Source organism: Cryptotermes secundus, unplaced genomic scaffold, assembly GCF_002891405.2.
Source record: "Cryptotermes secundus unplaced genomic scaffold, Csec_1.0 scaffold304, whole genome shotgun sequence".
In the NCBI taxonomy this organism is placed as follows: domain Eukaryota; kingdom Metazoa; phylum Arthropoda; class Insecta; order Blattodea; family Kalotermitidae; genus Cryptotermes; species Cryptotermes secundus.
This window is the reverse complement of record NW_019721521.1, coordinates 877,789-1,000,163: the sequence shown is the minus strand read 5'-3', so window position 1 is coordinate 1,000,163 and position 122,375 is coordinate 877,789. Positions and strand designations below refer to the sequence as shown.

General features: G+C 38.6%; 2 long non-coding RNA genes across 2 annotated transcripts; both read left to right on the top strand.

Moving 5' to 3' along the window:
* Positions 1–12,135: 12,135 nt before the first annotated feature.
* Positions 12,136–62,507, top strand: LOC111875443. The gene is made up of 3 exons (XR_002844727.2): positions 12,136–12,223; positions 20,574–20,665; positions 62,301–62,507. It is a non-coding gene; the product is annotated as an uncharacterized LOC111875443 (long non-coding RNA).
* A 36,724-nt stretch (positions 62,508–99,231) lies between these two features.
* Positions 99,232–109,383, top strand: LOC111875460. The gene is made up of 3 exons (XR_002844729.2): positions 99,232–99,295; positions 105,926–106,025; positions 108,393–109,383. It is a non-coding gene; the product is annotated as an uncharacterized LOC111875460 (long non-coding RNA).
* The last annotated feature ends 12,992 nt before the right edge of the window (positions 109,384–122,375 follow it).

Here is a 122,375-nt window from a genome sequence, read left to right as displayed (position 1 = left end):
TTAAGTTTCCGCTGATCTGAAGATTATCATGACTGGGAAGATTTCATGGTTTTCCTCAGACATTCTATTCGACTCTATTAAAATAGATATATCTCTTCGCTCTCCTTTCATATCCACACTACCAAATTCCATTCGACCGTGCATATCAGAAAGACGTCTTTAGGTTTCATATTAACGGAACGTTGAACCTTAGAGTTGAATTATTCTCACTCACGCGAATTTCTCGATCAAAACATTGAACTCTGATACGACTGTTTTTCAGTAGGTCAGTCACGTGTAAGTGGCATTAGAACTTTGTTAATATCTGCAAGACAGAGCTAAATGAAAGAGTGCTAAAGCAGGAAGTCTGAAATGTTCCCGTCGGAAGTTTTCGCCGTTATAGTGGAGTTAATAACAAGTTACAAAGATAGTTACTTACCGAATTATTTTATATGTCGGCCTTATTTGTGCTGACCCTGTCGTTCTGACAGTGATATCGTCTTCGAACTGTTTTTTTTTTACAGTCGCTTACCTACAAATCAGAGATTTTCGAGGAAGACAGAAGTAGTTAATTCTGATACGAAGTGAATTACTGAACTGACAAGTCAGAAGCTAACGAGATTCAATTTTAGAATATAATTTTTTCAACTGAAAACTGAGGAGAGAAACGAAGTGGTTGCTGAGGAAATTTATAACGATCTGATGAATTCAGAAAATATTTTCCATATTTTTTAGTTTTACTTTATATTAATTTTCCTACTATCACCCTGGTTAATAATATCAGTTGTACGGCATAAATTAACTTCAATATTTTATGAAGATTCGTTGAATATCCAATTAATAAAATTTATGAGAAGTCTGTTGTCTTCAAAGAAGTTTCTTGAAAGTTAGTTATTCCGTTAATTTAAGATTCTGTATGAACTTGCGTGATTATGTAGCACTGGAGGCCAGGTTATTGAGGAAACTGGTGCAGCGTTTGTATTTTCTTCGAGGTTTCTCATTCACGCTTTTATTTTGAGGGCTGTAGAGGCGCCGAACGACACCGAGCAAATGTTTGCATTTGAGACTGCTGAAATGTTTGAGCCTATTTTAACACTTAGGCTCAAATATATATATATATATATATGCTTTTAAAAGGAGCACAATTTAAAAGGTATACTAGTATTGTCACGTATATTAATAGAAGACTAACAATTGCCAAATTTGCATATTAATATCATAAAGCGACGTGTAAATACAGTATATATTGTAAAATAAGAATGTTGGTATGTGTAAGACCGGTGCGGAAAACCGAAATTAACGACCTTGGGGATTCATTGGGCTGACCACGTGACACCTTCTATCCGCTAAATTTGGCACTAACTTGGCTGACAAGCGGCGGTCGGTATAGTTCGCTTGTGGACTAAGGCCACGGAGTTTTTTTTTTGTTCTCATTATGTGTAAGAACATACATATATAGCCTCTATATTTTATATTACATCCTACTTTATGTGTATAAATAAATAAATTAATTTTTATTATAATGCTTTTGACTGCATATTGATTTTATCATATACGAGTCATAATATAATGAACAGCGATGCGTATTTCTTCTATATAAATAAGGATATTTCAAAGCGGAAACCGTGGTTTCGGTCAACTGCTGACGGAAAATATTTCGAACGCAAAGTTCACTCATTACATATTGTAACGTGTTTGGAGTAGGCACTTTCATTGTAGCTCAATAACAGTGAGCCTTTTCGTAGAGACTGCCGAAGCAACGAATGCGTCTCCCCTGAGAAGAACTACAGAAGAGTTAGGTGCGCCCGTTGCGTAACAGCGGACTATCGAAATAGTAGAAACGAACCGTGAGGAATGGTGTCTGGTATCCGGTCCGCATAATGCCTATATAAGCAGAGCTAGTTAGACCCGAACGGAGGAGACAGTCTCGGGACAGCCGCCGCTAAAGACAGCTGGGATCCAGCCACGGCCAAGGACAGTTGACACGTCGCTTTGGAGTACTGGGCCAGACGTCACGTGATACTGCAAGTGGTGATAATTGTACTCATAAGGTGTATAAGTGTGAGTGTCCAATTAAGATTAGCTAAATCCGAGACCCACGTGAATTTATTTGTCGCGTGACATACCCAACACGTGACAATATCAAATATGTTCGTAATTAAGGTGACAGATTTCCCAATAACCATAAATTTAATTACTTTTTGATCTTTGACTTGAAGATGGTAATAGTACCTAATAAACTGTAAAAATAGTTAAGTGCATGGACTCTGATCATGGGATGTACAATAACGCGATATGAACCATGGAAATTATTTCTTTCATTGTGATAAAGGCCTGGTTTGAAATTATATTTAAATTCGATCAACATAAAGAAAAAGTTGAGGTGACATGGGATAATCATTCTGGCTGAAGTCACTGTACTCTTTCTGCATTTCTCTACATGGACTCTAAGTTCCGACGAACATTCGAGCTAAGTGCCCTCCGATATAAAGTACGTTTTAAATTTGACCAAGTAACGATCATGTCAGAGGCCTCGCTAGCTCAAGCGGTTAGTCGCTGGCTACCCACCGCGGCGGCCCGTGTTCGATCCTGGGTCTGGTCAAGTGGGATTTATGGTGGATAAAGTGGCGCTGGGGCAGGTTTCCTCCGAGTACTGCGTATATCATAAAGTAACAATAAAGAGGAATAAAACATATGTGGCAATTCTGGGGGTTGCTGACACACGTGTTCACGATACTCAGGCCTTTATGGCATCCGAGATCTTATGTCCAGGCCACTTCCCTCCTCAGTTTTCCTGTGTACTAAATTTTGTGAGAGAATATACACAAACTCTTATGCTGTATTCTTTTTAGACGTTGTTTTGTGAGTTTCTGTTTTATGCGTGGAGGGACTTAACATCACTAGCTTATCTTAATTGACAGCCGTTGTCTGAAAGAAGAATTTAGTGTCGGGCTACGGTTCGTGGCCCTCGGGTACTACAAGCTAATCAGCTTTGTTTAAATTTCGAGGGCAGAACATATAGTCTGCCTCGTCTTCACGCCTACACACACAAGTGGCTCAGACTTGTCTATTGGACACAAAAGTTTGTACGGCTAGTTTTGTGGCCACGACATGAGACTCCATCAAATATCTTACGGTTTCGATACCAGATCACGTCATTTTTATGGGGTGGAAGCCAATTTAAAATCTCTGTATTAATATGATGTCTGGGGTAAAATAAGTATATATCCACGTGACAGATAATTAATTCTCATAGGTATTCAAAAATGTTCTAGTTTGAAACTATTCTACTTTTCTTTGGAAATAAAATTTTTAATTTAACTATATTAAATGCAGGAAATATTGTCGGGGAAATGATAAATTAAATTAAAAGCCTCTGTGCATACAAATATATTTCTTATTACTAAATCAGAAGATATTTAATAGATCAAGTTGAAGCAAATGCTGGAAAGGAAGTCACTGCTTACCGTGTCTGTAGCCTGGGCTGTTAAACGTAGAAAACCAAATGAATTTGTATTATTAAAGATATTATAAATGGGGGGACATATTTTGACAGGCTTACAGAGCTGTAATATAAGAACGTCACAAATAAATGGACCCATCTTAAGTCAAATGGTTAGTAAAGAAAATGAGATCCTTTTGATAATGTTGACATACAATGGACAGGAAAGACTATGAAAATTATTAAAAGTACTGACTGCTTCAGCATACGAATGGTAGAACAGGTAGTAATCGTGAAATAATGGAATAGAAGGAAGATAAGCATAAGGTGTTCCTTTTTGAAGTATTAATACAAAGATAGGAAACGGATATTTTGAAAATGTGGCACAATTCAGATATTTGGGAACAACGATAACAGATCAAAACCTGATTCAAGAGGAAATTAAGAGGCGATTGAACTCGGGTCGCTTGCTACCATTCAGTCCAGAACCTTTTGCCTTCTCGTCTGCTGTCCAAAAACATACTAATTAGAATATCCAGAGCTATAATTTTGCCTGTGGTTCTGTATGGGTGTGAAACTTGGTCTCTAACATTAAGGGAAGAACATAGACTGAGGGTGTTTGAGAACAGGGTGTTGAGAATATTTGGACCGAAGAGAGATGACGTGACAGGATGTAGGAGAAAACTGCATAATGAGGAGCTTCATAATTTGTTCTCTTCTTCAAGTATAATCAGGATGATCAAGTCAAGGAGGATGAGGTGGGTAGGACATGTAGCACAAATGGTAGACGATAAATGCGTATAGGATATTGGTGGGAAAGCCAGAAGAAAAGAGACCACTGGGAAGACAAAGGCGTAGGTGGGTGGAAAATATTAAAATGGATCTTAGAGAGATAGGATGTGATGTTATGGATTGGATTGATCTGGTTCAGGATAGGGACCAGTGGAGGGGTCTTGTGAACACTTTAATGAAACTTCGGGTTCCATAAAATGCTGAGAAATTCTTGAGTAGCTGCAGAATTGGCGGCTCCTCCAGAAGGGCGCAGCTCTATGAGTAAGTAAACAATATCTTGAGCGAAGAGCATTTTTGTTATTTCTCATTTTTCAAAATGACATTCCCGTCATAATAAAACTCGCAAACAAACTTGACTTTCTTAAGTAAATTCATAATTGCTTTTTACATCATCAATTTAATTTGAATACATTCTACCCATTTACGCATTTGGTCTAAAATAGCTAATCGTTTAGATTTTCGTAAGGGAAAAGTGTGACACATCCACTCGACCTTAAATGTTTTCTCCTTCAGAACTCTGTGGAATTATAAGTCGTGAGAACAGTGTCAGCTCAGTCAAGATTGGGGAGGGCACTGCGATATAAATACGTGTATCTCTAAACAGTTATAGTGAGTTTCGGCTCCACACTAATTCTTCCTCACGAACCCAACCGTTTCAACGAAGTGCATTTGACACTTATGAGACATAACCTCTTAAAAACGCAAACGTTTATCTGGAATCCTGCTGATTAGCTCAGTTGATATAGCGACGGGCTATGGGCTGGAAGGCTGTAGTTCGGTTCCTGGCAGGGATATGAAATTTTTGTCTTCTTCATAGTGCCCAGATAGGTTCTGAAACCCAGACTCATATCCAATGGCTAGCACGGGTAAAGCGGCGGGGTCGCGAAGCCAAACACTCAACTCCACCTAGTGCCGAAGTCAAGAACTATAGTTATACCTTCATTCCCGCCGCCCACAGTGTACGTGTTGTCTAAGGCATGAAATGTTCGGGCCCGCTGAAACACTGGGATCTTAGGTTCAAATCCATCTCGAGGCATGGATATCTCTCCGCTATTTATCTGTATTTATGTTGTCCTGTGTAGATAGCGGCCTTGCGACGGGGCTGATCACCCGTCAAAGGAGTCCTACCAACTCCATAATTCCAGATTAATTATAATGGGAAACAGACCAAAGGACCTAACAGGAAATGTAAAAGGAGGAGGAGGAGATGTTCACCCCCCTTGTGTCCTTATGGTGTGGTGCTTAAGTAATTAAGCAGAGGTACACATTTGTCTTTTACCATATAATCGGAGGGTTTTACTTGCAATTGCAGCAGTGTTTCTGTTAGCGCGTCTGATGACCACATGTAGAAGGAGGGATGATGACCACAGCTTCCATAGCGTGTCTGAGAGTCCGCCTATTTGCATGCAGCCATTGTAACAGAGATTTTACAGAACAGGAGCTCTAGTTCGGGATATTCATATCCTTCATGCAAGACTTTTGCGCGTTTTTCATAGACCTATCCTGTTGGCCTGAATGACCATCTACTGAGCTCTTCTTCCCTGAAAAGATAGAGCTGAACTGAGGAGAATTCTGACGTCAACAAGTTAAACTGTCTCTTCACCTACACCTCCACCTTCTTCTCCTTCTTGTTTATCCTTTTCGTCCTGAGGGACAGGTACATGTCATTTTATAGGGTCAGTGTTCCTATATAGCTACCATCAACCTGTTGTCTCCACCTTAAATATACATTTCTTATGTCGTCATATGGGTTTCCGGTATCGATCTGCTTCTTGTATTCCGTAATTAAACCATGTAAGGATTTATGGAATGCTGAATAAATGTAATGTAATGTAATGTAATGTCCTCTAACAGCTATCTAAGAAATCACATGTGTCCAGTTCCTCAGAAATATACATGTGTTTATTCAAATTAATCACATCGTACATTGTACAATCATCATAGGATATAATCATAAATAATTATATTTTTCATTACTAATATATTTTATTCCAGTAGATATATACAACGGTAATGTGGAACCTAATTCTCAACGATATAATCTCATAAATATTGTCTGTATTGCCTACCGTCTGGATCGTTAGTGTCTTCGTCTTGTAAGACAGTGGAGACGCGCATATATTTTAAGGTACATCACAGAGAGGTTCCCTGATGGAAGGAATTTTGTAGCTTTATCATCTTGTAGTCTCGTCATAAAGTAAGAAACTTTAATTTGTTAATTAATTTTAAAAAAATATCCATGCCCAATGATGCTTCTCTCATATCCTATGCTATTAAAAGTAACTATCCACAATCCTTTAAATCGTACATGAATTGCAACAACTTTCGTATTAGCATTTATATCTAAATGGGTTGATATATTCGTATTGTGCCACTCACTAATTAAAAGTAGTTAAATCAGAACGTAGAATGCATTTATGTTACAGAACTAAGAAAACTAAATCGTGACAGGGTAACAAAGATATGATTTTCATCTAAGCATTTTTTTTTTGTTTCTCCATTATTTCTAAAACTGAGAACAAAACTGAAGAGGTCAGTATTGTGAATATAATGCAGTTTAGTTCGTTAAAAGAACCGTCAAAAGTTTCGGAGGAATATGTCACTTTCTTTTTCTTGGTCTAAGAGCAAACAAGAAAGAAAATAGCGTGAAACTTTGGTTGATTTTGATCGCACTACGCGACGCTGTATCCTCGAAGATAGAAATTTTCATAACGACGGCTGTGACAATTTCTGATTTTACGTATACAGCGTAATTGTTAACCAGTAAATTTATGAATAATTTCTAAAGTCACTGTGTATCTTCATTTGGATAAGCCTATATGTCTTTTTGTTACAGGTAACAAATATCATAATAAAAATTTTTAACAAATGAAATCTCATTTAGGCTTGCATTAACTTCGCTGATTGTCGAAAGCAGATGTACTTAAAGAAAGAAGTTATAGAAACTGGTTAAACTAAGATAGAAAGATAAAAAGAGTGAAAATGAAAGAATTTTTGGAAGAATGACAGAAAGAAACAAGTAATTAAAGAGAGGTTGGATGTCTTTCAGTTTAATGCTTCTTTTCTATTGAACGTCCTGCAGATATGAATATTAAGAGAAGAAATTAAACATCTCTTTTAGACAAGAAGTGGTGCTCCCTTCATCCCGAGACAAAACAATGAGCTCCTCTTGACCAGACAACTATATAAAGTGAACACAAACACTTTAAACCAAGAGATCGTTTGGGTCATGCTCTTTATGCAAAAGTTACAGAAAGGTTAGGGTTCCATGTCTCTTGACCTGAGATTTGAAGACCTTACAGGACAATAATGATTGCTGACTGCTTGCTTTATTGTCATTTAAAGAACAGATAGACATTTTAGTGCTTGTTATTCATGAGCGTTAAGCTAAACTCTTCCATCTTGCACTTGTTTATAAGATTATGAGAGAAGTAAAATTGATTAAAAAAGTTTACTAAGAAAGAAAAATTTCGTTTAGATAGATTAATATTTTATTTTATTTTATTTTTTTCGAATTTTACTGATCCTGACAGACACTTAAAATATGCAGTATCTGATGATAAAATAATTAATGAATAATGAATTTGAAAGGATATAAAGTGAAGCGGTCGTTAGGTGTTTTGGTATACTATTGCAGAATTGCCTGAAAGGACTGAAGAAAATTTCACTCGAAAATTTTGTTGTATTATTATTATTGTTATTAAGCTTAATTTGTGATTGCCCTTTGGGCTGCTGAGTAAGCACATAAATAAGAGTAAATAATTGTGCTCAATTATTTCCAGCATACAGTATATAAAACAAAAGGGAGACAATGTTTTTGGAAATTAGTCTATATGGTTAGTCGATAACTAATTAGGAATCAGAACACATTGTCGTTGCAAAAAGATTTAACAAAAAAAGTATGGACCAACCAGAATGTAGGCCTATCATGTGACAAAAAAGGATAGGAGAGAGAAGTGGGGGTATATGTCGGGTTAGTGGACAGCAAATGGAAGGCAGGGAAGGGACTACATGTCACCAGTCTGCAGTAGCAATGATCAGTTTCACATAATACCTCCTAATTGGATACCAGTCCTGCTTCAAGACCCCTTCCAACTAAACATTACTTTTATCGACATCACTGGGGCTACTCGACGCCCAAGAAAATGGCAGTGTTTAAGCTATGTTATTTTGTGAATTATGCTTCTCCTTAAACCACGTACAATCTGATTATAAGAATGCGTGGTGCGCAATGATATATGCCTAATCTTTCTCAGCAAGTAGCTGACCGGTTGCCTAACACATACTTCTTGGGATATCACTGCTCATGCGCAGTCGTCAGCAATCTACTTGGTCACAGTACCTAGCTCGACTTAATGCATTATGGCCTTGTTGATCTTTGCTTAGTATATATACGAGAGGTTAGAGATTTATTGTAATTATTTTGATTGCATTAATTTGATTATTAGAAAGCTCATTAAACTTTACAGCATATTAACTAAAATAATTATCATGAGTAAAACAAACAGTTGCAGCCAGAAATCATGAAAATTACTTTTCTGTTGCATTGGTTTATAATTTTACAAGTCTTCTGTTGGTACTCTACACTTATGCATAAACATGTAGTCCAGCAATAACAACATGCAATTTAGCTCATTGATTAGCGCGCTGGAGTAGCTCAGTGATAGCTATATGACGAAATTAAATTAGGAGTCTATAGTGTTTGCAACTGCATATACGCTTCATTATCATCATCATCATCATCATCATCATCACGGTCATCCATCATAACAATTATTTTCTTTGAGGGAAGAAAATTTTATTTTTCTGCAGGTTCTGTCTAAGGTAATTGCGTTTCTCGAACATGATTGTAAAGATTCATACCTTTGTCATGGTTGCAGACTAATTGTCAATTTACAAACAATGTTTAACATTTAATTTGTATATAATGTGAGATGACGCCTGAAAGCCGGAATAGTGGAGATATATTCCCAAGGCAACGGATACTCAACTGCTGTTTCAATGCAACGGCGAGGTAGGTATACCTGTATAACGATAGAGGAATTGTTTGGATAATGATTGAAAAGATGTTTTCTGTTAGGTCAGGCCCTAGGTTATATAACGAGGATGCCAGGTCACCTGGAATTAGAATTGAAGAAGTCAGCGGTCGAAGATGACTGAGAAGTGATGACAAGAAAGGAAATAGGCTGTGAAAAGAGGGCTTCATGTATGCTGCAGTGACAGTGAAACTGTTATAAATCCCTTGCCAGGATACAAGTAGTGAAGACTGAGGACACTAGTGTGTTTAAACACGCCTCGTCAAAAATATAGGCTGTGTTTCTGTGTGGTCCGTGCCAAGGGGTTATAAAAGGACACGATTAGAAGACGCGACCTAATACAGAAGAGTACCAGTAGTAGCACGGAGTGGAGAGTCGGGCTTCAAGACCCCACCTTGTCAGGATATGAGCTTGGAAGCAGAGGAATTGAATTGAACCAAGAATAATGGCAAGAAATAAATTAGGCTCTTATAAGGATACTCCACGTGGAATTTCAAGTTACAGTGAGACAGCAGTAAATCCGTTGCCAGGATACGACTAGTGAAAACTGAGAATTCTAGTTCGTATGAAACGGTGAACTGGAAGTGTGTAAAATAGCGATAAAGCTGTATTACCTCTAGCCCAGATTTGTGTGAATGTATAAGGTGCAATATATTCAATCATCCAATCCAAAACCCCGTCTTATAAGTCACCCCTACACGCATGGAAATATGTTTATATTATAACCATACACCAAATCGTACATGACTACAGCTAGCAGTTCATTAGTTATAGTCGTGAAACTGAACTAAATTATTTTTATTCTTTGTATCCTGTTGCGTAAGTACAGCTAATAATACAAATTCAGCCTTCAAAGCAACAATTTTTTATTAATTTTGTTTACACTTTCGACCCTTAAAGGATCATCATCAGGTGTTTCCAGTTACACATTATTAATTTTTGAATTGTAACGTGAGATCCCACTATTCCTACTTACAGACAGAGGCAATAAATTGGCTACGCTCATGTTTAATAACATACTCTGTAGTTGGTACTGACTCATCTGAAACTAAATATTAAACTTAACATTTTTCGAATATGCTAAAATTAATTTTAGAATTGATTTAAAATTAACTGAAGAATTTAATTAATTTAAGAACATCATTCATTCATTCATTCATTCATGAATAATCTGTCAGACGACAGGTCCACAGTCTCTTCCAAAACAGTTCCTCCACTTGATGCAATCTAGAGCTTTCTCCTTCAAATTAGAATATCCTCTTCTGTCCCCAAGGTCATCCAGCATCTTCTTACATCTTCTTCCTCGTCTTCTGGTCACTTCTATCCGCCCCTCTATCTTTCCTTCAATAACTTCTCTTGAAGGAAGTTACTGCGTAAGATATGACCATCCAATTAGCCTTCCGTTTTCTTATTTCGTGTAGGATATTCCTCTGCTCACTGACTCTAAATAACACTTCTTCATTTTTCACATAATCGGTCCAACTGATCTTCTCCAATACCATATTTCGAAGCTTTCCAGGTGTTTCTGATCTACTGTTAAGAACTTACTTAAACTATTTTATAATCGTGAGCTACGATCGGCTTCATGTCTTGTGTTGCGGTACACCTCGCTTAGCCTTCTCAAATTCTTATATTATTTGCTGTGCCACCGCAGTGTGCTGTTATTAACATGCTCAACTTTCTTGAGGGCTAATTATCTATTTCTATATATTCTTCTTCCGTAATGAGTCGATCGGTAGTTAATGTTGTGTTTTTATATTGACTAGTTTTCGTGGTATACCTATTGCAGCGTAGTCTGAACTGTTACAGGTCGTCTTACGTCAAGGTTTCTAGCTTGTTGTCTCAGGGTATTGAGGGAAAGAAAGGGGGTTAAGGGGGAAAGGATGGGTGTTAGGGGGTGGAGTAGTGTGAAGATATGGATAGAGGGTTCTGAGATGAGTTGGATTGTATGTATTTGAATTTGCCTTTATTAAGATGTCATATATCAGGTTATAGTTTTCTGTCAATTTTTCATTCATTTGTAATTCCTGTTTAGTCAAAATATTTAATAGATTTCTAGTGAGTTTAGCATTTGTCCTTTTCTTTCCACGTGTAGTGTTTTCATGGTCTGATCCGTGGTATCATGGTTGTGTGTCGTATCTTGTATGTGTTGAGCAAATTTTGAGCTTAGTCCATTTATTTTTATTTCTCTAATATGTTCTTCATATCTTGATCTGAATGTACGTCCCGTTTGTCTTGTATATCTAAGGGGACAATCTTTGCATATCATCTGATATACCCCACTCAGGCTGTATATATCAGTTGTTTATCTCTTGTTTTGCATGGTGTTTTATTGTGTTATAAATTTTAAATGCAAATTTCATATTAGTGTTTCGAAGGTGATTCTTCTAAAACAAGGTCAGAATTATGTAAAATTGACCTATTATGTTGTGTGTGTGTGTGTATTACTCGTGAGTGAACTTTTCTTTTCCTTCTTGATCTGTCGGGAAGTATTAATTTTTTTACATTTTAGCTGTAATTTCTTTTACTTTGTAACTTGTATGTATTAATTCAGTTATATAGTTTGCTGACAGCTGATTTTTATGCTCATATGAGTGACAGGATGTATTGTATAGTATGAGATTTGTGGAGGTAGTTTTTCTATATATTTCGAAACTCGGTCCTTCTGGTTTTTCGTGATAGTTAATTTAAGGTAATTTATCCTATTTTTACTGTGTTGCTCCATTGTGAATTTAAGCTTAAAGTGTATTCTATTAAATTCCTCTACCCACTTCTACATTTCTCCACCCCCAACCCCTCCCCATACTCCACCCCCCAAACCCTTCCTTTCCCCCTAACCCACCTCCCTCTTCCCTCACTGAGACAATAAGCTAGAAACCTTGAAGTACATCAACCTGCAGCAGTATAGACCGCATAGATCACGCAGCAGTAAGCATACCACGAAAAATAGACAACATAAAACAAAATATTAACCGTAAGTACTAAAGGAACGTTTTATTAATGGAAGTAGCCTTTTGTAAACCAATCGTAAGATGTAATATATTATTAGTAAAACACGTAAATTATTATAGATCGATTCAGTCATTACGGAAGAAGAATATATGAAAGTAAGGTCATTAGTTCTCAAGAAATTTGAGCGTGGCAAGAACAGCATAATTAGATGAAATAACAAATAATAGAAGAATCTGAGAAGGCTAGCGAAGTCTACTGCAGCTTAAGACACGAAACCGATCATAGCTCACAATTTTTATATAAATACATTTTAAAATTAATTTTTAATTAATTTTAAATTAAATTAATTTTTAATTAATTTTAAATCAATTCTAAAATTCATTTTAGTTTAATCAAGAAAATTGTTATGTTTAATATTTAGTCTCATATGAGTCATTGTCCACTAAACAGTATGTAAACAAACATGAGTGTAGCCACTTTATGGCTTGTGTATGTAAATAGGAATTTAGGGTTCTCGCTTTACGATTCAGTAATTAATATTATCTAATATGGAAACACATGAAGACGACCCTTTAACGGTCGAAATATATAGTGTAACCCAAATTATTAAAAAAAAAAAAAATCTTTGACTGCTGATTTAGTATTATTAGATGAAACTATATAACTATATCCAAATTTTATACGGAAGCCATTTCGTTGTTTTATATTCAACTAGTAAGATGTCTTGACAAAATTGTACATTTTCCCAAGATTTGTTACCACACAAAATTTTACAATCCTGGTACCGTCCCCATCTCGCATGCTTGTGAACTACTCTTAAGTTAATGTACAGATACTAATTATAGATTATTACATATGATTTCGCTGGATATCAACCTGTTCATGCCACTAGTCATTAGTATATCTAATGAGTAATCAGCACTTTAGCTTATAGAATTATGTAATATTCTGATTGCTAAAATTTAAATAAATAAAAAAATCTCGCATGCTTGTTCACAATCCTTCTTCTTTTTGCTGATTGTAAGAAATTAAATGTGAGAAGACAGGGTTGCTTCCAAAGCCAAAATGTGCTTATACTCGTATTTGATAAGATTCGATCAGTTGGTCAAAAGTAAAATGAGGAAGGCCTAGACAGACCGACCGATGCGCACACGCACGCACGCACGCACAACTCACCCCCAACACACACAAAAGTAAGGGAAGTGAGCGGAAGATGCAGATAGCGGTGCACTGAGCGACATCACCATTTCCTAATTTCAACAGAATACAAGGTGAAAATAAATTATAATCTCATTACTGTTTGAAAAAACATACGTCTACTCAGAAGGCCTAGGCAGGGAAGTTTTGTTCTTGCGTACACGTGCCTTTAACCGTTCCCGGTTCGTGCTGGCAAGTCATCCACAAGGAATTTACTTTTTACGAATTATTCTTAAATTCCCTTCGATTGTTATATTAAATAGGAAGCGACCAACAAAACGCAATATAATCTTATATAACGGTACTCTAACGAGCAGGCTTGTCATAGATTTTATTAAATCACCATGGAGCTTAGCTTTCAAATCTCAAACAAAAATAGATTAGAATTCTTATGTTCGTTAAAAATAAAAGTATTCAGCATTTTATTATGCTCATCAATTGATTTCATCTTTAGCCCCTTTAAATCTACATTTTCATAATCTCACATTCAGTAACTTCACTTCGCCACAATCCGCTCTTAGAATTGTTTCATACAGTCACATATATGGAGTGACTATAGCCGGATTTTGGGACCATGACCGGATATATTGGACTCTTTGATAAAGCGAGTGACTACACTTTCAGTATACTACTACACACATACACTGATGTCCTCATGTCTTCACGGCCGTTGCTTGCTAGCGGTTTTCAACGACGGACGTTCACCTTCCTCTAGATTTCCGAACAGTCCCTGGCTTCAGCTACAAGCTTCTCAGAGCAACAGCTCACAATGAATGAACTGCAGCAGTCGTTTAACTATCTCACAGACTCGCCAAATGACTGATTAACCCTTAACTTGTTCAGTTTATAACATCTCTGCATGGATCGTGTAGAAGATACTGTCCCTTTATTGCTGTTTAATTGTTGCAGTGGAAATGTGCTTGTTTGCGGAGCCGTTATTTAGCAACGGCTCTTTTATAGGTGCTTATTTCGCTGTTGTTGCTTAGCAACGGTTCTACGTGCCGGAATATTCAGAGATGATAATAATGGGATTTATAATTGTTGGTATCTACAGGTTTTTGTCATTTTAAAAAAAAAAAAAAAAAGGCTCTTAGCAGACTCAAATTGAGCATATTTCGCCAGGTGCCAGAAAACATGGACCCGTCATAATATATAGAAGAGGGGAATCAATGCACGTGGGGTAGAAATAAATGAATGATAAGAAATTCATGATTTCTATGTGAGTACGTCTATACTGAGACAACCGTGAAAAACGGGGAGACAGGAAATGCTACAAAATTGCACTAGGAAATTTCATAGAAAGAAGCCTGTTCAGAAAATAGCAGCCTATGTATTTGGGAAGCTTAAGGATTTATGACATATCACAATCACGTGACTTTCTTTACATGTTCAACACCTCAATTGGTTTAATACTCGACACATAAACTAGGGTTCAGGATTTGTCAAAATTTTGTGAGTTGTCGAGTCACCCTGCAAGTCATCATTGCTCTCTACAAAATTCAAACTTATTTGAACTTTCCAAAGTTAACGTTTGCTTATATTATAAATAATATAAGTGGTTATATTTATCTGTGTACTGTTTACTAGTTCATTAAATTAGAACTTCCAAAAAATACAGTTTTAAAACTGTGGGCTTTTTACTTACTAGAAATTTCCGCTACAATGAAGAATTGTTACAATACAATTATAATAACTGAATTCATTTACTCAGTGTTCGCCTAGCAGACCAAAGGCCAATTACTAAGTAAGCATGAGTAAAATGAAGAAGCGAAACAAACATGTACACACAAACATAAGAAAAACCAAGACAATCTGGATCAATTGGATATTAATAAAAATTCCATTAGTGTATTCACGTAATCCTTACGAATGGTAATAAAAAGTGAGCTTTAATTGACGTTAAATGTCGAAGTGCCTCGAGAAGTATAAGACGTTTAAGAATGTTTAAGAAATGTAAAATTTATTTATGATCCATATAAAGATACGGTATATGTAAGTTAATATGGAGAGCCATCACTTCCTCCAAATTTGAAAGCATCTGATCATGGACTACCATCCCACTGCGACATGTACAGTATTTTCATCCTATGCATTGCCGTAGCTAACTTCCGAAAGCAGTTTTGTGACGCTTGTGTTAACAATAAAACCTAACGTGAAATACCAATGACTATTTTTTTCTTTGGCGCTAAAGCCCCAATTTGGGCCTAGGCCTACCTCCATGAAACTTTCCGTTTCACTTCGGTTTTCTAGATCTTACACATACGGTAGGACTCCTTGGGCGGGTGATCAGCTCGTCGCAAGGCCTCTACCTGTAGACAAACATAGAAAAACGCAAATACACAAAACAAACACTAAACATCCATGCCCTGAGTGGGATTCGAACCCACGATCCAGGTTTCCGAACGAGAGAAGTTAGTGCATGCCTTAGACCGCTGGGCTACCGTGACCGGCACCAATGACTATACCCTAAGTTAAAAGTCAAGCACACTCCCATTTTAACGCTCTTCAGCCTACTTCAAGTTGTGTCCTAATGAAAATGGAGAATGCAATAAAATGGCGCCAGAGTTAAGACTAAAGCGTTTTATTGTCATTTCCTGTTGCCCACACTTGGCTTACTTTAATTAGGCTACCATGCGAGCGTTTTAATGAGACTATAATCTCATTCTTTCTTTCGTGTCTATTATCCAGAACAAGTCAGTTTTTTTGTTTCGTTTAAAAGAATTGAACCTCTTATCTCCTCATGGCAGATATCTTTTGTAAGCGTGATTCTGCATAATCATGACTCTTGAGAACGTGGGAAATTAGGGCTAAAGCTTGTCTGACCTTTCGTCAAGACACATATAGGGCCCATCTGGTCAGAACTAGAGGACAGGGGAAATGGGAGGGTTTCTCGTTCTGTTAAAGGGTTGCACTAATGTTCCGGTAACATTGTTGAAAAATTACACATTTTGTAAATATTTTATCTTGCTTGATATTTATTATTTAACTTTTTTATATATTTTTAATCGATAATTAAAAGACACAAATGTTCTAATGAAGCAATCATTACAGGGACGGCTGTCAGACATGGTCTCTGAGGAAATAACATGCATTGTAAACGCTTTCAGTCAAAGCTTCAGGAAGTTATTTGAACCTTAATTAATTAATTAATTAAATTATTTGAACCTTGGAGGAATAATGCAGACGAATAGAATAGAATGCTTATCTGGATGACGTGTACAATTCAACCAGTATTTCACAAATATAGCTGGATACTTTTTAACGGCAAGTCGAGAAAGCTGTAGAGGAGGAAACGTTCTTGACATTGAAGTGCAGAACGGGTCACAGACTTGTTTTTCTCATTAAGAGCCCTCAGGAATATGTAAGTAAATCGGCCTGTTAGCAATCTGCTTTGTGCCATAGTTGGACAACAGCCACTGCTGGGCAGCGGCCCTGACGCAACAATAGAAGTATTTTTCGAAGCGATGTTTTCTATGTAGTCCGCTCAGAGATTATATCACGCGAACGAACCGAGTCTAGTGACTTAATTTGAGTGAAATGGAGCGAGTTGGTTGGTGAATTAATTAGGTAAACGCTGCGGTTCAGTCCTTGTGAGCCGTTGCTCCTAGAAATTGGTAGCTGAGGCACGGGAATGATTTGTGAACCCAGAGTAAGGAAAAGGTCCACAGTTGAAACCGCTACCAGGCAACGACTGGTGAGGAAACAGCAGACTGAAAAGAGTTAGTGCGTGCTGTAGCGAATCTTAGAGCGTGCGAATTAGATATAGAGCTACAGTTACTTTTAATTACGTTCTGTAAGAGTTCAATGAATCTAATTACCAATCGAATCCCCGTCTATAATCACTCAATCAAGTGACAATAGAACGCTTATTTATGTTTCCGGTCCTCGCCAGTTGGAGCGAGTTCATGGGAACGTAGACTGTCGCCACTCGACAGCTCTATTACGAGTGCTGCTTACAGGGGATACACGCGAGACAAATGACTACAGAGACCATGCAAGATAGTAGAATTCTACAGCGGCGTTCACGTCAATAGGCACGGAGATTAAATCGCTATCTACAAATCGTGCACAATGTTTCCGGATACACGGCCAGATTTACCATTTGTTCTTACAGCTATTTCCAAACGAAACTTATATCCTAGGATATGGACAACTTTATATTTTCGATTCTACCAAAGCAACAACAAAACTACTTTAAACCGAAGAGTGGGTAGACGAAATAATGCAACAAATGTACGAGATACTGCTACAAGTCAACATATTTGATGAATTAAGTTGTCACATGTTGCAGTGACTAAAGATGGAGTTCGGATTTGTAGCTGGATTTATTAGCAACCTACAGGTCGTAACTACAAATAATTATTATAATATTTGCTGATTTACACAATTTACAATCACTCCACACTAACATTCTCAGTCTGTTTCCACTAGTCTTCACTATCCGTTTCCTGGCAACAGACTTATAACACGGGAACTATAACACTCACTGAATTACACACTCCAAATATTATAAATAAATAAAGTCTTCTAATCACAAGTTAAGTGTTCAAAGGCCGACTTCTCATTCTTCAAACTACGAACTTCCCATGGCTATCAGCTGCCGAGAACTGACTTCCTTGCTTGTTCGCGTGCTTCTGCCGCTACTGCTACTCGTAACTCGTAACTGCCCAAAACGAATTCTGTCACTTCGTTATATAGCCGCGGAACGGACATGGATTTACAGAAAACAGATATCACATGATCACTATCCATCCAGTCTATTGGCCCGTCGGTCGGATCTACAGAAAACACAGCTTCCTCTATTGTTCCTTGTTGGACCGTGCTTAGAGAGCTGTTGCCTGGAAACGCGTTGATAAAATCCGTTACAATATAAAGAAATTCGCCAAATAAAAAAAATACATGAAAAAATAAACATTTGTTTAATAACTATTAAGATCTGATAAAACGGCTTATGCTACGCCGGGTACAGTTAGTTTCATGAGAATCCTCCATGTAACTGGGTGTCTTATACAAATGTCGGATTAAAAGAGACAAAAAGATCGAAAACGAGGTGACTGATTCATTTTTCTGAGATACTACACTAACAGTAATATAGACCTACTTTTAATTCTTATATAGGAAACTTAACTAAGCAAATAACTAACTAAATAAATCCATGGAACGGGGTCCTTCTTGAGAAGCTGCCTGTCGCTCAGTTACTCTAGAATTTCACAAAATTTTATAGAATCCGTAAGTTCATGTCCATGTTCACAAGAGCCCTCCACTGGCCTTTGCTCTGAGCTAGATGAAACTGACCATTCTACCACGTCCTCTTTCTCTGAGATACAATTTACTATTATATACCTACCAAAGCATAGAATTTTTAAGATATTTAACATATGGTTAAATGTGTGAACTGTCTTTGCTCGCTCGGAAGCCAGGATCGTGGGTTCGAATCTCACACACAAGTCATGGATGTTTGGTATGTGTATGCGTTTTTCTGTGTTTGTGTTGTCCTGTGTTGAGGTAGAGGCCTTGCGACGAGCTGATCACTTGTCCAAGGAGTCCTACCGTCTGTAAAATCATCGAAATAAAAAAAAGCAACCTCGACAACATAAACGCATAAGAGAAACGATTTTTAAATTCTGCTATCCTTGATGTTACGCTGAGACCACCGGATCCAGTTTCGCATAGGCTTATGTGAACTCAAGCAGGAAGAGGAGTGTGTTCCTGATTAACTGTTTTTTTTTCCTTGGCACTACAGCCCCAGTGGGCCTAGGCCTACCTCCATGAACTTCTCCGTTCACCTCGGGTTTTCTTGATCTTACACGTTCGGTAAGACTCCTTGGGCGGGTGATCAGCTCGTCGCAAGGCCTCTACCTGTACACAAACACAGAGAAACGCACACACACAAACTAAACATCAATGCCCTGAGTGGGATTCGAACCCACGATCCCGGTTTCCAAGCGAGCGAAGACAGTACATGCCTTAGACCGCTCGGCTACCGTGACCGGCGATTAACTGTTTACTACGATAAAAGCAACAGTATCATTAATAGAAACTAATGTATACAATTTTGTCTGAAGTATTCATGGACAGTTTGTAATTCCTAAGCCGTATATGGGAGAATAGTATTGAAATATATGACGGAGAAATGGGTTGCAAAATTGTGGACTGATCAAGTTGATTCATGGCATTATCAACTGTTATCATAAATCCCAACTGGATTTCATATACATCACCGCACACTTATTAGTTCTCGTGAACATACCATCTGTTCTCATCGTTTTGTTCTCGCTTCTCACGGGCCTGTCAATTGTTCTCATCAGTTACTTCTCGGTTTAGGGCCTTGCCATAGCTCAAGCGGTTAGTCGCTGGCTTCTCAGCGCGGCGGCCCGAGTTCGATCCCGGGTCTGGTCAAGTGGGATTTGTGGTGGACAAAGTAGCGCTGGGGCAGGTTTTCTCCGAGTACTTCGGATTTCCCTGCCAATCTTCATTCCACCAGTTGCTCCACAATCACCCTCACCTATCATCTGGGGCTGGTACAATAGACCAGTAGTGGCCGCAGTAAAAGGGTCTTAGTCCCACCCCACTAGGAATAAAAAAAATACTTATCGGTTTACACGGGCCCATCATCGGCCTTAGTTATTCTGTTCTCGATTCTGAGGGATGCCTTTGGTCTTCAGTACCCACTTCTCGGTTCGATTCTCATCATCATATTCTCTACAGGAAGGAATCACAATGCACAACGGTAGAAGCAGGAGGACCTTGAAAAATTATATGTTAATAGCGAGTAACTGGCAAGAGGGCGTCTGCTTGACGTAGACCAAATATAAAACACAGTTTCCACTATATTGTTGCATGTTGGGAAGTGTTTACTGAGTCGTTGACGTTGCAATGCTTTGATCAGATCTGTTAACAATAGGTTAAGAAAGATTCTGATAATGAAATAAAGTTCAAAATAGAGCCAATACACTTAAAATGAAGAGCTTCTCCGGATAGTAAAACATATGAGAAGTTAGCACAGAAAAATAATCCTTATAGCATCACCAGTTGTTGCACAAAACTCTGGCCATATTGAGAAAAATATTCGTAGATCATAAACCTCTATGATTAATTTTTGTTTCATCGTAATATTCAAATTACTATTCTGTACATATGCCCATATCAGTGACTTGCACCATTTATGCTTGCAGAGATGAGGGAACATCATTGCCGGGGCAAGAGTTGGCCAGTATGAACACTGAATGCTGACCACTTGCTTAGCTTCAGCTAAGCCGAGCTAAAGGTATGTATGTGAAAGACTTATCGTAACTCACCACACGCTGTTCTCAGCAAGACGTCTGGACAGACATGTGAACATTCGTGGTACAGAGAGGAGCCTTAACGTTATTACTGCCGGGTTCTGTCCTCACTCCAATAGCTTCATGTTTCACATGCCACAGACGGACAATAGTACAGATGCATTCAAAGTGAACTTTGTTTTAACCACGAATTGTGAGCGGGTCACAAATCTTGACAGAGTTGAAGTGACGGTTGTGTACAAATAATATGTTGGGTCAGTTTAATCTTCGTAAAGCCAAATATCACTAGTGTGATCAAATATGGGATGAGCAGCCATATTTATTTAGTAAGATTTGAGGCTTTCACGGCGGNTTCTCACGGTGTTGTCGCTTGCAGATTTCTTATACTTTTTCTTCTACCCTGAAGATGGGGGCGATACGTTCCTCCGAAACGTCGGTTAACACCACATATACACGGTGCCAAATCCCAGAAGACTGCTTTCTTCATATTTATTAAGTTTACGGAGAGCATAAATGGCAAAATGATTTCAGCGGGAGGCCCTAAATTGAGTGCTCTATGCGTAGATCATGATGTTAATAAAATGGATTAAATGAAAGACGACATGAGAATGTTGACTGGGTCCATCCGGAATAAAATAGGGTCCAATAGGGATTTTGTGAACGTGGTAATGAAACTTCGTCGATCACAATGGCCGCTCGGCCTAAGGCATGAACTGTCTTCGCTCGTTCTAACACTGGAATCGTGGGTTCGAATCGTACTCATGGCATGGGTGTCTGTGTGTCCAGCTGTCCTGCTTGTAGTTAGAGGACAAGTGGTCCTACCGACTGTATAAAAAAATTACGAAACTGGAGAGACCAGGGTCCAACAAAGGGCTGTAGATCCATGAATGAAGGAATGAATGAAAAGGGTAATGAAACTTATGCTTTCGTACAAGTTTTTAAACTTCTTGGGTTAGAAAACTAGCAAATGTGAGCTGGGCATCTTGTTTGTTTCGTGACTCTGTGTCAACAGCAAAGGTTAATGCCCAATTTTATAAAAATGATCATGGATATTAGTTCAGAGGGATATTAAAGGAAAGAGAGGTTCATTTGAAGGTACAGTTCGTTCGTAAGTATGTGAGATTAGATCTTAAGATGCGCAGGAGCATGTGCGCAAGCTGTTGGTATGACGCTTCGTAGCCCCTCGCTTGCGTTCAAATCTTCATGTACAGAACAGCGCGTCTTCGAAGGGGAGTAAGGGGAAGGGGAGGAATGGAATGTCAGTTAGGGCAGCTGGATCCCGAGACGTGAATCAAACCGTGTACCTCTGGAATACAGGTCACTTTGATGAGCATCTTGCGGTATATGTTATGCTACGCTACATCAGAGTGTGATTTTAAGCCTGTTCTTGTATCATGGCTTGAGTGCGTAAAAAGCTGTGGCAATAAAGCTTTAGATATCGGCGGATAACAATTTTAGATGCCTATGTCCTCTGTGAACCGAAAGGGAATATTATGTTAAGGAGAAAAATCCCGAAATTCTTTTGCCGTTTGTCAGGAGACTCTTGTCTTCTCGCCGTGTTAACTTGTTTCCTAGTGTATGAAAGTCAATGTTAGCGAATTTGGGTGTAAATGTCCTTTGCTCAGTATAGAATTTATATTAACATTATTTACTTGGACAGTTCCCATTCATGTGCTTCGCTTTCGGTGTTTACTCGCTCATGCATTCTCTAATTGAATTTTCATATATTGTGACGAATATGACCATTTGATAAGCAACGGATAGATAGCACATCCCCACAACACATGAGCATGTATCAGTAGTATGTCAATTGCTAGGCAACGGTGCGTTAAAAATTCTTCGTAGGCAATACAGGTATGTTTTTGTTGGGTCCATGCAAAATAGTTATAAGAGAACCAAATTCCAAAGCTGGCAATAGTTGTAGGAGTACAGAACAGTAGTCGGAAGAGAACTGGGCTGAGTATTCGGAATTAGCAGCTGCAGGAAATTGCAACAGACTTCACAGCGATGTTAAGTGATAATTTCTGTATTAAATCTGTTGCCAGGAAACGGATAGCGTGTCCTAGTGATTTGTGAAGTGCATAGATTAGCGGTAGAGCTATAACTGATTGCGAATTACATATATTTTAAAAGAAGTGTTAATAAATCCAATCATCCAATCCAGAATCTATGATTATTAGTCACGGAAACCCGGACACATGACAATATTTTACATATTTCCAACATTATCATGAAAATGAACGTTTTCAATAACTAACCACTGTTAACTAAATAGTATTTTGTAGCTATATGATCAGTCTATTTTGCTAGCTTAGTAGCCTAATTCTGGGCTGTGCTGTACATCAATATTCATGTAAAAAATTTAAAGGGCCGATTAAAGATATGCTTGAATTTCCTAATTTTATTACAATTTTCATTGCTACGTAGCAATGCTACACTAATATAGCACTAATGCTCTTCCTTAACAACTTTATTTAAGAGAACACTTATCTGTCAACCTCCCTAGTCTGTTGTCTTAGAATGAGGCTAGTACAACTTTCGGGATCTAGGAACAAGACGTTTACAAATAGGACAAAAATTACTTGTGAAATTTTCCTTGGTAGGACGTGCAGTTTTACTTTCACCGTGTTATTATAAAACTTCCTTAATAGTCACAGGTCGTCAGGTTTAACAAAGCAAGGTAGATACATTTAGCAATTCAAAGATTTAAATAATAAATCAAATAATAATCATAATTCAATTCGTGTTTATTTGCGTGCAAACTTAACAGCACAGAGACCAATTACAAAGTTGGCACGAGTACATAGAGAAATACACAAAATAACTAAACAAATCAAAATATAAATAAGACAGTCTATACAATGGCAATAAATTAATAATAATTTCAAGAAAAATTAAAGTTAGAATTAACAGTGAGAAAAATAAAATAATTATATTTCGAATGGTTATTCCATTATGTGGCGAGAAAGGACAATGCACATATATACACACAGAAGTTAATAATAATAATAATAACAACAACCCAATTAATTCTTACTTATTTAGGTAGCGTAGTTGGTTGAGGGGCATTACTATAAGCCGGAAGGTCGGGGGTTCAAGTCCCGATGAGGTCATTGGATTTTTTTCAATTGACATAATCCTTCCGGCCGCACCATGGCCCTGGGGTTCACTCAGCCTCTAACAGAAATTAGTACCAGGTATTAATTAAAATAATTTTCCTGAGGAGTAAAGCGCGGCCGGCACGTAAGGCTGACAACCTTACCACCATCTGTGAGCCGATTGTCTGGATAATGTGGGACCCTTAACGTCTCACAACCCTATGGGTTGTTGTTTATGTTAATATTGATAGTATCTTTAATAATATTAAGGTTTATGAAATCAATATAGGAGAGACTAGCAGAATATGTAACATGCATGGGGACTGAGAAACTGATAAAATCTCAGCGAAGGAAACCTAGGCATAGACGGAAAATTACTTTCAAATTACTCTAAAAAAATAGGATGCGAAGCTATGGACTGGATTCAGCAGGCTAAGAATAAATTAATTTCCAGATACAAGTCAAGGATATTGTGACTGCAAGAAATTGCTATCCTTATTGCATTCGAACTGCAATTAGTGAAACCAGGAAATGTGTCTTTCGGGACTATTGTCGTATCTCATTTAAACTCCCCTAAACATTAAAATCAGCACCCTTAGAAAGTAACTATAAATTGAGGTATTAGAGAACACAGTCCTAAACACAGTAGTTCGACCTACGGAAGGTAAACAATTGGAAAATGTAGAAAAGTAGAAACCAAAGTTCTTCACAGAAAATAATGGCTGCCCAACAAGAGTCAAAAGACTATGACAGACAGCCTGGACAAGGACAGGAATGGGAAACACAATTTAAAATTGTAACTGAAGCACTTCAGTGTAAGATGGCTCCTGGAGACCTAAGAATAGATGTGATTGTAACAAAACTTTGAAGGACAGATTGTGAAAGATTGCAGTGAAACTGGCTAGGTCAGGTTAGATTCTAATGACAACATTATGTAATAAACACTAATTGTTTGTTTATCTGTCACAACGCAACAACACTCAAAATCTCGTTCACATCAACTTTGTATAACGAGTTTAATTATTTCAGTGGTTATACACAGTTAATGTAAATGAGATTTTGAGTGTTGTTGTGTTGTGACAGATAAACAAATAGCTAGTATAAGTTAACAAAATAGGATGCGTTCCTTGAAGATTCTATAATAAAACTCCAGATCAATTCTTAGCCAACTGAACAAACATCAAGTGTTCAAGAAAAACTTTTTACCATAGACTCATGTAACAGGTTAGTCTATTACAAAGTTCCTTATGTAGGGAGGTAAGGGGTTGTTAGCTATTATCACAGGCGGAATTACTGGCTCTTTAGATTTTGTCCGTCATCCAAAGTCCAAAGTACTAAGGACAAAGTGTACAGTGCAGTGGTCTCCCAAAATGATAAATTTTGCTTGATGATGATCCATTTGCGGTCGACGCATATAGCAAGAACTAGTGTACAAGTTAATGACATTTGAAAATATTAACAAACACTTTTTAATTAATTAAATATACCGTATTTACGCATGTATAGGCCGCACATTTTTTGCCAAAAATTCAAGAGGAAAACTGGGGTGCGGCTTACATTCGAAATATTCGAAATCACACTTCATTTAAAAAAAATTATATTCATAATTAGTAATACAGGGTGTAATACTCCTGAAATAATATTCCAAGAAAATTATTTTTTCTATAATTTCTGTCTGAAAATTGTGCTGCGGCCTATACACGCACGCGGCCTATACATACGTAAATACGGTATTTTGGTGTCTTTTAGGAAAAGACTGATTTTGTTGCATTACAGATGGAATATTTTACAATTTCAAAGAAAGAACTCTGTAATGCCGAATGCTATACATCATTGTCAGAGCAGTTTAAAAATCTTCTTATTGCTATAGGGTGTCCAAGAAGATAGAACTGCGCCATTCTGTCTTTGTACAAACACCAAATAATAAATACACATAAATATCAAATACTAAATACATTTGCAATGACGCAAGTAACTTCAGCTTTAAGATGGGTGAAAATGATGATTCGAAGTACGGATTTTGTATTTTGCTGCAGTACTTTCTTCTAAACACACAACATAAATCTGATACAGAGCTCCAAGTGAACTTTTGACCTTTACCTTTCCACACGCTTAAGTGTAAGGCGCAGTTGTTGGATGTACAAGTAATGGGCACATATTTCCTGTTGTGGACCCCCCACCAAACCCATTATGCTACTTTAAACACCTGCACCAACTGCCCATAATCTTGCCTGTAAGAAAGGCATCTTGAGATACTCAAACAGAAAAAAATTAATATTATACACGGATCTGCTGTCAATCTTTACCTTAAAATTAACTAACTCCCAGCCATTATGGAGGCCAAGCTTCGTTATAGTTACACTATTCTTTATTGCTAGTGGGGTCGGACTAAGTCCCTTGTACTGCGTCCACTTCTGGCCTATTGTACCAGCCCCAGATGATAGGTGAGGGTGATTGTGGAATGAAGATTGGCAGGGGAAACCGAAGTACTCGAAGAAAACCTGCCCCAGCGCCACATTGTCCACTACAAATCCCACTTGACCAGGCCCGGGATCGAACCCGGGCCGCCGCGTTGGGAAGCCAGCGACTAACCGCTTGAGGTATGGCGTGGTCCTAAAATTGACTAACTCCCAGCCAAGCCACGTCATAGTAACACTATTTCCTAGGATAGATTCGATTTAGTTCTCAACACCATGCACTGTTCCCCTATTGCTTTCTCTCCACCGTCCTCCTCATGTTTACATTCACTTCGGCCAATAAAAGTTCTCTGTCAAAATATTGTGTTTTTATTTATTTCATATAAATAAATACACAAAACAGAGTGTTAAATCAGAATCAGACAATGTTTCAGCCTCCAAAGAAATCGCTGCCTCTTGTAGAAAGCGATGGTTTATTGGCGTGTTCATAAGAGCCAGACCAATCCTCATATCCTACGTAAGCCTAAAGAGAAAATACATAATAGATACATATGATTCTCTTGAAAAGAGAATATAATGAAATTTTCTTGTCGTCCTATAATGCAGAATTTTTTTTATGAGAAATGTGCTGGCCTATTAATATATGAAGTCTGCGTTCACAGAGATAATAATTTATAGGAAAGTAAATAAGATCTCATACCTTATGCAAATCCTTTAATTATACGACATTTTTATACAATGATTTTGTCGTTGTCGTATTTCATACCAGCGAAATGAGTTTCCACACCAGCAGAGTATACACGTAATTATTTCGCAAGCTAGAGGCATGTCTAATGCCCACAACTGGGAGTTTACGCCTAATTATAATACATATTGACGCTGAAATTGAATGAAAACCCTAAAAAAATTACCGACGCTTTATAGTGTTTTCTTTTTAGACTCTTATATGAAATGTTTACTCAATGCCTCGTCTGGCTACGCGACACGTTTCGTGGAGGAAGAGACACATATCCAGCAGTATAACGCATGCAGTAACAGGAGCAACACACAACACAGAACACGATACACAAATATATGTAGGAAGAATGCTCACATAAAAGAGGATTGGCGTAATTCGCGTGTTTGAGTGCGACGTAGGAAGAATTCTGAAAAGTTTTATTATTTAGAATTCATCGACATATATGACGAATACAGATTTTAGTCATTTTAGAATGAAGACATCACGGCATGCAGTACAATAGTTTAACGTGCATAAAGACACCTGAAGATGGCACATTAGTGCTGAAACATGTAGAGTGGAAGTGAAGAATAATGTGAAAAATTGTATACACTGTAAGACGGTCAGCATAAACCATGGACGTGGAGGAAGAAAATGAAAATTGAAGGATGAAAATCAAAATGGATAAGGAATAAAATATAGGCCGTTTCTAGGAAACAACTCAGTAAAAACGCGTTTCCTTGTAAACGAACGCACAACAAAGATAAAAGATTGCACTTTCTATGGATACCGCTAGACTGTACAAGCGACCGTTCAGAGATGAACAGATTCGTTCATAGGTGATTTCGTGATTCATTCATCATTCGGAATTCATTCGTAAACCAGAAGAGAGTGAAGAATTCCGTCTTCTGGGATGTGGCGCCGTGCAGATATTTTGCTAACACGGCGCCACATCCCAGAAGACGGCATTCTTCATAGTCACCACCGTGAAAGCCTCGAATCTTACAGAAGTGAGTGATTCGTAAATCAGAATCAAGTCAGTCACAGCAGAAGAAAGACCAGAAGAGAAGACAGTCGCAGTCCGTTCAGAACGGAGCGAGTCTTGGGCAGTCATTAATTGTAAATTGCTGTAATTGACTGAGATTAAGAGAGATCGTAAGAGAAGTGGTAATAAATCATTTATCCAACCCAAAAACCAGTTATTATTTGTCATCACCATAAATACGTGACAATATTAATAAGTAAAGAACAAAATTTTAAGAGGAGGCTAGCAAGGGAACCTAGACTCACACGAAATATCGGAAGTTCTCAATGTTTTCTGTGTTCTGAGAGGACTAATGTGTAGAGAATTAATATCTTACTTTCTTACTTACTCATGGAGCTGAGTCCTTCTGGAGGAGCCTCCAATTCTGCAGCTACTAAAGAATTTCCCAGCATTTTATGGAACCCGAAGGTTCATTACAATGTTCACAAGAGCCCTCCACTGGTCCCTATCCTGAGCCAGATCTATCCAATCCATACCATACCATCCTATCTCTCTAAGATTCATTCTAATATTGTTCACCCACCTACGCCTTGGTCTTCCCAGTGTTCTCTTTCCTTCTGGCCTTCCCACCAATATCCTCGACTCCCCCATTCGTGCTACATTAGGTGGGTTCCTGTCGCCACGGCATGGCGCGTCCTCAGATTGCGGATGAAGGAGACATCCTCCACTTTTGGAGGGAAGCTGCGAATATATTCAATAAGCAATCGCGGACAGCCGACAAATGGTGGCCCTCCAGCTTGGTGGTTGGGCGTGGGGCTAACAACTCCTCACCGTAAAAAATCATCATGTTACGAAAGAGAATGAATATCATTATTGCAAATAATCAGAATCTACGAAAGTCCGTTTTCTAATGTTCGCACTGCAAATCACCAATAATAAAATTCTAAGCCAAATAATTTAATTATTATGCAGTTATCATATTTGGACAGAAGAGAGATTAAGTGACAGGAGGTTGGAGAAAACTGCATTATGAGGAGCTTCATAACTTGTACTTTTCTCCACGTATAATTAGAATAATCAAGTCAAAGAGGATGAGATGGGCAGGGTATGTAGCACGAACGGAGGAGGAAGGGAGGAATGCATATAGGATATAGGTGGGAAAGCCGGAAGGAAGGAGACTACCGGAAAGACCAAGACATTCGTGGACAATATTAAAACAGATCTTAGAGGGATAGGATGGGATGGTATGGATTGGATAGATCTGGCTCAAGATAGGGAGCTCGGTAATGAACCTTCGGGTTCCATAAAATGCTGGGAAATTCTTGTGTAGCTGCACATTGGCAGCTTCTCAAGAAGGGCTCATTTCCATAAGTGAGTCCGGGAACTTCTCGATACATCTCGTACATTTATTCAGTTGTCAATTGTGACGAAACATCGAAATCAGACACAAATTTAGGATATGGATGGACAGAACAGTTACTATTATGGTACCTATAGAATGTTAAAAACTACTTCATAGTTAATATCCCAATTCAGACCTCAAGTCTAATAATTCCTGAATCTCTTGAAACTGAAAATGTTGTTACATGGCTCACTCATGTTCGCTGTTTCGTCCAGTAAATCATTTCTGATGCCAGTAAGCTTGGCTGTTCTCTGATGAAGGAAAAGCTAATACATGTTTGTTAACAGGCTCACGCAGTGAGAGAGATACAACATTAATTAGACACGTGGTATATTTTGCTACGTTTCCTAGAAACATGCAACGTAATGTGCTGATCGTGCAACCACTGCGATGTATTAGTAAAAAAAAATTAAATAATAACAATAATAATAATAATTTCTGGTAAGTGTGTTGAATCTTATGTCCCCGTTTCCTGCAACCATGACCCTTGAATACTAAATGTATGGACCACAAAACTTTACCATTAATTAGTAAAAATAATTCAGATCTGCATGGCAGCTCTTGTGGCCTGCCTGTAGTATATTCTCACAAAATTATACAAAGTTCTGAAATCATTTGCCATGTATTGTATTGCTCAGTTGTTTTATAGATTTAACAAAGTACAAATTTGGGGAGAAAATTAATTGAAATATGGATATCCTGTAATTATAATAAAAATATTTTCTGCTAGAAGCAGTATCTTCTTTAAGAGATCAGGGAAGAGATTAGAAATACATACAAAGTTTTAAATGGAAAACCTGAAGGGAAAAATCACTTGAGAAACGCGTATAAATGAGAGTATGGTAGGAAGATGAGCCCTAGGAAATTAGGATATAGAGGTGTGCAGTTCATTTACCCGAATCAGGACTTGGGTCAGCTGTGAGCGTTTGTGAATAAATTTTAATCATTAGGTTACAATAAAAAGGCAGAGAATTTAACCTCAGCCACTACTAGATTCTCAAAGAGGTCTATATTCCATGGATTTTACAAATTTTTTAAATTCGCATAGTGGGATGTGGAGTCCAGCTGGGTCCACTCGGCACACCGGCCACTGATTGGACTATTGTGCCAATAAAAAAAAATCTGCCTGGGTGATTGTGATGATGGAGAACTTGGAGAAATGAAGATGGACAGGGGAAACTGAAGTACTCGGAGAAAACCTGCTCCAGAACAACTTTTTTCACCACAATACTCAATGGAGTTAGTTGTTTATTTGAGGTTGTGCGTATGCTTCATTTGGGTTGTTCGCTTTTATATATAAGCGTATATGAATGTCAGCATTCTATTTGACATCTCCTGAATTTTCTTCCATGTAATTCTGATTATCTCTTCAAGAGAACTGGGACATCCCAAGGGCATAGAACACGCTATAAATTGTGATCATCTTCGTTTAAAGGCTACTTCATACAAAAATGTAAAAGATCTTTGACTAACTCAGTTATAATATACATCGTTACAAATTTGTGATATTACGAAATTTTCATTCAGCTTCGTAATCATTTTCCGAAAACGTACGTGTACGTATATTTGTGGGGGAAACGCGGTAGCGTAGTTGGTTGAGACACTATGCTACAAGCCAGAAGGTCGCGGGTTCGAGCCCCGGCGACGTGGATTTTTTTAATTCACCTAATCCTTTCAGCCGCACTATGGCCCTTGGATCGACCCAGCCTCTAACAAAAATGAGTACCGGGAATATTTCTGATGGGTAAAGAGCGGCCGGAGCGTTAGTCTCACAACCTTACCGCCATCTGTGAGCCGATTATCTAGTAAATGTGAGAGCATCAAAGTCTTGCGACCTTTCATGGCCTATTACACGTTTAGCTTTACCTTTATGATCATCTGTAAATAATGTTTAAAATTCCATGAACCAAGTCTCGGAAATTAGCACCACAATTTCAGATGTGATCATACCTCTTTATCTAAGAGATTTTAGCTATTTAATGAACAACACTTCTCGTGGCTTGTCTAATTGTCAAGGACAAGCTGTATAGAAAATAATAAGAGTCATCAATAACTGTGTAAGAAAATATCTTGGAGCCATATTAAAATGAATTCTGGCAACAGGAATTGCAAGGCACGTAATATGGTCTAAGGAGAGGGATTTCCGCATTGTTTAATCTTAGAATTCTTAGAACATTACCACTATACATAACCGGAAATACTGCAGAATAACTTAATGTGTTGTCATGTTGATGATTTATAGAAATATGAACAGAAATGTTGTACGAAGATGCGTCTATCTTTGGTGAGACATTTCACATCATTACTTGAACACACGCGTATCTTATATACGGTAATAATGTTGCAGTAAAGTAAAAAAGTAAAGTAAAGTTATCCCTGTAACAAACCGCGTAGGCCTACAGGTTTGTGAGATGTTGAGGTTCCCACATTTTCTAGACAATCGCCTCAAGATGGCGGCAAGTTTGTCAGCCCTACGCGCCGGCCGTTCTTTACCCCAAAAAATATTTCAAGATTATTCCTGGTACTCATTTCTGTTAAAAACTGAGTCGATCCCAGAGCCATAGTGCGGCTGGAAGGATTAGATCAATTGAAAAAATCGAATGACCTCATCGGAACTTGAATCCTCTACCTTCCGTCTTATAGCATAGTGCCTCAACCAACTACGCTACCGCGTGCCCCTATAATATTGCAGTACTTTTCGAAAATATTCTTATTCAGGAGTGAAAATATACTGTTCATACATTCTGTCTTACATTCTACAGCGGACCACTCGAGGTATGGAAGTGCCGGGCATTCCAATGTTGCAAGAATCAGGGCCTTCCACGTGGCAATAAAGCGTACATTTTAACCTTGCAGTTTTCAAGGGTAATTCTTTCTATTTTTATTTTCCGCTCTGCTTCATATCCTGTCTTGCCAATGCATACGGCTATTTGTAGATTTGAATATCTTCCAGTTCCTTATAAGGCGTTAAATTTTTCGATAAAATTTCGCGCGTATTTAATGAAAGCCATTTTTGGATGACAGAGCGCATTTACTTTTCTAAGACGTACACCATATTAATCGAAATATGAATTTGAGAATATATACTCTGTATAATATTCGTCTTCAGAAAAATGCATAATGTAATGTATACGGTCTTGATTCTGTTAGAATACAGTCTTGGTCCTATTATGCGACCATAAAGACACAAACAACCGGTTAAGGAAACCGAAATTAACGACCGTGGGGATCCGTTGCGCTGACCACGTGACACCCTCTATCCGCTAAAGTTGGCACTAACTTCCCCGACAAGCGACGGTGGCTCGGTCGGTATAGTTCCCTTGCGGACTAAAGCCACAGAGCTTTTTAAAGACGCAAGCAAATATGGAGACATACACACACACACACACACATTATATATATATATATATAATGGCTCCTCCAGCCCATTCAGGGCCCTGGCCTCTTGTTCAGTTTCGTAATAATTTTTCACAGACGGTAGGACTCCTTAGAAGAGTGACAGTCCGTCGCGAGGCAGCTACCTAAACACAGGACGACATAAACACAAAATAAAAGCATACACACACACACACACACACACCAAATGTCCATGCCTTAATTGGAATTCGAACCGACAAAATCCCAGCGTCCGAGCGAGCGAAAACAGTACATGCCTTAGACTGCGCGGCTACTTTAAGCGGCTCACACATATACGTGTACATATGTAATTCAAATATTACACAAGTTCAAGGAACCTGGTTAACTCGATCAATTTTGCATAATATTAATTATGTCTCCTTATTGCGAAAAATTGTGTTTGAGTAAAATAAAATTGCGTGTCTCTGGCTTCTGTTGTAACATGAGGTAAGTTACAGTTAAGGGTTAGATAAATGAGAGTGCTTTAAATCCAAGGCACAACGATTCAGCTATTATAACCAAAGCTCCATTATTCATCAGCAAATTAAACCTTAATATCGGAAATATAGAAAAACATAATTATTATCGGACGACACAGAAAGAAATATTATTTTTAATCACAGGAAATGTGAATACTCATTTTTCTGTCGATAAACAAAACAATGAAACATACACGGAACTCAGAGCTACTTCTGAAGGATTTCCTCAGGTTTCCCATTGTTGCAATGCAGTTACATGACTTGCATGCAGCTTTTATTTGCTTCAAGCAATAATTTCAAAACAGGTTAATAGCAGACACACTCCTGCAAACTTGGAATTTTTGAATTCCTTCTTATATGCAGGCTGAAGGCGCAATTTTATTTTCTTCTATTTTCTTTTAGTCTGTAAGGGCAGCCAGTGAAATACCTGATGCGTTACACGTGCATCCATTCAGCTATTATAAGAATAAAAAGCAAGTTAATACACTTCGTCTCTGTGTAGCCCTAACCAGCAGAAGACACTTTTTTCATTTATGTGGTTAGTCTCGTGGTTTTTGTCTTTCATAACGGCTAGTGTCAGGAACTTGTACACGATGCCAACAAAGTAATTTCATTGCTAACGGAACAAGGGTTTTCATTAAATTTACCCATTTTACGTAGTACAATTTTTAGCAAAAATAAAATGTTACATTTTCCCTCCAAATTTTAAATTGAAGATACTGGGTTATATCCGTATGGTAAGTGTATATTTTTCGTTCATATGCCTTCCTGATAGCCGTTCAGTAAATTTTAATCAACGTAACTATCGTTGTCAGAATATATATATTTTGCAGTTTCCAGGCTGCACGAAAAATACCTGCCTTCTGTACCCATATAAAATTCACCTGTATACGTGTATGTCTTCAGGTCCTTTTTCTTTCTTATTCATGTCACAGATCTAAATTTGCTCGAATCAATGAGTATTCAGTTAGTTCTATGATAGTGCCACGAAATAAATCGTCGAAGATCAACCAAGAAACAAAATGTCAGTATAAGAATTGAAGAAATGATTATATATTTATCTATCTAGACTCGCAATTTGAAAAATGGCTAGAATCAAAGGATCAAGGAGGACTTTCATACATTATTATTTTTACTAGAAGTTGTTAAGAGTGATCAAAACAAGGACGATTGGATAGGTGGGGCACTAATTACTTACAACATTTTAAATGGAAAAGCTATGCAAAATATGTCACTTAGAAGATATAGAAGTAACTAGGAGCATAATAATAAAACGTTTCTTATGTAAATTAGAAAACCTGCACGCAGCTTAACACACCGGGCTCATCCGCTCACTTTTCTTACCTTCAAAGCCGGAAGTGCTTTTGTTGTAAATGAATAAAATGTTTGATTTAGTCTCTTCTACAAATATGTTCTGAGATACTTTTTTTCCGACAACAATTCAGCCATTTTCGCTCTAAAAGCGTGCAGAAAATTATACAGGTTTTCAGAAAAATTGTCAGACTTTAACCAAAAATGCAAAATGTAAACAAATTTATGGGAACTCCCTTTTATCTTATCGCCCGCTGTCAAAAACGCAAAAATTAAAATACACAAAGCTATAATTTTGTTTTTGTCTATGAAACTTGAGCAATGATATTAAGGGCGAATAAACACTGAAGGTGTTTGAGACCAGGGTGCTGAGGAGAATATTGTTCCGAAGAGGGATGAAATGGTAGAAAGATGGGGAAAATAGCATAGTGAGGATTTTCATAATTTGTACTATTCGAAAAACACAATCAGAATGATAAAGTCGAGGAGGAGGGTGAGATGCGCAGGACATGTAGCACACATGATGTAAAAGAGGAATTCATATCGGATTTTGGTAGGTAAATCAGAAGAAAACACACCACTAGGAAAACCTAGACGTAGGTGGGCAGATAATAAGAAGTTCTAGAAAGAACTAATAGCCTACTTTCCTTTGATAAGACACGGACCCCATATAAGAAGAAATTTAGGTGACACGCACGCATAGGTGATTTCACAACATATACTAGTAACGCTAAGGGGGACACACTTCAGAATGATCTCATACACATTCTAAATATTGGGGGGGGGGAGCACGCAGACAGCAGTAAGCCTCATAAGAAAATTTAGGAGAGATATACGTATATGCAAACTCAGACGGATACATAGACAGATAGCAGTATGATCTCAAAAGCCTCCTTTTATATTTTAAAAATAAGGAAAATAGGTTAAAATTGTATCTTAGAGAAGAAGGATGAGGTGGGGATTCGTCTGGCTCAGGATTGGGACCATTAGAGGACTCCTGTGAACATGGTAATGACCCTGTGTGCCATAAAATGTAGGGAATTCTTCGAGAAGCTGAGAGAGTGACAGCTTATGAAGGGGGACTTAGCTTCAGGTAGACAGTTAGGCAGTTAGCCTCAAATAAGGTCATAATATACCACTCTATGTATTTTACACGGTTCTTCTGAGCACAGGGACCCGAGCAGGCGTACGTAAGGAAATGCTGATTCACTCACCAACCATTAATAAATTTCTTCCAAACTGTTATTAAAATATCAAGAAGTGTCTGCAGCAAATCAATATTCTAACACGCACCAAATTTTCTACAACACCTCGGGGAAGTAAGTGGATTGTCTCTCAGCTGGATGCAAGGTCCAAGTGAAGATCAGCTTCTCCTGGAATCCTCCTTACATCCCAGAAAAGTGGAGTTCAGCTAACACTCGGAAGGCGAAGTGACTGACAACTAGATTCCGATGAGAGGTTGTTCCATATACATTGTACAGTTAAAATTTACCGTCCGCTTTCTTTGGTTTCTTCCTCAGGTCTCTATAGGAAATTTTAAATGAATTGGCCGATTCTTACAAAACATGTGTCAGTCAGTGATTGCGATACGGAGGCTGTGAGAAATCTGAGGTGGGAAGGAATTCGTCAGTCAAGCCAGGAGCCGGAAAATGTATTTGAACTTTTTACCATACTCTATTAAAAAATAAAAGTGGGTTTAAGATACCCGCCATTATGTGTGTGTGTGAATTCCCCCTATCAAAGTTGAATTCCTGAACCAATCTTTATCATGGCACTAGAACCCATTTCAACGGCATACTTCATAAATCCCTCCCATCAGTCTGTGTGTCTGGATGTGTATCCTTCCTATCGTTGCTAGGCAACGGCTCGGCAAAAACTTCACCGTACCAACGAAAAAATTTCAGGGACGTCATTTTCTACGCGGCCGTATCGAAGGAAAGTAGGCAATTAGTTCTTCCCAGAACTTCTTGTTTTGTGTTATTTGTTGTTTATTTAAGGATTCTGGCCATATTTCGCAATATTATAGCATTCAAATTAAAAAGATGGATGACGAGTTATGAAAAAGTGGCTGTGGCATTATTTAGTGTGACGTCCCATAATTATCCTGGAAGGACAGATGAAAATCACGTGAAACCTGAAACAGGATCGACGGTGACCCGACCAGATTATTATTGGGAATCTCACCGTTAAAATTCAGAAAACTCGTCACTTTAGCCACCTCTCTTAGTTTCAGTATGATATTAAGTAAAAAATAAAGACAAAATACATAAGTATAAGAATTTTACTTTTCCTCTTATTTTAATTTTGTCGTGTTCTTCAATGCATTGCGTTCAATGGACTGCACATTTCCTGATTTCATCAGAATAAAATAGTTTTGACTTGCCCTTCGTCCTTGATTATTTAATTTTCTTTATTTTAAGAATATTAATTTGAGTTTGTATTCAAGTTAATGAAATACGTGTATTTTTTAATTCGTATGACCTAAAGCTCGGCAGATATCTTTGTTGATTCTCTGTGTTGTGTGAATTATAAATTCCTGACCTGAATTCTTTATTTGTTCATTTTTGTTCATATGATTTGTTTCTTCATCTTTTGTCCTGTTTGTGAATAAAACAACAAAAAACAACGGCACCTTTTGAATGTGTTTGACCGTAAAATTTCAGTAACTTATATTCTTGATTTCCTGATTTCCTTTTCTTTGGTTTGTTTGTTCCTGTTATTTTAGTTTGTGAATAAATTGCACTTCACACAAAACAACAGAAAACGACGACTCTTACTGAATGTAGGTTTGGCCTTAGAAGTTCCGCATATTTGAATCTTCATTTGTTTATTTTCTTACCTGTGTAATTCTTTATTGTTCCTGTTGCTTTTTTGTTTTCTCTCCATGATTGATTCTCATTTCAGACGCATTTTCACCTATGATAATTTTCTAGTTGCCCCAGATACGTTTATCATTCAACTTCTAACCTCAATACCTGTTACAATAGCACAGAAAGCGCATCATCATCAACATCATCATCATCAACATCCAATCGACCATATTTTAATCTTTCCGCCCGTTTGTAAGCGTTTTTATAGCTCACAGAATTACCTACATGCTGAAATCTCATTACACCATAATAAGCATACGACCTACCTTGACATGAGAAGTTCAGTTGTGATTAATATTTTTTATCCAGAATGAAAGTCTGGTTAAGCAATATTGTTGTGACTTATCAAGTATTCTCCAAAAAATATATCAATAACAGCCTGCTAGTAACAATTCAATTATTTATTTTCTCGTGCGGTTTCAACAGCTACTGTATCCTATTGAAAAGTTAATGAAGAAATAATAGAGACATGAGGACATACACGTATGTATATGTGTGTGTGTGTGTGTGTGTATATATATATATATATATAAGATAGTTTAGTGTATAGTAGAAGCAACATAGAGCAATGGCTTTTAACCACAATAAACAAGAGACTGATATTAAAGAAATTAATTTTCAAAAATACATCGACCATGTCGTATGTTTAATTTGCGAGCAAATGCGCAGCGAAAACAATGACGTTTATTAGGTTGAAAGGAAATACATATTGAAGGTATTAAGATATCTGATGTTGCTGACTAAAACTCTGATACAAAGTGCTTCTAGAAGTCAATGAAAAGTAACAACCATGCTATAAATTTTTTTATAAATAATATCCCAAATTAACACCATCTCACGTATTTTTCTATAACAAACACATGATTATAATATGGTGATTTATGATTTTAAAAGAATCAGTGTTAATATAAATCTCTCTGTGGTTGGTCTCTCCAGTTGGTTACAGTAAGTGTTAGTAAGACAATTCCAGATAAACAGAAGGATATTCAAGTTTTGTTCAGACTGTGCTGGTCTAAAGCAACAAAAACTAACTAATGCTGAAAACAACAACAAAAAAAAACTAATAGATCAGAATAGGCTTAATAACTTCAATATGAGAAAAAAAACAACGTGTTGATAGAAGCAGAGTTTGGAGACAAGGAGAAACAAATTATTTGCTACCATCTGTAAACAAAATACCGGAATTAAAAGGACATAATTAAAAATCAGCACATTTTTCTCTGTGGAGAAAGAGACAACTGTTGTTTTGCTAGAATTAAGGGTCATGTGGCCATCGGTACATCAATAGACGTAATACGACGAAACGTTTAATTTCCCTGTATAAATCATTAATGTGTACGTTGAAAAAAAAAGGCCCCAAAACAGAACCTTGAGGAGCGCCAGACAGCGCAATTAAAAGAGAACAGGGACTCCAACGAAACCAACACAACACTGTCTGTTGGTTAGGTAACTGCGTAGCCAGTTAACATAGCCAGTAGACATGCCATAACCGCTAATTTTATCCAAAAGGAAGGAATGCGAAACCAAAGGAAAAGCACTTCTGGGCTCATGGCAGATGGAATTAGATTATCCCTGAGAACACACAGTGGAAGTGTGTAGAATAGTAATCCGTTTCATAGTAGGTGGTTAATTTTGGTAAAACTGCTCTAAGAGAAATTTAATTTGGTAATGGAAAATATTCCCGTCACGGTAGTCGAGCGGTCTAAAGTAGCCGGGATCGTGAGTTCGAATCTCATTCAGGACATGGATGTTCAGTATTCGTGTGTGCGTCTGTGTGGATTTTTCTGTGTTTGTGTACAGGTAGATGCCTTGCGACGAGCTGATCACCTCCCAAGGTGTACTATAGAATGTCTAAGATCTAGTAAAACGAAGGGAAACGGAGATTTCCATGGAGGTAGGCCAACGCCCAAATTGGGGCTGTGGCGCCAAAGGAAAAAATATGGAAAAATATGGCCATTAATGACAGGTACATATACATTAGAGAAAGCACTGCGAATAACAATAGGCCTAAAATAGGCCAACGGATGTTTTGTTGGCTTTTATAAAACCGGAAAAATCACCGCATTTCATTTTCATGCAACAGGAAACGTCTAAAAGGTAAAAGGCCTGCAACAGGCCATGGAAGCCGATAGGGTTGTGAGAGGTTGAGGTTCCCACATTTTATAGACGTTCGGCTCATAGACGGCGGTAAGGTTCTCAGCCTTACGCGCCGGCCGCCCTTTACCCCCAAGAATATTCCTGGTACTCATTTCTGTTAGAGGCAGGACTGACTCCAGGGCCATAGTGCGGCTGGAAGGATTAGCCAAATTGGAAAAAATCCACCTCATCGGAATCCGAACCCGCGACCTTCCGGCTTGTAGCATAATGCCTCAACCAAGTACGCTACCGCATGCCCCCACAGGAAACGCCTGCTTGAAGAAAATAAAATTAAAAACGAACTAGAATAAAGGGGACAAATATCTGAGGTCAGTTCTTTACAACAAAACTAAGAATACTATACAATACGACAGAGTTCTTTGTCGCAATTGCATGCCAGTTTCAGATGATGATGATGATGATCATCATCATCATCATCAAGAAAAGCAGGAGTTACGGTATCGTCAGATCGTGAGTAGGCTGGCTGCACTGCTTCAGGAAGGGAATTCTTATAAATGGAGTGAAAACGTGTAGACAATACATTAGCGCCTTCATCGGGTATAGTTAGGTGGCTACTGGCAACCTGATATGGAGCAGGACTGCCACTGTCTTTACCAGAGATACATAGACATAACTCCATGTTGTTTCGGCTAGTGTTAAGATTAGTTATGAATTTAAGATTGATGATTGATTTAACTAACTTACGGCAATAAAGGAACATCCTACACAGAGTTTCAGAACCACTTCTTTTATAAGGTAAAGTTGTCCCTGTGCCTAACTAATTAAGCACTACAACATGAAGACGAATGGGGGAGTGGATGTATAGATCCACATCTTCTTGTACTCGGTACTAGCTGGGGATGAATGGTCAGCTTCCTGCCCCAGCCGCTTTGTCCCAGAAGAAAGAGCTCCCAGTACCCATTGGATAGGAGGTTGAGTGGACGAATTGGAGAAGAAATAATACTTGACCCTACTGGGACTCGAAATGGGACCCCTCTATCTTCAAGCCTGTAGCTAGTCGCTATATCGACTAAGCTATCCCGGCTCCTCCTTTTGTTCTAACATTTATAAAAAAATATTTGTAACATAATATTTTAATAATAAAAATAATAACAGTAATTAAATTCTTTATCATTTATATGTCGGGTCAACATGTACAAAGGCCATTTACAGAAACAACAAAGTGCAGACACTTTTAGCGCAGCGTATAATAATAATTGTATTAGAGAGAAAGAAAATCTAAAGAAACAGCCACAAGGCCAGTATAAGAAAAAGCACAGTGGATAAATTTACTATTCATACCTTACGCAAAAAAATAAACATGAGGTTAATAAGAATAAGGGAAATAATATCAATAAACAATAAGGTAATTGTAAGAAACCAATATAGGTGGTAATAGTAGTAGCAAGTCTTGAAACATTCATTATTTTTACGTGCTAATAATAACAATAATTCAATTTAATTCAGTTTCTTTTATTTAAGTTCCTGCCAACAGCGAGTGGTCTACAACAGGCGAGCACTGAATTTATATATAAATAAATAAAATAATATTATTATTAAACAATATTTCTGGTGCGTGTGCTCAAGGTAGCATGAGGTTGTTTTGGTGCGATACCCCCCCCATATTTCTACCTGCCGCTGCTCTAAACTGCAACAGCCATGTAGACAGTAATGTAGACAGTAATTAGCGCGTTCTGTGAAACGCAGTACGAAAAACCTATAAATAAAGATCTCAGTGCATTTCAAATATATCTCGCATCACCATTATCAAGGATGAGAATCCGAATTTGTAAGCGGAAGACTACGTTAGTGTTGTAAGATTTGGAGTTTTCACGGCGGTGACTATGAAGTAAGCAGTCTTCTGGGATGTGGCACTGTGTACATATTGTGTGAACCGTCTTTTCGGAGGAACCACCTGCTCAAGCTAGTTACTCGTCCGTGGATTTTCTACCCTGAAGATAGAAGCAATACGTTCTTCCGAAACGTCGGTTCATACACGGTGCCACATCTCAGAAGGCGACATTCTATATTAGTGTTACTGAGTGCAGGATCCAAACAGTTATTATAAACTTGTGTCATGTTGGAAAATTAAAGTAAAAAGAAATGAACTTACGCTTACGTCATTTCAGAACTGTCAATGCGCACGTGTATAATACTTGTACGTGGACTACTTTTAAATTCATCACGCAGTAGCCTACTTTCGTAGCGAACGGGTTCCTTGTTTGGAGGATGTTGCACGTGAATTCTTTTACATCCGTTGTCCTTCTGCTACATTCGGGCGTTTTGTTTCGATCAGAATACAAGGAACTGGGTTAAAGACTCATTCCATTATATTGCTGTCATCTTAAAATTAGCTGACAATGTCACCGCCTCTCGTAGTATTAACAACAAAAATTTTCCAAAGTCCAAAATACTGTCTTCAAGGTTTAAGTTATTTCTTAATGATACATGTACATTAAGCAGTTCATTTGGTAAGAAGTTTATCCGACGTGTACTAGTTAAAGAGATTCTGGTTTCTTGATCAGAGATTTCTTACCTTCACCTAAGATTTCATTTAGTAAAATTAAATTAAGCAGCAAGGAATACGTATAGGATATTGGTGGGAAAGCCAGAGGAAAGAGACCACAGGGAAGACCAAGGCGTAGGTGGGTGGACAATATCAGAATGGATCTTAGAGAGATAGGATGGATGGTATGGATTGGATAGATCTGGCTAAGGATAGGGACTGGTGGAGGGCTCTTGTGCACACGGTAATGAACCTTCGGGTTTCATAAAATGCTGGGAAATTTTTGAGTAACTGCAGAATTGGAGGCTCCTCCAGTAGGGCTCAGCTCCATGAATAAGTAAGTAAGTTAGAAAAGTATGTCATATTTTCATATACGGTCATAATAAATTAAAGAATGCTAGCAGTAAGAGAGGGCTATGTGATAGGTGTTGTCATTACGATTAAAAATCTCAGAGAGAATGCAGTAACAGGTTAATAGAGTAGTTCTCTGCAATGAGAGAAATTGTATTCAATGATTCTTTCGCAGAAAAGCAACTTGGGTCCATCAATGAACCCAAGAGACTGTTTTACGTCTGGCAAAATAAATGATTTATTTACTTAATATCCAGCTTGAAGTTCTCGTTGAATCTCTTTCTGGATCTTCAAAATGTCGATTTCTCAAAAGTTTCTGCTCCGAAATTCTTGTATGTATTTCTTACCTTGTCCATCAGGCCATCATGACAAGTTCATCGTAGTTTTGCATATATAATTAACAACCCTAATGGTTCAGTCATACCTGATCAGTATTCGGTGTTCAGCTGCTACATCTTACACAGAAATGTCACTAGGAGGCGATTGATCACATTTGCTTCATATTAGTTTCCTCATTAGAGACAAATACGGAACTCTAGTGGCAATGACATTAAAATAAGAGCTGACCGATTACTTAAATATTTTTTTATTTGTATTTTCTTCATGTCCGGTCTAGTAACTGAGATTAACAGCAGTGGGGATCCGTTGCGCTGACCACTCAACACCCTCTATTGGAAAAAAGTTGTCACTAACTTCGCCGACAAACGGCGGTCGCTCCGTCGGTATAGTTCGCTTGCTGACTACAGGTCACGCAGTTTCTTTATTTCCTTCATGTGCATAGCAATCATTCACACTTGTAGAAACCTGATATATTCCATGAAACAGAGTCTGTCTTGAAAAGCTGGTAGTCGCTCAAGTAGTCAAGCGATTGTGAGTCTTTTAAAATATTACTGGGAATCTGAGAGGAACGGCTGATATAAACCAAAAAATTCTTAGGCTAATCGGCGCCAGGGCCAAAATTACGACTGTATAGGTCGCCTCCTGAATACAGATTAAGCTGTTTTAACCTGAACGATAATAAAATGTTCCTTCCGAGACTTGATTCATGAAATGAAACTCTTAAAGCTAGAAATTGAAAATATGCAAATACGAAACGTGACATAATCCCTGAGAAAAGCATTAACGGCTTTTAAAACATGCTCACTCAATTTGAGAAGATAAAATCAGCAGAGGGCAAAATATGAGATACGAGGTCGGAATAATTTTCCTCAATCTTCTTTTTATGACCCTCTTAACGACATGATAATGCGAGAGGTGTATTCCATCTGAAAGTAACTGTCGACTATTGTGATAATGATGATGCACTGTAACCCATCAAGTTATGACGCAATCCTTCCAGTAGCGCACTGCTTCCATTTACTGTTTCAGTTGAATACAAGATGGAGAGCTGTGTTTTGCTTCATTCCGCAGATGACAATACGCCTATACGGCCTCAGAGGACGCGAGTTCGACCACGATCTTTAACACTAATATAAGACACAGCTGACCGCCTCTGTAGTCTGGTGGTCAGAGTTCCTGGCTATAGCTCCAGAGGTTCGATTCCCGGCGCTACCAGATTTTCTGAGAAGTAGTGGGTCTGGAACGGGGTCCACTCTGCCTCGTGAGGATAATTGAGGAGCTATTTCAAGGAAATAGCGGCTCCGGTCTAGAAACTGAGGTTAACTGCCTTGGGGAATCGTTGCAATGACCATGCTACACACTCTATCCGCTAAAAGTTGGCACTATCTTGGCCGACAAGCGGCAGTCGCGTGGTCGGTATAGTTCGCTTGCGGACTAAAGCCATGGGGTTTGTTTTTTTTATAGGACACAGCTAACGGTACAATGGCAGAGAGCTGAAAATAGGTGTACAGCCAATTCACGAAGTGTTGTTGATATTTAATACAACTTACACAGATAATAATACCGCATAATTCAATTACTGTCTCAAATTTGAAGAGGATCATAGAATTTGAGGGTTTCACAGCGGTGGTTATGAAGTATTTTATCTTCTTGGATGTAAACCCATGTAGTTATTTGAAAATCAACTGACGTTTCTGAGGAACGTTTACGTACATGTAATTGCTAACTTTTCCAAGCTGTTTTCTTTCTTGGTTTGTTCTTCGGCCCTGAATATGGAGGCGATATATTCCTCCGAAACATTTGCTGATTTTAAACAAAGTACACACGTTATTTCCTAGAAGATAGTACTCTTTTCAGATAATAATTATGGTTGTTATTTAAATATTCGTTGTCTGTATAGATCTCCCATCTCACTTAAGATATCTGCTACTGTGTGGTATCGGTGAACGAAATGAGAAGCTCGTCGTAAATGATAAATAGGTAAGAATTTGGAAAGAGAGTATCTTAGTCCCTTACGGTCTACTACCATGACATTCGTCTGAAGAGACTCAAGTAAACCGGCGAAGATACCAGTAGATACGTATCTCTGCAATATAAATCACGGATGTTGTAACTGAACGAACCACCCGATAATTCAAACGAGACTGAGACCAGTTAAAACTAGTAGAAATTGGTAGAAACACGAAGAAATCCAATATTTTATGTTGAGCATCTTTGTAAAAAAGTAATCATTCATGATTCATGTTGGATAAAGCCAGGTTTCTGACTTCAGCAACCAGAAAAAATATACTGCTCCAGGATTTTCATAGTTTTTCTTAGAATTTCCAGAAAATTGTTGGGATAGTACCTTACAAAGAACGCCATGAACTTTTCATAAGTTCTTAACAGTTCGCCATTTGTTAGTCCAATCATTAGAAGTACGGTCATTAAATAAATCAAAAAGCATTAAACATAAAATATTATAGAAAATCTTTTGGAAAGGGAGAAAACTTAGGACCGATCGCAGTGGTCGCGTGATCTAAGACACCAAATTCCTTCTTTTTCAAATGCTGACATTGTGCTTTCGTGTTACACTTTAGACATGGATGTATTTCCGCGCTTGCCTAACGTTTATGATGACCATTGTATGTATAGGTCTTCCGACAGGCTGATCTTCCCTCCAAGGGATCTTAACAACTGACTGTAAGATTTATAATTTCGGGATCATGAATGGTAACAGACTAGAAGATCTTATTGGCGAAGAAGAAGAAGAAGAAGAAGAAGAAGGCATAAACTTGGTAGTAAGAAAATGAGTTCTAATGCTTTACATTGAATTGAACTATAGATCACAAGAGGATTCGGTTAAGGAATTTTGTTATAACTGTTGTGAAGGGTTGACAATATAAATCGTTTTTTGTCAGACAACTGTTGCACATTGTCAATTTATTGGGTGTACAATTTCTGTTTAATGCCTGTCGAATCAGCTTTGTTAGAACATTAGTTTTGAACATTACAATAAACGCAAATGTTGCATCCAAATTTATAATTATGTAGTTATGCCCTTATGCACCCTCTGAGATCTTACAGTCATACACTCCGTTTTCACAGATGGAGTCTTGAAACCAATTTATGGAGTATTTACCATGGATTTCTTGTATATAAGATGCTACTATTGAGAAGTAAAGTAAGTGCTTTTAATATTAATTTCTGAATTTTGCTTTTGAAGGATTTTTTGGATCCCAACAACCGAGAACAATCACTTAAGTTTAGTGTACCTTAATTCAATTAATTACAGAATAATGAAACCAATCACAGTCAGACTAGTCAAAGTACTTATCGTTATTCTGCCCGAAACAAGTTCCATTTATAATTTCGAATGAAAATTATTAAAAATAAGATGGAAGAGGGAATTGGTCGTGACCAACTGGTCCACTTATCTGGACGGACTTGGAAAATGTTCTGAACCAGTTATTTCTCTTGCAGAATTAATTCCGAAATTTATCAATGCTTACTTAAAAAAACTGACAAAGATGTCTTTAAAAATTTCCATCAAAATTGTAACAGCTTATCATCTTAACATTAAGTAATTTTCTTCAGTACAGACGTTTCACTGAATAGAAATAGCTCAGAATTAAACTAAAATTCGGCACGGCGGCCACTGATTGGCCTATTGTACCTGCCCCGGGTGATTATGATGATGAAGAATTTGGTGGAATGAAGATTGGCAGGGCCGGTCAAGGTAGCCGAGCGGTCTAAGGCATGCACTGTCTTTGCTCGCTCGGAAGCCGGGATCGTGGGTTCGAATCCCACTCAGGGCATGGATGTTTGTGTGCGTTTTTCTGTGTTTGTCTACAGGTAGAGGCCTTGCGACGAGCTGATCACGCGCCCAAGGAATCCTACCGTATGTGTAAGATCTAGAAAAACCGAAGTGAACGGAATTCATAGAGGTAGGCCTAGGCCCACTGGGGCTGTAGTGCCAAGGAACAACAACAACAAGATTGGCAGGGGAAACTGAAGTACTCGGATAAAACCTACTCCAGCGCCACTTTATCCACCACAAATCCCACTTGAACCCTGGCCGCCGCGGTGGGAAGCCACCGACTAACTTGAACTATGAACTATGAACTTGAACTATGGCACGGAATCAGAATTAAACTAAGTGCAGAAACTATTATCACAGCAGAATAGTTGCATTTATAATGAAAGTTTTAGAAGTTTTAATACGTTTTTCTTGTAATACAAAGAACTTCCACCATGATGAAACATCAGTTAGCCACCTGCTGGGATCTTAGCGCAAGTTTGCAGAGTGAGTTATCTTCAGCTTAAGGGTGATGATTTGAAGCTTCTCAACTAATCCGGCAGCTACAGTTCACTTCGGAGTTCAGTTTTATGCAACGGAAAACGAGGCAGATACATGACGTTTGTTGGCACAGAATCTGATAAGAGTGTTAGGTGAAGCTTCCACTTGCAAGAGACGAGTGATTAGGGACAGCGTGTTACTTCACTTGACAGAAAGGATAAGCCTCTCGACAGACACTTGGTCTGTCGTGTCCGTCCAGTTACGCCGATAGAGTATAAATCGCAGGTCAACATTGCGCAACAGTTCTGCAGTATTAACGTTAACAAGTATGTACCAATATGACCAGACCTAACACGGTAAAATTGTAAAGAGAACCCTAAATAAATTTTGAATTGGATTAAAAATGAAAACAAATATACCCACATATAGGACAGACGTTACAAAGCCTCCAGTAAGCTGACGAGTGAGTCGTAGTGTAATGAAGGACTTTGCATTAACTGCAGAGGCTGTAGGTCAATATAATATTGTGACATGACTGAAGAAGAGGGTCATTACTAGGTAACAGCTTGATAAACACCTATCGCGCAACAATGGAAAACATTGTTGGGAATGATATTTCCTACGCGGACATGATGATCAAACAAGAATGACTGTATTGTCTTGAGACACTAAAATGTGGTCATGAGTCACGAGGGACTGGAAACTGAGAATGATTGCACTGGCGAAGACCAGCAGCAATTGTAAACGGCAGAGAGAATGTTACATAAAGACTATAACTGCAACTGTTGAGTTGGAAAATAAAAGTACTGGTCGTGAATCTCAAGGGATTTTTCAAGACAAACTGATTGGTGGTAAACCACCAGTCGTAAAGTAACTCTGACTGACTGTGCTGTCGAGTGCCAGAATAAATTTAACCTTATAATATGGTAGAGAGTGTGTGTGTGTGTGTGTGTGTGTGTGGAGGAAAGAGTAATTTAATGAGTGCCCGCTCGGGTCACCCTCATTAGAAAGGAGTGGCCAGTAGTTGTCAAACCCCTCCTCTAGTCGAGAAGAGGCCCCATTTCAAAACATGTAAAAATTTTAGAAAGAAACTCGAATCAAGAATTACTATGCTGGCAGGGTCCAGCAGCAATACCCGACTGACATCGCTAGCCAGTTAGGCAGTGAGACTGAAGGCTCCCAGAGCCATCAGAGAGCGAAACTTAGTCACGGGTTCCTTTGGACTCGGAATCGAGGATCACGTGGCGCCGGCGAGAACCGGCAACAATGTAGCAGTCAGCCAGTGATAAGCATTATATTTTATCAATATAAATCACTCTTATACCATAATTGACACAAATTTAACAACTGACTTACTTACTTAATCCGTTCCTCTTATACCTTACGGTGTCGAGGTTGTTTTTTCATTTTGATCATTTTGCAGACGGTAGGGCTCCTTGGGCGAGTGATCAGCTTGTCGCAAGGCCTCTACCTAAACACAGGGCAACACAGAATAAACACATACACATACCAAACATTCATACCTTGTGTGGGATTCAAACCCAAGATCCCGGCTTCCGAGCGAGCGAAGGCAGTTCATTCCTTAGACCGCTCGGCTACAGTGATTGGCCAAATTTAACAAACACAACTTAAAGATGATTTTCATGGGACACTGAATCAGTGCTTCAGTTTGAATTAGAGAAACTAATGATATCCGATGCGTAATCATGAGTTCTCTTAAACTATATTTAGATTTTTAGCTTATTATTAACTTCTGAGACGTATCAAAATAAATATTTCTAATTCTTAGCACATTAAAATAATTTCCCTATTCATCACCATTCGCGATACGAGTACAAATAGCTATTACTTGCATTATCGTCAACGTCCTACTTATGATCATCAACCTAGAAGTGGTTTCAATCGTAATTTTCGTATTCTATATCAATTTCTTCTCCGTTTCTTCCTCTATAGTTCGTTGTGTTCAATTTATTTTTCGTTACGCGTGTTTCTGTTGTATTCAATTCTGAAGATTTGCTTTTCTTTTTTCCTACTTATATTTCCACGTTCTTAACGGGATAATTTTGCTCAGAGTTACGCCCGATGTTTAAGCAGAAGTTTTCAGGTTAGAATGTCAAAGGCAGCATCAGATTTCTCTTCTTCCACAAGCACATCAGGCAAGGACCTAGGTTGCTTGTTATTACTGTTAATGCCGTATTTTTCGCTCTTACCATCTTCTTTTCTGTCTGCCCCAAACTGTCTCATTTTCCCTTATCACTTACTTTAAACTGTATTCCTTTAGAAACACTAAGATACAATTTGTCTTTGTGCTTAACTAAATAAGCACTAAGCCATGAAAATCAATAGGGGAGTGAACGCATAGTTCGAAGTATTCTTCATCTAGGCACTAATTCGAGATGAGTGACGAGCTTCACGCCCCGGTCGCTTTACCACAGGTGCAATAGTCTCCCGCACCCACTGAATAGAAGACTGAGTGAGCCCCAGAACCGGTCTGGATAATGTGGAAAGGAGAGTACCTGGCCCTCTATTAGGATTCGAAATTCGATCCCTCGGCAGTTCAGTTCGTAACCAATAGCTATACCAACTGATCTCTACTGAAACAATATAGGAATTTTAATTATACTTTCAACGCAATCACGTACCCACAACCCTACGCTAAATTTCAGTACATGAAATACATTTTAACATTTAAAGTAAGACATGATTATTGCTGTCTCGCCCACTCATTTTGAAATTTATATTCTCGTTAAGTAGAAGTTTGATGTGACAGGTAGGTCCAACAAATGTCACACAAGCAGATCTGAAAGTGGGCGTCTTGTTTCAGGACCGCTGCTACTTTAATTAAATGTAAATTATTCCAATTGATTCTATGTATGAGTACTTTATACCAATGTACAGTATACTTCGGCTTGCGTGTGGATGTGAACTTTCACTCATTTTTCATGCAGATTTTTTATTAAGTCCAACATCATATGCAGAGATTTAATTGGAAATTTATGAACATTCTTTGTAACACTTTAGACTGTAATGAACCAACTATACATAATTCTGAAGTTATTTACGTATCCTAGATCTGTCAGTAATAAATTTCTACCTCTAGCGTCCAAATTCAATATGTTTAACTGAAATGATTTTTTTTCTGTTTTAAATAGATTTGTCGATGGAATATTTAATTACTACCATTTGTAACAAAATCGGAACACAAGTTGTGAGTCTTCAGTTATTTATCCTGTCTGAATGTTTTTCGAATTGCAGTACGCGGACAATTTTCATTGGAAAAATCATGAAAACATTCAAGATAGAGTGATAATGAAGAAAGCAGTCTTCTGGGATTTGGCACCGTGTATATGTGGTGTTAACCGACGTTTCGGAGGAACGTATCGCCTCCATCTTCAGACTGGTCTGCTTTTACCGGTTCTCATGGTCTCTTCGCTTGCAGATTTCTTATATTTTTCTTCTACCCTGAAGATGGGGGCGATACGTTCCTCCGAAACGTCGGTTAACACTACATATACACGGTGCCAAATCCCAGAAGACTGCTTTCTTCATAGTCACCGCCGTGAAAGCCTCAAATCTTACATAGAGTGATAACTTTGCCATGAAATCAACACATAGTCAATGTATAGCAATGAGGCAAAAAGATTCAAGGATGTTTGTTATTTGTAAGCATCGCACAGAGATCAACGTCCACTGACAAGAAAACGTTAAATAGTGAAGGAATCTCTAAATATAATGTCCTTGATCCGATCTAACATTTGTGAATTATTAATTATAGGCCTAATTTTACAAAACCATTTTTTTTCAAGGTTTGATTAACATTAAGATTTGAAGTTCCATGCTGTTACTTTCTAAATATTATACTATTTAGCATGTCCGGGCGAATGACGGAATATCGATATTTACAATTAGCCTATCGATATCGGTCTGTATCGATCTGCGCCACTTAACGACTAATAAATCAGTAGGTGAAGAGCAGACTTCATCACAAAAAAAAAAAACATAAATATTGTAACGGATGTGATCAACGCGTTGTCAGGCAACAGCTCTGTAAACACGGACCAACACGCAGCAATAATGTGTTTTCTGTAGGTCCTACCCATACGCAAATAGACTGGCTGGATAACGATCACGTTATATGTGTTTACTGAAAGTCCATGTCCGTCCCGCGGCTGTATAAGTGACAGATTTCGTTCAGGGCAGTTACGAGTTACGAATGAGTGAGTGAGTGAGTAAGTAAGCAAACAGTTGTCTGCAGGAGTACATTCGTAATCTGTATGAGTACAGCAAGCAAGTTATAAGCTTGAGGAGCACAGAAGAATACAAGAAGTCAACCTGTGAGGATTTAACGTGTGATTAGAAGAATTTATGTGTGCTGTAGTGCAGTGGCTTTGGGAGTGTGTGATTAGGAAGACTTCTATAGTTTCTGTGTTATAAATCCACGAAGGCTAGTACAGATAGACTGAAGATATTGGTGTGAAGTGCTTTGTAGTGTGAAAGTCAGTAAGAATTTTATAATTATTTGTCAATAAATCCAATTACCAATCCGAACTTCGTCTTTAGTCACCCTGACACGTTGCAATATATTGTTAAATTGTTGTAAAAGCTATCTTAATATCCGAAGCTACAGAACTAAGGTTTGGGGTATTTTATTAGTACAGATTACTGATAGAAAGTGAAGTGCTTTGTAGTGGGAAAGTCAGTAAGAATTTTATAATTATTTGTCAATAAATCCAATTACCAATCCGAACTTCGTCTTTAGTCACCCTGACACGTTGCAATATATTGTTAAATTGTTGTAAAAGCTATCTTAATATCCGAAGCTACAGAACTAAGGTTTGGGGTATTTTATTAGTACAGATTACTGATAGAAACAAATTTATAGTGTTTGTGGCGCCAAGACAAGTTTTCATTTAAACGTTTAGAATAGTAATTAGTGACACAAACCTACAATATAGATACATTAATGCCATAATATGAAAGTAATAAACCACTTTTTGTATTTTATGAATTAGAATTTATTTTGGTAACATGATACATCTTTACCGATTAATAAACAATAAAATAATCAATTTGTAATCTAATTATGAATTAATAGAACACCTGGTTATTGGTACAAGAAATTTCGATGTTGCTATAAAGTTTTAAGGGTATTGTGCCTAATCGACCATCATGTTTCGCCCTTCAATTTTAGGTTGAAAACCTTATTTTATGAAGAACAGTTTAACACTGCCCTCTATCTGCAATTAAGCTACGATTTTATTCACAGAAGAAACCTAGATTTTGTTTCAAATGAACTACTACCCATATTCAGTATTTCTGAGTTGGGTATAGGCTGATTGTAATATAATTATTTAGAAGCGTTTTCCATTCATTTCATTCGTTCATCAGTGGCTCCATATCATTTATTGGGCCCTGGCCTCGTCTTTAGTATCGTAATCTTTTTTACACAGACGGTAGGATTCCTTGGACGAGTGATCAGCCCATCACAAGGCCGCTACCTACGCACAGGACAAAACAAACACAGAATATACATAAACAAATATCAATGCCTTGAGTGGGAATCGAACCTACGATCCCAGGGTTCGAGCGAGCAGCAAAAACAGTTCATGCCTTAGACGATGCGGCCACTGTGGTCGGCCTAGAAGCGTTTTACTAATCTATATTTAGTGAGACAGTTGGACGCTTTTCTAGCCATTAAGATGCAACAACCTTGATTCCACGGTGCAAGATAATTAACTGTGAACATTATACTTCAGGCTTGTGGACAGGCATGCAGAGAATAAATTTAATATCGGTCTATTTCGAGACAAGGAATTCAGACGCTCCACGACTACCCAGTACATTCCAGGGCGTCGGATTCAAGAAGAATGAAATTAAGTGGACATTCATTTTGATACCCTTCGTCACCCGTTACAGAAAGTATCCACGTTTTAAGGATTGTTAAAGCGAAATTTTCATAGGTTTTGATATTTCTTCTCGGCTCAATACTCATTTAGTGTCCAAACGTAATGTTTTATTCTAAGCGCACACACATTGCTTAATAGGAAACGTCACATTTTGAAACTAATTTGAATAATCCAGCCACTGAACTGTTAGAGTAGATGTAATTTCTGAGGGTATGGAAACTAACTTACCGTGAGTGGTTAACAGCTTTCAGTCTCCATGTCCAGTGCTTGTGTGAGCGCGTTGACTTTATACGTGTCGTATATGTTTTTCTTATCTTTAGTAATCTGGTGCATTGTGTAACGAATGTAACTATGTTCCAGTACATTGCAACATATCAAGTCCCGAATTGTCAAATCACCCAATTACGAAATACATCAATTATTGGAATTTACGAAGTACTTAGCCTTGAAAACCATGCTGCGCTAAATCATGAGACACTTTAATTATCTAAAGAGATACTGATGGTTATCATTTTGTTCTTGTCTGCTGTGTGAAATCAGTAGGTGTTTCGGATTTACCCTCCATTATGCAGTGACGTATATTAAGTAATGTAATATATTGTCATGTGTATACGTGACTGTAGATGGGGTTTGGATTGGAGATTGAATTTATTGACTATTTTGACAATTCACATTTAGTAACTACGAATAAATATAACACCATCGTTAATCTCCATAATTTACAAATCTCTAGAACACACGCTGTCTTTTCTAGTCTGTAGTCTCTTCATTAGTCTTTCCCTGGTAACGGCTACTAACAGTGGAGATTCTTCAATTCCACCGACTACGTCTGCTTTTCACAGGCACCTCTACATCTCTCTGTGAAGTCTTGTCAAAGTCAAAGTTATTGTGACGCGTTATCTTACGTCCATCGCCGCGAGAACCGCTACAATCGGAACGGACACTCTCACGGCAACGAATACGTGGAAATTGTGGAGTTAACGAGGCGACAAATCGTAGTAACAAATTGTCTTTGAGTAACAACGGATGAGACGAAACAGGTTACCGGTGTATTCTATAAGGAGCCTTCCCGAATCAAAGGATTGCCGAACATGTGAGATCGAACCTTAGCGAGGGGTTTCCTCTATTGAGTCCGCGTGCGCCTTATAAAGGGCCTGACCTAGAACGGAAGTTGAGTTTTGGAGTACTGGAATATTAGAGTATTGAAAAGATAGTCTTGGGATGGTGCCTGGTATCCGGTCGGCATGACGCCTACATAAGCAGAGCCAGAGACGGCACAGACAAGAACGAGACAATCTTGGGATAGCCGTCGCCAGAGACAGCTGAGATCCAACCACGGCCAAGGATAGTTGAGACGTCGCATTGGAGAATTGGGCCAGAAGTCGAGTGATATTGCAAACGATAATAATTGTAAGGTGTGTAAGTGTGAGTGTCCAATAAAGATTCGCTAAATCCGAGACACACGTAAAGTTATTTGTCGCGTGACATTCCCAACACGTGACATTATGTTACGACCGACGGCCCTCCGCCAATCTTTATTGGAATAGAGCACCCATCTGAGGCTTAAGATCAGATCTTTATAACTGTATGGCAGTTGCAAGTTTGTTGATGAGGGGCGCTCTCTCTGATGAGAGGACGGGTCTGTCGTTTGCCAGAGTCACAATCAGCAGTAATAAGTCTGCTTTCAGTATGTACAGTTTACATTTCACGTGTTATTAAATATATTTGACATACATATACGAGACCTCTGTAGGTCCAGGCTCAGGACAGCAGATCATGCCATATCCTTAGTAGCTCCTGCTACAACGGCATTCTAGTCACTTGAAGGTCGTATGCTTGATCACCGCTAAGATTAAGCCTCTTATATTTCTCTCGGCATGGACCGCGTAGGAAACACCGTTTATTATTGTACTCCAATCGTTTCAGTAGAAACATACTTATTTTTGAAGTCGTTGCTCTGTAACGGCTGGGTATAGTTGCATATTAAGAATCTGTTGTGTACCAGCGGGTGTTGTTTCGTCGTATGTTTCGAGGTCGTTATCCAGTAACGGGTCTACACTATACAATATTGATCAAATCTCTTTATTGGTTCTTTCAAAACTGGACTTCCTCATCGTTCACTCTTCTGTTCATAAAAATTTTATGGTCGAAGAGCCTCTAAACCTGTTACACCTCCTATTACAGAAGCAGAAACAAATTATCACGTTTCTGAAGGAGGGAAGAGACTGTTTAAATGCTTCAATTAAAGGGGGTCCTGTTCCGTAAGAATTCAATTTGAATGTTATTACACAGGATCAAGGCAGCTTTCCCCTACATCTCTGCAACGGTTTGCTGTCACCGTTGTCCCACGCCACTTTGGGGCGGGGTTGCCACATGGTTGTAGCGCAAGACATTTCAGACCGCCTCGAAAAAGTGTGATAACCGCTTTGCTGTAAATTAAAAAGAAACGTGAGCTGATGACAGACCTCTTTCTATGGGAGTGCCATACCTGGTCATTTAGACTGTGTGATAGTAATCACTATTTATGTTCTTGTGTTTCGAGAAGTACAAATGAATTAACTTTTGGTCTCTATATCAGGTGTTGGCCCCTCTACGACCATCATTAACTCGTACCTCCAGTAAAGTAGGACTGAATCTGCAACTTAGTATCTTGGAAACTATTATTCATTAAAAAGAGTCAGATTTCGAGCCACAAAACCTGCTATCGAAAATTGAAGGAGAAAAATTAATACGTCCTTCTAAGCACAAATTGTAATCAAGACGCTTGCAATTCAGTAAATTGTGAGTTCTAGTACCGACACCACAGAATATACATAGCATTATTTACAAAAAATATACGCGTATAACTATAGTTATAAAATTGTTAAAATTTCAGAGGAAGAATATTTCCACACTTGCCTATTTGGACAGCTGAAATAAACATTTTACATCAATGTGTTTTTTATTTTAGAGTTTCTCACCCCACGGAATAGCATTGTACTTTGTCTGGTCAGCTGATATAGCAGCCCTAAATATTCTTTCAACCCGTTTCGACTGTTGCAATAAATATTATGATAACTTTTTGCCTTTTGTGTTGTTACTAAAATCATATGCAAGAATATGAATGTAATAAGGATCCGAATGCGATTATCGCTTAGATTATGATTATTCTATATAGTTAACAATAGATACTTAACAAACACTTTCCAGAAAGGACAAATAATGATTGTAATTAAGTACAATAATTTTAAATTTATGTCGTTGATCTGATTTAAACATTTAAACTTTTAAACAACTTTTTCTCATAGAACCTTGGAACCGCATGTATTATGATGTTCTTGATCCAAACGAGAATAATAATAATAAACACAATTCCAAATTTTGCTGCACGTTTCATAGAATAGTACTATTTTTTCTTAGAAATGAATATTATTATTACTAAACGCAAATTGCCCTATTTTCTTTTTTGCCATTTGTTTCTCTCTGCTCTTCGCATCGTGCTGTAATACTGAGATGCGGTTAGCTTCCGGGTCCGCCGCTGTGGTGATCGGTATTATGGTGATAGGGTTGCTGTGCGTGACCGACATGACATGTGGCGCCGCGTGACGGCGTTAAGGGTTTGCACACTTACGACTAACATCGCTTTGAGCTCACTTGCAAAATTAACCTGTGAATCACTAACCTAACTTCTGTTATGTCAGCCGAAATTAACCCATAAGGCTCAGATAAATATTTAAGTATTAGGAAGGCTTTCAAATGTTCATGAAGAATTTTAAATACAGAAACAAAGAGAACATGAAAAGTGCAAGATCCTCACTCACTCACGGAACTGAGCCCTTCTAGAGAAGATGTCAATTGTGCAGTTACTCAAGAGATTCCCAACATTTGATGGAACCCGAAGGTTCATTACCGCGTTCACAAGTGTCTTCCTCTGGTCCTTATCCTGAGCCAACTAAATCCAATCCATACCATCCAATCCTATCTCTCTAAGATTCATTTTAATATTGTCCACCCACCATTGTGACCATAAATTATTAAAGTTAGCAAGCATGGGAGACTAAATAGCTTGGTTAATTTTGGATTCAAACAGTTATACATATTCATAAATATGGAAAATGGCATAATGTCCAAGAAAGTTTAACGAATTAAGAGACAAAGTAGCAGATGAATTATTAAAAAGTGGTAAGTTATGTGATTTTAAACATTAACTATTGCTTAAGAGCGTAGGAGGTGTCATTTTAGGACTTAATGAAATTAAATCAAATATATATGACTTGTTATTCTCAAACAAGAAGCAGTTCGAGCAACAGGCAAAAGTCTAGAAGAATTACATGAGAAGCTGAGGTACATGTATGAAGAAATGACGTAAATAGATATTATATTGAAAATGAAATAAAACCGTTTCCTATTTCCCTGCTGTTCAACATCCAAGCAATAATTTTATATATATTGTGGCACCCGAGTTTTCTTACTGTACAAGCTTGGAATTTAAATTAATGATGAATGCAACACGTTTCGGTGTCTTAAACCTGTCAATGCATTTTTGAAAATGAAGAAAACTAGGACATCTCAAATATATTAACTCATCCACATGTCTCCTGAGGACCTGGACAGATGAATTAACTGATATTGTCGACTTCATACTAACAGAATGTGTTTTCCGAACAATTCGCTTTTAAACGTTACTTCATCTTGCGTGTAATATGCTATAGTTGAGAGCTTATCAGAACAGTACACTTTTAAATTTATAATTCGGTTTAAAGTTCCTACTTTGTCTTGTACACATTTCACTGCCTACATCCAACGGATTATAAGCCTTTACACATACTCTGAAGAGAGTATAAATTATTTATATTTCTATAAATCCAAAATTACATGAATTATAATATTCCTTAAGCCATCACGGCAGGTTACGTCTCCCAACGGTCGAATCAGTACAGTGACAAACAAAATTAATATTATAATTATGTAATTCCGTTTTCTAATAAGCTGCGTTATCCATTTCCTGTTTATATTAATTCTTTTGCCGATTTCTCTTTCCTGAGGTTTCACCCTTTTCATAAATTACTATTCATTCATTCATCAGTAATCTGTCAAGACGACAGGTCCACAGTCTCTTCCAAAACAGTTCCTCCACTTAATGCGATCTAGAGCTTTCTCCTTCGAATGAGAATATCCTCTTCTGTCCCCAAGGTCATCCAGCATCATCTTACGCCTTCTTCCTCGTCTTCTGGTCACTTCTATCCGTCCCTCTATCTTTCCTTCAATAACTTCTTTTAGAAGGCAGTTACTGCGTAAGATAAGTTGCCATGTCCGTAAGTAATTTAAGTATCCGTATTTTCAGTTCCCATATTACTAATTAAGTTCTTTTACATTTTTATTAATTTTAAAACCCCATTTGGCGCCACGATTCCTTCATTTCGAGTAAAAAGAAAAAGAAAGAGTTGAATCTAAGCTGCGAGTTATCATTTACCATTGAAGTGGTCTTCTCTCTAAACCTGGTTCATTACAACATCAACTGGAAAGGAAGAGAAATATCAGAGTTTGTAAAATTTTCACAAATCAGAAGCGACGTTTAAAAACGAATTTACTTAATTGAAGAGGAAATATTTTAGACTTTTATAGGTCAACTGAAATACATAAAAATAAATAATACAATAAATGCTGATAAAATATAGCCATCTATTGCTGATAATTATTGTTGTTATCATTATTGCAGTCATAATTTTAAGGATAACAGAAAGAGTGATTATGAATTGTAAGATAACTCGTGAAAGTGGAATAAACTGCCTAGTTTTGATACCTGCTGACACGAGTCAATAGGCAATCGTGTAATGTCTCACAGCCAATTTCTGATAGCATCTGTATCCATAAACACGAACCCTCTACAGATCAGCAGACAGCATTGTAGCCCACAGCGAGAACTCGACGCATACACTGAATAAGAACGCAAAGAATATGTCAATACGCATTCTATATTCTACACACACGGCATGCAAAGTGGGTGAAACCCGAAGTGAAAACATAATAATGCTTGTAAATCAGAGTTTGTCTACTCTCTCGATGACGACTTAATAACAGCTACTCAAAAGAAATAAAATGAATGCTGCAGAAGCTAATTTCACCAGTGCAAAATATGGGTTGGCTGCTTCGACCTGGTATAGGTGTTCTCATAGTGATTAGCCCTGTACTTACAGTCATATATTAAGTCCACTGGTAATAGTATTGCCTGTCACTTTGTTTCGGAAATATTTATATGTAGCAGGTGTAATAATTTGTTTCTTGACTTAGGCTCCAGCTATACTCTGCGATCAGTAATCTCTATTCACCCTGCAGAATACAATTATCCGAGCAAAGTAGATCAAATTGCTGTTCCGTGCATACGCGTCAGAGAGCCCAGTGGTGGCAATTTCGTATCTTATAATTACTTTCTGTTCGTTATACTCATAAGAAAAGCAGAACAGACCCAATCTTCTAGGGCGATATACAAAGAGAAACGTTATTCTTCGAATGGCTGTGATGTGGCTGAATTGCTTATAGGTTGATCTCGAACTCTGTTCATACTTCCAGCTCTTCAATTTGTAGAAAATTAATCATATGTTTTAATATTTGTATTTGCCTCTAAACCCTGCAGTTCTCTTCTTGCTCTTCGCTCTGTAAGTAATTTTATATTTAACTGTCTTTAATTAATTTGCTGTCTCCCGAGATAAGGAGCTGAGTAGCTCGTATATGAGCAGACGTTTCGGAGGAACTACGGTTAATGTACGAACTACAAGGCGCTTTATCCCAGAAGATGTCAATTTTCATAACTACCGCTGTGAGAACCTCAGATCTACATAATGTCTTTACTTGTTCCCTTCTGACGTCATCCTCATTTCTTATGTACTCGTATTTGATTTTTACTCTCTCTTATATGTAGTATGAGAAAGTGTAGTGAATATGTAAAATTCGATCTCAAAGTGATACTCAATCTGCTTGTAAGATTTGAGGTTTTCAGGGCGGTGACTATGAAGAATTCCGTCTTCTGGGATGTGGCGTCATGTAGATCTCATGTGAACCGACGTTTCGGGGGAGCGTATCGCTTCCATCTTTAGGGTAGAAAAATTCGTGANTGTCTTTAATTAATTTGCTGTCTCCCGAGATAAGGAGCTGAGTAGCTCGTATATGAGCAGACGTTTCGGAGGAACTACGGTTAATGTACGAACTACAAGGCGCTTTATCCCAGAAGACGGCATTTTTCCTCAATCTACATATTCTGATCTTCCTGAATATGAAGAGGTTTCGGAATGACGCCTGTGCCTGTGTGTATGTATGTATGTATGTATGTATGTATGTCTTTGTGTGTATAAATGTGTATGAATTTAAACCGTGTAGAAAGCAGTCTTCTGGAATTTGGCACCGTGTATATGTGGTGTTAACCGACGTTTCGGAGGAACGTATCGCCTCCATCTTCAGGGTAGAAGATGGGTAGAAGGGTCTCTTCGCTTGCATATTTCTTATATTTTTCTTCTACCCTGAAGATGGAGGCGATACGTTCCTCCGAAACGTCGGTTAACACCACATATACACGGTACCAAATCCCAGAAGACTGCTTTCTTCATAGTCACCGCCGTGAAAGCCTCAAATCTTACATAATTTAAACCGTGCTAGCACCTTAACAGGTGGATGAATTTTATCCACATTCTTATTCGGGAGTTACTGTTCGTAGTTCGGTACCCGGTGGATATGAACATTCCAGATACAGAAACAGGTTTTGTCTCTTCAAATGAGCCCCAAAACACATAATGATGATTTTCGCTAATGGCCCTAGGGATCCTGAATAGCTTTTATACATTTATGGAGACCATCGTCGTAAATAAAACTACATTGGAGGCTTTAGTGGAAATTAAGGTATGCCATCTAACCGCCGAATATGAAATGTTAATTTCCTCGAAAATAATTTGACAGATATTAATTAAATATTAATAACCTACAGAGCCAATAGACCAAAATAACTGTGTTACTAGGCTAATGTATCCTAAACGTAATTGATTATTTTAGGAATATGGGGTTATGTTCCGTCAAACGTATATAAGGTAGCCGAGGGGTCTAAGGCATGAACTGTCTTCGCTTGCACGGAAGCTGGGATCATGGGTTCGAATCCCAATCAGGGCATGGATGTTCAGTGTTTGTGTGAGTATGTGTGTGTTTGTGTGCATTTTTCTGTGTACAGGTAGAGACTTTGCGATGAGCTGATCACCCGCCCAAGGAGTCCTACCGAATGTCTATGATCTAATAAACTGAAGTGAAACGGAGAATTTCTTGGAGGTAGGCCAAGGCCCAAATTGGGGCTGTAGCGCCAAAGGAAAAAAAAAAATATGAGGTAGTATGCGCAAAACCTTTGGATCGATATGATTTTAATGTAGCTACTGGGGCGTGTCTTATGCTTTTCCTCGAAACTCAGTACCACTTAGTATGAAAATGTTTATAATGATTTCTTTCTCATATTTTTGCATATTTAAATTTTAGACAAATATTTTTAAACATGGAGGCTCACATTAATCTAAGTAAAATTTCTGACTGAAAGGAAATACAGGAGTGATTTAGAATCCGAATTTCCGAAGCCTGACTTCCTCTGTTTCACATCCCAGTTGGTAAACCTCTACAGCGACGATGCCAAGGCAGTGAAAGTGTTTCTATCTGTAAATTAATACTGAGCCTGAATGTGTGTATACCTGCCCTGAGAGTTACTGAAATTAAGTTTTCAATTAGTCTTAAGGAACGTTTTACAAATCAACGTGAAATTCTTTCATCCATGAACTGCATTCCTAAATTTTTTAATTTTTTTTTTTAATTCGCTTAGTGGGGGCTGGAGTCCAACTGGGTCCACTCGGCACAGCGGCCACTGATTGGCCTATTGTAGCCTGCCCCGGGTGATTATGATGATGGAGAATTTGGTGGAATGAACCGAAGTACTCGGAGAAAAACTATCCCAGCTCCACTTTGTCCACCACAAATGCTACTTGACCAGACCCGGGTTTGAACCCGGGCCGCCGCCGTGGGAAGCCAGCGAATAACCGCTTGAGCTATGGCGCAGCCCAACTTCATACTTAAGCAAAGATATCTTCTTCGTTCCTGTCTCCATTTTTCCTCTCCTTTCTTTTTCTCTTATCTTTCCTTCTCTTTGTCTTCTTCATTTCTTGTCATCTTCTTTGATTTCTTCCTTGCCTTCCATTTCTTTCCTTTTTCCACTTTATTTCCCTTTTAATCCTTTCGTTCCCTCTATCCCTTTTCCGATCCACTGTTTCCATTCTCCACGTTATATTTTTCCTTGCCTTTTTCTTTCATTCATATTTGCTTTTTCTTGAGTTCTTTTTGTTCTTTCTTTTTTCATATGTACTTGTTCCCTTTTTTATTTTTCTATTTGTGCTTTCCTTTTTATGTGTCTTCTTTGTTTCCATGTTATAGAAACATGAGAAACCTCGGCCCTCATGTCCGGACGACTGGCAGTCACAGCTACACCTGAACGGTACCGTTGATATGAAGCAGACCGCGTCGGTGTGAGGAATAGCCCCAGTTTGCGAGACAGGCGAGAGCGCTGGGTGCTTACTGGTGTGGAAACATCATAAACAACACCATAATCACCATGATGATGCACCGCTCGGCACCACATAGATTATGTCATCAATCATACAGTAAGTGTCGCTTAAGTCTCGAATATGACGAAAAGCTTCTGGAGCTGGATCTTCCTTGGGAGAGACGTAATGTTCCCTTCCACGAACATATAGTGAGGTAAAGTTGTCCTTCTGCTTATGAAGGCGTATGGGGAAGTGGATGTATAGATACACATTTTCTCCACCTCGGCACTAGCTGGAAGTGAGTGGTCAGCTTCACGCCCCGGCAGCTTTAACCCCGGGGAAAGTGCCTGGGACTGAGTAAGTTGAGGGTTGACTGTTGCCAGGAATTCTGCGCGAGCGGCTGTGTCACGAGAACCTGAGTGCGGGAAGCTGAAGAATCTCTACCGTTAGAAGCCGCTGCTATTGGAGACCCAGCAGGGTGGGAAAAGGCTTAGAGGGTACTGTGGAGATTTGTGCATTGTGGAGATTAGCGATAGCGCTGTAGTTATTTTTATTTCCGAGTCGTATGTCTAAGTAGTCAATAAATCCAGCAAATCCAGCAGCAGCAGCAGCAGTAGTAGTAGTAATAGGAGTTAGAACACAAACTAATCTTTGACAGTACCTGAAATTGGTGACGGAATCTCCGTTCTAAAATCCAGTGAGAGAGGAAACCGAAAACATTATGATATGCAATCAGTTTTATTCGATGTAGCCGCTACCTCAGTTCTTTATTTATAGCATCATTATACAAGACACTGACATAAATTATATAAAAGAGATTTCGAACATTAAAAATATTTCTGCTCATCTAAATTCACAATGTCGTTTTCTTGTTATTAATTAAATAAACTCTCGTGTTCTTGTCGAATATACAAGTAGTTGCTTCAAGTCTGTCAACGAGTTATGTCCAAGTCTACAGACAATACTGTCCCGCTTCTCAGCATAACAAAACGTAGCCCAGTGGAAGACTGTTCTGTTTATGTGGTGATAGAGCATAGATGACAACCAGTGGTCACCAGATTGTGTCTTGTAGGCTACTTGAATTATTCATGCTCACGTGCAGAGATGCTCGCTAATTTAAAATGAATCTACTAGCCTGCCTAATACTATCATGTAGTTTGAAATATAAATATTAGAGAACTAGAAATATGGAAATATTACACGAATTCGCGAACTAGTCCTCGAAATGTCGCCCTCTTAGCAGTGAGGTTAATATTATGCAAATTATTGGAAGAAAATATAAAGATTTTATGGTTGAGTTGGACGAAAGAATGGGAATATCTGCAAAAATGTGGACGAAAAGGACTCTAAATTTGAGTACGTTCATGAAAGGAAAATCGTTAACTATGTAACTATACGAGCACAACGAGTGACTTTTGCACTTTCAGGTGTAGATATGGCAATAACCACAACAAGATCCAATACTCCAGATGAGAGACTTACCTGAACAAGCAAAATCTTCACATAAAAGAACTCCGTGGCCTGTAGTCCGCAAGCGAACTATACCGAACGAGCAATCGCCGTTTGTCGGTGAAAGTAGCGCCAGGTTTTGCGGATAGAGGGTGTCACGTGGTCAGCGTAACGGATCCTCACGGCCGCTAATCTCGTTTTTCTTGACCGGAACCGCTATTTCCTTGAAATAGATCCTCAGTTATCCTCACGAGGCTGAGTGGACCCAGTTTCTGACCTACTACTTCTCATAAAATCTTGTAGCATCAGGAATCGAACCCGGGACCGCTGGATTTGTGGCCAGGAACTTTGACAACTAGACCACAGAGGTGGTCCAAAAAATCTTCACATAAGTTTTGAATATAGAATGGCAGAGACACGGTCTAAATGCAAAGTCTATGCACGTACTAATGAAATATGTTGTATTCCCAGTGGAAAGGCCTCTTAGAGAACATATCTCGATGGGCATCCACTGCGCCGTATATTTACACTCCCTGAAAAAGCAAGGGATAAGAGAACAACCGAATGGAGGAGTAACCTGTCACTTTAAACCCAAATTTCAGGTAGCACACGTAATTTTAGAAGAGAGAAACGTGATGGCAATATATATAGACACAGTTAACTTTATAGGATTATATTTAACATTACAATTTGATGGGAATCAATGGCAGCAGTGACAGCAGACCTGTCGCCAAGATAAGCTAAACCAAAGGCCCAACAGAACGATCAAATCCCTTCGAACAAATTTGAATAAAATCAACTTAAACATATGGTTTTGGGAAAACGCAAAACGAGTAACAGGTCAAAGGCCAGTTTTCGCACTTAGAAATCTCAGCGGAAATTTAAGATACAAATTAATTATTCATGCTACCAACGTAACGGAGGAAAGAATCTCAAGTTCGTTCGTCATGAGGAAGAAAGCACTCATAATCGGTGGATTACTGATTGGAAATTATAGACGTTGCACGGTGTACTACGATAAATATTTTTTCGACTGAAAAAAATATCACAACTTGTTGCACATATTCAAACAACTCCCTCTCTTGCTTGAGTGTTGAAAAACAAGAAACAAATGAATTGGAATTATTGGCCAATACATTGGGAAGAAACCGGTTATATAATCGATTTTAATGTAGAAATTGCTTTCAGTTTTTTTTTTTGCCAAAAGATACAGTTTATCTTGCTTCGCCATTTTTCAAAAGCATTTGCTTCTGGAAAATAATAATTAAATATTAATTAATTATGTGTTCATAAATGGTGCTCAGCGTATGAACCCTCAACTTCATTATTACATCACGTGACTTGAGCCTCATATTTCCACACACATTTGTATTAGATGCCACAAAAGAATCTCAGCGCCTTGTTTCTGACTTGATCCATTCCTCATAGTCTCACTTCATGTGGATATGATTTCGATTAGACAGTATGGGAGAAACATCAGATCAGCACTGTTTATCTATAATGTAGAAATCCGGAAGGCGAGTTGAGTTGGAGGAGGTTGATTGAACTCGAGGACATCCAAAAAAAAGAGGGACATAAATGGGTGGGGATAAGTTAACTGCTTTTTTTTATGAAGTTTAAGAGTATGCTATAGATTTGTGACCTCGGCCCAATCGAAATAAAATGTGAGGTTCTGGGTTCGGTTTCCGGCAAGAACATGCATGTTTTGCAAATATAATGAGTTGCTTTGTAACATTTTCTGAAGTCATTGATCCTTCCAAAGAATTCTTTTTGTTTCAGTTCTTGAAAAAAAGTGGTTAATCAATATGTCAATTAAAGAGAGACATTCCGGAAAATCAGGTTCTGTGATTCCGGTAGAATCCCTGAAAGCGCGAATGCCTTGGTTCAGCAAAACAATTTGATTTATTACATTACATTGTAACATTCTGATGCACATCACTTAGTATCAAATGAAAAAAATTTAAAAAGTTAAAAATTTATATGATGTGAAAACCTTTAAAGTGAGTAACTTGTAATAAGTTTTATAGAAACACGTATAACACTTGAGACGCTGGAACCACTAACGTTTAATTTGTTTTCTGTTTGGACATATATTTTATGGATCTAGTACAGTACTACAGTATTTATTCCGACTAAATGACTAATTATTTTAAATTCGCATAGTGGGGGGTGGAGTCCAGTTGGGTCCACTCGGTACGGCGGCCACTGATTGGCCTATTGTACCTGCTCCGGGAGATTATGTTGATGGAGAATTTGGTGGAATGAAGATTGCTAGGGGAAACCGAAGTACTCGGAGAAAACCTACCCCAGCGCTAATTTGTCCACCATAAATCCTACTTGACCAGACCCGGGTTTGAACCCGGGCCAACGCGGTGGGCAGCCAACGACTAACCGCTTGAACTATGGCGCGGCCTGACTAAATGACGAACTAAATAATTTAACTCATTGCATGGCACGAGTGATAGTTATTTATATAATCCATAAAATCTTTATTTTCATGGAATCAAACAATGATCTATGTGTTCAGAAAAGCAGGAAGCTATCTACACTCATGTGACTACAGTTTACATATCTAACACTAAATTTTCCAATTGGGTTTTTTTCTTAATCTTTTCCAAATAAACTTTGCATTTCTAAAATTTCTCGCACACGCTATATGTATCACCAATCTAACTCTAACACTATTAAGTTATCACGATCAAGACTTTCCTCTTTCTCTTCCGGTTTTTTTTTTGCTTCTCCCTCTTATCCCGATATTTTTCTCGGCATTTCTTTTCAGATACCATCAATTTATAATGTTTTCAAATATGAATTGTAAGTCCCATATTAATATTTAACACATAAGCCTACAATTAATACTATAAGAATACTGCGTGGTTTTAGCCCGCAAGCGAACTATACCGATCGAGCGACCGCCGCTTTTCGGCGAAGTTAGTGCCAAATTTAGCGGATAGAGGGTGTCGCGTGGTCAGCGCAACGAATAACCACGGCCGTCAATTTCGGCTTTCTAGACCGGAGCCGCTATTTCCTTGTAGTAGCCCCTCAGTTACACAATTATACAATTAATACTGTATATATTTTAAACTATAGTTAGTATATACTTCGCAGTGAGATTAAGGATTCTAAACTCGGTGTTATTTTACGATATTATTTAATGTATTTATTAGCATACAAATTATTTCCCCTTATTATTATAAATATCTATCAATAATAACCATATTTTAATTTAATTCAGAAGTAATTTTGTTGTTTTCTGTGTGCCAGAATATAAGGTCCGTTTAACAAAAAAAAAATGTTCAGGAATTACTGAAACCTTTTGAACAATTCTACCATATCCAGTTTGAAACGTAAGTTCCAAAGCAGAAATTCACTCGTACTGTGTTAAATTATAGTTAAACTGCAGAATCTACATTTTAAGAAGAAAAAAATCCGGACTGGTAATACATATATACAGAATATAGCTCAACGATAAAAAAAAAATTCTTCCCAGGCAACAGTAACTCCTTCTTCAGCCATAAAACATAGACGAGACTATTAAAATAGCAATAAAGAAGACAATAATGTACACATGTATTAGAGATTATTATTCCGAGAGATGTCATGGCATAATAACCCTCGAATATTTACATATATTCTTGAAGACCATGGCTAGCCACAACTGAAATGCTGTTGACGGGTCCGGCCTCTGGCCGCATCTGCAAATGTAACACATGTAAATAGCCGACCCTAGAGATGGCAGCTGTAGGAGAAATGTTATCTCTATTTGCGGGTAGGCCACTACGCTGGAACCGCAGCGTAAGGGGAAATCGGACTTCAAGAATGGTTATATAGGACATGACACAACACTTTGACCTCCTGCCTTGTTTCTTGTGCTTCTCGTACAAAAGCGGACAAAAATAAACAAGATGTTTCCCAGCGAATTGGATCATGAAGTAACTCGCTTCACTTCCATATATATATATACACTAGTAAATACACGTATATATAGAATATTTATGTAGTTCCCACTAGTCAGACTCTGTAATGCTGGTTTGAGATTCAAACTGGAAAACGCTTCTGCTTTTACTCATTCGATTTTAATCTTCCTTTGGAGAGAACATGCAGACTTAGATGTTCATAATTTTCACATTATCTTCAAGAAAATTTCGACATAGCGGGTTTAGAGACCTAGATATTAATTGATCACTTGATGTTCCGTGCAGCTTAACCAATTTCACCGAATAAGTACGAAGTATATTACAACTGCAAATATTATATTTTATGAAAGCTATATTGCTTTTGCAAGTTTGGAGATCCAGTTTGGGGGGACTGAGTACTGATTCTAGTTTTCCTTAATTGAGCAAATCCTTTGATGCTGCTTTCCAACAGGCATCCATAGGCACTGTCCCAAAAGACAGTCAGCCTCATAACACAATAAAAATATTCGCTGGTAAAATCAACTTCACTGCACATGAGAACGACTTTGTTGTAAATACATGGTGATGTAAACATACAGATAAAGTTGTTTTTGTCTCAACTCCCCCATACGCCTTATGAAGGCGTATGGGGGAGTGGATGTATAGATCCACATTTTCTTGAACTCATCACTAGCTGAAGGAGAGTGGTCAGCTTCACGACCCGCCCACTTTATCCCCGAGGAAAAATCCCCCGGTACCCATTCAGTAGGAGGTTGGGTGTACCTCAGAGGCCGTCTGGACCATTTGGAGAAGATAAAATTCTTAACCCTACCGGATGTCGTCCAGCCCGTAGCCAGTTGCATGGTAATTTCATAAACTCAGTGGTGGAATTCATTGTACTTAGTGAAAACTAACTTGAATAAGTATAACCCAGCACTGAGGCAATTAAATCTGCGAATGAAGAGAGAGAACTAACTTTATCCTGGAAATGACCAAAGATTGTAATTCTTTTCTGAAATTTATTTCTTCATGCAATCACCAATTGATGTCTGCAAAAGATTTTCGAAGGACTTATATCACTGTTACATTGCAGAAATCATTTAGGGAAAAGGGGCCAATTCTAATTTCTTGCACAGTGGCTCAGGGCTTTCCTCAGATGACCTGTATGCTTGAGGCTGACTGCGCTATTTATCACGGTCAATTAGTGGTGACAGTCGTGGAATACTTGTACCAGCCCTTCCTCTACTGTCCATTTAGTTGAACATATCGCCCTCTTACCTCACTCACTTGCTTTATCACTCACACAGATCTTCCTCGTCCTCTGGAAACTGCTGCATCTCCCTTTTTTTATATTTCTTAAAGCAGTATATAACCAAGAAGATAAGTTATCAGCATTAATTTTGCACTTCAGCATGAGCCAGGATGAGTCACTCAGTAAACTGACTGCTAGGACATGGACGACTTTGGTTGGATTTCAGGCAGGATTTTTTCTTTCACCTTCATGCAGAGTCGATCTGGCTCCTTACATCCCCTTCTAATGAACACGAAGCATTTTTTCTTGGGCGAGGGTAAAGCAGTCAGAGCAGAATTCAACTATATCTAATGCCGAGATGTAAACATGCATGGAGAATTACCTCCATTCCTCGATGCGTCTCCATGGAACTGTGCTTTGACATAGAGGCAACATAAAACTGCGTTCACAGAACCCCTTATCATAATTCTAAACGCTTTGTGAAAATACCCACTATGAATCTATACCAGGATACCCATATATTGTTTGAGGACATCATATGTTCCTTCATTCACTTTGGTTCAGTGTCGAAGTAGTATCGTAAGAAAGAAAAGTCATGACGGCTTCCTCCTGTATTCGTCACACGTCGTCTCCTTTCTAGAACAAACCATCTGCTCCTTCATAAAAGTATTGATTCATGAAATTCGTAAAATAATTGATAAATAGATATGCTTTATGTCCTGTGAGCACATGCATGAAGCAGCGTGACAAGCGCTCCTTTTTTGTTCTCCTTGTCACCAAGCTACGGTGCACATAAGGCATACTTCTGCCAGATGCCTTCCAGGAGGTTTGGAGACCTGTACTATTGGCCTCCACCTGGTCCCAAATGCTGACTAAGTGACTCAGTCACACCATAGAGCATAGTGTTTCTACAGACGCCACTATTTGTTACCCTAGTCAAAACGTGAGACACAATTTCCATCAATAGGGGACATTATGGTTGAATATTGTGATCTTTACTTTCTTAAATATCAGGTGGGAAGACAGAATGTTCTGAATTGAATTTTGCCAAACTTTCCTGAGTTTAATGCTTAATTTAATGGTGAATGGTATTTTTAATTTTATTTCCCCTCAATTTCAAACGATTTATTAGTTGAGATTCGCGGGTTTCACAGGTTAGGATGATTATGGTCTTCATGAATATGAAATATAATGGTAATACTTGATAGATGGGTCGCCCGACCTGCTGCTTAACTTTTATTGTCAAGATATTCCAAACTGAAGATGGAGGAAGATTGTTGCTCCGAAAAATATTTATTTATCTACATAATTACACGACGTCATATTTGAGAAATGTGATACCTTTATGTTAGAATTTTGTCCTAAAATCCGGCGACCCGATACGAATGCCTGCCTAATTCCTTCTGTGTTCACCTCTTGACTAAACTCCTAACCAGAACCTGAAACATATTCTGTACGTAATGTTAACGTACTTGTGAAAAACATAAAGATAATAATCTTTATGTTTTCCACAAGTACGTTAACATTACCGGATACTATACACTGAGNGATACCTTTATGTTAGAATTTTGTCCTAAAATCCGGCGACCCGATAAGAATGCCTGCCTAGTTCCTTCTGTGTTCACCTCTTGACTAAACTCCTAACCAGAACTTGAAACATATTCTGTACGTAATGTTAACGTACTTGTGGAAAACATAAAGATAATAATCTTTATGTTTTCCACAAGTATGTTAACATTACCGGATACTATACACTGAGTTTTTGGTTCAATTTCTTGGACTTTCATATTTGCGTATTCTGAATCAACGTTCAAATGCAAGAGCCAAAAAAATATCCTTTTTTCAGAACATTCTGAACAGAACATGCATCAAGTAAATGTTTCTTCCTATGTACTTAACATAGGTTCCATTTAAATGCATTTTATTTAGCTTAAGTTGTACATGGAATTATACATACTCTGGTAGCTTAACGTTTCCTTCCGGGTATGTACGTGTTTACCTTTATTTTCAAAAGAGATTTTGATTCTCATGAAAATGTTTCAACAAGTATTTAAGAAAATAATTAAAATATATTTCCTAGTATGTGTGACTAACGTTATTAAAATATTACAATATATATTTTAACACATATTATATTGCGGAAAATTCCATGAATTTTTAAGCCTTATATACGGGTTTAGTTAGCCTCTTGTCCAATAGATACTTGAATATTTCTCTAGAGGCAAAGCAGATGGAGAATAAAACTGACCATTCATCAATATTAAAGCTAAACTTCAGCTCCCCTCCCATCACATGTCTTCGTTGTGTGAATATACAAGCACATTATCATTCAGAAATATTCAGATTCACTTTATATAAAATGATAAATTTTTCCTTAATGTTCCTGGAGACAAAATGGAGTAAATTATAGATTTTATTCTGTAAATCAAATGTTCTGAATCCACGGTTCTCAGGTACGAGTTCCCACGGTAGGATTTCCAACCTAGAATTATGTTCTGTGACCACATAACTTATGACATGTAACTCATTACAGGGAAAGTAAATTCTTTATGAAGGCTTTCATTAATTTAATGTTTAGAGCAAAGCGTGAGGAAACTGTCATTACCTTAATTTACAGCACCTTACCAAATGGGAACATGTTCATTGGACGACCTTCAACGCGTAACCGAATAAGATTTCGTCGGCTTTTGCTGTTCTTGCTTTTCAGCGAACCGAGATTAATGGTTGCAACTATATGTGACGCATTCACAATAACTCCAGAAGCCGAGCCCTTTTTGAGAAGCCGTCAGTTGTACAGCTACTCAGGAATATCCCATCATTTTATGGAACCTGATTGTTCACTACCGTACTCACAAGAGTCCTCCAACAGTTCCTTTCCTGAGCCAGCTGAATCCAGTCCACATCATCCTATCCTACATTTCTAACTCCCATTTTATTACTATCTTTCACTTCTTAGTGGTCTATTTCCTTCTGGCTTTCCCAGTAAAATCCTATATGCGACAGACGCAGCGCCTGAGAAAAATGTACGAGTAGTCTATGAACCGATAGAAGATACATAGATATTTTGCCTTAATAGTGGGAAACGGTTTCCAGCAACAGACTAATTGCATATTATTCATGAAAATATCTAATCACCGCAAGAGTGACGCGCGTGGCCGCGCGTGTCGATGACGACAGCACTTGAAAATCGCTACTCTACAATATAAACATCGTGTACTTTAATTCTGTCTTTATCACAGAGGTTACGAAAATCGCGCTTATTTCTCAAAGTGAACTGGCTTGATTTTCCATAACGTGAGGAGAGTAACCTTTCCGTTTTCATTTTCACAAATGTTCGCCCATCAAATTCATTCTTTTAATTCTCCACAGGTGGAGCCGTCTGCTGGTTTGATTAGTCAGGAGATGCTGAAGAAAGAAATCTGGCAACATGCCCTTGAGGTCATCAGGGTCGTTGGCTTCTTCATCTTCCCCTCCCTTTCTCTCTTCATCTTAAATCCCTCCGCCCGTTTAAAAATTCCTCCAGGAAGACGGTCCAAGCTCCCCCCTTCCACCGCACTTACTGGTCCAGCACAGCATCCCCGTTTTGTCCGGAGATGCAGCACATTATGCATAACTCACTCCCCTTATAGTGCCGAATCTGCTGACCTATCAAAGAATAAGGTGTCTCAGTCAAATGCTTTCATTCACAATTGCGCCTGTCCCAGGATTTTCTTTTCAGTCACTTAAAAAGCATTCCTAAACCATTACTTATGAGGAGAGATTTTTATAAACGCTCAGATATTAATCGAAGTAGAGAAAGTACGGAACGACTTCACCTGGTGTTTGTTGCATGAGGTGTGCTTCTGGATGATTACAGTAGCGTATGGATCATTGAAATGTTATGAAACATCACGAAAGTATCTTAACAAAGCCGGCCTCTGTGTCGGAAGTTTAGATATTTCAACAGACGGTCACTACTTTCTGAAATATCTCTGTCAGGAATGAAATAATTAATTATAAACTAATTAGAAAGGGCTGTTAAAAGGAGTGAATGGACGCAAGCAAAAATACAGATACGAATGTCTAAAGATAATAATAAATAAATTAAAACTTTAGGAGGAATTAGAAAAATAGTAAGAAATAGAGACAGGATTATATGAAAAAGGAGAGGAAAAAAAAACAAAGCATGAACGTATGTTAATAGAACGTTTATAGAATTCATTGAATACAGTATAGCTAGAGCTCTCTTATTGGTTGTTCATGATTTTTATAATAATTTACGGATAAATATTCTCGTATCCTTATCCTCATAGTTGATTCCTAGATGAATTTCAATTCACGGGGTACCTCAGGAATACTAGTTATCATTTCTGATAATATTTTCAGTCTATAAATTTCATCTTTCCCATATAGAAAATCGAGATTAACGGCCGTGGTGATCAGTTGCGCTGATCACGTGACACCCTCTATCCGCAAAAGTTGGCGCTAACTTCGCCGACAAGCGGCGGTCGTTCCGTCGGTATAGTTCGTCTGCAGACTAAAGGCCTTGGAGTTAAATTTCATCTGTAGTAAATTTCATTTCTTAAATCTCTACCATCATTCTCTACAACAACACTCTTTGAGCAGAAAATATGTATTTTTCCAAAATTTTCTATACTTCCCGAAGTAGAAAGTTCTTGGCTGCCAACTAAGTGTTCAATTCTATTTTACCAGTTCCTACCAGAAACATATGAATAGACTAGTGAAAATATAAAGATGACGGCCTGTTTAAATTATTAATTATTATTATTATTATTCAGGTTACGTTTCCCGGATTTGAATCAACTACAGAAATGGGATATGTGAGATTCACATTACTCCCATACTGCGTGCAAAAGTTTTAGGGTCTGTAGTTGCTGGACACTCTGAGAGTTGTTATAATGTGAGGAGATCTTAATGAGGGAGTGGGACAGGAACCTCACAGCGTTACCAATTTCACACATTATTTCACAAGCGGAACACTTGTAGAGAAGGTCGTCTCTCGGCAAATTTTGTATCCGAAACGCCAGATGAACACCGACTAAATACTGTAATGGAATTCTGCAATAAAATTTACGATTATGGTCTTCTGGGATGTGAAGCTGCATAGTTTGGAAGTAGGCACCAAAGTTTTGTAGGAACCTGCCAAGTTCATCTTATACAACCCTTTGAAATAAACTTAAATCTTTCCATGTACAAAAATTAGCACACAATCACGGGCTAAGACATTTTATTATAACTATGTAATTCTCCTCCCCCCCAAAATATCGTTCATTCATCAAAGGCTCTACAGCACTTTGTTGGACACTGCCCTCTTCTTCAGTTTGTAATCTTTTTACACAGATGGTAGGAGTGCATGGAAGAGTGATCACCTCGTCGCAAGGCCGCTACCTACACACAGAATAAACAAATGCACCGCCATCCATGCTTTGAATTGGTTTCGAACCCACGATCCCAGTGTTTGAGCATGCGACGGCAGTTCACGCCTTAGACTGCGCAGCCACCGTGGTTGGCATTACTAGCAATATTGAGAAGAAGAATTATGTTATTTTAGCAATAATGTAATAATATATAGAACGGTTAAATATTATTATAATGCAAATGTAAGAACTATGACAGATTCCTTGCAATCGTGTGCGTGTGTCCTTGATAACCTCAGAATCGAAACATGTCGGGCTAACTGACATATGAAAAACATTACGGATGTTAGGTTCCTTTGGTTTTTATGTAGGTTATGAGTTATGATAATATCTTATGTATCTGACACAAATGACAGCGTTAACGAAAGTCCAGCAATGTGTATTTCGTTTTCGTTGGAGAAATTTTGTAATATTAAACCTAAATGGTTCTGACAATTCTGAAATGGATTTCCATCTTGCTTAATCACAGACCATTAAAGAAAAAAATCAACCACACCTCAAGTAGTCTCTTGTGTAACAACGAAGATTTTGTTGCGCAACGTATTCGAGTAACAAGGTTACGGTTTTTATAAAACGAGGCAAGAGATCACGAAATACGCGAGATATCTGCAGTAGATGACCGTATAAACATATATGACGAGAGCTTTAGTGAAATGGGGACTAAATTCCAAGAATTCCTACAATAAAATATCCATAGGTCTAGGATAATATGTAAAGGTAAAGTTGGTAGATTCTAAAGGGTTCTGACGATAATGAATGACACACAGAATTACTGGGCTTTTGGACTTTTTACATCGTCCGGAATTCCGGGTAATAGTGGACATTCAAGATAATAGAGGACACGACATTTCGAAAACTGGATCTGTTTCCGTCTTTAGGTGAGAAAGGAAGACACCTACTCTCTGGGCCCCTTAGAAAAAGTTAATCTTATGCTCAACAAATTAAGCACTACGCCATGAAGGCGTATGGAGGAGCGAATGTATAGGTCCACATTTTCTTGACCTCGGCACTAGTTGGAGGTTAGTGGTCAGCTTCGTGTCCCTGCCACTTTACCCCGGGGAAAGGTCTCCGGTACCCATTGGATAGAAGGCTGGGTGGATCCCAGAGACGGTGTGAAAGATTCTGGGAAGAGAAAATTCTTGATCCTACCGGGATTCGAACTCCGACCCCTCAGTCGTCCAGCCAGTCTCTATACCGACTACGCTACCCCGGCTACATTAATATTTAGGAGAAATCATGGGAAATAATTCCGATCGCGTTGTTGATGTTTCTAGTTGAAAGAAGTAATCGCCTTCCCTCAGATATTATGGTAAATGTTGGTTTCGTAAGATAACCATGAACTACCACTCAGTTGTTTTCGATCATAATATCAAAATGTATATTTTTCTTCAATAATTGAAAGCTCTACACTTCTGTTGTTGTGTATTGGTTTACACGAACGTATGAGATTGTTTAAATAATGACGTCTAGACGTATGATAGCAATTAAATATTATTATTATTATTATTATTATTATTATTATTATTATTAGATTTCAGTGCACAATACACCAGTATGAAGTTAGAAGTAGTCAGTAAGGAAACGCGAAAGGCGAAAGGATAGAAACAGGATTCTTGTAGGAAGAAAAGAAGAAATTGGCAAAAATCGGGTTATATTTTTGTAGCATTGAATTATTATAATTCGCTGATAGGTCTCTGGTTTCCGAAACGTCATACTAAATCATTGAAGACTGAATTTCTTCTATATCATATAAATATATATCATATAAAATAATTCAGTTCATACCTGTCACGGAACATATATCTTCTCTACAAAGATATGCCGATTAATGCTCTTTGTGGAAACAACTGTCACCTTTGTGAGAACAATACAATGCGCTGTGTGTGCAGAATGCAGAGTTTAGTATGTTCAGACAGATGGTATATGTAGCAATCACTGATTTTTAAAGAGTTAAAGCAGCAGATAGTGTTAAATTTCTTTAATCAAAATCTCCCCAGGAATTTATCAAAGCGTACATTAAAAATGCAGAATGGAGTTATTGATGTATTGTCTCATTGTTGATTCGTTGGGTGAACTGATGCGTGTACTGGAATAATGAATATATCTTAAACCTGTTAAAACATAGATTATTTATGTTAATGTTACGTTTTTTTTTTGGTTAAAGAAGGAAAAGTCGTGTTACACACAGAAGCACGTACCGTTTCTTTCTTGTGGTTTCAATGTTGTTGGTTGAATTCTCAATTTGCACAGCGAAGACTAATTAAATATAAGTTATTGTTGTGATTTTTAATTACTCTTTTAACTTTCTACCACATTTGATTTAATATTTTCTACAAGATCACCTGCCAGCAAGACTGTCATAAGTTCAAGTCAATGAGGATGAAGTGGGCAGGGTATGTAGTACGAATGGGGAGAAAAGGGAATGCATATAGAATATTGGTGGGAATGCCAGAAGGAAAGAGACCACTGGGAAGAGCAAGGCGTAGGTGGGTGGACAATAGTAAAATGGATGTTAGAGAGATAGGATGGGATGAGATGGATTGGAATGATCTGGCTCAGGATAGGGACCAGTAGAGGGCTCTTGTGAACACAGAAATGAACCTGCGTGTTCCATAAAATGCTGGGAAATTCTTGAGTAGCTGCAGATTTGGCTTCTCCTCAAGAAGGGCTCAGCTCTATAAGTAAGTAAGTGTAAGCCTGTAACGCAGTGTGAAAACAAATTTATATGTTTAACTAGGCTCGTTTAGCTTTTGAGAGAAGCTGGCAGTTATGGTAGCACATTTAAGGGCTACTGAGTTGTGTTGGCACTTAGGCCGCTTAACAACTGAGTCAAGGTTCCAGGAAGAATCTTCAGAGTTCTCATGGCGGAAGTATCGTTAAGATAATCGTGAGAGATACTCAGCTTGTTCTGCTACTGATGTGGCCCGTGGTATAATAAAATAACCAACGTGCAAATTTGGGTTCCTGGTATAGTGTACATGAATTTACACTTCTAAGAGACAGACACCGCCTTACTGCTTCGTCTGAAATACTATTCATAGCGTTGTTGTGGGTAAGGTACTAAGAAAAAGAATAATTTATAATACTGTTTATAATTATTTTTACATAACCTTCAGAGATAAAGATATTTTATTCTGAATATTAACCGTTTCTGTTAAATTTGTATTAATAACATACACAATTAAAGAAATGAATCTTAAATAAAAAGGTTGTTATTATTAGCTCAACAGAAAGCGGCATGTTCAGTGAGCAGGATTAGAACTTGTAATCCCAGTGTTTAACTGGTACAAATTCTACAAATTCGTGTGAACCTTAAGCTGGCCATTTTTTTCAGCAGGTTTCTGGATACGGGTAATTCCGACACTCCTATCCATATCATCGCCCACCCCCCACCCCCCCGACTCATGCCAATGCAATAAAAAAGATAAAGCTATCCTTGTAACAGGCCGCGGAGACCCATAGGGTTGTGAGACGTCGAGGTGCCCATATTTTCTCTAGACAATTGGCTTAGAGATGGCGGTGAGTTTGTCAGATTTACGCGCCAGGAGCCCTTTACCCCCTCAGGAAGAGGAAGTACTCATTTATGTAAAAGGTTGAGTCAACCACAGGGCCATAGCATGGCTGGAAGAATTGGGTTGAAAAATCCAACGACATCGGGAATCAAACCCTCGACCTTCCGGCTTGCATCATAGTGTCTCAATCTACTACGCCATCGCACGCCCCCGTGACAGTACAGTACGAAGTTTGACACACTAAAACTCAACCTGGTGGAGCACTCACTGGTTTTCAGTGGCCTGCCTTGGAAAGTTGCAGACACGAAGTTTGACATAGCGTACAATCTTAACATTTTTATAAAATTAGACTCTTAACGCGAAGAAAATATAGCGTTTTTAAAGAACTACGGGGGAAAAACAAGAATAATTGAATGTAGTAGCCTTAATTATTATGACATAATCAAGAAACCTTGAATATTAATTAAACAAGTTTTTTTACTTGTGGTATTTGCGACTGTTGATTCGAAATAACAACCTACTCTTTTTGGACTTCTTTTGTATGGAAATTAAACCGTCATCCCTCTATATATTTTAACTTATATTTAGAAGTTTACAATAACATCAAATAAAATAAAGCATTTGCGCTTTGTGTTTATTCATGTTTATTATCGAAGCTGCAAGAAGTGTGCATTCAACTGCTTCGTATATGGAGTTAAACATCTAGTGCAGGTTGGAAATTTCTCGTGCTGAAGTGGATGACGCTGATCGTTTTAACTAGAAGTAGTCGCCGCTGGTTTGGCTCCACAAATTGTACGTAAACTTTGTTGTACAAAATACACACAACAGGTGCTAACTCGCCAAAATGTAACGCCTTTGGAAAATCCGTAGTCGCGTCTGGTGTTTCTCAGTAACTAAGAGTGGAAGAGAAAATTTGGGAAACTGCGTGTAGACAGAGGTCAACGTTAAAATGCATCTTGAAGGAACAGGATATGAGGGTGTGGAATGGATTCATCTGACCCAAAATGAAAATAAGTCTCCAGTTAGAGTTTCAGAAGAGGCTGAGTGACTAATATCTCTCTTCCATGGAGTTAGTTCATCGGTATTAAGACTAGAAGTGCCGGTCACGGTAGCCGAGCCGTCTGAGGCATGAACTGTATTCACTCGCTCGGAAGCCGGGATCGTGGGTACGAACACAGTATAAGGCATGGGTGTTTGGTATGTGTATGTTTTTTACTCTGTGGCGACGAGCTGAACACTCGTCCAAGGACTCATAACAGTCTGTAAAATAATCATAAAACTGAAAATCAGAGCCCAGGGCCCAAAGGGGCTGTAGAGCCAGTGGGAAAAAGTACCAGCAGTACTAACAGTGTCTGTAGTATTAATTGTGCAGTAGACACGGTAGTGGTAGCATGTGACTCAGAGGATGTGGTTACGGAAATTGTGCTGGACGTTGTACTTATTTACTTTTAGGTTCCTTTACAATCTCTTATCAGACTATCTCATTATATGACGTAAAATGAGACGGGAAAATCACGCGTCATGAATTCGGTATGATTGAGGAGATATCAATTTCTGCCTTCTTCAAGGTAATGTTGTTGCTTCTGGATATAACCGCCATACGCCATTTGTACATTCTGTGTATTTGTTTTTTCATGTGTAAGCGCTTAGCCGCGTAATCAGTAGTTCAGACGGTAGTGCAGATGTTCACTGTCGAATTGTAGGATGATTAATGAATGATGAATTTGAAACTGATGTTGAAGGAAATGGTCATCCAACATCTGAAACTACTACCCTGGAATTCGTCTGGATGGACTGAGGAAACCAAGGAAATACCTTGGTCACTATAATCGGTGCTCCGACCGAGATTCAAAGTAAGCATCTTCTAAATATAAACCTGAAAATTTACCGATTGGGCCGACTTGTTGAGAGACAGTTGTGTAGATTTGTTACAACCTTAGATTATATTTCTTGAACTTCCGGTATATTACTCAGTGTTTACGAGGAAGAGATCTAGGCTTTAGAAGTTTCCATATTGAAAATGCAGGGATATTTTTGAGAAGACCTGAAGGAAAGTGGCCATTAGGAAGACCTATACATAGATTGGGGACATATAAAATTTATCTTAGAGAAATAGGGTAGATAGACTGCATTCATTTGGTTCAGGATAAAGACCAATTGGGTTTGTCTTGAACAGACAAATGAAGCTTCAAGTTCCGTAGAATACTGGTAATTTCTTTTGTGACTGAACAATTTTTGGCTTCTCAAGAAAGACTGAACTCCATGGAGCTAGTAGTTAGTTAATTATCTGATGGTGAACATACTGCTGTTTCGATATTAGTATACGAAATATCAACATTCTCTCTATTTGCCTGTCGGTTTGTCTGCCAAAGCCACTAAAACATTAAGATTTCAGTGTTTAAAATGTCATATTATAGACATGATTCAATTTTTGAGAAATTAATTTTGTTCACATTATATATGTTAACAACATCGTGCACTGAAGTAGACCATCATAGGTAGGTACAGAATTTAACATAAAATTTATGTGATTCGCGAATGTTATATGAAACTGCTCAAAATCAATATGCATGTATTTTTTTAACTGCGGCTTGTCTAACAATTATAAAGAAAGAAACACTTAGGTATCAAACAAGTAACAAATTCGCATAAATTATGTTTAATGTCAATTTACAAATGCCAAAAATTCAGAAGTTTGGCTATAAAAAGGGATCTTATTTATTATTACGTAGAATATATTTTCCAGTCCGTTAATCCTATACACAATCAGCAGGACTCCTTGGAAGGGGGATCAGCCTGTCGCAAATCCGATGCCTACACAGAGAACAACAAAAACACAGAATAAACGAACACACCCATCCATATCTTGAATGGAATTCGAACCCACGATCACAGTGTTCGAGCGAGCGAAGGAAGTTCATGCCTTATAACGCGCGGCCACTGTGATCGGCTTGCGTTTTCTACTAAAATATAATTTGTTTCTGTCATGTTAAGATATAAATATTTTCTGAGACAAAATTCTGTCAAAGGTTAATAAGTTAGGAAGCTCTTAGAAATTGCAAGTGCATATTTACTGTACTGTCTTTTCTAGATCAAATCGTTAGTTAGTGAACCTAGCGTAGATTCGTTGCTATGGACACAGGATTCAGTGCGACAATACAACCGATTCGTTACGCTGCGTTAGACACGCCTCCTGCTTCCATTCGTTTCAGTAGTCACGCTTCAGGAACTGTGTCTTATTTCTTATTTCTATTTGAAAATGATTACACCTGGAACTAAACATCCAATTCCCTGACATTAAACTTTCATTCCTAGAACAGAAGAAACTTATCAAGTATTCAGCGAACAAATAAAAATAAATTAATTCTATAAAATAGAGGGTATCGAATGAATGAACCTGATTATATGTTATAAAATTAATTTAATTAAACAAAGAAGGAAAGTGGAATGATCTGTTGAAGTAAAACCCAGCAATACGTGTACGTGAATATAATGAATCTCCAACAGAAGCCTACCGCTAACCGCTGTCTTTCTCTGGTTACTCCTTTCGCGAAAACGGTCGAAACTAAATCCTAAAATTTCACCCTCAGCTTAAAGGACCCACATAGGCTGTCAAATTATTTTTTTTCATTAAATCTAGAACCCCTAGATCTCCAAAACAGAGATCTGCAAGTAGGTCTGTGATCGCTCCCAGTGAGTCTCGAAGCGACTTCCGCCTAACCCCACTATAGGAGTACGGTAACTGGCATTTCGAATACACTTCATAGACGGCTTTCCATTTTACTCTAACTCGAAATTTTTGATTTGGTTTGCGCCGATCTCCTCAACTGATATACATTTTACAATTTAGAAGTACTTAAAAGTACACAGCAACAACAAGAATATTTTATTTAGTCCTGTTCTGGTGTCTGGTCTGTATTCTTCTTACTTTCCCATCATATTTTAACGCAGACCTACCTTAAGTCATTCATTCTTTCATCAATGATTCTACAGCACTTTGTTAGGCCCTGGCCTCTTCCTCAGTTTCGTAATCATATTTTTTTTTTACACAGAGGATAGGACTCCTTGGGCGAATGATCAGCACTTCGCAAGGCCGAGACCTGCAGACAAGACAACACAAACAAAGAGTAAACACATGCAGACATTCATGTCTCAAGTGTGATTCGAACTCACGATCCCAATCTTTAAGCTGACCAAGAGAGTGGCCTTAGATCGCGAGGCCACTGCAATCGGCTTGCTAACAGCCTGAATAACTACAATTTTCCCAGAAAAACCGGTTACCTTATTAGAGTTTACTTAAAGTAAAATAAATGTAAATTCCTTTACTATTGTGAAAACTGAAGACAAATTGTAACGTCTTTATTCCAGGCAAAAAAAAAAATCTAATTTTGGGGAGTTTCGGCAAGAAATTTCAAGCACGTGTCTCCGGTATATACGATATTAGAAAAATTAGAGGAATAAATGCTTCTAAAATTTGTATTAGTAAAATCACCCTTTGGTTGTTACTTGAAAAGTGTCATAAATAATTTTGTGAACACAGTGATTGAACTCCGGGCTCTATTAACGAAGCGGTATTCTAGATCAGATGACTAACTGTAAATTATTACATGACGGAACTGTACTCTGAAATTAGTCAAGTAGTTACACTTTACTTTGAACAGTGTGACTAAAAGATTTGTAACTTGGGTTATGTTTTGGAACCCCTGCATCAAGGCCCATATTCAGATAACGAGTTAATAATGTGATTGCGTTTAAACTGAAGAGAGTAGTAGTTTAGTAGTTAGTTTCATTGTAAGTTTATAAATAAAAGAACTTTTCTTTCAGACTCTTCCTCCATATAAACAGATATGGAAGAGCATTATGCATTTTATTTATCTGCTTTTGATGCATGCCAGGATAATGACAGTATAATTTTATTATGTTTTGGAGATATATTTTACATTCGTATTATAGACATGATGTTTGTTTGCTCTCACCACGGTCCAGAGACAGAGTTTGGTACCATGTTGGTGCAAGAGTGGTACACACTTAGTCATAAAATATTCAGCAGTTTTAGTCAGTAAAGTTCTCGCAGAAATTTAATTAATCCAGGTGTGTCTTGCTTGTTATTACAGTTTGGTCAGATAAAAACTGTGATCACGAATGGCTGGTCAGATATTTTATTGGAAAGTTAAGCTGATGATATAAATAGCCTAAAATAAAAAACAGTCAAACAATTTTAACAGGGCGCGCTGTTCTTTCGTCTTCAGGTGAAAACATGAAGCAGTTCTTCGAAGTGTACATCAAAGCGAAGGGCAGTCGAGCTTATAAAGTAAGCGATAAATAATCTTAACTTTTGATAGAATATAAATCGTGTTTTGTGCCGCCCCGTAGTTCAGGCGGCTAGTCGCTGACTTCCCACCACGACGACCCAGGTTCGAGCCCGGGTCTGGTCATGTGAGATTTCTTGTGGACAAAGTGGCGCAGGGGTAGGTTTTCTCCGAGTACTTCGATTTCCCCTGCCAATATTCATTCCACCAATTGCTCCACAATCACCATCATCTATCACCTGGGGATGGTACAATAGGCTAGAAGTGGCCGTCGTACCAAGTGAACTCAAAAAATAAAAAATCTTGTGTTTTTGAAGTAGCTTCAGTTTCGCTAGAGAATAACACACAGACAACATTTCTCCGAAATCCATCTCCTTCCTGTGACATTTTTCCACACCCCAAATCTCATGAATCTCAGTGGTCAATTCTTTTCTCCTGAGAGGAGGAACCAAAATTCAGAGAATCCACAAGTGTTCACTGTACATCATAATGTGGTCAGAAACGCGGATTCATCGAGTGGCCGGGGCAAAACATTCTGACTCCTAAATTCCGACCATTGTCCTTGCAACTTTTTATATAAACTATCAGATTCGTCGCCTTTCAAAGGTCAACCATGAATTTGAAGGCAGCTCATTTCACCGAAATGTCGGTGCTGCCTGTAAGATTCTTTTCTTTTCCATTGGCACTACAGCCCCAGTGGGCCTAGGCCTACCTACATGAACTCCGTTGACTTTGGTTTTTATATATATACACATTCGGTAGGACTCCTTGGGCGGGTGATCAGCTCGTCGCAAGGCCTCTACCTGTACACAAACACAGAAAAATGCACACACACAAACTAAACATCCAAGCCCTGAGTGGGAATCGAACCCACGATCCCGGTTTCCAAGCGAACGAAGACAGTACATGCCTTAGACCGCTCGGATACCGTGACTATCGCCTGTAAGATTACCACATAAAATTTTATTAGTTGCTTCGTCGAATTATTCAAGCAAACCGGCGTCTGAAATGTAAAAATTCCTCCTATCAATCCTCCCCCTTGCTTAATTTTAAAGTAGGGAAAAATACAGTAAAAATCACTGTTTTATAGGTATTTATAGAAGGCAACAATTTATTCCTCTTTTAAATAAGTTAGTTACACAGCAAAAATTTAAATTTCTACGTTGAAAGCAGCCCAAAATTCAGCACATTTGCCTCATTATTTTTGTGTTAAATGCTATTTTCCTTTCACGAATTGAGTTCAATAATGGAATCACAGACAATGATATTACCAGTTTTAGTCAAATATAAATTCGGTATATCTATATTAAAATATTCATCAAACCATTATCCTATTCTCTCTCTCGCTCTGTTTCTCATGTTGGCCGTACAGCCTGGTTACTTGGCGAAAAATGTCGGTCTCAATAACCTTGCAAATAAGTACAATTAGTCAGAGTAGATTTTCACTAAAATAAAACTTACACCAAAATTAGTCGAAATTTGTTGTTTGCTACAAAAGTCATAACAGTATGACACACATACATAATATTCCAGTAAGTAAAGCTATCCCTGTAACAGGTCATGGATGTCCATAGGTTTGTGAGACGTTGAGGCTCGCACATTATCTAGACAATCGGTTGACAGATGGCGGTAAGGTTGTCAGCTTTATGCGCCGGCCGTCATTTACCCCCCGGAAGATTCCTGGGAATCATTTCTGTTAGAGAATGAGTCGACCTCAGGGTCATAGTGCGGCTGGAAGAATTAGGTCAATTGAAGATCACCTCATCGGGACTCGAACCCGCGACCTTCCGGCTTGTAGCATAGTGTCTTAACCAACTACGCTACCGCATGACCCCCCATGCAGTAATATTCATTCATCAGTAATCTGTCATACGACAGGTCCACAGTCTCTTCCAAAATGTGCCACTTTTAATCTTAGTCCGAAACTTAATACACGTCGAGTTACAGGGGCCGGCATCAGAGGAGGTCACTTTCTCGTACGACTGTCTCATGAGACAAGAGTTTTGACACCTGCATCCTGTAGCAAAGACCATTACATCGGGTCTTTTTGAAAGCGTCTATCTTGCAGTCCAGGAAACGTATCTGAAATATACACCCCCAACCTCTCCCGCCCTCATAATTATCCAACCACAATTTGGGCACTCTACTTAAGTAGAATGTGAGTTGTAACACAGCAGATTATCACTTTACTGTGCATACAGACTTGGGGCGTACGGTCTGTTACCAGTCTGAACAAGCAGATATGCCGGAGTTTCTTTTGTCCCGCTTATATTCCGCCATTTTAGTTAAAGATGACGCAATGACTTAACAGCTGCAATTTGTCTTAATCTTGTACCGGAATAGTCCGCTTTGAATACGGTATAAAACTACTCCTTAATATGCATGCAGAATCTCAGCTGTAACTGCGAGAGGTGAGACCCATCGATCAACGTGAGAAGGAAAAATAAAGTTCCGAGAAGAACTTATGACATACTTCAGTTAAAACGCTCCATCAAACTGAAGAAGCCAAATAGGCATATAAACTTTACACGAAGATTTGTTAAGAATTTATGTCACATGTTTTCTACAAACATTTCTATTTGAATGAAAGAAGGCATGAAGTTAATAATCATAAGAGATCATCGTCTATCATATTGGCCTTCTGAACAGTGTTTCTTATATTTTGGAAAAAAAAAACGTATTAGTAATATGGGGTAATTCAGTGATAATTTAAATTGTTAAAATTATTGTGTTATATTTAAGCATCCTGTTACATTCCACACTTCTATATGTATAATATAAACTCCGTCGTAAATGTAACACTTTATTGTAGTTCTTGTCCCCCTTCTTTCACACCACATGTTTCGGCCACAACCGGCCATCACCAGGTGTATTTCACTTCATGTAGCTGTCACACTGCACTCAATATTAACATTTAAACTCCAGATTTACAATTGTTCATTGCTCTGACATCAAATGGCACCCGATGTTCCAGAACTCCCCTTGTTGATTTTGTCAATTATGTTTAAAATCTTTATTAATATTGATTCGTCGATTGGTTTAAAATTGTAAATTCTCAATTTAGCTTTAATACTTAAAATTTAAATTTAGATTTAAAATCAAAAATAAAAAATCACAAAGATACCTGCTCTATGCTTATATGTGCTGCAGTGGCTACCTCTTGCTTTCAGCACAACTCGCGTGTTATTTTTCCATATAGAAAACTGTTCTTACTTAGAAACCTTTCGAAACATTCAGTAAATCATAAATTGAATAACATTTTACTGTAGCTCAAATTACATGAAAAACAAATGTTTATGAATGAAATAGTTACAGGACTGAATTATAATAAGTAGGCTAATAAAATCTATAGAAGTATGAAATGCTTTGTTCTTGTTACATATTTTTGACGGAGAAGTGTAATTTGTTAACATTTTTCTATATATCTGTGACTTACTTTGCGCTGGTAAAAGTTGTTGGATTGCTGACTATATAATTCAATATTAATATGATTTATATGATTATTTAATTGTTTTGTAGGAATCACCATAGTCAAAACCTAGCATTAGAAATATTTTTCTCAGTGTAAAATATAAAAAAATATAGATTTCACTTAAATTCCTGAAAATAATTTCAATTTGGTAATACGAAAAAAACATATGTGTAGTAAAAATGAATTTCATATCAGATTATCAAATTTAAAATAATACAAAAAGAAGTTCTTCCAATAATTTATAACATCGTCTTTCTTACTAACAATCAGTACGCATCTTGAGGCGAGCATAAAATAATTATATTTAATGGTCCATTTTGTGCATAATTTTCACTAGCGCAAATTCCAAACAAGTTAAATACAGTATATAGGACATAATGTGAAACAATTTCACACGATCGGTATATCTGAAACTCTTAGCATACAACCATGTTTCACACAGAATTTGTAGATAAATATATTTACGATATATCTCAATACGAAATTCTCGGTGACTGTCTTCAGCAATTCGTTACTCTCATCAAACTCTAAGATTAATATAGCGTTCACGAGGTTGCTTACTTACTTACTTACTCATGGAGATGAGCCCTTCTGGAAGAGCCGCCAGTTCTGCAGCTACTCAAGAATTTCCCAGCATTTTATGGAACCCGAAGGTTCATTACTGTGTTCACAGTAGCTCTCCACTGGTTCCTATCCTGAGCCAGATCAATCCAATCCATACCATCTCATCCTATCTCTCTAAGATCCATTTTAATATTGTCCACCCACCTAAGCCTTGGTCTTGCCATTGGTCTCTTTCCTTCTGGCTTTCCCACCAATATCTTATACGAATTCCTCGGCTCCACCATTCGTGCTACATGCCTTGTCCACCTCTTCATGCGGTTGCTATGTTGCTTTATACCCTACAAAACATCTCGTTAGGATAATATTGGATATTTTTCGATTGCCTGTTATAATAACAGAGGATCCTGATTAACTGGATCTAATGGCAATAATAAAGGCTAACATGGTGTAACTGAGAGCAAATCAATGAGAAAGGTAGATTACAAATAATTATATCCTTAAGCATTCTTCCATAAATGTCATAAAAAAAGTGACATAGAGAATCGTTAGATTAATCGAACATTTGTATGGACTTTGAACCTCCCTCAGAATCTTTGCAAGCAGTCGCCATTCTTATTGTCTTGGCTATCAATCAATGCGGAACATCTTTCCTACGCTTTCCACAAGTGTCTATGAAACCCAATTAATTTTACCCACATCAGTGATTTCCTGTATGCAGGCCTACATACGTGTTTTTTTTTTCGCAGTGTGGGGGGTGGAGCCCAATTGGGTCCACTCGGCGCGGCGACCACTGATTGGCCTGTTGTAGCCTGCCCCGGGTGATTATGATGATGGAGAATTTGGTGGAATTAACCGAAGTACTCGGAGAAAACCTACTCCAGCGCCACTTTGTCCACCACAAATCCCACTTGACCAGACCCGGGCTCGACCCCGGGCCTCCGCGGTGGGAAGCCGGCAACTAACCGCTTGAGCTATGGCGCGGCCATTACATACTCGTACGTGTTACTGCCCCCTCTGTTGAGGAATTACTTCCAAGCCGCAAAGTTTAAAGTTCTGTTTCACTTGAAGAATGCCGTCTTCTGGGATCTGGCGCCCTGTAGATATTGTATAAACCGATGTTTCTGAGAAACCTATCACCTCCATCTTCAGAGTAGAAGAAAAGAGAAAAAATCGCGAACGAGGAAGCAGCTGCAGCCTCCTGGTTCCTTGCTCGCAGATTTTTCTTCTACCCTGAAGATGGAGGCGATACGTTCCACGAAACGTCGGTTTAGACAATATCTACAAGGCTTCATATCCCAGAAAACGGCATTTTTCAATGTTTTTCGGCTATAAAATTCCTAGTTTTGAATATTATTTTGAATGTGAATATAGAAATATAGAACGTAAGAGAGGAAACTCCTTTAACCTCTCTATGACAAAGCACCAATATTTATTTTTGAACGACAGAATAGCCAACGAAGCATGTTGCCACTCGGTGACATATAATCAGGGGATATTTAAATGCATCTTCAAATACAGAAAAAGGAAAGCAATTAACATATCATCGAGTTAATTCGATCCACTTTAATACGCAAATCTATGTTATGTGTGATTGAATCTTCAGGCGACCCATTTTATATTTCTGAAAATGCATCAATACTATGGGGGCACGCGGTAGCGTAGTTGGTTGAGGCACTATGTTATAAGCCGGAAGATCGCGGGATCGAATCCCGATGAGGCGGCTTTTTTTCAATTGACTTTAATGCTTCCAGCAGCATATGGCCCTGGGGTCGACTCAGCTTCTGACAGAAATGAGTAGCAGGAATATTCCTGGGGGGTAAAAGGCGGCCAGCGCGCAAGGCTGACAACTCACCGCCATCTGTGAGCCGACTGTCTAGAGCTTCAATGTCTCACAAAATTATGGACCTCCACGTCCTGTTACAGGAGTAGCTTTACTTTGCATCAATACTATATATGATCCGTGGATCTTGGCTGTAACTGCTTGATGATCTTCAGTTATTCTGTCCTGCCTCACCTTCAGTCATTGCTATTGTTACCCACGCTATGTAAAATTCTCCCTGAAATGAGTATCCTCTCTGGAGGCTTGAAGTATAATAACATACAACAATCCAATTTATTCGACACTTGCCCCAGCAGCCTACATAGTTAAGAATATGAGGTTATTAAAGCTACGAAAATCCGAGATGGCAATCAGGAGTGTAGTGCTCTGTGTTTACAAAAATAAATAATATTTTCAGTGGACTGTTGATGTAAATTATTTATATCATATAAATTTGTATAATAAGAGCGGTTGTATCTGGCTCCATCCTGTCGGTAGCGGTAAACTGAGGGTACTAAAGTAAGGTGCCTTCCTGAACACGCTCAATAGACCCCTGCAGTTCTCTTAAATGAACAGCTTACTGTAAAATTCAACGCAGTCTATAATTTTATGTATCAAATTAGCATGTGTTTTATGGTAGCCATTATATAAATGCGTCTTGTAACTCAGAGAAGGAGGTACAATCTTGAATATGAAGACGAAATATAGTGTTATATTTCACAGGACAAGAATAAATATTAAGAAGCATTAAAAAAGAAATATCAATACTAGAACAAACAAGTACATTCTGGGATTATTTTTAATATATAATTAAGGAATATTTCTAAATTAAAATATCTGATAACAACAGTAACAAATAAATAATATTAATGATTAAAATGGGAGAGAATACATTTTGGAACTGTTTGTTGATATGAAGATCATCCTGAAATCAGAATACGAGAAACGATAGTAATGTCGAGTGCTGCCTCCTAGGATGTGACACCATGCAGTCCGACACAAGTTCACCAGAATTTCAGAGCAACATATTACTTCCATCCTGAAGATTGAAGAATAAAACAAAAGAGTAAGCACCAAGAAGAAGGCTACTATATATTTCTTGGCGTGCTAGACGCTGAAAAGCCTTTATATTGTATAATCTCGTACTATATATATTATGGCCTTTGCTAAGCCTTAACACTCGGAAGGAGAAACTGTAATTTACGATGTTTCAGTCTCTTGTAGTGTAATTATGGCTGCCAGCCAAAATACAAGTTATTATTCTGCCCTATTTGATATGTGTGTCCGTCGATATGCTCGCCTACATAACTTCAATACTTACTCATTTACAGACAGAACCTAACTAGAATCACTTATTGGTGACGTGATAACGTTGCGTTTTTTATACATTAACAGGAACGATTAGTTAAAATTATATTTTCAAAGTTTATGTTGAATAATCAAGGAAGAGACAAGAACAGTATTTCTTTTCCAAAAGAGTTTGCAGTACGTTGTCTGTATCTTTCCCATCGTGGTAGTCCCTACGTGGCACTTTTCTTTCTTATGTATGAAGACGCTTTATGGTTTCTCAGCACGAAGTCCTTATAAGATGGATTAAATTACACACTCTGTGTGCATAAGATAACATGTGTGTGATATTAATGTTTTGCGCACAGGAGCGCATGAGGGCTGAATATAAACTTGTGTAAGGTTGAAATATGTTGCCAATGATTCAATGTATTTGGGAGATCCCGAAATTAATTTTTTCCCCGAGACATAACAAACCACTTTCAACATGTTTAAGCTGTGCTATATAAAAGGCTTAATGGAAGGTCTCTCCGCATTATTCAATTATAAATCAAATACAAATTAAATTGAAAGGGTGCTCACTGCTATTCTATTCAAATCATATTCATCCATATCACCTACTCCAAAATGTAGAGACTAAAGCTTACAAAGTTGCAGTTCTGTTTAAATTTTTATGTGCATTAATCTTAGTTTCTCAGTCTGTGGGAAGATGGTGGATAAACGGGTTTAAGAAGATGTGGCAAAAAGAATATTTGCAGCGTTAAGGAAGCAATAAGTGAAGAGAAGGGAAACCTGCATACTAAGAAGGTTCAAAAATTGCACGACGAAAAGGACAAGGAAGATGAGATGGGCGGGGCATGAAGCATGCATGGGAAAGCAAGAACCATTTACAAGATTTCACTAGTAAGATCTGAAGAGAAGAGATCGCTGTAGAGACACTTAATCAGATGACAATGAAGAAATAAAAAAAAAATAGAGTTTGAGGATGTGGACCGAATTAATCAGGTTCAATATATAGTTCAGTGGTTCTTTCACATGAGCATGGCAACACGCCTCCATGTTTCATAAAAGGTGACGCGTTTCTTGTTTAAGTCGACAGCTATTTTCTTCTCAAATAGGGTATGGCTCCCTGGGATTATCCATAGGCCTTTCATACGTGGGGCGCCAGTGAGTTTCGAAATCACTAGAATATTCATCTGTATAAATTGAGTGTGTACATGAACTACATAGTTAGTCAGACAATCAATCAGTCAGTCTCTTCGCTAGATAGCTAGAACTTCTCAGTTATGCACAATATAAAAAATTTGTGAGTTACGAAGTAGCATAGCTATAATCTACATAAATTATTCGTAACAAAATCCTGAGCCATAGTATGTTTAACACAGGGAGATCAAGAAAATATTCCTGAGATCTAAGATTTTCACGGCTTCTACAAAGCTATAGGCGACACATTCCAGAAACTGCAGTGAAATTATGGTATACTGAAATTTCAGTAAATTAATAGTACTGGAATTTCTTCTCACTATTTTTAAATTCTACTTCGTGTATGAAAGCTTCCTGATTCGAGTCTCGACTACAACTGATATTTCATGCTTTTCCTATTATCTCCACAAATAACGACAATAAGCTGCCACCACATTCTTTTCAATTAGCCTGTTCATTGACAGGGCTTTCTCATTCACTGATATAAAATCACGAGGCGTTGTTGAAGAGAATGAAGAGTAAAGCAAATTCTTCCATCAGATAAGATCCTGAGCCATTTCAATCCTGTTCACAAGACCGCAATTCTGCTTATTAAAACTGATTTCAGTGCTACCTTCTAAGCCGCTTCTTGGTGAGCTAAGAGTGAGAGGAACATGGCAGAGTATTGTCACGTGCAGGGGGTACACGTGACGAAAATAACGGGTTCTAGATCAGATGATTGGATTTATTGGCACTTCGGTTACAAGTTTTCTTTATCACGCTCAATTATAGCGCTGTCGCCATTCTACACACTTCCAGTTCACCGTTGCGCACGCATTAGGATTCGCCGTCTTCACTAGTCGTCTCCTGGCAACGGAAATAAAGCAGTCTGTGACTATTTTTTTAAATTCTCTTAGTGGGGGGTGGAGTCCAACTGGGTCCACCCGGCACGGCGGTCACTGATTGGCCTATTGTAGCCTGCCCCATGTGATTATGATGATGGAGAATTTGGTGGAATGAAGATTGGTAGGGGAAACCGAAGTACTTGGAGAAAACCCAGCCCTGCGCCACTTTGTCCACCACAAATCTCACTTGATCAGATTCGGGATCCCACCCGCTGTGGGAAGCCAGCGACTAACCGCTTGAGCTATGGCGCGGCCCGTACTGTGACTAAATCATCTAGTCAGACACTAAGTCATCACATGCGGACTTTTAATTCTTCTTCAACCACGAATATCCTGTAGCTCTCTCCTACCGAGAACTAAACTTGTAGCGCCGATTGTCTTCAAGATGACACATCTGCGCGAATCCCACGGAAAACATCATCTTTCATTGCTTAGAATGCGTATTAAAGCTTCGTTCCCTAGCAATAGACGTCATATTGATGTTCTTAATATGAAGTGCGACTAGAGTATATATGTGTATACAATACATATAAGGCCTCGGTCAGTCCAGGTTAAGTAGAGCAGATCATGCACAATCTTAAGCTGCTCCTGCTACAACGGCAGACTAGTCACTTGAACGGTCGTATGTCTGACCGCCACCAAGTTTAAGCCTCTTATATTTCCTGAGTCGGGGTTCGCCTTTACCAATGTTGCAAACATATGCATTTTCATGATTTTATGCGACTTATACTTGTTGCCTGCATAATTTTGTTATGTAATCGTATACACACACAAGTTTGAAAACCATTTGCAAATGGCAAACCGGTGTGCACCTTAGAAAATTTTCAATGGTGCCGAGAATTTTGGTTTGCAGGCGCTGCAATTTCAGTAGATAGTTGTCTGCCTGAAACTCCCAGTCAGGGCAAGCATAAGTCACGGTACTCCTAATGAGTGTTTTGTAGAGGGTTAGTTTAATGTTAGCGCTTAATCGCTCACTTTTGAATAGGGAATATATTATAATAAATGTTCTGAAAACCTTAGTTTCGATCTTTTCAAAACACAAATCACGTGATTCCTATCCAGAGGGTTCATTGACGCTGTGTTACTTAGCAACGAGCTATAACATTCGTCCACTGAGACACGGCCTCCCTTGGTGCACAATGGAAAGTGTTTATTGAGTCATTGCCTAGGTGTGCTTTGAACAAAACCGTTACAATATCATGGAAAAGATATTGACCAATATCCTGTAGCAAAAAATAATCTAATTGGTAATGAACCTTCGGGTTCCATAAAATGCTGGGAAATTCTTCAGTATTTGCAGAATTGGCGGCTCCTCCAGAAGGGCTCAGCTCCATGAGTAAGTAAGATTCTGCTGGAATACACTAGGATTCTTACTCTCTTGCGAATAAGTACTGAGTTTTTCTGGGGACTGACCGTTACGTTAAGTCTACTTATGTGCATTTAGAGAAAATGTCTTTTCTGAATTGTAGGCGCGTATGTAGCAGCAATAAAAGCTATGTAGATTATGGGCCAAGCACATTAATGTCGCCAGCACATGTATTAAGTAGTTAACTATACAAGTAAGAATAATTAATCTTGTTGCAAATAGGCAATAACCGCATTACGAAAGTTTTTAAATTACGATTGTTTATAATCCATGCAGATGGAGTTCTATTTAAAAAATATGTTTCACGGAGGACTGAGTCGAACATTGTGAAGAGAATGTTGGTCTTGAATTTGTAATTGCATTCCATTTGGTCACAGGAGTAATAAAAAGTAATATGAAGGTTGGCGAAAGAAATATAAAACATCACTATAACCCTTATAAGCTTATGAGAGATTTCAGAATTACTAATTTATTCACATTTTATTTTTACAATTACCATCCGGTGGAGAAAGACAGAATAATCTTGACTGTTGTGGCCAAATTTACTTCTATATTCGTAAGTAAAATATTGCATGATTCGGCCCTTAACTTACACGTTGCCTAATTAGTGGAAGAAATCTCAGGATTTAGTTTGATTGACGTCATAGGAATTTGTGTTGTACGCCAAACAATTTGACTCAGGCTCTTATACCTGATCAGTAACATTCTTGTTTACTTCTGAGAACACCGACCACAGCTATATACGGAAATCACCATCATTACCACAACCAAAGTAATGAGAAACCAGAATCATTACTTTTTTACTACCCCATGCCTAAGCTGAAACCAATCACATTCTTTATCATGGGTGGGTAACAACTTGAAAGAAATCCACTTCATGCATTCCTCTGATAAAACTTCATACTACATTTCCAGTACCTGTGATACCTTAACATAAATATAAATTGCTGTACTAAAGTTATAGTGGTGCACGCGGTAGCGTAGTTGGTTGAGGCACTGTGCTACAAGCCGGAAGGTCGCGGGTTCAAGTCCCGATAAGGTCATTGGATTTTTTTCAATTGACCTAAGCCTTCCAGCCGTACTATGGCCCTGGGGTCAACTCAGCCTCTAATGAGTACCAGGAATTAATTAAATAATTTTCCTGGGGAGTAAAATGCGGCCGGCACGTAAAGCTGACAGCCTTACCGCCATCTTTGAGCCGATTGTCTAGATAACGTGGAATCCTCAACGTCTCACAACCCTATGGACCTTCACGCCTGTTACAGGGGTAGCTTTATTTTACTTTACTAAAGTTATATTACTCCATTCCATTATGAAAAAATGTCTCATACATGGAGCTTCCAAGACTCGTAGTAAAAAATATTTGCATATCTATTGGCTAAGTTCTCAAAACTAGATACATAATTAGCTAAATTCACGAAAGACAATCATTCTTGAGAAGCTGAGTCACTCAGATTTCTCAAGAAATTTCCCGCATTCTGTGGAAAACAAAATGCTGTATAACAGTGTCTCTCTATAATTTTCGCCATCAATACAGATATAATATTAATAAAATATTATTTTTTAACAGCTCATATTTTAAAATTTCAAGATCTTTATGAATTTAATTGTCGTCTTACCGCTGCCCAGTGCGCACAGAGAAACTAAGTTCCACATAATTACGTAGCGCTCTCCCACAAAGACCGTGTGCAGGTTTTGTGTCCGATGGGAATACAAAAGTTACTTTCCTATGTTAACCTATTGCATTCACTCAGATTGAACATACCAAACTCGACGGTTGTTAGGCACATCAACATGAAACATATTTGTTCATTCAATTTACCTTGAAGAAACTGCTATTTTTTTTTTGTAAAATGTAGCGGCCCTCTTTACCATTGAAAATGGTTTCCTGGAAGTGAGAACGTATAGTCTGGTAAAATGTATAAACGTTTCGGAGGAATTATTCGCGTTCATCTGCAAGTAGAAGACTGTGTCACATCTCACAAGAGAGAAATCTCCATATTCTCCTCAGAGAACTTCAAATCTCATACTGTCTTTACCGCTGAGTCTCCCATAAACTGTACGGGCTAATGCAAAAGATAATCTTCCCATATTCCCCAAATTCTACTCTAAGGTTTCATAAAATAAAAAAAATTAAAGATAAATTTTTCTCTGTGCTTAATAAGTTAAGCACTTTTTCTTCCAGAAATAAGGGGAGTGGAAGTATAGCTGCACCTTTCTTGACGTCGGCACTAGACGGAGGTGAGTGGTCAGCTTCACGACCCTTCCGCTTTACCCTCGGGAAGAATCCAGTCTGCATAAGGTAGGAGGCTGGTGGGCCCCAGGGTTGGTCTGGAGTCTGTGGAGGACGTCAAATATTGCCACTGTTTGTGAGAGCGTTACATTCCTTTTCTATCGAAGTTTACAGTTATATTTCATGTATAATATATCTTGAAGGTAAAAAAGTAAAGTTATCTCTGTACTTAACTAATTAACCACTACTCCATGAAGGCGTATTGGGGAGTGAATGTATAGAGCCACATTTTCTTGACCTCGGCACTAGCTGGAGGTGATTGGTCAGCTTCACTCCCCGACCACTTTACCTCCGGGGAAAGACCCCTCGGTACCCATTGGATAGGAGGTTGGGTGGACCGCAGAGTCGGTCAGGTCGACGTGGAGAAGAGAAAATATTTGACCCTACCGGGACTCAAACTCCGAACTCTCAATTTTCCATACCATAGCCAGTCACTATATCTACTGCGCTATCTCGGAACATGAGATGAAGACACAATAAAATTCGATCTCATTTCTGTGTGAGTTTCGATGTTTCAATATCCCGAAATTTAGCAACAGCTTCATGGTGGGGGGAACTAAATTTGCATTTGTAAATCATTATCACTATTTTTCTTTCTTTGTCATTGCGTATAATTAGCGCGATTGCATTTAGTGAATTTTTATTATTGTCTGAAGCCTTTGTCTGGAATCAAATGCCAGTTGTCCAGCAGCCAGAGACTGGGCTCTGTACTGAGTGAACTACGGCGGTTACTGCGTGGATCAAATGAACATCCGAAATTCAGAGAGAGACACGTGATTTTTGATAAACTTGTCTTCGTTTCTCCGTGTAAAGAGACAGATGCAGCTTTGCAAGACGTAATTTTCATGACCTTAGTTTTTGTCTGTTGGTAAGAAACTTATCATTAGGATTAAATTCAATTGACCTTATATAGGTAAGTCTGTTCTAGGGAAGTCCGGTAAACGAATAAACGAAAACCAGGACGTGTAAATTAAGATACAAGTTTCGAAATTGCGGAAATGTTTATTTGCAATAAACTGTAGTTCATACCACTTACTGTTACGGCTCATGTAGATATTATCGAATATTTCTGATTCTGGAGGTATTTTCAATATAGAAGGCATTTTCAATTTTAACATATGTTAATAAGAACAACTTTTAAGCCTCCTGGTAGTTCGAGTGAAGAGATCAAATAGAGATATACTACTGAAGCAAATGTATTCAAAGTAGCCTTACAAAAAGCAGGCAGTTCGGTGCCAAGTTCGTCACAGCGAAAGAAAATAAATTGTAATGTTATACAGGCGCAGTCTGTTTTAATTGTCTCTTTTACATCGCTCGATTACGTAACTTCTTAACACTTAAACATAAAATCTTGCACATACGGTATTACACAAACTTTGTTGGAAAATAATTTTCCCATAAGATAAAGAAAGCTTCTTTTTTTCACATGGTCTTATATTATCACTTTTATGCTGTATGATTTCTACTTATGAAGAGGTTGAAGGATATTGTTGTCCTCATGCATCATTGCTAGAGATGCCTGAAATATGGGACAGAATGTGCCGCTTTGTGCACGAAAGCTACATTCCCCTAAACCCACTTTCCGTACTTCTGTCAGTATCTCATGATAATAGGCCTGAACGTACGCTTCCTACCAATAATCTGTACGAATTCTTTACTTCTTCCACCCTCCTCTCATTCCCAACAAATCGTATTCGCTTACGTTTAACTATCATAAGTAAAAAATAAAAAATAAAGCTATCCCTGTACCAGGCCGTGAAGGCCCATAGGTTTGTGAGACGCTGAGGATCCCACATTATCTAGACAATCAGCTCAAAGATGGCGGTAAGGTTGCCAGCCTTACGCGCCGGCCGCGCTTCACACCCCAGGAAAATTATTTAATTAATTCCTGGTACTCATTTCTGTTAGAGGCTGAGTCGACCCCAGGGCCATAGTGCGACCGGAAGAATTAAGCCAATTGAAAAAATTCAATGACCTCTTTGGGACTTGAACCCGCGATATTCCGGCTTGTAGCATAGTGCCTCAACCAACTTCGCTACCGCGTGCCCCCACGTTTAACTATCATACCAGTAGAAAGCTATCTATATGAATCTCGAATTTCTTTTAAGAATTAAGGTAAAAGTTAAAATTGTCCCTGATCTTAACTAATTAAACACTAAGCCATGAAGGCATATGGGAGAGTGGATGTGATCTATACATCCCTTATAATGTTTTTAAATTGCATTTAATTTATTGGAAAATAATGCTTAAAGATGAAGAGATACCGTTAAAACGTGCTGCCCCTTAATATCAAAACATACGTGTATGCAATGAAAGACTTGTGGAGCGTATTTAAAAATCATCCTGTATGATATGTGTGATGCATGCGTGACAGGATGCTTCAATTCAGAGTAATGAGTAAATTTTTCATTTGTATTTTATATCGTTTATTTTAAAATTTCTTCGCTATTCTTTCGCCTATACGTGTCATGTGAAGTTTAGTAACTTAATTTTATTTTCCGTAATAACATAAATTTATGTCTGCCATATGCTAGGTCTTCTCTCAGTCTCTTATATTCTTCCCTAGCCGTTGCTTGATGCAGCACAGCACAGTACAGCACAGTCGTTCTTTGTATCAGGCCCCGTCGAGACCCATGGCCAGGTTTTTTATCCTTTCCACACTTTTAAGCTAACTGGCTCTGCTTATAATATCTCGCACGGATCGCGTAGAAAATATTGTTCCTCTGTTGCAGTACAATTGTTGCTTAGCATTGGCTTGACGTATAATATTTTATTTAAGCATCCTGTTGCATTAATATATATTTCATATAATGTCTTTCCGTCTACAATGCATCTTAATTATTGTCCCCTTTCCTTCTTGCAGCATACTGAACACTGGACATACATACGGAACTATAGCAGATGCTATGGGTGTTAAAACAACGGGGAGGAAGGGAAAGCATTTATAGAATCAATAAAGACTAACCCACATATGAATGACACATACATCGATGCACATAAGCCAATATTCGAGACATTAGTACACGGGCTTCACACAAGATAGCAGCACACACACCCCCAGTTACGTTATACTACAGGCCGAACATTCATAAGGTCAACATACACACAACGATAAACACCACTGCAGTGCAGGGTGAGGAGCCTACAGTCAAAGGGGCGTACGTAAGTATAAAGAAGTAAACTAACGCGTAGAAACACTAAATATTGCAAAATTGACAGTAATAGTAATATGGTCTTTACATACTGCAGATAACTACACCAACACACTTAGGAACAACACAATAACACACAAACACCCATGCCTCTGTGCAAATTAATGCAAACAGGGAAACCTCAAACAGTCTTGTCTGGATGAATGGATGATGATCCGGAGCAAAATATTGAAATTTAACTAAATTTTAACTTATTTTTATTGATTTTAATTAAAGTCCATTTATTTTAATTAAAGTTATATCGAATTCACATTTTATATGAGAAGTTGGACATATACCATTCAATAAGTTTAACAAACTGGAGACACCTGACGATGGCTGTGTACGGCCGAAACGTGTGACAACTAAAGGGGACAATAATAAGTTGCACTGTAGGCGGAAACATATTTTATGTAATAAATGAAGTATAATAATGTTGCGTGCGTAGCCATCGACACGGACTGCGCAGAAAACACCATTCCTCTGTTGTTGTTGTTGTTGTTGTGATTCCATAATTCTTGATTTGAGCGAATATGCCACAATATTTGAAGTTTCTTAGATTATCATACTGTGGTTACTGCCACACGCAGCACAAAAGAAAAAACCGGAACATTCAAAAAACCTAAACCAGATCCACAACATGTGCACAACAAAAGTAACCACGGAATGGTAATATAAAAATAAAAAAAAAATATTATCAATCATTTGCGGGTGGTGTGGCTTATAGAAGGGTTTGAATTGGTGGCCAGATTTATTGAACACATACGCAACTTATTACTTCACTTCAAAAACCACTATATCCCCTCCTCTCCATAATCTTTATCTGCCATCTCAACAGACTCCCTCAATTCTCTTCTCAGCTGACTGAGATCCTTGTTATATAGCTTCGGGGAAGCCCCAAGAGAAAACACCTTTTCCTAACAGTTCCTCTATTGTTATAGAATTGTGTTTACCTCGTTGTTGCATACAAACCGTAGTTCTTCTATTGTTGCGTGCGTGTTCACTTCCACGGAAACCTGTTTGCCGTGTAGTTCTGTAACAATGAACTTCTATTCTTGCTCCATTATTCTGGCTTTCAGGCGTCAGGTCACAATATTTTATAAGCATGTTACGTTATTCGTAAAATGCAAAACACAACAGTGTAACAACAGAGCAGCAGTTTTCATGTACAGTCTTGTACACATGATGGACAGTTAGGCCGAAACGTATAGTGTTAAATAAAGAATAAGAAGAGGAGAAGAGCCATAGAAGTGTGAATTTGAATATATGGATGAAGTTGCGCAGGGACGGTGGGGTGGCGTTTCTAAATTTCGGTTTCCATAAGCGAAGGGGAATTCCTTCGATCGACGAGTGATTCTTAGTTTTTCAATAAGGAGTCTGCTCTGTGGTGTTAGTTACACATCAAAAGACGAATTGGGGATGTTAAGCTAAGTAGTTTAATTTTCGAGTTGTCATATTTTGTGAATTATTTTCTCTGCATGACATAAATTTGTGATTCTCTCAGTTGAAGCATCTGTCCCCATTTTCTTCCCAGTTTGCGCGTTCGTGTCTGCAAAAATATAGTTCCCACTCTCACATTCAGAAGATAGAAGATGGCAGGTAGGATAAAGACTGACTTACATCCCATAAAAAGTGCATCAGATTTAGCCAAACCGTAAAGCATCTGTTTCATCGCTCCTGCGGCCTGAGATGATGTTGCCTTGACTGGTACCGGATGTGACGTCTGTCATTTGATGTGACGATGAGTTTCGAAATGAAGACTTTCAAGCCACTTGCATATTAAAATATTAATATATTAACGCGTTGATAAATAGTCTGTCCGATTACCATGCCTCGGGTTAAGAAATGCCTTATTTATATAAGGATTCACGCAAATCTTTTCATAACGTTAAGTAAATAACCACTGAAACGGGGTAAATAAACTGAAGAAAGCCTCAGAATTATTAAAGTTGTTCTATATTCTGTAACTCATGAGTATTGCATAAGATTCTTCTGCTTCAGTGGCATGGGAATATGACACCATCATATTTCTCACTTCCTCAGCACGAAGGTTTAAATTCGTTTCTTAAAGCTGAAAAACGATAAGTGTGTGGAGTCACAAATGGCCTACATTGAAGGGGATTAGGTATTGTAACCACCAAGATACAGAACTTTCTTTTCCCTGAAAAAGGTAAGGTACTTTTTGGACAGGCTGGTATAATCAAAGAACTTTTGAGATCACATTGAATTTTAGATGCCTACTGAGGGTAAGAGCTCTGCTTGTTGTTTCATGCTGGTTTCTTCTTTAGCTTATTCTTCGACATTGAAGATGAACGCAATATATTCCTCCGAAACGTCCGTTGGCTTTCAGAATCAGACATCACATATTACAGTTATTTACATCTAGGTAAAAAATAACCGAGAATTCTAACGTGTTTTCCGCATAATTCGCACTGATTTACGTAGTTCAAGACTAAACCTCTTGCTGGCTTTTTCTATCATTAAAACGAAGGCGTTAATTAAGATACGACATGTTATTGGTACTGAACATCGTATGAAATATTAACAAATGAGAGGCCCAAATATTAATTTAAAATAACCAAAAATTCTGTGCCTCTTGTATTTTATTATTCTTCTTTGCGTTCTCGCGTGAAAATACGGACTATGCTCACATATTTTACATTTCTGATGCAAACATTTTCGCCTTGCCTAATTTACTGCACTTAATGTTCATGGGCGGCATTTTTTCGAGCTGAGCTTAACAAATTCCAAAAACAGAGATACCATGTATGCGAGATGTTTCCTCTGGAGACAAAACAGTCCGGAGGTAAACTACTCCCCCAATCGTATCTCCGGGGGGGAGTGTTTCTAGAGGAAATGTCATGCATTTTTTGAGCTGAGCTTAACAAATTCCACGTTTAAACATAGGGAAGCATTCGTGGACAAGTTCATTTTATAGTTTCTTCCCTGAGGAGAAAAAGAGAAAGACAAGAGGAACGAAAGAAAGAAAGAAAGAAGGAAAGAAGTAAGAAAAAATAACCAAGAAAGAAGGGAGGAAAGAAAGGAAGGAAGGAAGAAAGAAAGAAAGAAAAGAGGAGGGAAAGAAAGAAAGAAAGAAAGAACGGAGAAAGGAAGGAAGAAAAGGAAGAAAGAATATCCAGTGCAATTCCGCGAAGTTATTTAAACTCACTAAATCTACGCTACGATTTGCAGTATTCGAAAAAATATCTTAAAGATGTTTAGTGATTCAGTTCCTTGCAAAATAAAAATGCGACCTCAAATGATTTTATTCGTACGTTGAACGTATAGGAACTAAATACAGACGGGTCTATAGCAACAGCCAAATTTGTTACGTCTCACGGACGAACTGCGAAATGGCGAAAGAGTAGGATCACCGAAGCCCTGAAGTTTTGAGCACCAAACACCGTCAGCCTCTTCAGATTTATTTCAGGAACGATGAATTATGTCCTGACATCGGTTCTGCAATTCGGTGTAAAACAAAATTATTTGAAGGTAACGGTAATAATTTTCCTTACTTGACGTGTTATAACTTTCAAGAACCACAAACTTAAAAGTGGCTACACAGAATTTTGGGCCTTGAAATTTGATAGGAGCTATTAAAATAAACAATAAAAGTCTAGGATATAATAATAAATCTCATTTCTTATAGTTTTAGCATCGTTTCATAATGTAAATTCCGCTAAATCTTACGAAATACGATGCTTACCATTGACGTCACAGGCTTTCTGTTTACGTATTATTCATGTTAATATAGTACACACATTAAGAAAAAAATTCGTAAGTGCGTCATACATATTGTCACACGAATGTTTTAAATCGTTACAGATCTGTACTAAAATATTAACAAGACAAACTTTTAATTTCAATACATTCATAAGCTCGTCTATTCTAACCGGAAATGACGTCAAGGGAAAGAGAATACTATAAAATTTAAGTACAACTCTTAAATGATCGTGAACAGATCTATCACGTGCAATATCAGTTCGCAGATTGATGCCAGCTTCCGTTCTGCGATTCAAATTAACTCAGTCCTACTGGTAGAACGACAATTTCGCCATGTTCGTACCGCTTGTATTTCTTCAGGCCTGCACATGAGGGCAATAAACTTAGCTCAAGTGTCCCAACAATTTGCACTTAATATGAATTTTGACTCTGTAGATAAATCTAAAGTGGACTTAATTAAGCACCATGGATGCGTGGGTTTCGACGTAACAGATCAACTACAGATTAGATCTTTTGCATTCATCAGATATTGGAGAAGAAATGGGAGTACGATGAGACAGTACATCAGCTATTTCAAGATTACATAGATTTCAAGAAAGCCTATTATTCAGTTAGGGGGGAAGTATTGTACAATATTCTGATAGAGTTTGGGATACCCGTGAAACTAGTTATGTTGATTAAATGTGTTTAAACGAAACGTATAGTAAAGTCTGTGTAGGTAAACATTTGTCTGATAAATTTCCTATCCAGAATGGTCTAAAACAAGGAGATGCTTTATCGCCACTCCTTTTCAACTTTGTTTTAGATTATGCCATTTGGAAGGTCCAGGGAAATCAGATGGGACTGAAATTAAACGGGACACATCAGCTGTTGGCCTATACCGATGATGTGAATCTACTGGGTGATAATGTAGATGCCATAAAGAAAGACACACAAACTTTAATTGACTCAAGTAAAGAGGTTGGTCTAGAAGTAAACACAGAGAAAACTAAGTATATGTTGCTGTCTCGTCACCAAAATGCAGGGCAAAATCATGACATAAAGACAGGAAACAGATGTTTTGAAAATGTGGCACAGTACAGATATTTGGGAACAACAATAAGAGATCGAAACCTGATTCAGGAGGAAATTAAGAGGAGATTGAACTCGGGTAATGCTTGCTACCATACAGTCCGAAACCTTTGTCTTCTCGTCTGTTGTCCAAAAACATAAAAATTAGAATATAAAAAACTATAATTTTGCCTGTGGTTCTGCATAGTTGTGAAATTTGGTCTCTGACATTAAGGGAGGAACATAGACTGAGGGTGTTTGAGAACAGGGTGTTGAGGAGAATATTTGGACCGAAGAGAGATGAAGTGACAGGAGGTTGGAGAAAACTGCATAATGAAGAGCTTCATAACTTGTACTATTCTCCAAGTATAATTAGAATGATCAAGTCAAGGAGGATGCGGTGGGTAGGACATGTAGCACGAATGGGGTAGACGAAAAATGCATATAGGATATTGGTGGGAAAGCCAGAAGGAAAGAGACCACTAGGAAGACAAAGGCGTAGGTTGGTGGACAATATTAAAATGGATATTAGAGAGATAGGATGGGATGGTATGGATTGGATAGATCTGGCTCAGGACAGGGACCAGTAGAGGGCTCTTGTGAACACGGTTACGAACCTTCGGGTTCCATAAAATGCTAGAAATTCTTGAGTAGCTGCAGAATTGGCTCAGCTCCATGAATAAGTTAAGTAAGAGGTGAGTGAATATGCGGGAGTAGAGGTATAGCTACACAATTCTTTATCCTGTTACTGGATGGAGTTGAATGGTCAGCTTCACGCCGTACCCGCTTTACCCCGACAAACAATTCCCAGTACCCATTTTATAGGAAGCTGAGCGGGTGCTAGAGCCTGTGTGATCCTTATGGAGACGACACAATTCAATTATCTCCACCGGGAATCGATATCCAACTCGTCGATTGTCCAGCCCATAGCCTAGTCGTTATACTGACTGATAGAACAGGTGAACTGATTCAGTCCCCCCCCCCGGACACTACAGCCCCAGTGGGCCTAGGCCTACCTCCATGAACTTCTCCGTTCACTTCGGTTTTTCTAGATCTTACACATTCGGTAGGACTCCTTGGGCGAGTGATCAGCTCGTCGCAAGGTCTCTACCTGTAGACAGACACAGAAAGACGCACACAAACAAACTAAGCATCCATGCCCTGAGTGGGATTCGAACCCACGATCCCGGTTTCCAAGCGAGCGAAGACAGTACATGCCTTAGACCGCTCGGCTACCGTGACCGGCAGTGTATAAGACTGATATATAAGAATTCAGTTCGTACCTCACAGGAAACAGATCCGAACCCACGATCCCGGCTTCCGAGCGAGCGAAGACAGTGCATGCCTTAGGCTGCTCGGCTACCGTGACCGGCAACTTGTTCAATTAGTAACATGGAAATTCTGCTTATGTTTCTTTAGGGCGAACCTGGACAACGCAGTGTTCGACGAATGAGACATGGATTATCAGGGTTCATGTCTAGTAAGGGTAACGAGTTTTCCGTCATATTTAGAATGTCTCTGAGACAGACCTATCCTCCTATATAATGGGCACTTAGCGGCTGGAGCTTGAAGCTGTCATTTATTTCTGTCCATTACCGACGTTAAGTGTGCTTGCTGTTATCGGAATGCGTCCAGCCTCTGTCCCCATAAAATGTCACGACACAAGCTTGATTAAATGGGTGAAGGAGGTTTACAGTCGAACACAGTGGCCGCGCGGTCTAGGACATGAACTGTCTTCGCCTGCTCAAACACTAGGATCGTGGGTTCCAATCCAATTCGAGGCATGGATGACTGCATTTATTCTGTATTTGTGCTGTTCTCTGTGTAGGTAGAGGTCTTGCGACGGGCTGATCCCCCTTCCAAGGAGTCCTAACGACTGTGTACAAGATTACGAAACTGAAAGAAAGAAGCGCCAGAGCTCATCAAACGTATGTAGAGCCATTGATGAATTAATATGGTTTTTCGTAGTTTTCTGCCAGACATTCAGGTAGATGCATGCCAACTGTTGAACAGCGATCATTTTACATAGTTTCAGTAGTTTCATATTGTCACTGCGTAAATATGAGTTATCGCGTTTCCAAACAGAGAGGAGCACTGTCAATGAACTGTTTATATCCAGTAACATCTAAGGGCACAGGTGATTCCATTCCAGTTTGCTGTACATATTCGAGTAGTTACTATAGGATTCTGACGATGGTGTATAACACACAGAGATATTGGGTTTTCGGACTTTATCCATCGTCCTGGTTTTAAGAAAACTAAGAAAAACACGACGTTTTGGTAATTGGATCTGTTTACGTCCTCAGGTGATGGAAAACACCTATTCTGGTCCAGTGATTGTGGCTACCTCTTTCTAAGGGACCCAACAGAATAGGTGTTTTACCTCACATAAGGACGGAAACAGATCCAGTTTCAGAAACGTCGTGTTTTTCTTAGTTATCTTAAAACCAGGACGACGGATAAAGTCCGAAAACGCAATATCTCTGTTTACATATTCGATTAATTTTCCTTCACCTACGGAATGTCCAGGGTTGTCAGACTGAACATGCAGTTACTAATTCGACTGAAGTAAATGAACATTGCCACAGATATTATAGAACAAGATATAGATTTTTTTCTTGGCACTACAGCCCCAGTGGGTCTAGGCTTACCTCCACGAACTTCCCCTTTCACCAAGATATATTTATATTCATTGAATTCTCCTCAAAACTAAATTCACTAACATATTACGTATACTAACACGTTGACACCAAAGAAAAATCAGATCTATTTTACAGCTTAAAGAAATGCGAATCCGATAACGCGCTTCTTACCACGCATCAACGTACTACACCATAATCAGGAGGTAGCGTGTGAATCCCCCCCCCCTCCACCCACTCACCCCAACCTTGTTCCAGATATGACGAAGAAGCGGCTGTCTTGTCACCAGGAGACATTTGGGAGTAGTCGCACTAAAAGATTCTAAGGAACACTGTACGCTCTGAGCTACATTTCTCTGCATTTCGAGCCACGACCAGTCCGTATTAGTTTTCCTTACAGAATGTGCAGGGTATTAAATATTACTGGAGCTGAAACAAAAAGGTAAAGCTATCCCTGTAACAGGCCCTGAAGTCCGATAAGGTTGTGAGACGTCGAGGCACCCACAGTTTCTCTCGAAAATCGGTTCACAGATGGCTCTAATATTGTCAGCCTTGAGCGTCGAGTGCCCATTACTCCCCAGGAAGATTCCTGGTACTCATTTCTCTTAGAGGCATAGTCGACCACAAGGTCATAGTGCGGTTGGAAGGATTAGGTTAATTGAAAAACTCCACTTCATTGGGACTCGAACCCGCGACCTTCCGAGTTGTAGAATAGTGCCTCAACCAACTACGCTACAGCGTGCCCTTTGTACTGAAATACAAGACTAAAAATTAAATTTCTGTAGTGATATTGTTCCTCATATTGTTAGCCCCCCCCCCCGAGTCTCAATGCTAAAAGGCCACTGAAACACGGCCGTCCACGATTGTTTTTCGTATGTATGTAGTTACACTACATAGATATTAGTGTAGTCAGAAGGAGAACATGTTAATTTGTCTGCCATATATAAACAGCTATCATATTTACCTCAGCTAATGATCGTGTCTATTCATGTAGATACACATGAAAATATGTTGCATACAGGTAGAGGCTTTGCGTCGAGCTGATCACCTGCCCAAGGAGTCCTACCGAATGTGTAAGATCTAGAAAAACAGAAGGGAACGGAGAAGTTCATGGGGGAAGGCCTAGGCCCACTGGGGCTGTAGTGCCAAGGAAAAAGAATGTGTTGTATAGACTACAGTGAATCAGGGTACTGGAAGATGTACGGTATGAAAATGTCCACATACCTTACGTAATATAGGATTAGATAGAGGTCANTACGTAACCGTGTTCTTAAGAGACCGCCATTGGACTGTATCGTAAGCCAGATGAATTCACTCCACAACCTTCAAGGACATTTATTTAACATATTCTTAACTATTGCCACCCATTCATGCTTAAATTTTCCTACTTGTCCCTTTATTCTTGTTCCATCTGACTTTCCGTGCTCCCACTAAATTTACCTGGCTTATTCTCTTTCAATGGCTTTCAGTGAAGCTGCCCTATTGAAATTATTTATTCCACGTTCCATATTTCATATCTAATTCACATTATTTATGTATATATATGTATGTATATATTTATACAAAATTCTTACATTTTTAAGAGTAGACACGATTCGGGCCATAACAGAAAACTGTTTCTCAGGACTTACAGCCTATATTTCCTGCTGCTTTCAGATGTAACCGCATGGAACATCACCTCCCAAAATCGTGCTGGGCGTTTCCTCAAACAAACAGAACACACCTCACAATAGGAGCGTTTCAACAATCGTCACCTGCCAGACACAAGAGATCAGAATCCGTTGAAACCAACTACGAAATGCATACAAGTGTTACCAACACACATTTTAGAGAGACGGATAATGATCTTGTCCTGTAACAATGGGTGCGGTAGCTTAAATGTTTGCACGACCAGTGATTACTTTGAGTGACAATCGACTATTGATCCATGAAAGCAAATCTTTAGTTCATTCCAGTAAAAATTAATTAAAGTTATAGCTATTTATTTAACGCTTATCAGACCATATTTAAATATATAAGATTTTATGTTCTTAATATTACGATTTTCTGTTTTTCGTGGGACCCAACTACGTGGCTTCACATTCATGGGGATATCAACTGTCGTTGTGACGAATATGACAATTGTTAGTCAAGCACCACCTGAAAGCCGGAATAGCAACGAACAGAAATGGAAGTCAATTGATAGGCAACGGTGCAGTAAGCACGTTTTCATGACAACGGAAAATTTACATGGGTACGTGCAAGCGACACACAATTCCTTGGAAATGCGCAAGCCTATATATGGAGTCGTGCTGACAAGAACGAGAGGATTAGTCAGACAGACGTTTTCAAAACAGTCGCAGTAGAAAGGGGAACCAAGAGCTTATTCGGAAGAGATTCTTTGTTCGTCATACGTCATAGTAGAAGAGAAGACACTCGTAGCCCAGTAAGGAATAAAAGGAGTCTTACGCAGCCATTGATTGCAAACTGTTATAATTGGTCATAATTGTAAAGTAGTGCCAATAAATCTAATCACTCAATTCAGAACCCCTTATTGTTCGTCACACAAACCCCGAATACGTGACGTGGGTACACTTTAATTTAGGGGGCATGCGGTAGCGTAGTTGCTTGAGGCACTATACTACAAGCCGGAAGATCGCAGTTTCGATTCCCGATGGAGTCATTGAATTTTTTCAATTTACCTAATACTTCCAGCCGCAATATGGCCCTGGGGTCGACTCAACCTCTAACAGAAATGAGAACCAGGAATATTCCTGGGGGATAAAGGGTTCCTGGCGACTAAGGCCGACAACCTCACTGAAATCTGTGAGCCGATTTTCTAGAGAAAATGTGGGAGCCTCGACGTCCCACAACCCTATGTATCTTCACAACCTGTTACGGGAATAGCTTTATCTTTACCCTTTATATTAACCTGGTAACTGAGGTATTTGCTAGGCGACAATTCCAGGTCATCCAGCACATAATAAGTCACTATACTCTCTTCCAACCTTTATTCTGTACTACGTCCTACAAATCTAGTGTTTAGTTCCGCAAAATAAAATATATCTATAATATCTGATATATTGTGTCCTTGTTTTCGTAACCTAACGCCACTCTTTCCGCCAGTGGGCTATGAAATCAGCGATTATGTAAGTGTGAAGCTCATTCACAAGAAGAATTAAGAGACAATTTATCTACCAATATATCACTTGATTTAACTGGAAGATTGACCAAGGATTCTGTAGAATCCTTTGGTCTGCTGAAGTATATGCCAGCAACTCTATCTGAATTATGGTATAAGGAAGGACAAAATGTCATCAACAAACATTCAACGCCACTGACGACCTCGAAATATATCCGAAGGCAATTGTTCATCTCTGTGATATTTTTGACAACACGCATCATGAATTTCCCAATTTCTAATTTGATTCTACCTTACCAGAGCCGTGGAATCAACATAAAATTAGACCACAATATTTCCATACATTTTCACTTCACCCTTTCGAGGGTACCTCTTGTTCTAAAGCTGGAGTTCACTAACGCACAAATGTCACGCACGGATACACAGCCGCATCTTCACAAATCCAGTTACTAATGATCATAATGAACAGGTATTTCATTCATAAGCTCAAATCCGACGATGAGGCCACATGGAAATGTGACACCCTACAGCACTACTACACTTTTTGAAAAGCTATTTGTTACACGACTGAAATATATATAAAAAATTTCGTGGTTTTAGTCACCGAGCGACCGCAGCTTGAAGGCGAACTTAGTGCCAACTTTAGCAGATAGAGGGTGTCGCGTTGTCAGCGCAACGAATCCCCATGGCCGTTAATTTCGATTTTTCTAAACCGGAGCATCTATATCCTTGAAATAGCTCCTCAATTATCCTCACGAGGCTGAGTGGACCCCGTTCCAGATCCACTACTTCTCAGAAAATGTAGTAGCCAGGGAATCGAACCCAGACCTCTGGATCTGTAGCCAGTAACTCTAACCACAAGATTACAGAAGCAGTGACTGAAATATATATATGAAAATCCAAAATTAACTTAAAGGCTATATAAGTAGTGTTACCACAAACAAAAAATGTTCCATTACTGCAATAATATATTTATAAATTATTTAAGTACATGCTGACACAGATAATATCATTACTTATTGCCATAAAGTCTGTATGGTAAGTAGCTTGTGGTCGCAGTGGTAAGCGGTAGACCTGCTTAAAGAAGAAACTAAAACCATGAACAACTGTAGTATTGCTGTGACATATTGCTGTGACTTACAGACCATTCAGATATACGTGTATAAGTATACCAACCTAACGTTTGTTTCTGGCCTTGCCATAGCCCAGGCGGTTAGTCGCTGGCTTCCCACCACGACGGTCCGGGTTCGAGCCAGGTCAAGTCATGATGGATTTGTGGTAGACAAAGTGGAGCTGGTGTAGGTTTTCTCCGAGTATTTCGGTTTCACCTGTCAATTCTCAGTCCACCGATTGCTCCACAAGCATCCTCATCATCATCTATAATCCGTTAGTGGTATAATAGTCCAATTAGTGGCAGACGTATCAAATGGACTACGATGTCACCCCACCTCAAGAAGAAGAAGAAGAAGAAGCAGAAGCAAATTTGGTTCCTGAGGAAAATATGTTTTGTGTAAGAGAGGAAGTTCGTCGTTTACGACACCGCATAAAATTCCGTTGAAATGTATCAAGCGGGTAAACTGAAGGATAAAAAGAATTGAGACTAGCGGCCACGATATATTTTCCCAGCGTTGTCCTATCCTGAGAACCCTGCAGAAACTGTCCCGGCCGCATTTATAACTAAAGCATAAATGGAAATTGATACACTGAGAAGTCCGATAATGCAAATACAACAGATGATGGGACATTATTGGTCGCACGAAACATTTTCCTAATATCATACTGACGTTGGCACAACGAATGAAGATAATCATCTCAGGATAAGGATAGGTTTCCATTACCTATACTTCAGCATTGATATAGGCCTAAGCCTGAATTGCAGGAGGTGAAGAGAATGATAATAACGAAACAAAACACACACTGAAAGTCACGGTGTAACGACTGCGGTGTCTAAACACTAGAGATAGTTAATTTTTTCTGATGGTTGCGCGCGCAATCTCCGTCTGACTGCAATCAAGGTGTAAAAGTAATGAGTAGGAAGGCCTTGGTTAGTGCCGGCGACCCCGCGTTGTAGTGAGGCCCGCCACTGTGCCGATACAGTGGTGGGCGGGCAGTATCATGATCTCCACAACCTTCACTGGTACACTCTCTGCAGCCTCACTCCACACACCTGCTCTCACTCGCTAACTCGCAGTTCTACCCAACACCTCTCGGAACTAGCGCCTTCTCGCTTCTGTTGTTGACTCCCTGGCATTATCAGTCCTGTTCCTGACTACGCTAACTTACAGTTCTACCCAACACCTCTCGCAACGAGCGCCTCCTCGCTTCTACAGCTGATTCCCTGGCATTATCAGTCCTGTTCGAACTCTACGCTAACTCACAGTTCTACCCAACACCTCTCGCAACGAGTGCCTTCTCGCTTCTGCTGCTGACTCCCTAGCAATATCAGTCCTGTTCCTGACTACGCTAACTCACAGTTCTACCCAACACCTCTCGCAACGAGTGCCTTCTCGCTTCTGCTGCTGACTCCCTAGCAATATCAGTCCTGTTCCTGACTACGCTAACTCACAGTTCTACCCAACACCTCTCGCAACGAGTGCCTTCTCGCTTCTGCTGCTGACTCCCTAGCAATATCAGTCCTGTTCATGACTACGCTAACTCACAGTTCTACCCAACACCTCTCGCAACGAGCGTCTTCTCGCTTCTGCTGCTGACTCACTGGCATTATCAGTCCTGTTCATGACTACGCTAACTCACAGTTCTACCCAACACCTCTCGCAACGAGCGCCTTCTCGCTTCTGCTGCTGACTCCCTGGCAATAATAGTCCTGTTCCTGACTACGCTAACTCACAGTTCTACCTAACACCTCTCACAACCATCGCCTTTTTGGTTCCACAGCTTACTGCTTAAAATTATTAGTCCTCCTCCTATTTCTACACCATCTCACAGTGTTACAAAACCCACAGCTTTGTGGCTTCTACAGCCAACTCCGTAGCATTATCAGTCCTGTTCCTGACTACGCTAAATCACCCACTCGTCCATTAAAGCCTTGATCTGCATTTCTTGTGTTCATTCGTTTATTTGAGGGAACAGATTTATGTAGGATTAAGGCTCTAATTTCAAAGAAAAGTGTGGGAAGTCTCCGTTGGGTTAACAACTGTACTAAGAATTTTAGAGGTTTTCCTCAGTCCATTCGTGAAAATGGCTGGATTAATCGAACAAGATGGGTTCATTCCGAATCTTGCCCATTCACCATTCAGAGGGATTAATTTCTTCCAGGCACAAACTGACGATAGGTAAAGATAATTTATCTGTATTACAGTCAGTGAAGGTCCATAAGGTTGTGAATCCCACATTTTCTAGACAATGAGTATTTCTCTATCAGGAATCGAACCTGCGATCTTCCGGCACATACTGACGATACATTTTTATATTTTCCTGAATCTCTCCAAACCAATAGAAGTCTGGTTAACTTGAAATAGGCCATGGTCACCACATTAATTAAATAAGAAAACAACAAATCCATTCATATTTAATTCAACTTATTGCTTACAGTTTTACTAATTTTTTCACTTTCCCGTTTGTCGTTTTTTTAAATTTTTTTGTGCAGTCATTCGTTATCTCATTAGATCGTTTCCCTCATAACTTATTCAATTGTTCGTCTTTCTTGGATTACGACTCTAAATCTCTCTTTCATTTCATCCTTTACACAATCAATCATTCCATCTATCCCTTCGAAAGTTCATTATTTAAATTATTCCTCATGTTGCTCAATCGCTCGTTTTCTCTCTGAGTAATCTACCATTCATCCACCTGATCATTGACCTGCACTCCCACGGTATACTCGTACTACTGACACAAGCATTCATTTCCTGTGACGCACATGCCCATAAATTAATATCCATCCAACTGTCCAACCACCCATCCTTCCATCATCTATCTATCTATCTATCTATCTATCTATCTATCTATCTATCTATCTATATATCTATCTATCTATTTATCTATCTACCTGTCTGTCTGTCTGCCTGCCTGCCTGCCTGCCTGCCCGCCTGTCTGTAAGTCTGTCTGCCTATCTATCTGTCTATATGTCTACCTGCCTGTCTGCAAGTCTGTCTGTCTGTCTGTCTGTCCATCTATCTGTGTATATATATATATACCTGTATATCTATTTATCTAGCTAGCTATTTATGTACCTATAATATATCTATATATATCTAGCTGTCTAACTGTTTATCTATCTAGCTAGCCGACTATCTGTATATATATTCACATATCAAATTTAAGCCTCATTCAAGAGAAATACGATATTTAATTGTTAAGCGCGAAGAAAATATAACAGATAATTTGCTTATATGTGCATACTATGACTAATACCCATACTGAAAGCTCATCGATAATGCATTCAATCAGGAACAAAAAAATTTTATAAATTAATTTTTTATTTACGCAATAATAAACGGAGATATTAAACTTATATTCCGAATGGCATTGTAACGCGTATATTTACTGTTACGCAGATTATGAAGTAAAATGTAGAAAGAGGATAAAGTTACGTTATTAATTTAATCAAATTCGGACAACCCAAACACACGTATCGTGTTAAGGGAGAGGAAAATTTTTCATCCAGTGTGTAAAGCAACAGAGCAATTTTCTTCTTGTCTGAATTTGATATTTGCCATATAGTCTCGGAGGAGAATCCCAAAACAGCCCACAGAATATGAGAGTAAGATGTATTTACTTCAGACAAAAGGATGCATATCTGCTTCTTAGGCAACAAAAATATGAATTTAGTGTTGTTAGCACAAATAGACAGCCGAAATACGGACTTCACGCAGGAAACTGTAAGCACCTATAGTTTCAGTTGAGTATGACAGTCGGATGTTGGCATAAAATTCGGAGCTACATCTATGTGTAGGTGTGTAAGGGTTTTAGAAAGTTGTTGTGAGAATGTGTAGGCTTGTATGTTCAACTAAAGCAAAGGAAATCACATTAAGAAAAGTCACAATAAGTGAAGTATTAATGTTATCTCCACCCAGGCTTCACTACAATTCACTCACTCCAAATCCCCACTCCCTTCACCACCTTTGCAGCCGCCTACTCAAGTATGTAGCATCTTGGAGACACCTTCCAATTCAATTAGGAAAGTAGACCGCGCGTATTTCTTGACAGTTTGTCGCTTCATATGGGTAATTCTACTTAAAGGGTGATAAGAATTGCGTCAAAATCGATACAGCGCAGGCGTATAGTGACTGGGCTACTGGCTGGACGACCAAGGTTCGATTCTACGCAAGGAAAAGAAATTTTCTCTTCTCTGTAGAGCCCAGACCGACTCTGGGGCCTAACCAGCTTCCCATCCAGTAGTTAGCGGCTGGTTATTTCTCCCGGGGTAAAACTGCAGAGGTGTGAAGCTGACCACTCAACTCCACGTAGTGTGGAGTTTAAGAATGGCGGATTTATACCTTCACTCCGCGATACGCCTTCATGGAACAATGCTTAATTATATAATTAAGGAAATGAATAACCCTACTATTGCAATTAATATGCAAAAGCACCGAGCAGGAACTCTCTGTGGAGATTTATAGTGGGGTAGGCACTATATTCAGTCTGTGCAGGAGTGCCGTCTACACGGAAATCCATTCATCTTGGTTTCATGCGAATATCTTCAAAGAGACCACGACTGATTACTTCTAAACCACTTTGTATTCAACATTTGCACTTATCTTTCCACTACACTCTGTACCATTTCTCCTTGTCAGTAGAAACAAAGTTGTTAAATTACCTAAGGATGAATCAGTCTATACAGGCCCCTACCGGTAAAAAAACTATCTGTCCGACCATCCATCCATCTATCCCTCTATATTTCTCTCTCTATCTATCTGTCTATTTATCTATGGCCCTACAGCCCTTGTGGACTTTGGCCGCTTGTTCAGTTTCTTAATCCTATACACAGTTGGTAGGACTCCTTGGATGGGGGATCAGTCCGCCGGAAGGCCGCTACCTACAAACAGAACAGCACAGACACAAAATAAACGCAACCAGACATCCATGCCTCGAGTGGGATTCGAAACCACAATCCAAGTGCTTGAGCGATCGAAGACAGTTCATGCCCTAGGCTGCGCAGCCGCTGTGACCGGCCCCTTTCCCAATATGTTTATGCATGGTGGGAAAATTTAAGGAAAGATAGTCTTAGTTGATAGAGAGGGGGAGTCTCTTTGCTATTTGATTAATTAATGAAGTTTTCAGATGCTAAGAAAAATCGTTTTTAGTGTCGAATACTGGAATGATTAGTGAATAATTTACTGCAGAGGATGTGGAACGGAGGGGTCCCGACCTAATGTACTGTATTGAGAAGAGACTGTAGAAAAATACAGATACTTAAAGAAGGCTTGTTCTTGGGTTGGGATAGGAACCCGGGATCTATCCAGCCAAGAAAACCCTTTCAAGATTAGTTAATCTGTTAAACTGACTAATTGTGATTTTACCTCTTTCCTTATTCATTTTATTTTAATAGTGTGTTCTTATTGTAACATTTCAATTCTCTCTCTAAAACGACAGACGTAACAATGAAATCTGAAGCTTAAAGTTAGATATTATAGAAATTCATACCAGAAGAACCAGTGATCTTAGCTCTTGTTTCTTTTTTGCACTGGTTCTACAGCCCCATTAGGTCCTGGCCTCTGATTGTCTTCATTTTCATGATCATTTTACAGACGGTAGGACTCCTTGGACAAGTGATCAGCTCGTCGCAAGGCCGCTACCTACATACAGGACAACAAAAACACAGAATAAACATATACACATGCCAAACATCCATGCCTTGAGTGGGATTCAAACCCACGTTCCTGGCTTCCGAACGAGCGAAGACAGTACATGCCTTAGACAGCTTGGCAATCGTGACCGGCTATCTCTTGTTTACCATGTATAATCACAATCTTCAGCGAAACTTTAATACCGATGAATAAGATGCTAACAAATATAATAAGAATTCGAGAGTTATAACGCACAAGCACGGACTGTACATTCTGACTGCGCCCTCTTTCCTTCCTTCAAATCTTTTCGTGATGGTGCTGTATCACCACGTCTTTGTCTTCCCAAGTCAGCTGCTATCTGTCTATCTCTTGCATTGGAATCTACTGCATCATGCTTGGGCAGCTGTAGCAACGTCACGTTTACAAGAGGTGCATCCAGCCCTAATCAACTGCAACATCATCCCCAATATCGGGACCTGCAGTCACCCTCTCCACCATGTAAGCAAATCGCAAAGTTGAGCCTGTGTTTAGTAATTAAGCACGGTAACAGGAAAATATGTGGGGGAGTGGAGGTCTGCCTCCACGAATTCTTAACTTCGGCACTACATAGAGATCAGTGGCCACCTTCACGCTCTGTCCATTTTACCTGTACCCAATGTACAGGCGGCTAGGTGAGCCCAGAAGCGATCTGAGTGCGATCATGGAAAGAAGAATTTCTGTTCCCCTTGCTGGAGGAAATAGGAATTCGGCTATCTAGCTGTACAGTCAATGGTCTGGTCACTACAGACCTAATTACTACGCCAAGCCGGCTCAGCTCTCCACTATGATCCTTCGTTATGCCTGACGCAGCAAACTTTTTCTTTCCTTTTAGGCTAAAACCCCAATTTGGGCCTTTGCCTACCTCCATGAAACTCTCCATTTCTCCACGGTTTATTAGATTTTATACATTCGGCAGGACTCCTTGGGCGGGTGATCAGCTCGTCGCCAGGTTTCCACCTGTATACCTGTATACGTACAAACAGAAAAACGTACACAGACATAAACACTGAACATATCTATGCTCTGAGTGTAATTCGAAACCACGAGCGAGCGAAGACAGTGCATGCCTTAGACCGCTCGGCTACCGTGACCAGCTGGTAGCAACTTTAGTGTTGTGAAATATTCCTGGCACCAACGGAATCAGTATTACATCCTGTAAAAAGGTAAGGGAGCCGGTCACGGTAGCCGAGCGGTCTAAGGCATGTACGGTCTTCGCTCGCTTGGAAACCGGGATCGTGGGCTCGAATCCCACTCAGTACATGGATGTTTAGTTTGTGTGTGCGTTTTTCTGTGTTTGTGTACAGGTAGAGGCCTTGCGACGAACTGATCACTCGCCCAAGGAGTCCTACCGAATGTGTAAGATCTAGAAAAACCGAAGTGAACGGAGTTCATGGAGGTAGGCCTAGGCCCCGCTGGGGCTGTAGTGCTAAGGAAAGGAAAAAAAAGGAAGATAAGGGAAAGTTGACCTGTGCTTAAATAATTACGCACAACTCCATGAAGGTGTATGGGGGAATGGCTATATAGATCCATATATCTTAACCTCAGCATTAGCTGAAGGTGAATAGTCATCTTCACGCTCCGGCCGATTGATACTCAGGGAAAGAGTCTCCGATACCCATTGGATAGCAGTTTGGGTGGATCCCAGAGCCGGTCTGAACACGTGGAGAAAAGAAAATTCTTGACCCTAGAGGGACTCGAACTCCGACACACTGGTCGTCCAGACCGTAGTCAGTCGCTATACCCACTATGCTAGCCCGCTTCCTATTACGTCCTATACTCGAATTAAATTATATGAAACAGTTTTATTATTATTATATTGTATATTACATTTATATAAATGTATTAAGCAGTGTCAGTTCTTATTAGCGATCATGACAAAATTCGTAACTTCAAAGACACGCCCTCTCTGTCGTCACTGTGAGTAATGAGAACAGAGACAATCGCTGACACCATGCATGTGGCAGCAATAGTAAAGAATATAAAACCAGAGCTCACAGTCTCCAAGCCTTACATGCAACCTTATGTTAAACGGACCTTCTGGACAGTTCATGCGCAGTGACTGAAGTTTTGAAAGAAGCCATGATTGGTTCACTCTGGAGGAAATAAATATGCATCGTATAGAATTACATCTCCTCTTACAGCATTCGACCTTTCATGGTCCTTTCTCTTAATATTTAACTTTTCTCTGCTAACGGTTTTACACTATTTTGTCGTGTCCTTCCACTGCCCCCAGTTGTAAGAATAATTCAGGGTCTATAGAATAAAGGGCAGGAGTTGAGGCAAGGTACTGCAAATTTATGCATATAGTTTATGAATATTGGTGAGGCAAGACAGAAAAATAAACAGAAAATAAAAGTGAGATAAACAGTTATGAAAGTCAGTGAGAAATAAAGAATTAAATGTTTAACAGTCCCGTTTGTGCTAAAGAATGAATTCACACATTTTCACATAACGTTAAAAGCTAATATTAAAAGTTGAATTTTTGATGTGTTGGCCACTTAGAAGAATCGCTTTGCTAGATCCAACGGCACCTAGGAAATGTCGAAACTCAGCACAAGGGAACAAGTTATTCCAAGATCTTAAAATGCTCGTAAATAAATAAATAAATAAATAAATAAATAAATAAATTGTTGAATTCAAGAACTTAAATCGAATTAATTTTGAAAAAGAAGGAACCAACGTGGGCAGCAACTCCCCACGCTGGTTTCTCGCTCGCGGATTTTTCTTCTACTCTGAAGATGTAGGCGATACGTTCCTCCGAAACGTCGGTTAATACAATCTCTACACGATGCCACATCCCAGAAGACGGCTTTCTTCATAAATTCTTCTTACTCACGATGCGGTCTAGAGGAGGGCTTTTGTGAACACGTTTGTGAAACTTTGGTTTCCATTCAAGATGTGTAATGCGTGTATCTTCACAGACTGAAGAACTATTAGCTTCTTAAGAAGACGAACCAAGCAAATTGACTGAAGCGGTAACCCCCCAGGCCGGAACACCTGCCAGGCTGACAGGACTTTCGTACCTTTCTCAGTATTACCAGACAAATATCACAATAATGCCTTAAACTAGGCCTGGGTTAATTTCCTCCCACATCCTCTCTAATTCACTGTTCGCATGATGTAATCATCTGACCGATTTATTCCGTGTTACTGAAAGCGTTATTAAGTAAATTCCAAGCACAAAATAGCGCGAGAAGAATTCTGCTCCGTAAGGTTAGTCGTACTGTTAACTGCTACCAATGTGCCACCCGTAGCAGCACTAGATGTTGCATTGTGCGCACACTCCGCTGTTACAGGCAACAGGCGTACGAATACTCTTCGAGCAGCATGTGGAATGAAACAATAGGGATGTGTAGTTGTGGATCGTCCTCGACACACGCGCGGCATGGCGTTTATTGAAGATGAATGAATGAGTGAAGGAAGTTTGGAGAGACCTGTCTGACTAGACCACATCATGTCATGTTATAACCACCAGAAGGTCGTTCTCAAGTTGAACCAGTAAAGCTTGTAATCCGTTTCCGGTTTCTATTTAATTTTCAAATTAAACAAAAGTGGAAAGAATGCAGAACTGTTCTAGAACGTTTCAGTTATCTCGTTCGTTTTACCTATCCTCAGCCATAATTACTTTTGAAACTACGGATCTTCACGTAAGCAACAGGATACTTTACACGGAGGATCCGCCCACCGAAGAGGAAAAATATATTCAAATGAATGAATGAAGAAACGTGACATTATTAAGGACTTCAAACCTTATGCTATTGATGGCCTGTTTTATTATCTGAGGCTCAAGTTAATTACACCAGTTACTCACTAATGCAAACCAAACACAGAGGGAGAAAGTCTAAATTCATAATTTACTGCAGAGATCTTTTAATTCTTGTCTCATAGAATCTTCTCATAGAATTATGCACACTGCCGCTGCTATTTTTTTTTGCTTTGTCCACCACAAATCCCACTTGACCAGACCCGGGATCGAACCCGGGCCGCCGCGGGAAGCCAGCGACTAACCGGTTGAGCTATGGCGTGGCCCCTGACGCTGCTAAGTAAGAAGAAAGCATTAAATGAACGTTTATTGTTTGGACGAGACGCACTGATCAGGACTAGCTTCAGCCTTTAGATGAGAGGTTATAATTGTAAAGAACATATCTTTTTGTTTGGAGATTGGTGAAGTCGGTTAAGTTCAAAAACAGGACCCATTGAATACTGTGCCAGCATGCATGTTGTATATTTTTTTAAGAACTTTTGTTGTAAATTTTTATTTTCCCTTTCTTTTTTGCTGAACTAATACCTTTATATACTCTACAAGATACCCACCCTTAAACACTCCTTCTCTAAACAATTATTATTTTTTCACTGCTGTAGGTCAATGGTTTTCAGTCTTTTCACGTTAGAGCACCTCTGCTGTAAATTAGCAAAATTGAGATACAACCAGGAAATAATTGAATCTCTCATTTCACTTCTTTCTCCTGTCTCCAAGTTATCTCCTCTGTTAGCTTTACTTTAGCCTATGATTAACAGATTCCACGGTTCAATAAATAATTGATGAGATGAAGGAATGGAACCTTTGTTATCCATTTATATAACACTAATATTCATGATCGTAAAAATGTTTTTAAAATATCGCAGCATTGGAATACGAAACGTGTTCTGAATGTACATTTACATCTATCCTTTATATACAGATGTCAAATTAAAGTTATTAAACACAACGGTCACGTATTACAGTTTCATGCTTCAACCTCTACTTTTTCAAAATCTTTTATAATGTATCCAGTGTTTCAAAGCCTCGCAGCAAGGAGAGATTTACGTCGTAGCCCACTGGCTCTGAAATATTACTATAATCGATAATCGGGGCCGGCCACTGCAGCCGAGGTGTCTAAGCCATGAACTGTCTTCGCTTGCTCGGAAGCAGGGATCGTGGTTTCGAGTCCCACACAAGGCATGGATGTTTGGTGTGTGTATGTGTTTATGTTGCCCTGTGTTTAGGTAGACGCCTTGCGACGAATTTATCAATCGCCCAAGGAGTCCTACCGTGTGTAAAATTATCAAATGAAAAAAAAAACAACCTCGACACCGTAAGGTATAAGAGGAAGAACGGATTAAGTAAGGTAATTGGGACTGTGATAATAGCTTCATGTTATTGCTTCTTGGCTTATTTTTGGAAGCACAAAATGAGAGAAATTTTAGTATCATCATGAACAATAATTTCGGAGAGATGAGGAAGGGATATACTGATGGTACAATAAGCCAGAAGTGGCCGCAGTACAAGGGACTTAGTCCTACCCCACTAGCAATAAAAAAGAAAAAGGAGTATACTGATGCCTATCTCAAGGGGTGGTGCTTTCTTCTGGGGCGAAACATTTCACAGTTCTACCTGAAATTGTAATCTGGGCCTTTTAAAATGTAAGAGAAGTACAACTCCTTGTCAACACCATAAAGTATATACATCACAAACATATCATTTCTGTGGAACATTTCGAAAATTCATATTAATTCTGCCATCTACTGCATTCTCTCGCTTTCCATGGAGATAATGTCAGTACCTTTTATATCCGGCATGAAAGAAATGTCACTACGAAAAATTAATTATGTAAAAAGTAAGTAAATGTATCCCTATAACAGTCCGTGGAGACCCATAGGGTTGTGAGATGTTGGGCTTCCCACATTTTCTAGACAATCGGCTCATAGATGGAGGTAAGGTTGTCAGCCTTACACGCCGGCCGCGCTTTA